The following is a 144,179-nucleotide window of genomic DNA, read 5'->3' as shown; positions in this document are numbered from 1 at the left end:
CCAAGCCCAGCCGTGCCCCAAGTAGCAGTCTGCCCCAGCAGTGTCCCCAGTAGCAGTGTCCCCTCAACAGTAGTCCCCCCAGGAGTACCCCTAGTAGTAATCCCCCTCTATGCTGTGTCCCCCAGTAGTGGTTCCACCAGTGTGCAGTGCCCCCGGTAGTATCCCCAGCAGTGCCCCTAGTAGTAACCCCCTTCTATGCCTGTGTCCCCCAGTAGTGGTAGAACCAGTATGCAGTGCCCCCAGTAGTATCCTCAGCAGTGCCCCTAGAAGTAAACCCCCTCTATGCAGTGTCCCCAGTAGTGGTAGCACCAGTGTGCAGTGCCCCCAGTAGTATTCCCAGCAGTGCCCCTAGTAGTAACCCCCCTCTATGCAGTGTCCCCCAGTAGTGGTAGCACCAGTGTGCAGTGCCCCCAGTATTAGTCCCCCCAGTAGCGCCCCCAATAGTACCTCCAGAAGTGCCCCTAGTAGACCCCCAGCAGTCCCCCTAGCAGTAACCCCAGAAGGGCCCCTAGTAGTAGTCCCAGCAGTCCTCCTAGCAGTGCCCCAGCAGTGCCCCTAGTAGTACCCCCAGCAGTGCCCCTAGTAGTCCGTCTTGACTCCCATGGAAGCGAGCAGCCAACTTTAAGCACCATGACAGCAGAGCTGGCCCCCTTCATGGGTAATGCCAAACCAGGAACTGGTCATCGCGTTGTACAGGAACCGCATGGCATCCAAGACCACCAACTGCTGTCCAGCGTTGAGGCCTAGGGGGCCACCTGGGTTTCCAAGTGCATAGTCCAGCCCTGTCTACATAGATCAAGTGTTGCTTGGACAGAAAAGATGAATAAAGTAAGGTTATTTACTCATATTAGATTGATATATTCTTAACATAGGACATAGGAGCATTTACCACTACACCTCATCAAAGAGTGAAAGAGCCAACCTGTTAGTCAATAACCCTCTCGGCAACATGTTTCAAGATCATCCTCTTCTGCAGGAGACAACAAATGCTATTGACTTGCACTACTGTAGCTTAAACAGAAGATTAGAGCCTCATTATTCAAACTGTCAGCAAGATCATTAGTCAAACCAGTTTTCGATTCTGGAAAAACTATGGGTGGATATTTATCAAACCTTCATAGCAATCAATCAGATTATAGCTATAATTTATTTGGTACATTCTAGAAAATGATCATTAGAATCTGGTTACTATGGTCAAAACCTTTACTTCTCCTCTTTAGAAAGTTTGATAAAACGCACCCTAATTCTGGTAGACTGCAACTCAATTCCTCCTTCCAGGTCAATAGGAAGAACTCTTCCTTCTAAATAGGTTTTTAAACAACTAATAATGCAATGGTGAAATGGAGAAATGCGTAGTGTTTGGCAGAAGTAGATTTACCACAGAGACTCCAGTGATTGAAATTCCTGCTCATGAATCTAAAATCAGCAGGAGACCAGGTTGCTAAGGGACAACCAGGAACCAGCAACATCACCATTTAAATTATTATTTTTATTATTATTATTCACTTTCTTACCCATGACAGGAGAGCATGATTGATTTTAGTGTTTAAAGCCCTCAGTGAAAAAAGCATCTACTTTTGCAAACAGAGGGCCTGATTCAGACCTGCTCGTGAGCGCTGAGCGCTCGCAAGCGGGTCGATGTTAGCCCAGTGCGCATGCGCACGACGGAGCCGGCTCCATCGTGCGCATGCACGAGACCCCGGATAGCGACGGGCAAACCGTCGCTCCAGGTCTCATACCAAAGGGGGCGTGCTGTCGATGTTGAGTGACAGCACGCCCCCTTTGGTGGGCGTGCCGGGGGCGTGGCTGGCCAGACAGAGGCGTTCCCATGGGAACGCCTATCAGTGGAAGTGCTTTCGGCTCTGGTAGAGCCGAAAGCACTCTAGGGCTTGTGGCAACAAGACCCTACCACAAGGGTCTCATCGCAAACCCGATGGTCGCGATGGTCTTGACCATCGCGACCATCTTCCTGGCCGCTCGCTATAGCTGTGGGCGGTCACCCACAGCTATACGAGTGGCCAGGAGGCCGCTCTAAAAATAAGGAAGGATGGCCCTGATTCAGAGTGAGCGCTGTCCCTTTTAATGTCCAAAAGTGAAACAGACATGTATTTGAAATAAGTTTCCATAATTCCATAAGTTTATATATTTAGCTGCGTATGAAATAGAAAACATTTGTTAAGAATATTTCCAGTTACCCATTGAAGACTATAATTATCTGTGTAATGTTATTTACATATTATTTTTTATGAACAATCTAAGCACACCAGACGAAAAGAACTATGCATAAAACAAGAAATTAAATAAATAGCATAAATAGGAACAACAATATTTCCACATAACAAATATAAGAGAGAACCATAGTGGCAGAAAGTGCAAATCCATGAGCTTTGTTGAAAATAAATAAGATTAATAAAATGTATTAAGATATGTTGCAGAGTTTGTTAGGGGCACCTTGGGTTCTTTGTTTACAATAAAAGATGGTGTGTATGTAGCAATCCTATGCAATGTGCAAAGGCAACATTTTATGCTGTGTGGAGTTTGTAATGTTTGTCAAATCTATTTATTGTGTATGTTTAAACAATTAGCAGATTTTAAATATAGCGTAACAGTTTAGCAGTGCAATGCGATTTTATTGGAAACAAATATCAATTATGTATTAAAGGGAAAGAAATCCACTACAGTACTTAAATGCTTTAGTGAGAGTAGTAAAACTGTGAATTATTAATAGAAAATCTGCTGTCCATGTGTATGTTGACAAATTACAATTACCAAAACAGCTAGAGATGATATTAACTCTATAATTGGTCGATTATTATTAGAGTTTGTGAATAGATTTTGTTCCTCAGCATTTAATATATATGCAATTAATGTGGCTGTAATCACTACTGAGTACTAAGTTACTAAGCCACCATACAGCATATATATATTTCTCTGACAGTAATACTTATGACACAGCCTATCAGACACACCATATTATGTCAGGTTGATATATGCAATATGTTTGTAAATCTATACTTTTAATATTGATATTAGAGGTTGGTATTGTTTAAGCGGTATCTGGGAATTCTTTCTCTTAATTGTACCTCTGGAGCCACCACTGAATACGTCCAAAATATAATAAGGTCGTATAAACATGAAATGCGGCCGATATGGCCACAAAAAGGCACAAAATTGCTGTTTGGAGGCACATGACTAGCAGTGCACTGCTGAATGCAGATTCTCGATGATCGGGAATCTGTGCGGACGCTTGACCCATTCTGCGCATGTGCAGAATGGGTCTGCGATCCCGCATGGAGACTGGCAGCAGACTGTCAGTGACTGACAGTTAACTGCCACTTGTGGGCAGGGAGGGGGTGGCGATGCCCTCTGTGTCCCGGAATGGAAGCATGTCGCCGCCGTCGGGTGGGAGGGAAGAAGCCAGGATCTCCGTCGGCTGACGGAGATTTCCTTGCTTCTGCCTCTCATCTGCGGCGGCCAGCTGCATGACCCCATGGGTCACCTTAGCCAGCCGATGTTCCGCAGTATCCAATGCTACGGTGGACAACGCAGCTAGGATACGTAATGCAGCAGGAGCAGTGATTTGTGACTATAATAATGTTGTTTTAAATGTGACTTACAGTATTGTGTGTTATTTTAATAAATACATTTGTATTGATACCTTTTCAGCATTAAGTTTACCTATTCTTGGTGTATTGATTTCATACTAAAGTACATGTGGTCTGATGCTTCAGTGCTATATATAGTTTTATATTCCTTTAATGCAAATGTAGTATAACTGCTGCAGCACTTCATAAAGATTTCTAGTCTAAAGCAGAGTTTAATGCAAGTCAGTGGTAATTGCTACCGCATTGTGAGCCTGATTCAGCATGGATCGCAATTGCAACCACATATGCAGATCGCCGATGGTGCCTATTGCGCATGCATATGTACCGCAGTGCGCTTGCGCAGGATAGCATTGCGATCACAGAAAGCCATCGCAGAGTGAGTGATGGGACATCAGCGTTTGGGGGTGGTGATGGGGGAGTGGTTGGAAAAATGTAGGCGTGCCTGTCCGTTTCAACATCATTGCATGGGTGTGCATAAATTAGCCACTGCAATGGCATACACAGCTTCAGTACTCACTACATGCGATGTGTATGCAGGACTGTGAGGTATTACGGATGTGAGAAAGCGGTAGTTTGTGTCTCTATGCTGGCTGACTGATTGCAAACATTAGCATATTTTCTAAGCAGAATACATGCGATTACACAGCCGCGATCGCAATGCGATCCATGCTGAATCAGGCCCTGTGTGCACAAACTAAATGTATATGTTCACCTGTATGTAGTGTGATACCCATCTGCTCTTTCTCTGTATGCTTGGTTTGGTATTCTCTGTATTTCTCTGTATGCTTAGTTTGATACACCAGGATAGGAAAATATATATTTGAAAACATGTATATTTACATTTAAAGCAATAATAGCAAAAAATTTAGATTTATATACAGTATGTATAAAGAATTTGTGCACATATGATTTGGGTTTTTATTCCGTGTTTGAACTTCATTTACTTATTTTTTATATTGTAACTCTTATTTTTTTAAATTACATTTTTATGTCACCACATTCGTTCGCATTAGTCGGGAGTTACGTTTATATGAAGCCACTGAAATTCTGCTTACTGTGATTTGGCTAAATTCTTTTATTAATTCTGCTTGTGATTCATGATTCGCTTCAGTTCCCCCTTGCCCATGCCACTTCCTATCACCTGCAGCTGACCACAGTAACGGGCATAATTATCAAAAGAAATTTGCAGGATATCATCAGAAAACTAATTGTATAATTAATTACCAAATTATAAATGAAGGAAAAAACTATTTGAAAACACTGGGCCCCTTTGAAAGTCCAAGCCACATACAAGTGTACCCCCATACCATCCTGATAGCGACCCTGTTAGGCCATGATGGCACATGCATGATGGTCCCTGCATGCGTTGGAATGGTTACCACTCCATGTGGCAGTGGAGCCTGTAGAAATAGGGCCCCTAATAGAAATGATGGAGCCACTAAAGACACTGTCAGGGTCATATGCAAGTACATGCAGTGTGCTACCAGTGCTGTGGGATCAGTGGCGTCTGTTCTGGGCAACCCAAATCCAACACCTGGGGAGGATACAATTGTGGGGAGGGCAGTTTAGCAGATTAGACTGCAGTCCTTTTTAATAATGTGGCGAAGAGTTTCACATCTCTGTTTACCGTGTCTGTTATTAAAGCCTGTCAGTATAGAGGATCTGGATACACAGGCATAAACATTGCACATCACTCCAGAACATCACATACTGTAGAGCAGCAATGTGTTCTAAATGAATCCATTCAGCTATGTGGGTCTTAAGGTTTCAATGCTAGAGACTTGCTAGTCTGTTAAGTGCAACCAAAAACACATTTGATGAGTCCTATCTTCTGCATTGACAGATTTTTGTGTCATCTCTTTTGATAATCTTAGTGTAGTTTGCCCTCATGGTCAGTGGCATCATGAGGAGGGTTCGGGAGGTGCGGGTTGCACCCGGGTGTCACCCTCAGTGGGGGTGACACTAAAATGCCGGCTCCTCAGCCATGACAGGAGCTGAGTGCTGCAGTTTGATATTCTCCTTCAGCACCTGGATTCTGTCATAGAAGAGGAGCCGACAGTGCTGACAGTCCAGTCTCTGGGGGCAGCCCAGCATCTCCAGCGATGCTGGGCTACCCCCGGAGTGAAGTAATCAGGATGTGAGACCACGGCCCTATTTTAGGCCACATCCCCTTTTCGGGCAGAACGTGCACCGGATGTCACCAGACCCAGTGAAGCTTCTGCTCATGGTGTATTGTGAAAAAGAGCAGAGAGAGCAGTATGGGCTGCTAGCAACAACTACACCTGCTACAATCAGAATGGTAGCATAGCATTTTGACACCAAAGAGAATGGCATCTGTCCCACTGTCACCAGCATGTGACCCTTAATCATGATCAGATTAGGGGGCTGGGAGCAGAAATCTAAGAGCTGGGCACGTTCCAAGCTAGAGACAGGTGCCAATGGGGTAGCGATGGTGCTGCCCCATCAGAAATGTGTACAGGGTGGCAACATCGGACATCCCTAGTTATGCTACTGACTAATAGATATCCAATAACTCTCATAATTAATTTGAAAGTTACGTTACTGACTAGAGATACCCAATAACTCTCACGATTAATCTAAGACATTAATGTCTCTCTATACTAAGCAATGTTTTAGGTCAAACATTAAAATATTGAAATTAATGAAGAAGGTGGTCCTAAAGTAGAAGTGCACCCTGTTCAATAAATGTTAGGAAGCTATAGATTATAACAAAATGAGTGCATATAATACTGGGCCACCACAATTAATTATTATCAGTAAGGGGCCACAAATAATTATTAAAATCAATAAGGGCCATTGTTATTTAGTAATAGAATAAAATAAGCAACATGACTTAATAAAATAAATAAAGAATGCACAATTGCTTAATAATACAAATAAAGGGGGCACTATCTTTACTACCTTACCTTTGTACCAACAAGCCAGAGTAGGCTTCTCATTGATTACAGCCTTTGTAAAGTGAGCAGGGAGCCGGAGATTAAGTTAGAGATTAGGATTGTTCTAGAAAGGGATAGTGTACTAAAATTAAGAAAATCTCCATTCAAAGTGGAATCTCCTTTATTAGGAAGTATCACTCTCAGGTAGGAGCTGAATTATAATCTTCTCAGACAGGAAAGCCCTGCCATGTAAATTGGTCAATAGGGATGGAGCACTTGAAGCATTGCCATTGATAATTAAGGTGACATTCCATTTTCAGTGAGTAGTGTGTGTCTACTGGATGTGTACTGGATGTTATAATGGTAAGGGGTGGAATGGATATTATAATGTACTGGGGCGCTAAAATGTGGCATAATCTGAGCTGGGGGCACTGTAATGTGGCATAATATAAACCGGAGAGAGCTACACTGTTAAATAATATGAACTGGGCATCATTATGTGGCACAATATGAACTGGAGACTCTATAGTTTGGCATAATATGTGCTGGAGCACTGTAATGTATCATAATCAGAACTGAGGGGCTATAATGTGGCATAATATAAACTGTAATGTGGCAAAATCTGAACTGGAACTATAGAGTGGCATAACATGAACTAGGAGGGCACTGTAATGTTGCAAAGTATAAGCTAGGCTCAATACAGTGTGGTATAAATATAAACTAGAGGCATTCAATGTGCCATAATATGAACTGGGGGCTCTTCAGTGGGGCATAATGTAAACTGGGAAAAAAAAAAAACCTCAAAAAATGGATTGCGCCTATACGTGGATTTTATGTATAAAATAATATACTGTATTCCGTATCACTTTACTCAAATTCAATTCAACAAGGCTTCTCTCAATAAAAATACATATTTAATAGACACAGACACTTAACATATCTAAAACACACATATCATATAGCAAGTATGCAAATGTATTATAATAAAAAAAAATATACATGACAATAGCTTGAAATAATATCACTTTTGGCTACAATATTCAATTTAGTAGTACAGGTTGAGTCTCCCATATCCAAAATGCTTGGGACCAGGGGTATTTTGGATAACGGAATATTCCGTATTTTGGAATAATTGTATAACACAATGAAATATCTTGGGAATAGGACCCAAATATACTCACAGACTGCATTTATGTGTTATATACACCTTATACACAAAGCCTGCAGGTAATTTTATACAATATAGTCAATAATTTTATGGTTCATACAAAGTTTGTGTACAGAAATTAAATTCATTTATGTTTCATGTACACCTTATACACACAGCCTGAAGGTAATTTTATACAATATTTTTAATAATTTGTGCCTTAGACAAAGTTTGTGTACATTGAACCATCAAAAACCAAAGGTTTCATTATCTCAGTCATGCCAAAATTATTCCGTATTTCGGAATATTCCGTATTTCGGAATATTTGGATATGGGAGACTCAACCTGTATTTGTAAATGGTCACCATAAAAGTCCAAGTCTGTCATCTCACTAATCAGTGGGGCAAATTACAGTCTCCTGCGTGTTTGAGAGATAGATATATAGATGTGCTCACTGGCAAGTTGAGATAGTTACTTTGTTCCCTTAATCAGCCTGTATACATGGGTTCAGATCACAAAGGGCCTGATTCAGCAAGGAACGCATTAATTTACACTGCGCATGCTTATGTATTGCAGTGCATATGCAAGATGCTGTGGTCAGAACTGCGTACACAGGGGCTACGCAGACGAACGACAGAGTGATTGACAGGGAGTGTCGTTTTGGGTGGTGACAGGGGTGGGTGGTGGCAGTGCGAACGCAAGAGTGCCAGTGCATTTCAACGCCATTGCATAGGCGTGCATAAATTATCCACAGCGATACCTGATGCCTCATAGCGTGCGCAGAAGTTAACAATTCCTGAGTGAGATCTGGGCTTCTTTAATTCTGCGTCTGAGTTCGATGTTACAGATTGTATACATAAAATCCATGTATAAGCGCAATCCATTTTTTGAGGTTTTTTCATTTGTAATTAAATCGAGTCAGCTGGTACTGGCTATTTGGATTAGCAGCATATAGTGTGAAAATAATAATCTCATTTAACAAACATATAAGTGCAAGGATAATTAGCTGTCAGGTAACTGACATACTATAGATATATCAATTTCATAATGTAAACTGGGGCACTATGTGGTATAATGTGTGCTGTCAGCACTACAATGTGGAGTAATATGAATTGGGGGCACTACTATGGTTCATAAATTTAACTAGGACACCACTTTCGGGAAAAAATTAACAACTGCTGTGGAGAGAAATGCAGGGGCCCCTTCAAAATGTTTCTACGGGGTCCACAAAGTCCTGGCTACGTCAATAGCTGACAACCCCTTTTCTGTTTATTATACATAGTGCTCTATTTGGTAAGGTTCCCAAAATGTTAATTAGTATTGTTTACATATTAAAAATTTTAAATGATTTTCGCATCTTGTTCAATTAACATCTCACATGTTCCAGTCAAATCAGGTACTTATTATCTGCACTCTAAAGCCATTTATAGTAATATGTATGCCTTGTGTACTTTTAGCATCTTTTGTACTCACAGTCAAACCTGACACATCTGCTCCTGTAACTTGCATGGGGAGAGAGTCGCTACCTATGCAGAGTTGTTCGCATTTCGCGTCTGCGCACTACTCAGAATAAGTAGCATAATTTGTCTATTTTATAAAGACACATTTTACATTGAATTTGTAAATCTAATCATGTGATTGGTTGAACACAGTTAATGACAAAACTGTCCTGTGCCAATATAAAGGTATTACATTATTTATTGAATTATACAGTGTATGTCCTTATGTATATGTTTACTTAACTACGGATAAGATTGCCAATATTATTGTGTATTTTCTATATTGTATGGCCCAATTAATTCAATTGTATTGACACGGCTGCAACTATGCATCATTAACATTAGGGTATTTAAGAGGAATGTTTCATCAGATACACCATATGCTTCTGAAGAAGCTGAGTGGCAGTTGCTTAGCGAAATGCGTTAAGTGGTGGACAGGTACTACCCTGCTGGACTTTGTTCTCCACTTTGCACCAGCACTTTGCAGAATTTTTTGCTACCTGTGGACAACCAGATCACCCCATACCTTACTTGCTAAGGACTACATGGATTTACATCTCCACTATCTGGTAACAATTTAAATGGATTCAACCAACTGTTGTAGCTATATACATTGGATATGTATCCTCATTTCTATCTAAATGAAAGCTACTCTATATACAGGATTTGGGACTATTTATGATTTTCCTCATATATTTTAACTTATTTATTTCAACTACCAACGAAACTCACAAGCTTGTCTAATATATGAGACCGTGTGTAATTTACTATTGTTTATCTTAAGTTTATCTTTTATCAATATTATTATTTTTTAGATAATAAATGTATACTTATTGAACTGAGGACCTCATTCAGAGCCGGACACTATTTGCGGTCGCTCGTTCTGAAAAAAGGGCTGGATATTTAAATTGAGCGCTTGCTCTTTGTGGTCTGTTGACGCCTCTATGTCTGAGCGAGCGTCCGAAACATGCGCTCGCTATTTTGTAAAGACGCCCCTTGGCCGCTCGCATCATACGTCATCTCCGCTATTTATTAGATTAATCGAGTACATCGAAAGGCGTATGAACTGCTCGCTATTCTTGTGGTAGCATTTTCCTACCGCAATCATGCGAGCAGTTCAGGCTAAAATACAACCAAGTGACGTGGTCGATGACGCTGCTTTGTTAAATATGCACTCCCATAAAACGCCCGTTTTGACCGTTTGGCACGCATGCGTTCGGATCTCTACTTCCCGTTTTCAAGCACCTTCCCCTGTTACCACCCACAAACGCCTCATTCTGTCACTCAAATTACCAGCCCTTTGCTATTTAGCGAGCACATGATTTCCGACCGCACTGACTGGTTGGTGCATACGCTTTACGACCCATACGCATGCGCAGATGTGCGAGCATCGCTCGGAGCGAGCTAGCGGCTGCTAACGAGCGGCTCTGAATCAGGCCCTGAGTCATTTAATTTGTTTTCATCAGTTATGTTACATTTTTGTATACTATCTATTTGTACTGAGCAGTTTCTGCTTTACATTGCATTTGTGTTCACTCTGAATAAGGCCCTATATGCTCATGGTTGTTGCTAGATCCAAGTTGGAGAAAGGGCCTCTGACGTAACAACCATGCAAACGCTACGGCAGGGCCGGACAGCTACCAGTGTTACTATCCATGTGGGCATAAAGGGGGAATATAAACCTGTGGTGAGCTAAGCGAGCCACAATGCCCAAAGTGTGGCGAATGAAGCGAGCCCGCGTGGGGACACTTTTGGCCCCCAATTTGAACCTTGCCCCTCCCCCCTTTGCTGCGGGTCACGTAGGTGTGACATCAGAGGTCCTTTACAGCACCTTGTTCTAGACCTAACCATATGCTTATTAATTGGGAGTTCTATCATATACAGGGCAATTGGGGGGGCTGTATTGCTGGAATATTGCAATTTGATGGACTGTTATCATATATTGTACACTATGGAGCTATATACTATAATATACAGTACAATTGGAGTAATATTCTTTTGTCTAAGCCACTCACTAATTTTCATGTGGCACCTGCTGCGAGTGATAGCAGATACAGATGTATTAGAAAAACGTGCACAATATGTTATATTCTTATACAAACACACATATATTTTTGTGTATGTCACTATCTGACTTTTCCAATTTTTTGCAAAATGTGTATTCTCAATTAGAAGCGCTGATTTTTGTTGGTTTTCTTCCTCCCTGTTAATTTGAACTGCAGAGTTCTAGTTAATGCAGCAGAATTTTAACCATTTGATTATTCACTGAAAATATGTGAGGATTTATATTAATTTGAGTGTTATTAGGCATTAGGTGTTCTTGTGTGTTATATTGTTTTAGTTTGTATTGTAAACCTTTAAAGTTTGTGTTTTTCACCAACTGCATATCTACAGTATACTCCCTATTATACATAGACATATACCTGATGTATCTTGGGTAATGGGGTCAAATCTGTTTGCTCATTGAGGCAGTCCAGAAAGTGGCTTAAGAGGTCCATTCATCTGCAACTTATTGCCACAATTCCCCGATCCCCTGATGCCTGGGTTTGCCAATCCTGACCAAAAAATTGCCGATCATTGATGTCCATGGATCAACAGTTTTGGGCGCAGATTGGCATTGGGTGATGGAGGAATTGCTGCACTGATGTATGGGCCCCTTTATAAACATACTTCAGCATTTAGCTACCCGTGCATACATCCTCTCACCTTTATCCATTTACCCAGAACCTCCTTTAATTGTTCCTTCATACACTCTTAGGCTTCCCTTGCAGTCCTGTCTCTCGCCCAGATCTTCACTGCATGTGCTCTTCTCTCTACGCAACCTAGTGCACATTCACATTGTTACTCCCTTCCTAGCCTGCTGTTACTGGCCTGATGCTTTGTACTTTTACCTCCATTAATTCTATGCAACATACAATGTTAAAAAAAGCTGTGTTCTGTATGTAGAAACATTTGCACATTCCAATAATTAAAATATTCATTAGAACTTTTATATAATCCAAGTGTTATTATAAATTTGAGTAACTTTTCTAGTAAATTATACAGTAGTATTTGTGAATGTTACGTTACTTATCCAACTAAATCATGTTTTGTTTTTCATCTATTTGACTCTCACCAAGGTACTGTAACTGACTGTATGTTTCTTTATTTATGATTGATTAATAATAAACAGGCAGTGTTTCAATATACTTAGCTCACTCTGGGACATATTTACAAAGCACAAAATTACCATGGCAAAGCACAAGCACATAGATTTACGGAGCAAAATTGTAGTATATCCAGGGGAACAGATGTTTGCATCAGAAGACGGGTGGCAGAGTTGAGCGAAGTTAATGCGTTCCCCCGCTGCTGTTTCCACTCTGAAAAGGTCTTGATATGAGCTGGCAGTGGTCAGGTCTTGTCCTACACATATAATAAGGGTGCATTTTGTACCTTCCAATGTAACTTTCGTGGAAAAAGCCATTCTCTAAGAACTTTCACTAATACAATAAAAATATTCAGACATTCAAACACAAATATGTGAGGTTAAACCGAGCAGTATATAAGGAGCAATATCAATCCACCTTCACAAAAGTCTCTCTTGCCTTGATGGGGTAGGGTTAGTATACTGACAGGATGCCAGAGTCAGGATTCTGACTGAAGGGATACCGAGCGCCGGTATCCCATACCCAACCCTTGACAAAGACCCAGATGGTTAAAACACATTGGGAGCTGTTGGACTTTGTTGGGAAAAGCTTAATTCTGATGTCAGATCTTTTGAATTGGTCTGGTCCCATGACTATTCCAGGGAAAACCAGTACACAGACTCAGTAACACCGATATCTGGCTCCATTACGCCATCTAGAGAGTGCAAGGATCAGCATATCAGAAATTGGAGATAATGGTGTCTTTGAATGATAGAGAGGTCGGGAGGGAAGTAGACTCTAGATGGAGGAAAGACATAAGTATAAAGAGGAAGAAAGCTGATGGAGAACTGACAGGAAGGCAGAGAGACAAGAAAGAGAGTATACACTTCACAAGGGTCCCATAGTCTGCATAAAGTGCTGGCTGCATAGTAGGTACTAGAGTACTTGAACAACAGCCAAGGGGACCAGATGGCACTGAAGTCCCCAAATTAGTCAGCCCTTGACAATAGAAGGTCCTCCATGGCCATACAGTTGTCTAAGCTAGAGTATCATTTCCCAACAGTGAGTGGTGAAATGGACCTACAGCAGAGCGGAATGACCATTTTAGCTGCGTTAGTACTGGCTCCTTATAGGAGGATATATGGCCCGTACTCTTATTAAGAAGCCAAAAGGAGGGATCAACCAGAATGTCCCACTCATAGTATCCTTAGACAGGCCTATTAACAAGTCACTATTAACAAGTCCCTAAGACTGGACAATCCTGCAGGGGAGTGCCAGTAGTATTTTGACACCATCAGCAGGAGTTAGACACTCCAGGGAATGTACATGCAAGAACGCTTGAACAACTGTACAATCTAGATGTAACTCACTGAGCAGAAAAAAGTGGTCAGGAAAATTTACATAGGATCCAGTCAACAGTGAATTTAGATAGAGATTGAAGAGTGTACTCAATTAAGAGTCTGCAGCTCACTTGTAGACGGGCGGGAGGGGGCTAGGCACATTGATTCCAAGGGGGTTAGCTGCATGTTCTCAGCATTCCGATACTAAGGTAAAAATGTTTAATTAGCAGATCGTGCCAAATCTCTAAATTAGGTTCTGACCACATGTTCTGAATTTCGCCAAAGGAAGACACACCTGAAGAACTAAATAGCTGGCCCATAAGTTTTATTCCTGCCTGAGACCAAGAATGATATACAGTGGAAGAAACTCCTAGAGGAAAGGACGAGATCAAGGACAAGATCTAGGAGGAAATACAAGGCCACCTCTGCAACTTGTTCCAACAGAAACAAGTGAGGACTATAGTCAGATGGGAGACTGAGGGCAATTTAGGCAACCAGAAGAAGAATTCTACAGGGGTGGAAAGTGTATGGTCTTCGAACTTGCCTGCCTGACCCTTACCTAGTCCACTGCAGAATTCTGCTTAGATAACTGCCTCATGATATGGGGAAGTTGAAATCCCCAAAGATATCTATGGTGAAAAAGAGTGTTTTGTCTAAAACTGTGGAGCCTACACCCCCCCCCCCCTCCCCCACACACACACACACACACACAAAGTGCTATAGCAGGCAGCCTGTTACATATCGGGATCTTAGCATCAATTTCAGACTCAGACATTCATTCATTTCAGTTTCCAAGACATCCGAGGGACGCCTCCATGCAGGGCCGGATTAAGGTCTGTGGGGGACCCTGGGCAACAAATGTGTGGGGGCCCCTATCAATAAGTTATATATATAAAAAAAAATATATATATATATGTATATACACATACACATACCGGTCTATCTGCCTGATGTCCAATGCCCCCTGTAGTTGTTCCCCTTCTGGAATGCCCCCTGTAGTTGTGCCCCTTCTGGAATGCCCCCAGTTGTTGTGCCCCTTCTGCAATGCCCCCTGTAGTTGTGCCCCTTCTGGAATGCCCCCAGTTGTTGTGCCCCTTCTGCAATGCCCCCTGTAGTTGTGCCCCTTCTACAATGCCCCCAGTATTTGTGCCTTTCCTCCAATGCCCCCAGTATTTGTGCCCCCTGCAATGCCCCCAGTATTTGTGCCCTCTGCAATGCCCCCAGTATTTGTGCCCCCTCTAATGCCCCCAGTAGTTGTGCCTCTTCTTAAATGCCCCCTGTAGATGTGCCCCCCGTAAAGAAGTGTCCCCAGTAACTCTCCCTCCCTGCCCACACCCCTGTTAAAAAAAACATACCTGTCTTTGCTCCACGCTGTCACAGCTCCCGAGTCCCGCCATCACTGCTACTGCTGCTGTTTGCTGGATCTGGCACGCAGGCTCCTCTCCTCTGCAGTGCGCGGGTGACATCATGACGTCACCCGCGCACTGCATCACTGGGAACGCTGGCCTCTGAAGCGATCAGTATTCAGAGGCCAACGTTCCCACTTACCGTAAGTTGATCGCGATCTACAGGCGGGAGCTCCATGAGCTTCCAGTAGATCGCGATCAACCTTTTCGCCGGGCATGTGGCCAGGGGTCAAGGACAGTGTGTGGGGGCCCCTATGTGTGGGGGCCCCAGGACGACCGCCCCTGTCACCCTGCCCTTAATCCGGCCCTGCCTCCATGTGATTTACTGATGCACCTGTGTGCTCAACTGGTCAGCTAGACCAATGGCTATTGACCACCTGTTATTTAAACCACTTCCTATGTGCAACCCACTGCCTGAAAAATGTGTTACTACCCCAGATAGTTCTCTGCTCCAAGCATGCTCCTGTATCCTGTGATTGTGTCGTTTGTGACTTCATCTGCTACTTCGTTGGTTCTCCCTATTTACCATCTACACTGAGTATTGTTCACCTGCCGGCATCGCAGCTTCCACACTGCATACAGACCTGTGTTCCGTCTGCCGCTGTGTTCCATTACCTGTCAGCGCTGCAGAGTACACGCTGCATGCAGATCTGTGTTCAATCTGCCGCTGTGTTCCATTACCTGTCAGTGCCGCAGCGTCTATGCTGCATACAGACCTACACTACCACTTCATCTCAGCCAGCAAGTATATCACTTTCTTCTGCCTGTGTATCGTCACCAATCAGTGCTGGGCCATCGAGTTCAGCAGGGGTCTCATTCCATCATAGCGCTGGGACAGTGCATGCAAGTTAATTATACTGTTATATTCTATGCTCAGTAATTGTCCAGGCTATCAGGTTATACTATTGTGCTGACTTGTATTGGCTTTCCTGCACTGTGTGCTATTGTCTTGGGCTGGTTCAGAGAAGGGTGCTGGTTCCAGGGCTAGGGTTCAGTGTGCAGTATACAGTCTGTGCACTGAGGTGTTCAGTACTGTATTACCTATCCTGACTCTCAGTTTCTTGGTTCCTCACTAGTTCCAGTTCCAGGTCTTGCGTCTGAGCTGTACCAGAGTAGCAGCTTTCGCAAGTTGTACGCTGACTACATAAGACTCAGATTCTTGGCTTGTGTTCTGAGTTCCTATCTACCAGTACTATACTATTCTGAATTCCGGGGGTCACCCTTGCCGTTGGAGTATACTCCTGCTCTTACTGTTCTTCACAGGTCACTACTGTAGACAAGGGGTTGCCCAGTGAACCTGGTCTCTTCACCTCAGTTCCAGTCCAGTATCCTTGCATATCACAAGTCTGTGGATCCTACACTGTCACTATTGTACCTAGCTCCTGTTCATACCCATGAGCCAGAGTTTCTATGCACGTCAGTCAGACCTAAGGGTCCTGAGCCAGATCTACAAAGTACCCAGACTGTGACACAGTTTGTCAGTGAACCTGTTTGGGAATATTTATAGGAAGCAGTTTAAATTGGTAGAGGATTTTCAGAATCAAATTCATCTTAATAATGCAAGATCTCCTCAACCTGGACAAGATCACCCTGCGCCAAACATTAAGTTCACCACAAAACTTATGAAGCAGGGGCTGGAAATTATTAGCAAAGAATCTAGACAAATCACTACATAGTGTAATACACAATATGATAGGCTAGTTAGATGCCAGGAGAATGCGGAGCTTCTACCTGCTATAGATTGTAATTAATCTTAAAATTAGAAAGGGATCCAAATTTATGGAATTCAGAGACACAGGGGTCTATTTACTAAGCTGAGTTAGGAGACACAGTGAAAAGTGATAAGTCTGTGATAAGGTACCAGCCAATCAGCTCCCAACTGTCATTTTTCAAACACAGCCTGTGAGATGACAGTTGGGAGCTGATTGGATGGCACTTATCACAGACATCACTTTTCACTCTGTCTCCTTAATAACACTGCTTAGTAACTAGACTCCTAAGGCCCTCATTTATTACGAGTTTTATCACCAAAATGAGTAATAAATTTCACTGTGTATGACAAATGGTGCTCCAGCCAATCAGCTCTCAACTGTCATTTTTCAAACAGTTGACAGTTGGGAGCTGATTGGCTGGAGCACCATTTATCATATACAGTGAAATGTATCACTCATTTTGGTGATAAAACTCGTTAATAAATGAGGCCCTAATTTAGGAATTGATACAGTTGGATTGGATAGAATGGCTAGGAGATCATCGGCAATGTCAACTTTGCCAACTTATACTCAAATCCCTCAACTCACATGCCTGATATATTTGGATTTGACCTAATTACCCAGGCTAGTGCCTCTATGCATAGCACAAAGATAAGGTGGGTAAGAGGGCAGCCATTTCAGAGAGTGTCCCATTCATGCTAATACGGCTGAGGGAGAAGCATGCAAAGCTAGAATCCTATGAAGAGAGGTAGGACCAGTGGCGGCTCCAGAGGTGGGGCTACAGCGCAGTCCAAAATTCAATTAGGGCAGCCACACCAATTGCCAGTGAGTCCCGGCTGGCGATGTTTGGAAGTGTTTTGAAGGACAGATGGTGTGGCTCCCCTATTTTAATTTTGGACTGCACTGCAGCCTCACCTCTAGAGCTGCCACTGAGTAGGACCAAAGCCAAGATGTGTCAGCAGACCCTTCATAAAAGAGTGCAGTCCTTATTGGCTAGATGTATGAGGTCTAGGACCTTGGTGGTAATGTCCTGAGCCTCATGGCCCAGCATGAACAGGATTTACTTCTTACTTATTTACCTGATGATTGTGGAGTCTGGTGACACTCCTTGGCAATCCAGACCAAGCAGCCATGACACACTTTATTGTAATATTCCTTTTCTTTTGCAGTGAACTGAGCAGTATTTTAGGATACGTCTGGAAATGATCATCGCAATAAATGGAGGAGAGTACATAAGCAGTAGGGGTTTGGACGTTTTTGTACAGTTCCCCTGTGCTTTTTTCTCACCTCTCCGCACATATTGCAGTTTAGAGAGGCATCTCCAAAAGCAGAGAATACATGTGCACTCAGATAGTTGTCAATGTTAGCTCACCAGGGCAGTGTGCATCATAAATGAGGTTCTTTTATTTTGTAATTCCCTGCAAAAATTTTTATTTCTTATCAGTATCATACTTTGTCCCATATTTTGTCTCTTATTGATTTTTATCCCTTTAGATTTTTGCTAAACAACAATTATTGAAATTGATTGCTCACTATAATTTTTTTGAACATTTGCTATAATTGATTACCGCTGGTTACACAATTCTTCATATGGCACTCAAGACTCTACAGAGCATCAAATGGGTCCCCAGCATTCATGATCCCTGGGCTACACATGCTCATTGTTTTCTGAGTCATGTGGCTGTGAGGTTTCTACATTGTGGTTGGAGCCCTGTGATCTGTGGATGGACATTGGTGCCATGTAGCTGACTGAGGATTATATTGAGTAACACTAGAGTTGGGCAATGCAATGTTGCTATGCAATTGAGCAATGTAAATCAGCTAGACAAATAGGTGTGGGGACAGTGCTAGTATAGTAATATATGGCTGCACTAGGGAGATAGAGGAGGGGAGGACGAAATTGGTACCCTTTATAAGAGCCCACTTTGGTCTTACGCAGGCTCAGCTAAGTGTGTCACTTTGTGCATAACATGTACAGTCACTTTTAGGTGACTTTTATGTCAACATTTTGAATGTCGACACAATAATTACATACCATGTGTAGATCTTGTGAAAGATGACTATTTGGAGTGCATTTAATCACTGAGCCTCACTGAATACTATTTTTGTTAATTTTTCAAATAACACAATTCAGTTTGTTTAAAAGAAAAAAGAAAATCCAACTCAACAAAATAAATTGTATTCAACCAGATTTTATAATTATTGACATTGATTGCGTACATTTTACACCAAAATAATTCTGTACAATTCAGTCAATTGAAAATGTGTTGGTACTATAATGTTGCTGTCTGGTGTCTATTTGCAAGACAATTTTCAATGACTTAATTCTCTCGCATCTCCTCTGTTTTTCAGTCCTTCCTAAAGATAACACAATGTACTTACTCTACAAATATCCTCAACATATGTCAGTTCCCATCACTTGTTTTAGTCTCTTCCTCAAATGCTTACAACCTCTGTCTGCTGTCTATTATGCACACTTCCATGTCTGACATTCATCTAGTCTTATGCTGCACCCTTCTAATGGAAATCCATTCCTCTCTTACTGAAACACGCTCCAAGTTCAAGAGAGTCTCAAGACGTCTCGTTGAAAGCTAAGTCACATGATGATAAAGCATTGTACTTCTCACGCACTTTATTATGTATAAACTAACACAGAGGTTCCCAAACGCAGACCTCAAGGCTCCCCAACAGGTCAGCTTTTAGAAATATCCATGGGTGAGCACTGGGGAGTAAATCAAATTGACTGAGGTACTAATTAAATCGCCTGTGCTTAAGCATAGATATCCTTAAAATCTGGGCAGTTAGGGTACCTTGGGGACCGAGTTTGGGAACCTCTGGACTAACAAATTATTATTTTTCTTCAGGAAAACGTGATTTAAAAAAATGGTTGCTGGCACATATTCACATGTGTACAGGCAGAGATAGCAAAGCAAAATGTCCATTATATGTGTGAATATTATCATCAGCAGACCTGAGGCCTATCAAAACCTGAAAATCATGTGCAAACGGCAATTATCTTCTGCATTAGACAGGCTAACGCTGAATTTTGCAGTCCCCATTATTTCCAATGAGGGCAGAGGTCTGCCCCAATTTACCAAGCTTTTAAAAGGTTCGCTTTCTGGAACTTGGCCCCACTAGCTAACACCCAGGGCCGGCTCTAGGGGTGTTCGACCAGTGCAGTCGCACATGGGCACCACCCGTTGAGGGGCGGCACCCCTCCCCAGCATCCCGATTTCAGCGGGACGGGTGTTCAAATCAGGAGGCTGGGGATCCCCACCACCGCCGCTGTACGGCGGTGCCGGACCCCCAGCGAGTGAATAGATGCCGCGCGCATGCGCGCGGCAACCATTCACTGACGAGAGAGGGCTGCGGGAAGCCCAGCTAGTGACGGAGTGCTGAGCTTTACCCATAGCCTGACGTTATTTGGAGGCGTGCCATGCGGACACACCTCCAAATAACGTCACATAGGGGGCGTGGCCTATGGTAATTAGGCCACGCCCCCAAAGCCACGCATGATGTTAGGGCGCCTTCTCGAGGGCCGGCACAGGGTGCTTTGAACCCTGGAGCCGGCCCTGCTAACACCATCTTCAGGCAATGGGCTACAGTATCGACAGAGATCCAGCAGCTTGACTGTGCACATGTGTGCAGAGCTTGGGAAGGACTCAGAGGCACCCTGTGATGTCATGGTGTCACACAACAAGCACTGTGGGAGCAAAAAGATTTGCACCTCTGTATGTAAATGGGTCTGTCAGGTCAACAATTGTGCCATCCCTTTGGCCATGCACCTTGGGCAGCAGTACAGTCGGTCATTACGTCCATGAATGTGTGGCTAGAGCAGTACCCTCCTGTAGGTCATCTAGGAAGTAAAGTATTTCACTGCTACAAGAAGATAGTGGCAAAAGGTTTCACTAGGGGGCGGGGAGGATGCTTTGCCTCGCTTATCAGCAAGCAAAGTGTGATAAATAGCTCTCATTAATAGGAACCTGTCTAGCACAGGCACGTTGGACACCATACATACGTTTAAACTCCCCCCCCCCTCTAAAAAAAATAATTAAATAATAAACCTTCCCCTGGGGTTAAAGTGGCCAGATTTAAAGGAAAACACAAGTGCTTAACTGCAACAGCCTGTTCACTGTCCATCCTTACCTGGGGGTCTATCCATCTTCACTTCATTTCTACAAAAGCAGGTGAAAATTAAAAGCCAGACCCGGCAGTGGTAAGTTTCACTGATACGATACTAGCAGTGAAGGGGATCGCAGAGACAGCTGATTTTAGGACTTTGGACTTCTGCTACTCGGAGCGAATTGGATAATTGATCAGGTGGCCCCCGATAATTAGCATTATAAATGGACCCTCTGGAGATGAGACCAGAGCCCGGGACACAATGTGCTGCTGTTGGAGGAGGGCATCTGTGTGCTGGTACTGGGGACTGGTCAATGTCAGGTCGGTGTGGTCAACAATGGGAAGATAGTGGAGGAAAGGGGGGGAGGGTTAAAAAGCATGGTGGGGCTTGTGGTGAAAGAAAAATCAATAATTAAACAGAAGAAAAATAAATACAGCCTAAACAGAAATACAACTGCACAGGAAACAAACAAAAAAGACACTAAGGGGTTTATGAAGCAGTGAAAAGCATGGACCAGTGGAGAAGTTGTCCATAGCAACCAATTAGTTTTACAGTAGTATTTATCAAATAAAGTCTATAAAATAATAGGTAGGAGCTGATTGGTTGCTATGGGTGACTTCTCCACGCTTTTCACTGCTTTATACATAAACCCCTAAAACAAAGATCTAATAAATAAAATTAAAAAAAGGAAGAGAGAGAGAAAAAAGGGTAATAGAGATAGAAGAGTGGAAGACAAAGAGAAAAAGAAAGATGAAGAGAGAAAAAAGGGAGAAAAATTAGTTGGGGCTCTATTTATTAACATTATTTTTACTAAAATAAAGTGAAAAAGTGTGTTTTCACACCCTTTTCACATTATTTTAGTATCACCTATACTTATTACAGGGCAATTGGAGTAGAATTCGTAAAATTCTACTCCAACCCCTAAGTATCACTTATTTTTAATAAAGCAGATCGCATTTCCCATAACTGTAATGGGAAATGTGATCCGACCATAGTTACTAAAAATAAATGTGAAAAAAATATCGGGGAAAGCCCTATGATAATAACGCCACCTGGAGGTGGCGCTATCCAGGGTCTCCCCCGGTTACCGGACTCCTGGCCTGCTCTAACGGAGAGAGCAGAGCCGGGAGTTGGTCCCAGTAATCAGCTGTGCCGCAAGCTGATTACTGTAAAAAAAAGAAAAAAAAAATAGTAAAAAAAAAATTCACTTACCTGACTCCAGGGACCGGTGATCGGGCCACCGGTGATGACTCCCCTCCAATCAGCTGGTCTCCCACAGTGCACTGCTGCCCGGTCATCAGGTGATCGGGTCCCAGTGCAGTATGGGAGATCACCTGACCGGAGGAATTGAGAACATCACCGGAGGCCTGGAGCATGCAGGTAAGTGTAAGTAAGGGAGAGGGGGGTCGCGGGGGGTCCGCAATCGCGGGGGGCAGGGCTTAGCACCGGGGGCGTGGCTTAGCACCGGAGGGGGTAGCAGCGGCGACCGGTAGGTGCATGCGCGGGCACTTAATCACAGTATTTTTTGCGAAAATACCGTGATAAGGCTCCGAAGGGGATTCGCAGGGACAGAGCTTTATCACAAGCTCTGTTCCTGCAAGGTATTTGTAGTAAATCCCTGTGATATTGCCTGACTTCGCAATGCGATTTCAGTCGGTAATATCACACTACAATCTGCATTACAAATGCGGATTGTAGTAAATAGAGCCCTTTGTGAGATAGACAAGTGAAAGAAGGGGCAAAAACAGAGAGTGAGAAGAGATAGAAGGAAGAGGGGGAGAGACAGGGAAATGGAGAGAGATTGGTGGGAAGGGAAACAGAAGACAGATGGAGAGACAGAGACAGGATAAACAAGGGGCAGATAGAGAGATTAGCGGAAGAGAGATGGGGAGGTGGAGAAATACAGAGGATAAAAAAAGAATGCAAACACTGGGCACAATAGCTAGTGACCCCACGAATGACAAGTCCCAAATATTAGAAAATAATAGGCGTTCTTGGCAGATGGCACTAGTGTCCACACAGTAGCTTCACTAGAATAGTTAACTAATTAGGAAGGGGTGAAGGCTGCACATAATGGAGGCAAATTTAATCTTACATAGAAATTGTTAAGTTTCTAATAACGTCCAATTCCTTATTCCATCTTAACAATAAACTGCATAAGTATGCACACCTAAATCAACATACTTATAAAAAATATAATTTGAAATAAAGACAGTCCTAATAACTGCATTAGTAATATGCAATATTTTTATAAAGCAAATGACAAGATTCCTGGGGTGCGGGTAATCTGTATTTGTGCTTTATCAAAAGAAATAAAAATATTTTCTATTTCAAGATCTTTTTGTGCAACTATTTCTTTACTTAACTTTAAGTATTTCATCAAGCTAAGTACGGCTACAGTGACACAGAAATGTTGTTGCACCACAAGTTTAATGTTACTACAGTGACAACTAGTGGTGTGAATTAGTAACTGACCATACTGCAGTACAAATGTCTGCCTGTTCTCCAACCTCAACAATCTGCTCTTTCTTCATCAATTTGAATTTGGATAATCTGGCCTTTAACTCTAAAGTTCTGTGGGTATGCAATAAGTACCTTCTGATTTGATTATTTTACTACTCTATAAACATAGGGGTAGCTTAATTAGCTTCTGGCAAAAAAATTGAACCATAGAGTGTGTGTGTTCATGTCATAAGAAAACATAGGGGGTGGAATGCATGACGCATCGCAGACGGGATGCGATGCATCCAGACGGTCTTCGCATGCATGCCGGTGTTGGTAACGCTGGTATGCATGATGAACATCATAAAGGACAGCTCTCTCTGTAAGAGCGGACCTTTGCGATGGAGGAACTTCCGGGTCTATGACCCCGAAGCCCCTCTGGCGTCCTTCTGCGCATCCAATTGGACCTCTTTCTCAGCACTCTGCTGATAGAAGCCCATAGGCTTCTATAGGGTTACGCCATCAGGAAGATGGCATTACCCACCGCAAGCAAGCCCCGGAGTGCATTGCATTCCAAGGCTTGGTGCATATGACAAATGTGGTAAAACGCGCATTTTGGGGGGTTGACCGCATTTCTCACTTTCCTGCATTTTGCCCAGGTACTGATTCAGAGATGTACGCAAACCCGTTGGATTTTGATGTGCACATGCGCAGTCGTAACATAATTGAGATGCTGCGGCTGTTTGGGGGTGAGGAAGGGATAACAATGGAGGACCATTTCCCTAAATGGAGGCATGTCGCCTTCGTTTTGTGGGAGGGCCGAGGCTGACATCTGCGTTTTCTCTAAGAGATTTCAACCTACAGTAAAGCATGTAACCATATACTCTAAGGCTAGTGGTGCTGTGGTAGAGGTGATCTATGACTACTAGAACTACATCATCTAGTTTATGCAGAACACAGCATTGTTTCTTGCCTGTCACTGTTAGGGCATTGTGTACTTGGGATGAGTGATCTTTATGAATTCTCCATGTCTAATTAGTTACAGTATGTGTCTAATTAACTATAGCTATTTACAAGTGAACTGGGTGCTGTTGGCTACATCTTAGAATGGTAACAGAGTGAGCAACATGCAAAGTAATATTTAAAGTATACAATAAGTATGGGACAGGCTTCACTCTATGGGGCATATTTATCAATTTTTTTATGGTATGCCTTTGATATTAAAAATTCTTTATTGCCACAGTTTGCGGCAAGAAGTCATGTTTAATAACTGGAATGCATTATTGCTGAGTCGTCGGCATCACTTTACTTCATACTGAGTGCCGGGACTGCTAGTACTGCGCATGCGCCAACGGTGAGGGACCCTACGAATCTTTCTCACAAATAAATTTGCAGTGAGTAGCCCATAGGGTATAGTGGCCAATAGCTACCGGTGCCAAGTTCCGGAATGCTTAAGCTTGGTAAATTCGGCATTGAAGCACCTTTACCTCCCCCCCCCCCCACAACATTGTGTCTGGTCATGTGAATGAAAATGGGGTACCACATCAGATATCTGCTTTGGTCCCCCGTAGATACATTCAGTGTACTTAATATTTGCGTGTGCCCTCCGAAAATGGGTATTTTCAGGGGATATCCAACAAATATAATATGATAAATATGCAACTAAATAGATTGTAAGCTTGTGAGGGGTTGGGTATGGGATCCCGGCGGTCTGGATGCCGGCGGTCAGAATACTGACAGCGGAATGACGACAGTCAGAATCCCGACATAATTTTGTAGGTATCCTAACCCTAACCAATAACCCTCCCCCTAACCCACCTTTCCCACAGCCTAGCCCTAACCCTCCTCCACAGCCTAACCCTAACCCTCCCCCCCAGAGCCTAATCCTTCCCCCAGTGCCTAACCCTGACCCCTAAACATAACCAATAACCATCCCCCTAACCCTAACCCACCTTTCCCACAGCCTAACCCTAACCCTCCCCCACAGCCTAACCCTAACCCTCCCCCCGCAGCCTAACCCTTCCCCCAGTGCCTAACCCTAAACCTAACCCTTACCATCGGGAGGTCAGTGGTCAGGATTCCGGCACTGGGATTCTGACTGCCGGTATCCCGACCACTGGGGTGCCGACTACATCCTCTTGCGAGCAGGGCCCTCCTACCTCTTTGTCTATTAAAACCCAGTCTCGTTTTATTCCCAATTGCAAAATGCTACAGACATGTTATTATTATTATTATTATTATTATTATTATTATTATTATTATTATAACAATAATAATCATAATAATAATAGTAATTATAATAATAATAATAAATTCAGTACAGTAGTATGTTGATGGCACTGAAAGGGTTATGGCTAGGGAGTAAGGAGTAATGTATACAGTGGTGTATTACACTATGTTGAACAACATCTGCACTGAGACACAGTGGAGTGGAGTATGCAGTGTGTGTGAGAAGTCATTCTGAAATCCTTTCATTATGAAAGGTGATATTTCCCAGTAGACAGAGTATAGAAAAAATTTATTCAGACAAAATACACTTTGTAGTAAATATTTTTCTTAGTGTACAGTTGTTGCTTAAATGTGTTTTTTAGAAGCTGTTGTTTTGAAATAGACTGCCAAAAAAAAATAACGACACTGTTGACAGACAACTCAGTAACACAAGTGAATGTAGTTAGATACAGTATAGAGGCTACAGTATGTGACTTCATTCATTTGTGTTATTGAGCTACGGTCAGGGCCATACTAAGGACTACATGGACCTGGGGCTGAAAATGTACAAGGGCCTATACTGAGAAAGGGAGCAGCTGTAACCAGTGCTGTGTAGTTGTGTCCCGAGCCGTGTGGGTGTACACCCCATACACTATCAGCGTCATTGTCTCCCTAAATAACTCGTACATAAAACTAGAAAAAAATGCATCATTTTGTGTGAGAACTAGAAAAACAATTTTAATACTTATGATTTATTGCTGACTCTGTGACCAGCTAGGCAACTGGTCATCATCATGCTGATGATGGGCCTATTTTTATGTGGAGGCCTGGAGCTCCATCCGCCCCATTGTTAATCTGGCCCTGGCTACGGCATAGGTTTTTATTCAAGTTTATTATTTAAGTTTAATAGGTTATAAATAAGAGAAGAGTTAGTGTGTTCCTCTGTAATGAGGACTTTATATGAGCTGGGGTCTTGTGAATATAAGTCATTCATAGTGCACACCTAATTACATGGGTTACAAAAACTAAGCAAGCCACCTGTATGGCAGAAATTTGGTATATTAAATGGTTTTGTTTTACCACTTTACAGTGAGATGCACCCATTTTCCACAGTGGTAAGCAACATTATACTTTTAGAATATAAGCTCTTACGAGCAGGGCCCTCTACCCTCTTGTGCTTCTCCCTACTATAGTTTCATCTACTTCTTACTCACCACTAGGGCACCTAACACTTGGTTGCTTTATGCTCTGTTGCTTATCTGGGTGTTATGGTCGCTAATGTAGCAATATATATTATCCATGACCTGGTCCTGTATTGTATTGTTCTGTAAGTCGCTTGTCTACAATTTGTTATGTACTTTGTAAGGCGCTGCGGAACATTTGTGGTGCCATATAAATAAATGATAATAATAATAATAATAATAATAATAATAATAATAATAATAATAATAATAATAATAATAATAGTTCTCATTTCATATGCAATTTTGACACATCAAATTGATGTGTCAGTATTTTGTTTCTTTTGCCTCAGCTCTGTGACTCATGGAATCCCCCCATGTATGAATGTTAGAGCAGTTCCGCTCCACATGGAATGCAGCACTAGGCCGCCCATTTCCAGTACAAGTGATGGCGGTTTCCAGCAGTTTCTAAATTACACCAAACCCACCACTTAGTAAATTTAACCCCATTCTTGTTCTTAACGTCCACATTTGTAAAATTCCATATGTATGCATATACCCTGAGGAAGATATCTTTTACACTGGAAAGTATATTACGTTGAAGTTATTGTTATTATTATTATTATTATTATTATTATTATTATTATTATTATTATTATTGTTATTATTATTATGTATAGTTTATTTATCAAAAAAATTCATATTTCAAAATAAAATAAAATATAATTTGATTTAGTATACAATATAATAATAATTCAATTGAATTATGAAACATGAATCATGTGGAATTGTGTAGCTGGGGAGAACATTCTGATGGACACACATAACACATCTTCAAACTATTGTGTGCGTGAACTTATAAAGCTTGTTAAAACAGGAGCGTTTTTATTTCCCCAAGTTTAAATGATTGTACTGTGAAGTAATTTCCTCTTAATGCAAACTGTTGGTGATATGAATTATTAATTATGACAAAAATCAAGAAAGAAGACTGCATTCTGATACATTACAATTAAATTCTTTTTTTTTTAGTTGACTAAATTAAGCAAAACACCATGCATCAATGAGGTGTAGAGTAATAATTAGTCCACTATAAATGCATTTTGGTCTGCAAACAAACTATATGGATGTTAAAGAAAGTAATAATATACTATCAAAATGCATATGTTGCTTTTTCAACATATTGAAACAAATCAGATTTGTGTACAGTATGTATATATATATATATATATATATATATATATATACATACTGTACACATATTTGATATATATATATATATATATATATATATACTGATCTAGATGGAAAAAGACATAAGATTGGATAAGGATACAAGATTGCACAATAATAGTGCTCATATCACTTCTGTAGAGAATACTGATGACAGTGTCTTATTTCAAGTAATAAAACAAACATTCCAAGTTCTATAGTGACTACGCTGTAAATAAATAAATATATATATATAATTATACATGTACATACGCACACACATATATATATGTACATACACACACACACACATATATATATATATATATATATATACACATATGTACACACACATACATATATATATATATATATATATATATATATATATATATATATACACACACACACACATGTACACACACGTGTAAATATATATATATATATATATATACCCATGTACACACACACACACATATTTTTATATATAGTGATCATAAAATAACTGGAATAACTGAAATAATGCATATTTAATTCTGGAATACTGTTCACACACAATGATGGCTGAGTATATATATTTGGCGTATATATAGTAAAAATGACCGTAGCATCAATAACAACTGTGAAGGACTGTGAGACTGCATACGGACCGTGGTAAAGGCAATGACCACTTTCTGCAGCTTTTCAGTGGCATATTCCTTAGCTTGTACCTGGAATGTGAAGCTCTCAATAAGAAAGAGTAATAAATATGACGGGTAAATTATGATTTATAATGTCAGCACACAACAATACATATAAGAGCAAAATAACTTATCTGTTCGCTGATTAAGCCAGCCATAAGCATACCTCGTAGTGTACAGTCTGATGCATCATATACACTTAGATATGTAGCCCGAGTCTATTGTGTGTGTACACAAGGTGGGCAGTAGTGGATATTATTTCTAGCTAATGATAATCAGAATGATTATTGGTCAGTAACCTCAGGCACATGGCAATAAACGAAGTCCGTTAAAAAAAAAAAAAAGAAACAGGGATAACATCATGTCTGTGTTTATTCATTTCCTGGTGGGGCAGAAGTTGGCCGTTGGTTTGGGGCTGTAGTCATTTCCAGTGCTGCTCCGCTTTGAGCGTACAGAGGGGGTTGTCCTGTCAGACACACCCTTATGTGGGCACATGGGGGTCTCCTGAGTACTAAGAGGGGACTAGATGGGGATTGCATAGCTCATTTGCCAGTCACCCTCAGTCTCTCCTCCCCTCCATGTGACAGCTCTGGTGTAAATACTACATGCCACTTTCTTTCCTCATTACACAGATCAGTAAGGAGAACACCGCTGGGACTCTCCTATCTACTGCATGGCATGTAGGGGAATAGCAGATGATTGGAGTCCTAGAACAGTTCCCTCCAGTGACTTGTGGAGTAAAGTCTGAGTATACCTCCATTGGCTGCAGCATGGAGAATCTGCCACAAAGGAGAATATAATAGCGTCAGACATTTCTCCTGGACTTTTCAGAGTAATGTCATAGTTTAAGAGCAGCAAAACTCCCAGTACCACCCCCTCATCTTTTTAAGCTGACATTGCGTCTTCAGGAAGGAGCAGACAGATGTGTGCTAACTTCTGTTTTTTCTGTGTACTTTCTCCCATTTCATAGTTTCTGGACTGTTATATAAAGAAAATTATTGTTCTGTATATCCCGCCAGCAGCCATAGATCTGGCTTGTGCCTGTTATCCCTGCTCACCAGGGACCAGTGCAGAGGAACAGGCTGCTCCACCACAACTCAGTGCTGGCTGCGACGTGACGCCTGCAGGCAGCGCTACTTGGATATGTGCTATAGCAGTTACACTTTTCAGCAATCTTTGTTGTTTTTGGTGCTATAGGACTAGGAGGGTGCATCAACTTTAGAAGACAAGGCTGGGTTCAGTGTTTCCTCACATCCCCCCCCCCCTGTAGCTCTGAAATCAGACACTCACTTCCTCAGCTCTCATCTCACAGTCACACACTTCACTTTTTTTTTTTTTAAGAAAAGATGATAGATAAGCAGCTGTAGGAGGAAAGTCAGTGCAGTCTTGTGAGGAGCTGCTGGTCAGGGCCTGGGCATTAGATCTGTGGTACATCCCCAGTGGCTGGCACTTCCTAACCCCTGTTGTTGTAATGCGTATTCCCGTAGACCCCAGCACCAGCCGGCGCTTTACCCCTCCATCCACATCCTTCTCCTGTGGTAAAATGGGAGACAGCAACGGGGCCATCAGCTCCTCTGGTCCCGGGAGGACAAGGACTGAGATACGGACGGTGGTGGATGTCCTGGCAGATCACGCAGGAGAACTGGTCCGGACCGACAGCCCCAACTTCTTGTGCTCGGTGCTGCCGTCACATTGGAGGTGCAACAAGACCCTGCCGGTGGCATTCAAGGTAAATGTACATGTGCCGGCAAGAGGGGCAGAATTACGCATATAATTGTGTAAAGAGTAATATGCCTCCAAATACTTACATTCTATGATAACTGTATAATTATACATTGGCAAGTATATAGGTCAGGATATACTTTAGAACACAAAGTGCTGAGAATTCAAGTACTGTGTATCCTTAGTAAATAAGGAAAATTACAAATAGTGTAACACCATTCTAGATAAAATATACCATGTGGGTTCATGGCAATGTCTTCTGCACATCACCTTGTTACCATCACCGCAGGATGGAATCCTGTCTGTCATGTTAACGAATCATGTTTTATAGTCACCAAGTCAAAAATGAGAATTAGAACTGCAAATTGCATGATGAAAAAAGCAATATTTGTTTTCGCACTGTTATAATGTGCAGTATGTATTGCTTAACCAAATGTACTGAACCAAGCATGGTTATAACAGTATGGTTTGGTGTAATCGGTACACCACTTCAGAGACTGGTAACTTAACCTCAGTGTCACTCCTTCTTCCCTTTTGAAGATTATCAAGTGTAATAATCAGAAAAAGAGCTTAGTTTAACCATACATTTTGCAAAAACCTTTTACCTCTGTAATGTAAGTGCTGTTATAATACTTCCAATATTACCTACATTTCTGTTATTCCACATTCATTTTGGAATATTTAAAAAATCCAACTTATAGTGGAATCAGAAACAATTTCATTATTATTATTATTATTATTATTATTATTATTATTATTATTATTATTATTTCATTGTAATATCCAGGTTCTTAATTGTTGTAGGTTTATATTCAACATTTTAAATGCAATTAAAATTTGTTTGTAGAACTTATAAAACATAGAATTTGGGCAGCTGGCATATAGTTGTACAAAAGCTTGCCATTATATTTATTCACTACTTAAAAATATTTTTAAAAACAATCCAAATTATTGGAAAAAAAAGTCTGCATTTACTAGCAGCATAATCAGATTTTATAATTGCAATTTAACTCAAATACAGAGTATACTATGCAAAGTTTTATGTGATGTCTTGTATCTGCATATGGGAAATCAGTGGGCTGATATTTAGTATCTTCAATCTAAAACATGATAGCTTTGTGGTCAGAGGGTACTAGAACAGAAATAACACATCTTGAGATGCTCTGTAGGGAAAAAGAAACACAAAGCAAACAGTGCGAGCTAGCATAGATTCGGATAAAAGAGCTAGTTTAGGGTCAGGTATTTGCAAAGTGCTTGGGAATATTTTTTATAGACCTCTTTCCAACTTCAAATAAATTCGAACTGTAAAGTTAGTCTCCACCAGCAACTATTTAATTGAGTTTTCATTTTCAGTGACTACTAAGGTATACAATTAGTTAGTAATTAAAGGATATTCGTGGTATTAAAATAGCTATTATGTGTGACTTGATTAAATACAAAATATATGTTTTGTAAACAATCTATTGCTATTCTTAATGCAAAATTGACACATATTTTAGTTAACCAGAGAAATAAATAATATTGCAAAAATCCTATCATTTAACATTTATAATGAGAGAGACAGAGATAAGAAGTAAAGACAAAATTAGCTTGGCTTAATATTTAGATTTTAGTTACCCTTTTCATATGCCATGTTTAATATGTTCTTATGTAAAGTTATTAACAATTGCAGATCATATCATTGCACAGACTGCATAATTAAATAATACGAGGTACTATTAGCAGGGAAAATGATAACGATTATTTGTACATTCCACATATATTTTGCAATAACTTGTTTAGCATTTATTTTGTCAATTTTTTTATAGACTCAAGAAATTGAAGCTATAGCAATACATTAAATCACAGTATAACAAATTCAAAATACATTGATGAACATTTATTATCATATTACTAGCTGTAGGAATCTTATTTACCAGTGACCAATTGCTAAAAAATATCAATATTCCATACTTTAGTGTAATATTAATTTAAAGTGTGCACCATATCTGATTATTGCTCTAGATTTATTTGAGTGTGTAAATGTTTTATATTAGTTGAATACACAGTTTACAGAGTAAATTAATAATGTGTGGTCAAATATGGGATATATAGGATATACAAAAAACAGATTGATGAATTGAGATAGAGTAAATGAAAATTAATTCAGGACAGTTGGAAAGGTGGATAAAAGTAGGGGGGGAAATCTATACAATTGCTACAACACATTGCATTTAGTACGAGATACCAAGAAAGAGAAGGCATAAGGAGAATAACTTGATTAGTTAAAAACAATTTATTTAAAAATGCGCATAAATATAGCTAATGAAATATTTAGAATAAAGACAAGCTGGCGAAAAACAGAAAACTAAATGAAACATAAACAAAATGAGGACATAGAAGAGACACATACTTTGTAAATAACAGTTTTAGAGTAAATTTTTTTTGTGAATTAAAATAATAAGTTTGCCTCAAACATTAAAATAGTAGATACATAAGTTTTCAAATTACAAAGTAATGCACAATGCAGTGTTCTTTGGACTACAACAGTAGCATCAATGCGAAAAGAAGAGCATGTGTTACTTACGGTAGACCACAATTTTAGTCTGTTTTTACTTCTTAACAGCTCATCCATATGCTGGAAAACAAGACTGTGTGTGTGTGTGTGTGTGTGTGTGTGTGTGTGTGTGTGTGTGTGTGTGTGTGTGTGTGTGTGTGTGTGTGTGTGTGTGTTATGTCTCTACGTTATCATAGACCCATGATGTACATGAAACTAATGTCATTAATGAAGGATCCGACAGAATGCCATATTATGATGCATTCTAGGAGATATTCTTTTCCAGTACACAATACACCATTGCTACGATTTAGTCACCTTTATTGACTCAAATACATTTATTGCATCTGCAAGAGATTTGTTTTATGTTCAAGTTTATCTGGTCTAAAAATGTTTACAACATATTACAAATACCTAAAATAAACATTAATGGTAGTCCATCTAAACGGCTAATGTCATTTCAGTTGCAATAACACCTTTAATTTAGTGTTGTCTTGAGATAAGAATCTGATGTCTTCATAATACAATCTTAGCTGTCTATACTCAAATACTTACTCATGGCTCACATTGTTCGTCTATCATCTGACCTAATAAATGTGTATTTGTACCACAGTATATGGGGTATGGTTTGCGGAATCTATATCTAATAGACTGCGTTATTCCACTTCTCTTTACATGGCTAAACATATTGTCCTATATACAGGTTGTGGCTTTGGGTGACGTCCCTGATGGGACAGTTGTAACAGTCATGGCTGGAAATGATGAGAACTATTCTGCCGAGTTGAGGAATGCTTCTGCTGTCATGAAAAATCAAGTAGCTCGATTCAATGATCTCCGCTTTGTTGGGAGAAGTGGCAGAGGTGAGTTATATTGTTTAACTCGAAGTCTGAATATATCTGTTGTCCTTTGTTTTGTGTCTTAAACAAATAAAGCATAATTATTATACACAGCATTAACTTGCTAGACTATTTGAATGCACAGTCTTCATTCAGGAACCCCATACTGAATGACATACCCTGATCATTTCAAAGTGATCTAGGTACACTAATTTGCCTAATGATGTGAATGAAAATGATATCTAAGGTGCAAATCTTTGCTTCTTCTGTTACTTACAGGTTCTAAATGTATTGATCTACATACAAATGGAAATGTATTAATGCCTTTTCTGCCTGTCTTCTTTATATTTTAGTAATAATTTGCATCTATTAACCTGAATAGTTTGCAGTACAACTCTTCATTCTTACTTATATATTGATAAATCGTGCCAAGAATCTTCTACTTAGCAATCAGGAATACCTACGTTTCATTTATGCTACCTTATATTGTGGATTGTTTATCGTAACTGTATGGCTACAATAATCTCGCATCAGTTAGAGCATTAGTCCCAACCTCACACACTCTGTTGATAAAACAAATTTTATTAGGAACTACTGTAAATAAACTTGTGATAACTATGCCACTTTTATTTGGTAACCATGATGGATGACTTGATTGTATTGTATTGCATATTCATCGGTTATGAAATGTTTAAGAAGTACAGGTTGTGTCTCCCATATCCAAAATGCTTGGGACCAGGGGTATTTTGGATAATGGAATATTCCGTATTTTGGAATATTTGCATATATAATGAAATATCTTGTTAACGGAGCCCAAATATACACACAGAATGCATTTATGTATTATATACACCTTATACACACAGCCTGCAGGTCATTTTATACAATATTTTCAATAATTTTGTGGCTCAAGCAAAGTTTGTGTACAGAAATGAAATTCATTTCTGTTTCATATACACCTTATACACACAGCCTGAAGGTTATTTTATACAATACTTTTAATAATTTGTGCCTTAGACAAAGTTTGTGTACATTAAACTACCAAAAATCAAAGGTTTCATTATCTCAGTCATGCCAAAATAATTCCGTATTTCGGAATATTCCGTATTTTGGAATATTTGGATATGGGAGACTCAACCTGTATACGCATACAGCGCATGACATTGATAAGGGTCCTTTTGTTTAGTTATTAGATTCTTTTCTATAGATCATATGTAATATTTCTATCCTAGACAGAACTGCTCACTCAGACTTTGAATTTGATGTGGAATCGTCTAAGTCTTCATTTTTCGATACTTTCTACATTTCTTGCAATTTTGCTTTCTTTTGCTATTACCTTTCATAATTCAACAGAACCCAAGAGTGTGTCCAATATTATAATTAGCATCCACATATCAGTTCAGTTTAGTGTCTTAGTCAGGGTAATTTATGAACTGCATTTTATTTAGCAAAAATACACCTACTGTATGCGCATATTTCGGAACAAGCATCCAGTCAGTTTTATAAGCAGATGCCTGTGCAGTATCTTACTAGTAATTCACGTTAGGACTGGAGCAAATAAAAAAAGGAGCAAAAGAAGGAACAATTTGTACCTTGGTAAGACCATGTTGCACCGCAAGTGGGGCAGATTTAAAATGTGCAGAGAGATGTGAACATGGGAAAGTGTGTGTCGTAGATTGATTCTAAGGGGTCAGTCCAATTAGCTGCGAACGTATCGCAGATGCGTGTCACCGAAAGTATATACCGAAAGTACATAGTGTACATTTCCAAGGAACACTTTCACCAAAATGTTAACTACATAACAGATAATAATTAAACACAGCTTTTATAGCTTTATTAGATACTGTGTTCAATTCAGTAAAACTATATGCTTCGCTTAGTTTTCTTGTGGTTTTTCATATGTGCCCACATATTCAGTCTTTAGCCTTTCCCAGGATAATATTACGCTTTTATATGCTACTAGAAATTGTCCTTAGCGCTGCCCGGGATTTTTGTTCTTTCTCTTTTTCTCTTCAGTGTTGCCCCTTTCTTTTTTTTCTCCTAACTCTCTTAATCCATCACAATCTTCTTCATCCAGGGTCTAAATCTTTCTCCTTCTGAAACTTTTCTCTCCCTTTTTTTGTATTCCCCACTTTTTTTCTTCTACTACTCTCTCTCTCTCCCTCTCCAACTCTCTCCCTCCTCTCTCTCCCTCCCTCTCTCTCTCTCTCCAACTCTCTCCCTCCTCTCTCTCCCTCCCTCCCTCTCTCTCTCTCTCTCTCTCTCTCTCTCTCCCTCCTCTCCCTCCCTCCCTCTCTCTCGCGCTCTCTCCCTCCCTCCCTCTCTCTCGCTCTCCATCTCTCTCTCTCTTCCTCCCTCTCTCTCTCTTGCCTCCTCTCTCTGTTTTCCCCCTTCCCTCTCTGCTAGTTTTGAACTCCCAGGCTGCGGACGCATGTTAATAAATTGCGTTGGCTGGCACCCCCATACACAATAGACTTAACATGCACAGCATCCTTGTGATACCTGTATGATGAAATATTATAAATCTGAGAAGGATTTATAATAAATAGATAAGTAAAAAATAATTAGCAATATAATCCATTTTTCCCCTCAGCTTTTACTTTTAGTAGAGCTGTCATGGGAATAATAGGGAACTAATGAGCGTGACAGAATTAACAGCAGTAAAATGACAAATCAAAGAGATAACTATCAATCTGGGAACAACTGACCAGTTATAAGAATTACACAGCGTAATGGCACTCTGCATTATTCTAGTAGAACACCTATTGCGAATTCATCTTGTCTACAGTGTACATCTGTGGGACCTTTAATATAATGATGAAGGGGAATATTTATTACACAAATTTTGTGGGAATTATGTAAAATTTTATTATCCTCTTGATGTATGATATCTATAGGGGTTGCTATATTGTGACATTTACCAAGCTTGGTCTCTTTAGCTAATGCCATCATAAGATGGCATTAACCATTGAAGACTAGAGGCTACATATTACAGATTTTACCTAGAGAGACAGTCTCCGGATTTTACCTGGTTTGATGACCGAGCAAGTTCAGTCGGCCGCCAGGGGACCAACAGCACAAAATAAAGTGATCGCTGATGCAATCACTTCACTTTACACATGTTTCTTAATACATCCCTGCAGTACATAATTTCTTATTGTTGCTAATAGCGGTAATAATAAATTGTAATTATCGAGTCTAAACCCCAATAATTAATAAATGGGCCCCATAGTGAGAGAGCATCTATGTGTGCATGCACACAGGTGTTCAGACTCTATTGCTTAGTTACGCGTACTTGCCAACTCTCCCTGATTGTCAGGGGAACTCCCAGAAATAGTAGCAATCTCCCTGACTCCTTGAAGAGCCTAGTCATCTCCCTGAAGGCACCTTACCCCTATTATGTAAATGTTATATACATGGGGAAAAAATTAAATCAGAAATATATACATTCCAATGGTATCATCGGTGATATTTCCCTGCATTGATTAGAAGGCACAATGATCCCTATGGCTACATACATTTTCATATAAGGTTTATCTTGGCCACTTATATGGAACTCCTGTAAAACACAATACAAGAGCAAGGCCTGAAAAGTTTCAGTGTGTTTTCATCAACAGATAGATCTTACTAACTGCTTTGGGGCTCATTTACATTTGGATGTAAGTCAGTTTTATGGCACACCTTCCAGATGTAGCAGTACACGTCCATTTTATCACCATGCTTATAGGTGTTGCTTCACAATCTACCTAAAAAGCTTTTTCAAAAGTAGGCACATCCAACTTCCACTGAAACAGAGCAAATTGCACTGAAGTGAAATTTGAAAAAGAGAGCATCAATTTGTATGATGATTTACACAGTAACTCAGAGCCAAGCAGGGTCAATGATAACGGAGCATCGCTGGAAACAAATACTGCAAGTTCCATATATACGCTATCTAGTAATAACCCTGTGCTGTTCTGATTGGCAATGTGGACCATGCAATAACAACAGGGATCTTTCTAAAGCTCTGCTTTAGTTGTCTGCTTTAGTTGCATTTCAAGCAGCAGGACAATGAGGGTTGTAAGTCTTATGTAATCATCAGTGGCAGGGGGTGTACTGATGGACATTGTATATTCATATATCAAAAATATTTAGGTTCCGATGTTGGTTCAATTACTAATCAGTGCAGCCAGTGTGATATGCTTGATCACTAATTGCCCTTTTTTTTACTGTTTCCACTATTAGATAGATCCCCTGTGGTGTTCTATTAACAAAGAGGGTCTGCAATTTGTCCCAATAACGATTGTTTTTTCCGCCATCGATATTCGCACCATATCAATTTGCAATAAAGATTCCTGCATCAATCCAAAAGATGGTCCATCCCTAAGAGGGTGCCGTCACTTTAGGACCCAGTGGTGAGGTCTCCCAAGCAAAGCCAGGTCATTCTCCTGAGACCTCCACTTTGCAGGGGTTAGGACGTGCAATGAGGTTCCAAAAGAGGCTTCAATGCACATGTGCCACCACCTGTGCATGCTCAGGGCCTTTTCTGAAGAAGGACTGACAGTATAGAGGCTCTATGGGGTGTATCGCTATTGCAAAGCCCTCCCTTGCATTATGCTATGGGGCCTGGCCGTGGCGTGTTCTGTCTTGGCATACACCCTTCTACTGCTGAGGAAATCCTGTCTACAGTGGGGTTGGGGTGCATTTCCTTATGCATGATTGAGCTCTCTTTTAAAAGTGCAAGAAAAACATTTGACAAAATGCTTATTATGCCTGCTTTTCTGATTTCTATATTCAGAATATACTCTATACTGCCAGATAAACTTTTTATGCTTTTTCTGGAACGGTATAATTAATAAACCATATTCGAATGTGTATGCTACAGTAATCTTTATGACACAAGAATTATTTAGGCTACATATTTAGCTACAAAAAATATATTTTCTCATATAAGCTTAGGTTAGTAAGGAATGCTGGGACTTGGGGTTCCACAACAGCAGAAAAGCTACAGGTCTACCTCTGATCTGATTTAACATGTAAGAAGTAATTGTCCCCATATCTCTATGATCACCAAACCTGCTCGCTATCTATACTCAGCAGAATAACAAGAAATCCAGTGATGAGAGCCATGTATGGATTACATATAGTACATACTTGGACTAGGTGGGAGGTGCAGATGATGTGCTGCAATGAATCACATCACGAGCCCCTGAACTACCCAATCTTAAGGAAGAGGGTGGATCTGGGAGGCTGATCTTGTCTTGGGAGTTTGAGAGTCCCTCGTATATTCCGGGAGAGTAAGTAAGTATGTTGTACAGAGAACAGAGTAGTACATGCTCCATTTTTAGTCCTAGTTTTCATCCCATAGCAGTTATCTTCAGAGGAATGCAACTGGATGACATGTTCCCACTCACAGGGGGTAATAATGGCTATAAAGTGTTGTAGTCTAGAGTGGAAATGTCAGGGTGTATATGTATACACCCCGTATACATTAAATATTTGAAGCTGATAAAGCGAGGACATCTGAGGAGCAGATTCATAGCCTTGCTTCCCTCTTTATTCATCCAGAGTTGCCAGAGAATTGGAAACATTTAGAGCAAGTGTTTAACCCCCCCAAAAATAATGTGTCTCCTCCTCTCGCTGTATCTAATTTTGTTTTCTTAATCATTATTGGTGTTGGTTGAAATATCTTGTCTGTCAATGTATACTATAATGTGTTCACAATAGGGCTGCACCCACATAACAGGGAATAACAAGCTCAAGACACATAAATCAAGGTGCTCATACTCCCACAAGAACTAACTCCTTTAGAATTAATATCCCATAGACAGTGAGTAGAAAGTTTGAAATGTATGTAGCCTAGCCATTTGTAGACACCTAAAATGTACAACTATCTCTTATTTGCAAGAACAATTCAAGGTTTGTCACTACAACATTTTTGTTTCCCTAATACCAACCAACTAAAAATAACTGTTTAGTAGGTCCCCTTGGATAATACTTTATTTGACACTATTTTACATGCACCCTAGATTGTCCACCATTGCAAATATTTTGTACTGACTGTGGACTAGTACCCTGCTCGACATCGCACCTCCTCCATACCTTCACCACTGGCTGCGAGCTGAGCTAATCAAACAGCAGTGCACACAGTATATGCAACTGCAATGAAGGGTGGAGGAGGTGGTTGACTTGTTAAGTGACAATTTCTCCTCCAGCAGCGTGCAATTAGTGTGCCACTACCATTGCTTTCCTAGTGGGACCTCCAAACCACAGTCTGACATTGCTGAAAAGCAACATTGTTATTGGTATGCTATTCTCAGCCTTAGCTTATACTGTAGTGAAAGTAATATAATCTAGTGGACAAAGAGGTTCAAGGATTAAAATAATAGTGATTAAGCACCATATTGAGATTTGGGATGACTCATTTTGTGTATACTGGCTGTGGCTGATTAGTGATAGAAGAGAGTTATATTTTTTACTGATCTTTGTATTGTTTTACTGACGACTACAAATTGTATTTATAGTAAACTCACTGGTGATTGGCAGCCATGCATTACAGATGCATCCAGTTACATTGTGGCTGATCGTGCGCACATACGCTATGGTGCGCACTGCGATCGCACCATTCATTCCTATGAAGGTGCGGTCACGTACGCAGTGTGTGTATCTGATCGCGGGCGTGCATCTCGCACTATGCAAGACACGATTTGCTGCGCCATCGGCAACACTATAGCTTGGCATATCTGTAACATGTCCATCAAAGGGGCGTCTTATTGCATGGCATAACGTAGTACACCAGGACTAGCATGAACTCATGCTCCTCGTAGCAACAAATAGTTCTGTACATATGGAATGAAAAGAGCTTCTAGAAGTGAATTGCAGAAAAAAAGCACAACACATATTACAGTAATAAAGTAAAATATAAAAAATAGATTGTTAGATATAACATATCAAAAATAATGGACCTAGGTCTATATTGTATTAGGTATGATACCTTCATAATGTTGACATTGACCATGCTGACATTCAATGATGAAATGTTGACATAATAGAATGTCCCTGGTGGCCCAGCAGTCACTTATCTGGTCCCAATGGCAGCGGTAGCTTCCAGGTCCTAGAGTTCATGTGACCATCAGTTCCGGGTAGTCATCTGATGTACCGGCATTCCGGTAAGTACAGTCCCCATATCGTTAACCCGAATCCCTACCCCTAACAATCCCCCTAGTGCCTAAACTTCCTGTCCCACAGCCTAACCTAATGTCGACATTCAGACAATGTCAGCATTTCACAAGTCGACATTCTGATCGTTATCTTCATAACTGTTGACATTGTGGTGTTGACATTATGAATGTCAGCATTGTTATTGCTGACCTAATAACTACATCCCGTCTATATTTACTAAAGTATAGGTTTACAAAAGTGGAGGTGTTACCCATAGCACCCAATTAGATTCTGGCTATCAGTTATCTGGTACATTCTAGAATAATAGCTAGAATGTGATTGGCAGCTATGGGAAACACATCCACTTTTGTAAATCAGCACTTTAGTAAATTTATTCTCCATTAGACATTCCACCTACAAAATATTGTTCCCGAGATACTGATTAATTGTGTATTTCATCATTTTACATTTCAAATAGTCTTGGGTTATGAACAACACAGTAAACAGCCAGAGTCGTCACTTACCTGGGTGACACCCAGTGCGGCAGCTTGGCTGGTGTTCCTCCGCGCACCGTAGACGCGTGCGGGAGCAAAAGGGCGGGTATTTGTGAAATGGGGTGTGGCTTCACTCCGTAAATCCACACCCCCTTTGTGTGCCGATCTTGGGGTCGTTCCCGCCCCCTGTTCTCGGCACACAGTGGGCTTACCCAGCGCTCCAGCAGCTGCTGGGGCAGCACACAGTCTCTCCCCTGCCTCTCTCCGGGTACTGGCCTCTCGGAGACACCAACTGAGGGCGTGACACCAAAATAGCAGAGCAGCTCTGCTATTTTGGTGTCATCCCCTCCAATGGTGTCACATGTTTTGACCCCCCCCCCCGCACCTCCCTAGTGACGCTGCTGTAAACAGCTAAACGGTGACAAACATTTTTTTTTTGTAATACCTTTCTGTAAAACGATATGCTGTATATTCTGCATTAATTAATTCAGCATGTATGAGTTGTGAGCAGCATGCAATTATTGTTTATTTGTTAGGTTTTGCAAAATTCAAATCGTTGACATTTCTTTAGCATTTCCGTCTCCTTGTTTCGTTTTCTACCAATTTTTTTTTTTTTTTGCTTTCGAATTCTGCGCTTAACTGACTGCACATTGGCAAATGGAAAATGTCTCCTTTTATGAATTAAGCTTATATTTCTGTAGTTAATTATCCTGTTAAGAGTTTTTCATGCTTCCAATACAAATTTCCAAACCGGAATGCTTTATAATTCCAAGTCTTTTCTTTGAACTGATTCATCTTTTGTGTAGCGCTGTAATTTTAAATCTCCAAAATAAAAGTTCTTTATAGCCTTAAGTCTATTCCAAAACTTTTGCAGACAATTCATTTTTTAGAATCCTGCACTTTTACAGGAAAACTACTGATCAAAATGTGGAGGTGTTTAATTTCAACTTGGAGATGATTACATTTACATAATTAAAAGTAATTTAAAAGCAATTCATGAAGCCTCCCGCTGAGCTTTAGGAGAATTATTAGGGCCATGTTGTTACCAACTGGACAGAGAAGTGGCTCATGCTGAGTTGGGTGTATGCCTGTTTGCTTTAGTACATGGCGCACTAACAGTCCAGGTTTTATGGATAGCCATATTGAGGTACTTAATTAGTACTTCAGTAATTTTGATTTAACCATCTGTTCTCAAGCATGGATATTCTTAAAACCTAGGGCCTAATTTAGAGATTTACATACATTCAATATTTACGTCATACTTGCCTACTTTTGAAAAAGCATTTCAGTGAGATTGTGAAAGCAGCACCTATGAGTGTGGCGGTAAAGTGGGCGTGTACTGCTACATCTGAGAGGCGTGTCATAAAATTGATTTACATCCACATGTAAATGAGCCCCAAAGGAGTTAGTAAAAACTACTTGTTGATGAAAACACACTGATACTTCTCAGAAAATGCATGTAACCATAGGGATCATAAGATCATTGTGCCTTATAATCAATGCAGGGAAATTATACTAATGATCCCATTTGAATGTATATATCTCTGTGTTTTCTTTTATATAACAGTGTCATAATGGGGGTAAGGTGAAATCAGGGAGATTGGTAGACTCTTCAGGGAGACAGGGAGATTGCTGCTATTTCAGGGAGTCTCCCTGACAATGAGGGAGAGTTGGCAAGTATGATTTACGTAGATCTCTGATGTGCAGATCTGCTTCTGCTACATCGGTTGCAGTGCCCCAAAATGGCAGATTGACAAGCTGCTGGCATTTGGGGGCAGCAACACAGAGCATTTTAGAAAACGGGGGGGTGTCAGCCCTGTTTCCTGGGCGTGCCGAAGTGCTTCACTGGCCCTGGCAGCGTGATTTTGGCGGACATCCTGAGTAACCTGAGTTACTTAGATGTCCGATGTTCACACAGTTGATCCAATGCTGCATCACTGGTGATTATTCTTTCCACTCATGCCGTTTGGTTTTCAGCCCAGGCAGAGAAAGAAAAACAGCTGCGCATATCAGTATCCTAGGCTGCATCTAAGGGGATAATCCAGCTTTAGGGGAAAGGTTTCCTGGATGGTAATACACCGTTAAACACTGCTAGTTAAATTCATTCAGCTCCAGAAATTACAGTTGCATGTGATGTCCAAACAGGCTCAACCTGTGGTGGGGCTTAATACCAGTGAATCAATCCAACCATTCACCAGCTATGTCAGAACGATAAATTGAACTTGCTAAGAGCAACATCTCATCATTCAAAATGTGACTGTTTTACCTCTTAAGCGGCCCATACATGGTGCGATAGGCACTGCGCGACGCGATGGGGGATCCGACGTTCGAAATATCGGGATGTCCCCACACACAGTGCGATCGGGTGGCCCCCTCCCCCACCCGCACAGCGCTGCATGGGATAGCACATCGCATCCCCAGATCAACTGAACCTGCAGTAAGATCTGGGGGTGCGGTGTACGACACCACGGGTGCGCGCACACTATCCGATATCGTGCCCATACACGGCGTGATATAGCAGCCAAATCGTACCAATCCGTCAGATCGGCTGATTTATCGCACCATGTATAGGCCGCTTCAGTTACTGTGTTTGGTTTAAGCTAGTGGAAAAAGAAAGCACTTATGTACAAATGTCTCTTATTGATTGTATTACATTCTACATTATTTTAATTGTTCTGAGACTTAGAAATTATTTCTGGTATACATTTATACATCTTTTTTCCATTCTCAGGTAAGAGTTTCACCCTGACAATCACAGTTTTCACAAGTCCTACACAAGTTGCCACCTACCACCGAGCCATCAAAGTGACTGTAGATGGCCCACGAGAACCAAGAAGTAAGTTCTGAAACGTGTTCATGGGTGTTTATAAACGCTAATACACTCAGGAAACAGAGCTTTAACCCACAGCAGCCAAAGATACATTCATTATTTTTTTTCTGAACTGTATTAGACAAATCGTAGAATATGTGGAATGGCAGGTTATCACTGAGCAATGTAAATTTGGGGATTTACTGGTTCTTTAAGGTCTGAACATTAATCACGTTTTGTATTCTTAAATTCTGGTAGAGTTAAATATAGATTTCTAAATATGCTCTTAGATAAAAAAAAAGTAAATTTCTTTGTCTTTTGAAAAGCTATTGTATGGTAATACCTTTATAGTATTCTGCATGATATAAAAGACAGTGCTGCTAAAGTCTATGGATTGGTGAATCGATTCAGATGATTCTGATAATATTACAAAAGTTACAAGTTTGCACAGAATTAGCAGAATCGAATATGCATCATGTATAATCAAGCAAGTTCAGTCATTGAATGTAAAGAAGACAGTCACCAACGAATCGGTATGAGATGCTGGCGGCTGAATAGCCGCCGGTTCAAAAACCGGCGCTGGAAGCCCAAATGGTACAAAATCATGACAGGGGCAAATAAGTACCCTAACCCTTCCCGCCTCCCCCCCAACCCTCTCTTAGTGGTACCTAACCCTAACCTCCCCGGGGGGGTGTCCAACCCTAACTACCCATTCCCTCACCCTAAAAATAACCCTCCTAGGGGGCTGCCTAACCCTAACCCCAAAGTGGTGCCTAACCCTAACTGCCCATTCCCGTAGCCTAACCCTAACACTCCCCGAGGGTGCCTAACCCTAATCTTCCCCCAGGGGGGCCTAATCCTAACCCTCCCATCTCCGGCTAACCACACTTACTTCAGGATATCGGCATCGGCATTATGCTGGGTGGCAGGATTCCGGCGCCGGTATTTCAACTGCCAGCATCCTGTCCGCTGGCATATAAACTGCATCCCAATCACCAAGGATCAGCAAATTTCACATGGCTTTAGCTTTAAAAAAAAATTTAATGAATTGTATTATAAGAGGAAAACATCTATGAATACAGCTGTGACTAGTGATGTCGGTGGTGACGTATCAGAAGCCTGGCCTCTAGCTCTTCCCTTTTGTTACATGCATACATAGTACATTTACATCATACTTAAATAGCTGTACAGTGCGCATTTCGCTCTCCTACTTTTTGATATAAAATATAAAAAATCCACTGTATCTGTAATCATCACCTATATATGTACAAATACTAAGGCAACACATTGCTTTCTATAGCTGCGTGTGGTTTATAACATATTGGCTGATGCAAAAACCTCAATTTTTTTTGTACTTGTCACCATCCTGTGGTTTTTATAGAAAGGCTGCAGAGTGTGCTGGCCCATGGGTCAGAGGGGGCCCCTTGCCGAACACTCTGGAATCAGGACCGAATCACCACTGTGCTCATGCTGCTACTCCTTCCCCCCATACCTTCTGCTGGCAACAACATTGCTGGGAAGATGGTTTCAACGGGATGAAGTATTGGGTGAAAGGAGGAACGCTATCGAATGATGGTGTTGAGTGGGGCACTGCCACATCTCTTAAAACGTCAGTCTTTTCGTTACCACTAATTGAGAGCTAATTATTTTATTGAAAGCACCAATGGTGGATTAAGAGAGAAGGGGCTCCGTGCACAGTTGCGAGTAGTCTCTGGTACTTTGCCTGAGTTTACTCACAACTGGATACTGTACATTTGATCCGCCAGGGCCGGTGCTAGGTTTCTCAGCACTGCCCTCCCCCTTCGCCCCTTCCCTCCCCTTGAGCTTATACCAATAACACCAGAGGGAGGGTGGGGGACAGGGTTAGCCTGGAGCCGGGTAAGTTGTCGCGACTGGTCGATTCTGCACTGTGCAGCCGCACCAGCCACATGACAGCCCTGGTGCCCTTGTGCGGCCGCACGCACTAAACGTGCCTCGAGCCGGCCCTGCGACCTGCCTTTTCCAGATCATGCATGCGCACTGCACAGGAAGCCTGAACTTGCAATTCCAGTTGCAGGGTCAATTAAAGAAAAATAGAAAAAAACTGTAGAAGATAGTTATTTTGAATTTGTTTTTTCTGATGAAAAAATACTTGTTTTAACAATAAAGCATTTTTCTCATGTCCTGCCACCAGCTATCACCATACTAAGATGGAGATACAGTAGTGATTGAAGGCCAGGAGTGGTACTTGTTAAATAGGCTATTGCTGTAGAGCCACACCGATGGTCTCCTCCAGCAATACTCAGTGATTTCCACCACTGGCAGTAGCCTTAATAAATGGGAAGAAAAAAACCTTAACTGGGGTAAGGACTTTTCTCATCTTGCTAAATAACCAGCATATTCCAGACACAGTAAAGGTAGTAAGTGGCAAACATCTAGTACACAGCGCACTAGCCACTTTGGACTGGCTATGTGCCTCCATTTGTGCAAGAGCACCTAGATTTCCACTGATGTGCATGTGGTTAGGGTGCAAGATGGCATATGGTGCCAGGGTATTGAAATTTGCAAAGGCAGGAGGTGCTCGGTGGAATGAAGGTCTTAGTTAAACACAGAGTACAAACACAAATCCACCTTGTTTTACGGAGCAGAAATGAAATTTCTTTTGTAAAGCGAGAATATTGTGATAATGGATATCAAGGGCTCATGTCTAGGGCCATTGTTTGCGATGTAGAGGTGTGCAGTGCTATTCACCAACATTCTTTTACCAGCTCAGAATTTGCACTCTTTTGGTGTCATCATACACTTTTAAATAGACCTGCTTTAGGCCTCCTTGCAGCACATTGATGGATTACCTAATTTTTTAGATGCATTTTTAGATATATAATAAACAGTTTCACACACGCAGACAAATGCTATATACCGTATGACATTTACAATTATTTCTCTCTCTATTATGATTAATTTAAACCATAGTTTAGGAAAAACCAAGCAATATTTTAGGAGAATAACTGAAAATAGTATTTGATTGGAAGAAGTGGAAGTAAAGTTATGAGGTTAGAGCTTTATATGACGTTTATAGTTTTGTATTATACTCCCATGACCTACAGAAGACCCACTTGTATCTGGGTACTGCTACAAAACAGTCTGAGCTTCGTAAATGACCACTAGTGATTCCAAATCAGTAAAATATAGAGAAAACATTCTCATTATTTTTTAAACATTGATTAAATATTATCCTGAATATAAAAGTGATCCTATATGCAGATGTGGTGTCAGAATGCTCAGCTGGGAGTAATTGTTAGTTGAATTTGGCACTGCGAGACTCCTTCAGCAGCCATCAGAAAATATAACACCCATCAATGAAGAACTACAGGACAAGGGTGATTAAGAATGGCGATACAAAGAGAGGGTCACATTTATGGCAATTCAGAGGCTCTGTTATGCTAAGAAATGGGCCGTTAGCATTAATAATTGTCAGATATTGGATAACTATGACAGACACTAGGTAATCTCAGCAGAGATATGCACATTTCCGGCAGTGATGCTTGACTTACGGGGGAGTCCAAGGAGGCAGAGGAGATCCTCTTCTAAAGCCAGGGGAGGCAGCGGGGCTGTGCCGTCGCATGTGACGTGACCTTTCCAGCTGAAGCACTTATGGCTGTGGTCACATGATCACATGCAACGTCTCCAGTTAAGGGGTTAAGATAGATTGTTTTCTATTTCAGAATGTTTTTCTCACATTCACACCCAAGTCACACCACATTCTGTTAAGTACATTTACTACTATACAAACCTGCAGATCATTATTTCAGTCAAGTTATATGGATGGCTTAATGCAACATTATCATCACTATTGTATAATTGCACTGTATTTTAACATTACTTTGCATAGTACCAGGGGTGTGCAGGCAGAGCCTCCCCTGTCATACTCCCTCCCCTATCATATTACCTGTCATGCCCCAGAGTTTTGATATAAAAACTGTGGTTTTATACATGTGTGCCTCCCCAGCCATTGACCTCACCACACGTCACTGCATAGTACATAGCTATTCTTTTGTGTGGATATAACTGCACACTAGCTGATTTATATATAGTTTCCCCTCAATATCAGTCCCTGTCCCATTTTCCTAAACTACATTGAATAGGTCCTTAAATTAGTTTTCTACTTTAGCAATACTGTGCCCCAATCGCCATTTTCCTAAATCACATTGAATAGGTCCTTAAATTAGTTTTCTACTTTAGCAATACTGTGCCCCAATCGTCATCTGAGTATGAACAGGCGAGATCAGACGCAGCGTCTGCGATTAAAGAAGATTGGCTACTGATACTATCTAAAATGGAAAAGTGGAAAACCCCTTTTACCGCACTGTTCTGCTGATAGTTTTATCTATAGCATAGGCAGTCATAAAGTGAGGCCATACTGTAGTTGTAGCAATTTAGGGAGTCTGTGAATTACAGAGAAAGATGTTAACTTAAAATTCTGTTTTGTCCATAAATAGATTTGCCACAGTACACTGAAAAGTTTATTTTATAATCTTATTTATAGAAGCTGAAAAAGTTGCTAGCAGTTTCCCTTAGGCTTAGTGATTCTTTAAGGTCTATTATACATTTAATTTTATTATTATATGTATATGTTTGTGTACAGAATCTGACTTTTTTAGCTATAGGAAAATATACTTTCTAAACACACTTGAGACATTTTCATCCTCATAGTGGCATAGTTAGGAGAAAACACGAAAATAAGTTTGCACATTTTAATGTGAGGTGTTGACATACTTGAGCAAACAGGAAGAGAGAAAAAATATGAATTTCCTGTTAAATGTTGATTTTTATTTGAAATAAGCAATCTATGTTTATCTGGAAAGCTTTACAAATAGAAAGTTAAACCATACTAAAAAGGTTTGAATATAAAGTATTTGTCCATTTTAGGACAGTGTTGTCATTGCTTCTAATCCATGCTAAAAGATAGATGGAGGAATACTGCAGGCTAAAATTGCGACCTACTTTGTGGTAGGCATGTACTAAGGGGCCTATGTATCAAAGCTTGATGAGAGATAAAATTGTGAGAGAAAAAGTATTAACCAATCAGCTCTTAACTGTAATTTTTCAAACACAGCCTATAAAATGTAAGTTAGAAGCTGATTGGTTGGTAATTTATATTTCACAATTTTCAAGCTTTGATACATAGGTCCCTAAATGTGGCATCTGATTGAATGGCCTCATCTGTCCAATAACCAGCTGTAAAATAGAAATGTGCACAGACCCCTGTGTTTGGATTTGGTTGTAAATCATCGTCGTGTATTGATTTTTGACAAAACCACCCTCAAGTGTTTTGGATTTTGTTTTGCTTTTGTTTTTGGATCTGGAATTCTTAAAAAATGTATAAAGACAGCAAAATTAATGTAATATAGACCTGTTTTTGTTCTATAGTATTATTAACATCAATAACATTCATTTTCAGCCACCTCACAGCTCACAATATTGTTAACACCAATATTGGCCAAAGGCTGCAGCGAGCTGGCTGGCTAAACTAAGAGACAGAGCAGCAGCACAAACACATGGCAGTTAAAAAGAACATAGCACATCAATGAAAAACAGTTCTAAGTAAGAGCATCTCACTTCAAGTTCATATCTAAGAAACATACACAAGAGCCTGCACTGGATTGCAGGTGCTAGCTAGTGTCTGACAAACATACACAAGAGCCTGCACTGGATTGCAGGTGCTAGCTAGTGTCTGACAAACATATACAAGAGCCCGCACTGGATTGCAGGTGCTAGCTAGTGTCTGACAAACATATACAAGAGCCCGCACTGGATTGGAGGTGCTAGCTAGTGTCTGACAAACATATACAAGAGCCCGCACTGGATTGCAGGTGCTAGCTAGTGTCTGACAAACATATACAAGAGCCCGCACTGGATTGCAGGTGCTAGCTAGTGTCTGACAAACATATACAAGAGCCCGCACTGGATTGCAGGTGCTAGCTAGTGTCTGACAAACATATACAAGAGCCCGCACTGGATTGCAGGTGCTAGCTAGTGTCTGACAAACATACACAAGAGCCCGCACTGGATTGCAGGTGCTAGCTAGTGTCTGACAAACATACACAAGAGCCTGCACTGGATTGCAGGTGCTAGATAGTGTCTGACAAACAAACTTACAGAGTGACAAAAATGCAAGCAGTCTTTTACACACTTCCACCACCCACTCCATCTACCTACAACTCTGTAATGGCGACTAGTATGTAGTATTGCAGCATGAAGTACAGCTCATACCCTCTCCATACACTCTCCTGGCACCTGAAATCACCGGGGAGGGACTTGCATGCAATTCAAAACACGTGAGATCTGTTTTTGAGATCCGAACTTGGCTTCAAGACCCGATTTAGGACTTGCTTCTACTCGGAACTCTAAAGTGATCCGAGCCGGGACTCGGTTCAACTCGCTACCCCAAAATCTTTACTTTAAATATGTATTGCACAGCTTTCAGTCCATCAGTGCTGAATCCCCTGATGCTAAATCTCCATGATCCCCAGGATTATAGCTAGTAGGGCTTCTTTAGGATGCTTTCATTTATTTTTTTTACCTTTGCATAAAATCGAGTAACTTGAAAATAGGAGAACTGAAGGTCTATAGCCTTCCTAGGACACCTACGGGTGGAGTTAAAAGCTCTTTTTATAGCCTATCAAAATTCTATTATTAAGTCTAATGTAAATATGAATAATGATTTTTTTCTTTATTATTTTATTTAATACTATATTTTTAAGTCATTTAGAAGTTTAAAGTATGTATTAACTTGAAGATTTGCAAAAAAATATATAGTTAATTATAGTTATAAATAGAGTTTCACAAATTAGGAATAAATAATCTGAATTTTGGCTTTTAGATGGATTCTTATTATGTTACATTGACTATGGGGTTATTTATACTGATTTGCAATGATTTATATTCATATGGATTGTTTAATATTGAATGTGGTCATATCCCAACAATCAAAGACTTACCGCAAATCTATTTGATGGGGAATTCTCCAATGCAACTACATGTGGAGGCGCATAACATTTTGTCTCTGTTTTTGGTTTATTAATTTTTTTTCTTAATGTCAGGAAACTGTATCTGTAATCTCTGACTAATATTCTGCAAGAAAAGCCACATCGTTTAGTTTGAAATCCTTCTTTTCTTTCGTTATTTATGATAGGTTATATTCAAAACACCTTCATGTGGCATTTTAGATTGACTCAGTAACATTTCTCAAATTGTTACAAGAGATTGGAGGGAAGAGATTGACTGCTGTGATCACTGAATTTACTTTTTCTTGAACAGAAGAATTTTAAAAAAATAGACTTGGGCCCTCATTCAGAGCCGCTCGCAATTAGCGCTCGCTCGTTCATAAAAAGGGGGTGGCTATTCAAATGAACCGTTCGCTCTTTGCGGTCTGTTGCCGCCTCCATGTCTGAACGAGCGAGCAAAACATACGCTCGTTTATTTGATAAAAACGCCCCCTGGCCGCTCGCATCATACGTCATGTCCGCTATTTATTAGATTAATCGAGTACATCGAACAGCGTATGAACTGCTCGCTATTCTTGTGGTTGGTTTTTTCAACCACAATATTGCGAGCAGTTCTGACTATAAAATAACCCAGTGACGTGGTGAATGACGCTGCTGTATTAATTATGCACACCCATAAAACGCCCGCTTTGACCATTAAGCACGCCTGCGTTCTGATCTCCACTCCCCCTTTTCAAGCACCTTCCCCTGTTACCACCCACATACGCCTCATTCTGTCACTCAAATTAGCAGGCACTCGCTATATAGCGAACAAACGATTTTCGGCCGCACTGACTGGTTCGCGCATGCGTACTAAAAACCGTACGCATGCGCAGATGTGCAAATATCGCTCGGAACGAGCGTACTGCCGCTTACGAGCGGCTCTGAATGAGGGCCTTGATTCCATAAATAAAGATCTGGATAGTTACTATCTAATCAGGGCCATAGGGAGGGCAGTGCAGGCCGTGCCATCGCCAAGGGTGCAATAGGGATGGACTTTGGAAGCTGCTGGTTATTAATCTGATCCGATGGAAGTACTTTTTTCATCAAATTCCGGGTTTTCAATGGTTGCCTGCCATGGGATGCAGCTTTCTTATGCCCATCAGAAAGCTGACAGCCTTGTATACAGCTTCAAACATCCGGAAGTGGCGTCTACAGCTCAGTGTTTGTGCACATGTGTACACCACGACCCTAACTGCGTGGAGTTTGTATATTCTCCCTGTGCTTGCGTGGGTTTCCTCCGGGTGCTCTGGTTTCCTCACACACTCGAAAAATATACAGGCAAGTTAATTGGCTCCCAACAAAATTAACCCTAGTGTGTGTGTGTGAGCATGTGGTAGGGAATATAGATTGTAAGCTCCAGTGGGGCAGGGACTGGTGTGAATGGCCAAATATTCTCTGTAAAGCGCTGCGTAATATGTGTGCGCTATATAAATAACTGGTAATAAATAAACTGTACCCTTGCAGGGGACAGGGTCACTACCGGTCACTCTCCATTGAAATCAATGGGAACACGTTGATTGGCTGATTGTGTCTATTGTTTAGCTTCTATTTCGCAGTGATTTCAAAAAAGAAACCACTGACAAATAGAACACGCCATGGCTGGTTGTCATTTAGAATCTACCAGGCATAGATGGAGGATTTTGCTTAGCGGAAAATTCAATTGTTTTTGCAATTACTTATTGTAGATTTCTGCCCTCAGCCTTCTGAGGTGCCAGCAGAAATCTGACCAAAGTAGTAGTAGGTTTTTGAGCGCCTTAACTTTATAGTGATGGCTTGTAGATGTATTATCCCTTTTACGCGGTTAATTCCCTGCATTTCAGGCACAACTTCCAAGTGATGGGCACCCCATGGCACGCCCAGCGGCACAACAATTGAATATCGCCTGTCACTTTAGAGAGGAGCAGTGGGTGCGAGAATACAATTGATTATCAAAACCAACCTTTAGCAAATGTCACCTGCCGTTTAGTAAATTATATCAAGATATAGGGTTTGGGCGCCATTACTCTCTCTTGCCCATGTTTAGTATAAACACACAGGACATGAAGACAACTTATGAGCACTGCCGCTGGACATTTACGCTCTTTAATAGGTGTATGTAGCAAAAGTGTGAATATGGTCATTGCCAGAACTAGTGAGTGAAAGGCCCAGGTGCAAAAATATGCTTTGGGACCACCTCTCCCACTTAAAAAAAAAAAAAACAAGAGGTTGGAGAGGGGCCCTTTATAGTAAGAGTAGAAACCAGATGCTGTCATGTTGCGTCCTGAGGGAAAATAAAATATCCTCCATTGTCTTCATTGCAACAGTGCCTCTTAGTGGCCAAATGATCTATGAAAAAATTAGGTTATCTTCTGAGGCCTTTGTAAAAACATTACTTGTTTGTAAAATATTGCTTTATAAACAAACAAGTAATCTTTTAATGGAAATCCACTTCACAAATGAGAAACAGAACTAATAATAATTAATAGTTAACATTTGTTAGCTTAAAAAAATAGACTAAGCGATATAGAAATAATTTATGTTATAACATAAAAAAATGCAACATTAACGTAGCACATACCACATGTAAATGCTCACAAATATGTAATCTGGGCATAATGTCGGTCACTGTAACAAAATAGTTACACACTCAGCGCCCCTCTTCCCCCTCCACCCACTGATGTTGCAATAAAGTTAGTTTGTATAAAAAAAATTATGGGCCAAAAGAATAGTGTTCCCAGTGCTGTAACAGGGCTCATCTGCACCCTGTATGGGGTCGTCATCAACGGTAAGTGCTGCATTGATGCACCAGTCAGCTGTGCAGACTGCAGGGTGCCTGTCTGAAGTGTCCAAAGCTCCGGGTGGCACTGCAGCATTGATCCTCGCTGTGCCCTGCTAGTCAGAAGCAAGGGCCATTGGGCAGCAACAATGCCTCCTACAGAGCCCTGCGCTCCGTGTGGTGGCATCACTTGCACAACCCTAGTCTTGGTCCTGAGTGCTTCTAATCATAGCAGTAACTAGACATTTTGGTACCCTGTGCCAGGAAGATCATTCAGCCCCCCCCCCCCCCCCCCCCATCCTTTTTTAAAAGGCGTGGACTTACAGCACTCCCCTGTAATGCATACCGAAAAATAACCCAGACATTACCCCAGAAGACCTCATCTACCAATATTACCCACATTGAAACACCAACACTTGTTCCTATGACCCTTATGTCTGTATCATCAGAACCCTCATATCTGCATCCTCAGCACCCTGTCTGTATCCCCTGCAACCACACCATCATGTCTGTATCCAAAGCACCCACACTCTCATGTCTGCATACCCAGTATCTGCACCCTCATGTCTGTGTCCCAGGCCAGGGGCTGGCTAGCATATTTTTTTTTCCTGGGGGGCAAGCACTGACCATTAGCCCGTGAGGTGTGGCCTATCCTTACATGTGTTAAGCATTAGAATAAATTACTATCTTTGACAACACAAAAAAATCCAGCCCTCACCCTTATTATATTTAATGACAATTAAACCCCCTCCAGACTCATAAATAAATATGCCTGCCCTCTCCTCAGCTAAGAGGCTTCCTCTCTCCCTTCCCTTGGCACTTACTGTTCTCCCATCCAGCATTACAGATGTCAGCAGAGTCTGTGGCATGAGTGAGCCGGGGAGTAGGAGCAGTGGCCAGCGTCCTATGAAAGTTCAGGCAACATTAACCACACTGGGGCTGCATGAGAACTGCACGACCCACAGTGACAGGGACTGACACAGAGACCCACAGTGACAGGGACTGACTCATAGACAGTGGGCCTGATTCAGAACCGAACGCTCTTTGAGAGCGCTCGCTCTGAGTCAGGGCGTCCCTTTTTTTTTTTTAAAGACGGCCTCCTGGTCGCTCGCATAGCTGTGGGTTACCACCCACATCTTATGAGAGCGGCCAGGTGATGGTCGCGATGGTCAAGACCATCGCGACCATCGGGCTTGCGACGAGACCCTTGTGGTAGGGTCTCGTGGCCACACGCCCCAGTGGACTTCCTGCACTAATAGAGCAGGAAGTCCACCTACTGACATCACGAGTGATGTCAGTAGGGCCGCCCACAAATGGCAGGCGTTCCTGCAGGAACGCCTCCGTTTGCCCAGCCACCCACCCTGCCCGCCTCCAAAATGGGGCAAGCTGTGAATCACCATCGATAGCTGTCCCGCTTTGGTAGCGATGGAGTGCCTGTCGCTGGCCGGGTCTCGTGCACGCCGGCATGCGCAGTGGGGGACCATCGATCCACTTGCGAGCTCTGGGTCTCATTCAGACCCGCTCGCGAGCGCAGGACGCTCGCAAGCAGGTCGATGTTACCCCAATGCGCATGCGCACAACGGAGGGAGCTCTGTCGTGCGCATGCGTGAGACCCGGACAGCGACAGCCAAACTGTCGCTCCGGGTCTCGCACCAAAGGTGGCATGCTGTCGATGGTGACTGACAGCACGCCCGTTTTGGTGGGCGTGCCGAGGGCGTGGCTGCCAGACGGAGGCGTTCCCATGGGAACGCCTACCGTCTGGGTCCGGCCCCACTGACATCACTAGTGATGTCAGTGAGAGTGATTTTGGCTCTGATAGAGTCAAAATCACTCCAGGGCTTGCGGCCACGAGACCCTACCACAGGGTCTCGTCGCAAGCCCGATGGTCGCGATGGTCTTAACCATCGCGACCATCATCATGGACGCTCGCATAAGCTGTGGGTGGTAACCCACAGCTATGCGAGCGTCCAAAAGGCCGCTCCACATTTAAATAGGATGGCCCTGATTCAGAGCGAGCGCTCTGGTCAGAGCGTCCGGCTCTGAATCAGGGCCTCTGTGCGCTCACGAGCGGGTCTGAATCAGACTCAGTGACCCATACTGACAGAGATTGATACAGAGACCCACACTGACAGAGGTTTACATACATTCTCACAGTGAAAGAGACTGACACACAGACCTACAGGGACAGAGACTGACACACATATCCACAGTGACTGACACACATGCCCACAATGACAGGGACTGACATAGTTACCAACATTGAAAGAGACTGACACAGAGACCCACACTGACAGAGACCAACACTGACAGAGACTGACACAAAGATCCACACTGATAGAGACTTACACAGAGACGCACACTGACAGAGACTGACTCAGAGATCCACACTCACAGAGACTTACACAGAGACCCACAATGACAGAGATTGACATAGTGACCAACACTGAAAGAGACTGACACAGAGGCCCACACTGACAGAGGCTGACACAGAGACCCACACTGACAGAGACTGACACAGAGACCCACACTGACAGAGACTGACACAGAGACCCACACTGACAGAGACTGACACAGACCCACACAGAGATCCACACTCAAAGAGGCTGACACAGAGACCCACATTCACAGTGATGGACTCAGAGAACCACAATTATATGGAGCCACTTCTAAAACACAGCACGTGAGCAAACCCTGAAAAGTTTTCATCAGCAAGTAGATGCTACTAACTGCATTGGGGCTCATTTACATTTGGATGTTAGTCAGCGTTATGACACGCCTCTCAGATGTAGCAGTACACGCCCACTTTACCGTCGTGCTCATAGGTGTTGCTTTCACAATCTCCCTGAAATGCTTTTTCAAAAATAGGCAAGTATGACCTCATTTGGTTCCATCTTTCAAAGAAAAGTAGATGGGACTTAGGCCCTCATTCAGAGCCACTCGTTAACAGCAGTACGCTCGTTGCGTTCCGATGTTGAATAACCGCGCATGCGTCGGTGTAACACTGCGCATGTGCGTACTGCAGATTGCGAGTTTTTTGGGACTCGTTCCTAAAATAGCGTACAGGAAGTGACATGTCAAATGTGATTGACAGAACAGGGCGTTTTAGGGTGTTGATGAGGGTGGAGATGGAAAAACGCAGGCGTGGCGAGGCGTTTTTGGGGCGTACATACATTAGCAGATGCGAGCGTAAAATGTGTACGGACCGACTCCTACGTCACTGGATGATCCTCTTTCCCTTCCAAATGCTCGCACAGCTTAGGGTCTGGATTACTCGACCACATTGGCGATGGCCTTCTCCTCCGTCCCTGGACTCCACAATGTTGTTGCGATTAATCGCGGGAGGGCAGAAAAGCAATTAGTGTTGGATTGAGAACCGGCTTGGTATGTGTTTTGAAATCAGTTTTTTGGGATAGCACAAAACGTACGCAGGTGGAACTCAGAGCTGCTAATGTCAGGATGACACAGTCAATTTGCGTACATTTGGGGGGGTTTATTTGGGCAGCAATTTGGTGGTTAGGGCCTATTGTAACAATAATTTCATCATGTTTACAGTTTCGCACCATTTTATTTGTGCCTCTTGAATTTGCCGAATTATATGAATTTTTAAACGTTCCTTAAAGAGCCCTTTTTTTTTTTTTTTTTGGCCGAGTTTTTGCCTTTTGGGCCAGGATTAAATGTAACCCATTTGTACAATAATTTCACAATCCAATGTCATTGTTTAATTTCCAATTTATTGCTCAAACAAAAAAACTTATTTTAAAAATTTTGGGGACATCTTTTTTGCCCAAAGATATGTTCCCAAATCAAACAAATTGGCCCAACATAACTGTTGACATAAACATACATCAAAAAAATAAAAACATTTCACAAGAAAGGAGAGGGAAGTTTTGACCCGAAAGGAATATGAGCCAAGCACAGAAGGATTGTGGGAAAAGTCACCATTGCTGTCACCGTTTTTTCACCCGTTTGGATGGGGGAGGGAGGGCGCCAGACCGGGTCCGGGATGTCATCGGGCTGGCCTGTCCAGAGGCAGATGTTGTGGCCTCTGGACTAGGCACAGGGCTAGGCACATTTGGAGGATTGGCTGATGTTGTGCCAGAGGTGGAGGATCCTGATGTTCCGGCAGGAAGGGAGGTCGGCTCCACCATGTGCTGGCGAACGAGCTGCTCCAGGGCATTGGCGATGCGGATGTTGGCCCTGGTATTTTCCGCCAGGGCCTGACCAATGGTCTCGTTGGCCGCAGCATTTTGCTCCAGGGCCTCAGCCACCCGTAGCAGACTGGCGTCCATCCTCTGCAGAATCTCCGTATGGGAATTCGATTTGAAATTGAGTTCTGTGAGGAGGGCCACTGCCTGCGAGGGGGATTGTCCTGGACTGGCTTCTGCAGGGTCCTCAGCCGGATGTACTGGTTCCTCCCCTGCAGAGCCAGCAGAAATTCGGCGGCCAAGGCTCCCCTCTGGAGCAGACTCATCCGCCTGTGTCTCTGTTAGGAAAAAAGAGAAAAGCCTCACATTACAATCTACATATTGGCATAATAACATTTCAGAGTTGATGACATCCAAAGATTTACCTGGGACAACATGAGGAACCGCAAAGTCTGGCATGTCCGTATCCATGTTGGACACGCCAAACACCTCCACAGGCTGCACACACCCCTGTGCCAGTTCTTCTAAATCCGTCAACTCCAATGACACAGGGGTGGGACCCCCACCTGTCCCCCTTGCATGCCTAGCCCTGTCCGCGAGTTTTTGTTTTAAGCGATATTTGAAGTCGCCCCATCTGTGGGAAAAAATGGAAGCCATTATCCTTTGGTTTAAAATGGGGTTTGTTTTTAGGGGGGGCAAGGGTTTACTTACCGCCGTTTGACATCCCGGGCTAGACGGACATAATCACCCACCCTATTGACAGCAACGGCTACCTCTTCCCACATTCTCCACTTCTGGCTTAGACTCATATTCCTGTCTGCCTGTGGCAGGATGTCCACACACTTCTGGATCAAAACCTCCATCTCCTTTCTTGTGAAATGTGGCTGCCTTTTTTTTTGGCCGCTTTGGCCGGAATACTGGGCCCAGCAGCCTCTTCCATGTCATTCTCCTCACCTATTTGTGTAAATTTACAGAATTCACAAAATCACAACTTGCCTAATCTTATGTTTCAAATTAATCATTGATACAAAATGCATGAAAGACTTACCGCCTGACTCTTGGGCATTTTTTCCCTGGTCTGTCGCCATGTCTGAGGTCCAAACAAGAAATACACCAGAATTTGAATGTGTTTTCGTGACGTATTTATACATGCGTCCTTATTTTGCGGCCGCATCATTTATTGTGCGGCCCTATGATCCCTCCTTAATTTGTGCGGGAAACGAAACACTATTTATGGCTTGGTGTGTCTCAAGTCGAGGTGGCGTTTTTGGATTGTTGGAGGTTATCTTGGCTGGAGTTTATTGATTGCGTAGAAAGGAGTTGGCGGTTGGAGATTCGTTTGTTGGTTAGATTTGCGTTTTTTTTTTCCGTTATCTTTGTTGGTTTATATTTTTGGGACCTCGTTTCTTGATTTGGTAAGTTTTGTGAAGTCTAACTTTTGTTCAATTGTTGTTTCATTGTGTTTCTTATTTTTTGTAATTTTTGGATCCATAATTTGTTCTATTTTAGATTTTGTTTATTTTCGACCCAAAAGACCTTTTGATTTTGACTCTTATATATTTGCTCTTGGTAAGTCCATTTTTTATCTTGTATTTGCAAACTAATTAGCGCATTTTTAGTAGTTACTCTTGTGACTTGTATTAGCGAACTAATTAGCGCATTTTTAACAGCTTAATAATCATTCTAACTTTTTGGTGGTTTCTCTTTCGCTTTTTGTGCCAACATTTCGACCCATTTTGATGTACTGTGTTAAATGTCGCTTTGCTGTTTTGCTAAATGGGTGTTTGGCATATTTTAACTTTGGTCTAGCACAAAATTTGTAAACAAAAATGCACAGAGTGAAATGTGTCAAGTAATTTTGGTGTTTATTTTCAGTTTGGACGTATCATGACAATACCCCGGCATGTAAGCAGCAATGGATGGTATCATCAAGCTAAGTTGTTTTAATATAGTTTTGGGGTGGGTCAAAAGCCTTACTTTAAAATCTTTGAATTTCAGGTTGATCTGGGGCGGATTGTTCTGGCCATGCTCCCGGAAGCCGACCAACCTCAATCTCGTCCCAGGCGTAGGCATCGTAGGCATGCAAGGCCCCAGATATTTCGAACACGTGTCACCCTTTTTGGAATGCCCGATGATGAGGTTTTAAGACGCTACCGTCTACCTCCCAAAATCATCATAGACACTCTCTCATTAATAGAAAGTGATCTTGAGCGGCAAATTGACAGTCCAACAGCAATACCACCACTTACGCAATTTATGGCGGTGTTACATTTCTGTGCCTCAGGATCGTTTCAAACAACGGTGGGAATAGTGGCGGGCATCTCCCAATCCTCCTTTTCCCGGATCCTGAGGGCAGTGATGGAGGCACTTTTCAAGCACCTCCATCATTTTATTCAAATGCCTTTGGATATGGGTGCCCTTAGTGTGGCCAAGGCCAATTTTTACCAAATAGCTGCCTTCCCACACATCATAGGGGTTGTGGATGGTACTCACATACCACTTCAGCCTCCAGCCCGGCTGGAGGCCATATTTAGAAACAGGAAACACTATCACTCCCTGAATGTAATGGTGGTATGTGATGCCTCCCTCCAGATCCTGTCCCTGAATGCTAAATTACCCGAGAGTGCACATGACTCCTTCGTCATCCGGCAATCAGGGATATGGCACAAATTAACCAACCTACAAGCTGGTGATGCGTGGCTTCTGGGTAAGTGGAGACCTTTAGTACATAACAATGTTAAGCTTGATACACAGTGTTCCTGATGTTGTCAATTCTTTTCCATAGGAGACAGTGGATATCCTTGCATGTCCTGGCTGCTCACTCCTTATTTGGCTCCCACACCAGGCCCACAAAGTGCATTTAATTCCGCACTTACAGCCACCAGGCAAGTGGTGGAGCGCTGTATCGGCCTTTTAAAAGGCCGATTCAGATGCCTCCACCGCTCTGGTGGCGAGCTCATGTATTTGCCGGATATGGTGTCGAAAATTGTGGTCCTGTGTGGGATATTTCACAACATCGCCATAAGGAGTGGTGTCCCAATGCAGCCAGAGGATGCCTTACCTGAGGATGGCCCCCCCGAGGTTGGTCGGAGGTCAGTATGTGGGGGGGCCATACGCGATGATGTGGTGGCCAGATTTTTTAGGTAAGTTTGAACAAAACAGTGTTTTAACCTAATGTGTTTGTGTTTGTTTGCGAACATCTAATTTTGTTTTCTTTTTTTCAACATCTTCGGTTTGTTCACATAATCTTTGGCACTACAACGCTCACTACTTCATGCTACCCTTACCAAACCTGGATCTGCTCATTTTGGGAATATATTCTGGAACCCATATCGCAACGCCATGTTTGTGGAATCATTTTGGCATGGTCCTTCCTCAACCAGTTCTTGATTTGTTTTTGTTTTTGTTTTTCTTATTGGGTATGTGTTGTATTTGAGATTCTCACTGTGTGTTTTTTTTGTGAGTGACCACTTTGATTTCTCAGTTATGTTGTGAATAAATGTTTGGAGAGTTAAATGTTCTTCCTTTTTTTGGACGTTACCAGCAAGTTTAACCAGGTTAACACACCTTACATTTGACTAAGGGGTAATCCAGTACTGACGCCAGTTGAGCAAAAATGAAATATGTTTTCAGGTTCCCAACCCACACCAAAAGGAAGCCTGTCCAATCATTTGGCTTAGTAAGATTCGCCTAAGCAGCTTGCCCACCAACTAGGAACCTGTAAAATGTAGAAATATCTAATTGCCACTACACACAAAAAGGGAAATGACATTGTTACTGTTATGTGTTTCTTGAGGGTGTTTTACATACAAATACAAAACCCAATCTAATTTTTAAAAAATGCAAAACCTTGCAGGAACAGTCTACTTATGTCAGGGTTAACTATCTTTGGTTTTGAAAAAACGAATGAGGCAGAACGTATATTAGAAATAAACAATTTATTTTGAAAAAGATAAAAAAAAAAAAAAACTACTGCCGAAGGATGCCAGACAGCCGGTCAAGGGCCACAAGCACCCCAATTACATTTTGGCGCAAGTGTGCCACACAATGTTCGACCTCTTGCCGACGCCTCTGTTCCTCTGTGGGTGAGAAAAGTGTGTGGATTAATCAAACAATAGGGAATCCACATTAAAAAAACAAAAACACAACGAAATCACTCCAAAACCAAAATTTTTAAAAAAAGGGGTGCTGCAAAAATTACAAGGCCTATGTAGAAATACCCACAGGTGTGATATGTGTATGTTGAAATCAGCAGGAAGAGGTAAAGGCAAACTGCTAAATCACCAAAAAAGAACCCAAAAATCACGAATAAAGGAACGACACATGATTACATACAAACAGTTTGTAGTTAAAAAAAACGCAAAAGAAAAACATACCGGTAGCCAAAACGGCAGATCCCGAAGTCCCTCCATCTTCATCCTCGGAGGAGCCTTCATTCCCCAAAGAACGGGGCGGGGTTATCACGGACTCCGGGGAGGGGGTAATTGGAAGAGGGGTGGTTGGAGGAGAGGGGGAAGGGGGACGGAGGGGAAGGAGGCCCGACAGTTCCGGGAGAGGCTCTTGGAAGGCTTGGGAGGAGGGGGGAATAGGGGAATTATTTGGGGTGGAGTGTTGGCTGGGGGTGGGTGAGAGTGGGCGGGACCGCCGTCTGGCCGGACGGTGACGGCGTAGTCTTGCCTGTCCCCCTAAAAGATGTCAAACAAATTGTGGTTAGTTTCTGGCCAAATCCTGGCCAAATAACATTTTAAAATCACCCACCACCAACAAAAAACATGCAAATATGAGTAGAATGAATATATCAGAAATAGAGGGAAAACATGGTCATGCAGATATGAGGAGAATTAATAAATAGGACAGACATAAAAACATGCACACGCAGATATGATGAGAATGAAAAAATAGGACAGACATGAAAACATGCACACGCAGTTTGCCCCACAAAGACAAACATGAAAACCACAATACATAACACTTACTTTCCAATATCTGCATGCGAAAGCATGCCAGCAAGCGGGGCGTTCGCCGTTGCAGGTCAGACCACCTGCGCTCCAGCTGGCCGATGTTGCGGCGTGAGCCGAAGGAGCGCAGGCGGGCCCGTGCCTCTTCATACGCGGAACGCTTCTGCCGGTTGGTGATGGGTGGAGGCTGGCTGGTGATACGCCGATCCAGCACCTCCGTTAGCACCAGCAGCTCGCGCCTGGTGAATGCGGAGGCTCTCATGATGGCAATGGTGTTTTTCTTAAAATTCATTTTTGATAAAGTGTGCCAAAAATTTCTGATTGGCTAATGTAGCTTGGAAATTAACAGGAGCAATTTGATTGGTTAGTGTATGAGTCATGTGTTCGACAGGGCCAGAAATCTCTGGAGAGTTATGATAGGCTTGATGCAGTGACATGCGTAAGCAAATTTAAATAAAGAAATGAACCCCGGAAAATATGCGGGGATCCACAGCAATAGAACAATTGTCTCATTGTGGCTAACATGTTTTTTGAGCAATAAAAGCGAATGTTTAAGCCGTACGTATTCTGCGGGTAAACACAAACACGGACAAGAGTAAAGTTTCTTGCATTGTGTTGAAAAAAAAAAACATTAAGCTAATTGATACATTGATTGGCATGATACGATTGATGGAGGTAGGCAGAATAAAGGAGCAGGTAATCGACATCTGACATGGCCACTTCCGGTTTATACTTGTGCGTGCGTTCCCTTCAAGCCATTTCGGGGATGTACGCTCGCTATTTCGCACGCTCGTTAGTTAGAGGAGGGGTCGTCTGAGTTTGGGGAGGATTTTTAGATGCGATCGAAAATACGAGCGAGCCCTTGAATTTAAATATTTTTGTACGTACGCCTAACGTACGTGCGCCCGCTTGCGAGTGGCTCTGAATGAGGGCCTTAGTTAATAAACACTAAGGACCTCATTCAGAGTCGGTCGTTGCGGCCGCACGGTCGTAAGGTAAAAGGGGCCGGATATGCAAATGAAGCGCTCGCAAGTTGCATTGTTAAGATGGGATCGTTAGCTGGACGAGCGAGGGGAGGATGCGGCCGTAAGACTAAAAAAACGCCCCCTTCTCGTTCACATTACACGTCATCTCCGGGCATATAAGGATTAATCGAGACCATCGGAGCTGCTCGCAGACCTTAAGGTTGACCATACCCTCTCTTAAGCACTACGATCAAGTCAGTGTAAAAACCGCCATTGTCACATGTGCCATGATACTACTTATAAAACATAAAACGCCGTGTGCATAGTCAGGCACGCCTGCGTTCAGATCTCCACTCCCCCGTTCACAAGCACCTTCCCCTGTTACCACAAACGCCTCATCCTGTCACTCAAACTAACGACCTGGCCAAGTAGAAGGAGAGAGCAATTTCTGATCGTAATAGCTAGTGTGAATTTTACGCATGCGCAGTTTAGCGAACATTGGTGGCGTACGACCGTGCGGCCGCAACGACCAACTCTGAATGAGGTCGTAAAGGTGCATACACACACAACAATTTTTTTAACGATTATCGTTAATGATATAATTTATCGTCGTTCAATCGTTGAAAAAAAACTTACACTTTCTGAGTTAAAACGATGAACGATTATCGTTCATGCGCGTTCACATTAGTAGTTCAGTTAGACTGACCAACTCAACGGTTTTCATTAAGGGAATATACAAAAATCGTTTGTAGTTCAAAAAAGTCCCTTGAAAAAATGAACGAAAATCGTTTACTAAAATCGTTCATTTACAAAATCGTTGTGTGTGTATACAGCTTAATTATACAAATAATATTTATAAGAATGTAATTGAGTTGCATCACTGACATGGTTTACACATTTCCTAGAGGGAGCACTTTGCGCCATAGACTTACAACAGCCTGGAAATAACTCGTTGGGTTCAGTGTTGTTGAATTTATCGACTAATCTCTCGTTTTTGGCTGCATTAAAAAGATTTTCAGCAGATGCACTTTTTGGCAGAAATAAGTTACTTGCCCTTGGTGAACAGATGTTTAAAAGGATGAATAAACTTCATTAGGAAAAGCTGTACACAGCATGTGTCCTGAGTTGCATCAATATTACTAGCTTACTTTCTTTTAGTGTAATATTTCACAATTTGGAAAATGGGCCCATAGTTCGATCCAATAGTATTTTGTACTGTGTGCAATATTTCAACTGCATAAGATTTGACATTTTCTCTAGTAAATTATAGGATATTATCTTGTTTTCTGCCCTCATCCACTTATTTATAACCTTGGCCATGTGTGTTCATTACCTCATTCTCAAGCCCACTTCTGATCCACTATTTTATAAAAATAGAATACAAACCCAATGGTAATTGGTGTTTAATATGTTTAACAAATAGAAGCTGGAATAGCTAAGATAAGAACTTCTGTCCTTTGGTACCTAAGACCATAATAAAACTGTGAGTGGTACATTGAAGCTATATGACCCAAATACTTGGTGACTATCATGTCATAACTTTGCAGGTACCAACAGTTATGGCCATTAATACTATGCAGAAGTGAAGCAGGAAATTACAGGCTGCGAATAAAATATTTCCTATATACAATTTGTATAGTTTCTGATACTGTATGTACTAAATATTTCTATGCAAAACTGGTTGAAACACAACTTTTACTTCCAGTGAGGAAACTGGAAGTTTGCATGAATAGATTAATTGCTTGAGGGGAACACTGAGAAAATTCCCACTACACTGTGCTCACGAGCAAAGGATTTTAGTGTGACCAGCTCATTTCACCCTTCTGGCATATGTCTTCCCACTTCAGAGATGGGAATATTAAGCTCTCTGCAGGCAGTCCTGTTCACAAAGACTCATAGAAAAATCAGGGAAGATAAATAGACATTAAAAATAATTTAGAAGGACTTTTGTACATATAAGTATATTATAATTATTATAAGGCTCAAATTTAAAGGGGAAATGAATTAAGAATGTGTTGCCTTATGTTAATTTAACATAATATACAGTTCCTTCAACTGTGTGTATAGTTACAATCGCTGTATATTTATGTGCATTGAATATGACTGTCAGTGTAGTGGTGGGATAATCTATTTTGTTATCCAAGGTGAGGTCATCAACTTTACCCTTTGTGTGGTTTTATACAGATGTGTCCAATTATATTTGGGATGGCCTTCAACAGGAAACAATGGTTTGCACTATTGACGGGCATCAGTGCAGTGGCTGTAATACAGTGGGTGGCAAAATTTGGCAGGCCAATATGGGCTCTACGGGTCGCATTGGGGCTGCGCAAAGATCTACTCCCTGCACTGGGTTTGAAAACATTGCTGTTCTCTCTCTCTGCCATCAATGGTGGAGGACCATCGATTTTTGCTAACCATCAAGGGCCTGTGGCCATCTCTATAATATATAATGTTTAATATATTATATAACATTTATTTTGCTTTGCTTTCACCAGAATCAACCCCAATATTGGTAAGGAAACATCCTTTATTACTACCTTCTATTTACATTTCCCCATTATTTCCAAGATCAGTGATAGCCACTTCAATAACAAAAATTATACAAGTACTTGAGCAAACAAAATGGCATATACTATACACTGTATATATTTGAAACGATGCATCTTCAAAATAATATCAATTTATAACTCAAAAGATAATAATATGGATGCATGTAAGAACATGTTACATCACATAGCTCCATATTCTACAATATATTTAATTTGCTTGCTGCTCATTCAGTAAACATATAGGGTTACAGTTTAGCATACAGAATTTCACCCAGATCATTCCAGGAACATACCCTGAACATTTTCCTGCATATTGACAATACTGTCTGTTATCACATGTGAAGAATATTTGATGTGTTATGCATATTGATTTAGTATTATATTAAAATTAATTCAATACTTTACTGTTTACTGTAAACATTGGTCCTTGGGTTACAGCAATACCAAAATAATATTCAGGCATGTAGTTTGGTATGCTTATAACTGAAATTTTATACAGTTAATAAATTAATTAATTTGCCAGCATTCAGGTTGCTCAATGAATTCAATAAATAGTTTATGTCAGTTTTGACATTAACATGAATGTTTTTTTTTCCTTTTTACAGTAAGGCTGGCCACACACATAACGATATTTTACCCGATCTGGACGATTCCGGCACATTGGACCGACAGATTGTGTAAAATATGGCCAAATCCTGAGTAAATTGTGAGTCCCCACTCACGATCACGATGCAATGCGCGTCCCCGCTGGTCGCACATCGCATCGTCAGATCTGCCGTGCAGTAGGGCAGATCTGACAATCTAGGACACGATGCACTGTGAAAGTCTGACTGCAGGAGAGATCATATGAAGATTGGACACCAAATCGTGTACAGATCGTGTGGAGATCGTGTGCAGAGTTGCCGGGGAGAGTTTCAAGGGAAATCGTACACAAATCGTACACATCGACTGATCGTGTGCAGATCGCCATGTGTGTGGCCAGCTTAAGATTGCATGTATCAGAGTTTTAATAGTATCATTTGTTTATAATTTTCATTATAATGTATTGAATCAAACACCATATAGCACCTTATTACCAAAATCGTAAGATTCAAACTTGTGCATACAGAAGCAAACATCTGTTTTTCTACTGTTCACTTGATTAAACAAATAAGCTACTAATTGTGTATATATGATTTCAGTATATGACATCAAAAATGTACAGATGGATTTAGCTGTCAGTCTAGAACAGATAATATTTGCTTAATCTTTAGCTGTAAAAATTGCATTCAGTGCAGCAACACCAAAATGTAAACTGTTTTATTTTACTGTATAACAATATATAGGGGGAGATTCAATTATCCATGGTAATTTATCACTGGCTAATTGATCGCCAGGGGCTATTCAATTAGCGCTACTTAATGGGGATTTCTTTTCTGGTGTCATGAGACCCGAAAAGTCAGAGGTTACCTCCCTTTTTCATAAGGGCAAAAAGCAATGGGTGTGGCCCCGTTGCTGCCCTAATGGCATCTGTAGTCGGCTTTTGGGGTGCCTGGAAGGGCATTCTGTAGCCTGGAGAGGAGCCCAGCTCAGAGATTCCTGCTCCTAGCCCCTTCTTCTGTGACATCATATGTGCTACGGTCGGGGGCTGGCCCAGGGTTCCCTGCTACATCGTTGAGTATACTGTATATGCTCAGCTCTTGTTCCCTACAAGAAACAGCAAAAGGTATTCCCCAGCACTCAGAATGAAATCATCAATAAGATTTGTAAAACTACATGGTGGTAGATAATTCAGAGATCTCAGTTGCGTATATTTGCCGGCGAAGGCTCTTTGGGGTTCTGCACCCCAGATTTTTACAAAGTATTTAGAGACCTCCAGTATTCTGATTTTTGTATAGAATAACCCCTCCCCTACATGCACCTGAGTGATATTACCGAAGTGATTGAGCAGCTACCAATATGTATTGAAGCTCTTGTTCCCTATAATCATTATGTGCCTCATTCAGAGCCACATACAATGCCAATGTTCACATAGCTGAGCATTTTTTTTTGCAACTGAACATATGCGCACAAAGGTGCTGTTGCGATTGGGACAGCTGGTATCAGAAATGTTGCAGAAAGGTGATGGGCAGTCCTGGGCACTGACTGGTAGGTGGCTAGAGATGCATGCAAATATGGTCCGTCCAGTGGGCGTGTTATGGGTGTGTCGCAGGCATGTCAATGCTAACGGTTGCGTTCATAGAAGTACAGAAGCAAACATAGGAGGCCATGGTCAGATGGAGAAATTGTACCTGCCATAGGGCTGGTGCAAGTTTCGATGGTTCGACCGATGGTGGCGTATAAGGACACAGCAATCGGTATTACACGGATGCTAAAAGTGAGCAACTCAGACTTCGCACATTCAGCTGAATGGATGGACACAAGGGAAGTAGTTTGTAGCGGCATTTGCATAAACTCGCAGACAGGCGGACACCAATAGACGCTGCTGTCTGTGCTTTTGCGTGCGACGCAGAATCAGGCACTGCAGGCGTTAAATAATCATTATCTCTGAAGTGGGTTAATCATTAAATCTTTCTTAAAGGTTTTTATTAGGCTACTAAAGAGATGTTCTCTAAATGTGCTTGTGTCTTACTATGAATATGTAAATGTGATGAATAAGATATTTTCTCATATGTAAGCCAGATGCCTGTGTATACAATTTATTTGATAATCTGATTATGTAACTGTTCTAATTTTAGACATAAAGATGTTTTCATATGAGGCCAAGAGAACAACTGTCAGCCTACAGTTGTCATTATCATTAAGAGCCTATTGAGACAAGATGGGATTTCAATGGGGCCTATTCATCATCACTTAACTGCTTTTATTACCAACTTATCATGTCCAATTGTAATTTCTAAGTAATGGACCCATTCATTAACTAGGTAACTGGTTACAATTCTCCCCCAATAGTCTTCACAGTCCCAATACTTTACTATGTCATTCATCAAGTACCGAAAAAGCATTTTTTTTGGAACTTGGTAGTGTTACTGTATGCCATCCAGAGATGGCATACAGGACCTCATTCAGAGTCGGTCGAAGCGGCCGCATGGTTGTACGCCACCGATGTTCGCTATACTGCGCATGCGTAAAGTTTGTAATGCGCGTGCGCAAACTAGCCGCTACGATCAGAAATTTCTCTCTCCTTGAACACCGCCAGGTCGGTAGTTTGAGTGACAGAATGAGGCGTTTGTGGGTGGTAACAGGGGAAGGTGCTTGAAAATGGGGGAGTGGAGATCCGAACGCAGGCGTGCCTAATTATGCGAACGGCGTTTTGTGGGAGTGCATACGGTTTATGGGAGTGTATAATTAACAAAGTAGCGTCATGGCACATGTGATATGGGAGGTTTTTACACTGACATGATCGTAGAGCTTAAGAGAGGGTATGGTCAACCTTAAGCTCTACGACCAGTTTCGATGGTTGCAGATGGTCTCGATTAATCCTTATATGCCCGGAGATGACGTGCAATGCGTACAAGAAGGGGGCGTATTTTTTTGTCTTCCGACCGCTTCCTCCCCTTGGTCGGCCAGCTACCAATCCGAACTTATGGACGCAACTTGCGAGGGAATCATTTGCATATACGGCCCCTTTTCACGTACGACCGTGCGGCCGCTTCGACCGACTCTGAATGAGGTCCACAGTCCCCAGAATTTGTTCACAAGCTGCCGTTTAGTCTCCATTTTTGTATTAATACAGTCCTTGTCATAATTCTGCACTTATTAGTGCTTAGAACATGTATTTTGCAAAGATTTACACAGATTTATATTCACTATTTCAGGGCACCGGCAGAAGCTGGAAGAACAGGGTAAGCATTTTACGGAACGCTACAGTGAATTGGAGCTTATACGGAGGCAGAGTATTAGGGTGCAGCCCAATCCAAATCCACGGCCCACACTTACTAACCCAAATCCATTTAGCAACCAAGCTCAAACACAAATACAAGGTAAGAAGCAAAATCACATTTTGCTCTTTTATGTATAGTGTCATGTCATGTTATACTGTTTTTGGCTATAATACTGCTTAGATTTAGTAGATCTGTCAAGCTTTCACACTTTGCAAAGTAATAGCAGATGCTATATATTCTCTGGAAAAGTATTCCTTTAAGAGTAAAAAAGATGTGAATCTAACTGAACCAAAAAAATCACCCATTTGTACAATGCTGCTAGTTCTACAATGACCTGCCCCCACTTTCTCCATACAAACAAATAGAACTGTATTTTTATAGCTTCCTATTAGCCAATCAATTCACTGACCATATTCACTGGTCGGTAACAAAAATAATAGTCCATCCGTCAACAGTCCCCTAAATGCCCACATCTGAAGTGGGACAGACAATCCCAGGGATCTATTATGGGCGTTATTTATCTTTTTTCTTTTGGGTGCTATCATGTTCAAATCTCAGAAAGAGTTATCAGACATCTATGTGGAAATCAAATTAAAACAAATGTAAAAGTCAAACAAAATGAATGAATAAAGCAAAAAAAATATTCTTACAAATGTAATGTATACCTTAGGTATACATGCATGTCATCACCTGCTCACTGTTAAAGTCAGCACTCACACTGGCTTACCTCAAAACACTACAGGATTCTGGCCCCAATTCTGAGCCACCCAATACTGTGCATGTGCCCACATTTAGTGATTTTTTTTCCACTTAGTACACACAAATTAGGGTGGTACGCATCTCAGTCATTTCTGTGCAGCCTCTAAATAGGATTTTCATGGTGGTATCTGGGTGACAATGATGTGAATGTACACAGAGAACTACTTCTTCAACCTTCACTGAGAGATCCCGGAGGGGAGGTACAAGGGGAAAGTGTGTGATATGCTTCATCATGCCATGCTATGAAACTACCACGTCATCGTGCAGCAGGGGGTGGGACCATGATGACACGATTCACATTAGTTTCAGTTATTAAGACCCTGCCAACTTACCTAACTCTAGGACTGTAGGTGGGATCTGGTAGATTTGGCTACTGTCCTTGGAGTCTCACAGACAGGCCCATAGAAAGCTGTTCTGGGCCCCGGTACTTGTAAGGGGCGTGGCCTAACAGCGGAAGGTGTGGCCATGTCCCGCTTAGGAAAACAAGACATTTGTGCAGTACTGCACGCTAAACAGTGGGTGCTATGAGCCCCTTAGCCAGGGGCAATTTGGGGGGGGGAGGGGGGTAGTGTTATTGCTCCCCCCTGCACAGGCAGAGGAGACTTATGCTGCTACTCAGCAGCAGCAGCCTTCCTGGCTCACTGCAGCCCAGCTTGCAGCTGCTTCTGAGAGGTAAGAAGGAGGGGGTCAGCGGCAGCAGACCCGGGCCCATGACGGTCTCCAACAAGCCCGGGCCCAGAAAATTAGTAACCGCCCTCCCCCTCTTCTCACCTCTTGGCAGCCGTGCTCACAGATATTCTGGAAGAGTAGGCAAGTGTGTAAATTAGATACCTGTATTGTAAGAGCTAATGGTTCTGATCTCAATATAAAAGGTGTCACGAAATGTAGGGGAGTAAATAAATTATGTTTCTATAGAATGACTTAATACATTGTACCACTGAACAATGTAGGGACCAAATAGATTCTTCTAATGCAAAAATGCTCTGAAGATTGTTACACATAATACAGGTCAGGCTGTAGGTCATTTGCAGCAATTACATCATTTTGCATCAATTATCCCACACTGCTTCCTCATGACCAAAATAGGTTTGTTGTTTTTGTGGTAGTGTAACTCTTAACAGTATTTTGAAATTGGAAACAAGGGGTTTTTCATTTGTATGGGAAATGCCCCAAGGGTAGAAGTAGTTGGCATGCAATTAAACAGAACACTGCCAAGTTGTCATTGCAAATCCAGCACCACTGAATGGGAAGCATGTGAATGTGTGTGCATCAATGTGTTTATAAGTGCTCATGTATTTATATGTAGAGCGTTCTGCTCCTGTGGTCACACTAACAGCAAAATTTTGTTAAGTGGGGCCCACAATGTTTTCTCCTGTGGGAAGGGAGCACTTCATTTGGTCAATGGGACTGAATGAGTCATTGTTTTCCCTGAAGGCCTACCATGAGAACAAATTCTAATCTATAAGTACATCACTATATCTAGTTGTAGCAATACACTGTTTCCTGATGAGTCTATTCATTATCTCTTAATTTCTACAAAAGTAGGTAAAATTAACATTTTCACCTACTTTTGTAGAAATTAAGTATTGATTATAAAGGTAATGCTGCAGATATCTCCTGCTTTCCCTTTAGTCCCGATCTGGCCCGCAGTCCCCATACCATTTTACGGGCACCAATATTCATCAAGCTCCAAATACACTACATTTTCGGAGTTTGACAGATGGAACCTTTGTTTGTTCCCGGACCCATAGGAAGGAGGTCTGGGGTTGCAAAGAGGGATCCAATCAGATCAACTCCTGTACAACTCCTCCACCAACGCCCGATTCGTTGTGCGCATTCGTGAACCCAAGTAGATGCATGCGGACTAACACCTAGGCTTATGCAACACAAATGGGTGTGGATAGATAGATAGATAGATAGATAGATAAGATATATGATAGATAGATAGATAGATAGATAGATAGATAGATAGATAGATAGATAGAGAGAGAGAGATATGTGTACAAGTCTAGGCAACAGTGTGCATGTGCCTTCCATACTGATTACAGATCTTGGGCATAATACAACACTTACAACATGAGAAATGTGTGGCTACTTAGGACCATGGACCTCATTCAGAGTCTCTTGCTAGATGCGATCACTCGCCCCCAGCGTATGCAAATTTGTCAAAGTGATGCCACGGGAAGCGATTGCTCGCCAAGGCATAAGCACGCCCACTATGTTTTAGCGAGCACCTAGCTTACGCCCAATCGCCCAGGCAGAGCCGCCCACCAGCACACGTCATCTCCAGGAAGTGTATTAAAACACTGGTACATCGAGGACAATCGGAAGCGATCGCAGCGCTTGTGGTTGCCTTACCATACCGCAAGCACTGCGAGGACTTCAGTGTAAAAAACAGGCATGTGACATGTATTATGACGCTGCGTGTTAATTATGCATGCCTCTAAAATGGCGTTGAAACACTCAGGCACGCCTGCATTCGCACCTCCACTCCCCCGTTATTAGTGCCCTGCCCCTGTTACCACCCACAAACGGCCTCTCCTGTCACTCATTTCACTGGGCTGTCTTTGTTGGGCGAGCGAGCGGCCTGCGATCGCACAGAGTAGTTCGCGCATGCGCAGAACGAAGCATGCGCATGCGTGTACGCAAACCATTGGGCCACTTGCGAGCGCACAGCGCTAGCGAGAGACTCTAAATGAGGTCCTATGTTCCTTGATGCCAATAATACATTAAGTATATTAGCTGAGAATAAGGTGTCATGAATTTACACTATAACAATAAAGAGTATAATGCTACTTTTACATAGAATGCCTGATTACTCTGTTTCTACATTCACATAATTTCATTATGTAAAAGGTCTTTATTTTTCTGACTTCCGTGAGTGTCAATATTGTTGGCAGCACTGGAATTAATAGATTATTTTAAGAGAAAATGAAGATCAGATGCAATATGTTATAAAAGAGAAAAAAAGGAAAAGTGAGTAGCTATTTGAGGACAGAGGGGCTGATTCACCATTGCATGCAGGTCCATTGTTCTGGACAGAATTTTCATATTCACACTGATATTAACCCTTTGAAAAAACCGTCACATGACGGAGAAACTAGTCAGGGACTTTTTATTATTACCCATCTACTGCTTGACTATGACACTGTTTCCATCTGGAGGGATTGTGTTCCTGCTTTGAGTATCACAGCACAGCGGACCTCACTACAAGGTGTATGGCACTATCCTTTGTGGCTCCTGTGATTCATATCTGCAGCTGGACCAGGAGCCGGATTGCTGATTTTCGCCTGGTTAGGAGACGCTACACAGCGGACAGCTGTTACCCCCCAGAATCAATGCAGCTGTAATCAGTGCTGCACATGCGCCGCTTTTGTGAACGTAATGGCGCATGCGCAGCAGTGATTACAACTGCGGTAAGTTAGTGCAGATAGGGAAAAGTATCGCAAAAATGACAGCTTTTCGGAATAGAGACTTATGGAGAGGAGGAGTGATGAATTCCTCCGGTACTTAGGTAGAACTCCATGCAAGTTCTAAACCTAATTACCTCCATCGAGTTTTTAGTTATGATGAATAGACCCCATTGTGACTAGTGAGAAAATAACACATGAAAATAAAGCAGACATATGAAAAGAAGAAACTAATAACAGTAAAAACTTGAGACGAGGGTGGGTCTGTTGTGAATTGTGGGGGTCATTCAGAGCCGCTCGCGAGCGCAGGACGCTTGCAAGCGGGTCGATGGTGCCGAATTGCGCATGTGCACGATGGAGGGAGCTCCGTCGTGCGCATGCGCGAGACCCGAATAACGACAGCCAAGCCGTCGTTATGGGTCTCGCACCAAAGGGGGCGTGCTGTCGATGTTGATTGACAGCACGCCCCCTTTGGTGGGCATGCCAGGGGCGTGGCTGCCAGACGGAGGCGTTCCCTTGGGAACGCCTACCGTCTGAGTCCGGCCCCACTGACATCAGTAGTGATGTCAGTGGGAGTGATTTTGGCTCTGATAGAGCCAAAATCACTCCAGGGCTTGCGGTCACCGAGACCCTACCGCAGGGTCTCGTCGCAAGCCCGATGGTCGCGATGGTCTTAACCATTGCGACCATCTTTTTGGCCGCTCGCATATGCTGTGGGTGGCCACCCACAGCTATGCGAGCGGCCAGGAGGCCGCTCCATTTTCAGGTAGGAGGGCACTGATTCAGAGCGAGCGCTCTGGTCAGAGCGTCCGGCTCTGAATCAGGCCCTCTGCCTCCTAACGATAATGCAAGCTACAATATTGGCGCTGCCATAGGCAGCTATGGCAGCGCTAATTGACCCAGGTATTACTAAAATGACATGTCATTTACCGTCAGCTGTCTTATCCAGCACTGGCATCCGCACCTCTAGCTGCCGTTATCTGCTTCTCCTCACTTGAAGACTAGTGAGAAGTAGGAAGTGATATTTCTGTAACATTTGTCCGGTTGTCAAAGTTTAGAAAAAAAAGACATTCTCACTGCTGCAGCTGCACGGGAGAATAGGGATGGCCTTCGGTAGGTTACCCATCAATGGTCACCATCAATGGTACCATTGGTGGATGACATTGATGGCATGAAACCATCGGCTGTAAACCATGGATGGTTTCATCAACCTATGGTCATCCGTGTTTTAATACTGGCCAGGCAGCGGGCCAATCAGGAAGTGGGAACGGGCTTCGCAGATTGTTTCGGGAGTGGAGCTAAGCTGCATGCCACAGCACATGGAGGGGGAAAAAACAAACATTGGATTACTTCCATTGATTGCTAAACAATCGACCATTGGTGGTTAACCATCAATATTTGTAAACCATTGATGGTCGATGGCCAAGAGAGACAGGAGAGAGAAGAGGAGGGGTGTGGGGAGAGAGGAGGTGGAGCAGCTGGAAAGTGGAGTATCTCCATGCCCGGCCCCGTGGCAACCCTGCTTCGGACGACCCAGTACATATACTTGTGCCTCACAAATATTTTAGAGTAGGTTGAGCCGCCCCCGTGCCCCTCTTTCTGGCGCCTAATGTATACAAGGTAAAAAAAATGAATGCAGATGTTGATGCCAAGGGTAAGGAGTGCCCTACTCGAAAGAGAGCTTAAAATCACAGGGCTCAGCTGAGGCGAGAGCAGTGAGTGTGGCTCAGAATGGAGATTGAGGCAGTAGAAGGGCTATACCAGTATGCATAGTATAGATGGGTATAGGAAAGGCTCTACTAAAAGTATAGGATTTCAGATAGCTTATAAAGATTTGAAGTCTTGGAGAAAGTCTGATCAGGAGAATTCCATAAGTGAGACGCGACACAGAGAAGTTTTGAAAGCAGGAGTGGGATTCAGAAATTAAAGGGCTTGAAAAATGTATGAGGGGTGTTGCTGTTGAGGGCTTTGTAGGTTAGATATTTGTATTAGATCCTGGAGGATATGGCACTCTCAGCTGTATGTTGGGAAATATTGGTGTGGGCAGCTGAATAGCAGAGGCTAAAAAAGGAGATGCGAGAAAGTGAGATAGGCATTTGTACACAAACCACTAAAGCAGTTGTGATGCAAAGGAGAGGCGATAAATAGGGCAGTAGTTGGATAGGTTCCTTCCGAATTATGAGATAAGAAAGTGTTTAGGGCTCTATTTACTACAATCCGCATTGGTAATGCAGATTGCAGTGTGATATTACCGAGTGAATTTGCATTGCGAATTCAGCAATATCACAGGGATTTACTACAAATCCCTTGCAGGGACAGAGCTTGCGAGAAAACTCTGTCCCTGCGAATCCCTTCAGCACACTAGTCACGGTATTTTAGCAAAAAAATACTGTGACAAGTGCCCCATGCATGCACCGACCGGCCGCCGCTGCTACCCTCCCCCCCAGCGCTAAGCCCCGCCCCCATCACCAAGCCCCGCCCCCACTATCGCGGACCCCCCGCGACCTTCCCTCTCCCTTAATTACACTTATCTGCATGATTCAGGCTCCGGTGATGTCCTCCATGTCCTCCGGTCAGCTGACATCCCATACTGCACTGGGACCCTGTCAGGTGACGACTGGACCGCAGTACAGCATGGGAGACCAGCTGACTGGAGGGAGGACATCACCGGAGCCCCGATCACTGGTCCCTGAAGTCAGGTAAGTTTGGGGGTTTTTTACTTTTTTTTTTTACTTTTTTTTACAGTGAATCAGCGTGTGGTCTGTTTAGACCACACAGCTTATCACTGGGGCCGGCTCCGGGCTCTGCTCTGCCTGTTATAGTGGAGCAGGAGTTCGGTAACCGGGGGAAACCCTGGATAATGCCACCTAGAGGTGGCGTTATTATCACAGGGCTTCCCCCGGTATTTTTTCACAATTTATTTTTAGTAACTTTGGCCAGATCACATTTCCCATTACAATTATGGTAAATGCGATCTGATTACTAAAAATATGTGATACTTAGGGGTTGGAGTAAAATTTTACAAATTCTACTCCAATTGCCCTTTAGTAACTGTAGGTGATACTAAAATAATGTGAAAAGGGTGTGAAAACACCCCTTTTCACTTTATTTTAGTAAAAATAATGTTAATAAATAGAGCCCTATAGGAGGAGGGAAATGTGCTGGAAGAGACACAGGTTGCAGAGCTGAGCTATAGGCAGGCATGCAGTAAAAGACTAGGTAAGGAGATGACAGTAGAGACTAGTGTTAAGGGGGCTAATTGTGGAGTGAGATGAGACAAGTTCAGAGACTACATCCCTAGGCTACAGTGAACTGAACTGAGGGTGGGGCTTCTGCAGTGAGGATATATCTTTTTAAATGTTGTAAATATTGCAGTAGATATCAGTCATGGGTTGGGAGAGTAGGTGATAGTGCATGTAGGTAGAGAGGAGAGTTCGAGGTATCAGAAACCATGAGGGTTTACACAACTGGGTGGATAATAGAGAAGTAAATTAGGTTTGCTTGGCTAGTAATAGGGCAGCATTGTAAGATTAAAGGATGAATTTGAATAGAAGGAAGTCAGTTTTGGAGCAAGATTTCCCCTAGTGACACACAGCAGTGCGGGAACATTTTTGCAGGTAATGAGTTTGTTTGGTGTGCCAGGCTAATGTTTGGATTACTGAAGGCTATAAGTGGTAGCCGGAACTGCTTTAACTAGGGTTCAAGTGAGTATACTGTTGTAGATAGCCAGGTCAGGGTAAGCTGGTAGCTATATGAGAGAGGAATAGTATTCGTTAAGATGAGAAAGGTATCAGATCGATAGCATTTTGATGTCACTGTGTGTATGTGGATTTAGGTTCAAGGGAGACCATGAGAAAGAGTGAGGCTGAACACTAGGATTTTGTAGTCAGAGAGTTGGAAGGCTGAGTTGGAGAAACTAAAGATGAAGTTGAAGTGAAGGAAGAAAAGTTCAAGGAAGTCTCATCATAGTGGGTGGAAGATGAAGTCTACTGGGAGAAACCAAATGAGGAACTAAGATAATGACATTTTGTGGAAGTTTTATTCCCATTGACAAGAGTGGCTGTCCATAAGAACGTTAAGGAGGGATTCAACGTTACTTAGGGGGGGATTCAATTAGGTATGGGGTTTACCCCACAATTCAACGTGTTGCTCGATTCAATTAACTGCGGGAACCCCACACACTAAGCCCCAGAGGCAGGGGCAGAACTATGGGAGACAATGGAGTCGCCTGCCACCAGCTCCTATGTCCACAACATATTCACCCCACTTAGGGCTGGCACATGAGAAGCCACCACACACTAGTGGAGAGCTCTGTGTCAGACCATCAGCTGCTGCCTTTGTCTATCTATAGCCTGTTTGGATGCAAATTGCTACATTAGTGTCAGTGGCTGTAATGGGGGGGCACCAAATTATAACTTGCCTCCGGGCATCTGGGATGAATTTACGCCACTGCCCAGAGGGTGAATTATTCCTTGCAGCCTCAGGAGGTGCGAGGGAAAATCTGCATTACAATGCAGACTCTGCACTTTATTTAACATTTTGGAAAACCTATAAATTCCAGCTCTTTGTGTGGAATCTTTGGGTTAGTGCGCATTAACCCATGATTTACCACGCAGGGCAAATAATTGAATAGCTCTGGGCGTGAAACCCAGAGCTATTCCCCAGAAGGTAAACCTGGCACCTAATCGAATTCCTCCCGAAGTGTAAGAATCAGTAGGTCAAAGAATAGGAAACTGAGCCATGCAGCAAAGGTCTCAAGGGAATGGAAGACTGGACCTGGGTTGCAACAAATTACAGCATCACAAAGGTTGAGTTGGCAGAAGAGATGGTTTATGTAGATTTCAAAGGAAGTGGAGGTAAGGGAAATTTTTGTGGGTTTGACTCAGAATTCATGCTGCATGGAGAAATTATTATGCTTTTTCCACCACGCTGTATATGTCCTGGTCTAGGATTGTGGCTGAGGGACAGACCCATGGGAGAGATTTACAAGAAATGTAGTACCAGAGGAGCTATGCTAAGTTTCTACAAGGTCAGGGAAAAACAGGAGATATGGTAAGAACTTACCTTTGTTATCTCCGTTTCTACGAAGTCCTTAGGGTCCACAGGGATACCTTGGGTATAGGTCTTGGCTCCACAGCCATGGGCACCACAGAGTTAAAGATGTCCTCCCAGGATGCACTGGGCCCCCTCCTATACCCCGCCCCCAGGCCAAGGCACCTCAGTTTTAGTATCAAGCCATAGGCCGGGAGAGAGGAAAAAGGAAGAAGAAAGTCTGGAACACACAAGATTCACATTCTCATAGAAAAGGGAGACAGAAACTGGTGACCAGAACACCCCCCCACAGAAGCACAGGGCATCAGGGCGGGCGCCCTGTGGACCCTAAGGACTTCGTAGAAACGGAGATAACAAAGGTAAGTTCTTACCATATCTCCTGTTTTCTACCTCAGGGTCCTTAGGGATCCACAGGGATACCTTGGGGATGTCCCAAAGCAGTATCCTTCAAGGGAGGGGACGCTCCTGTGCTGAGAGGAGAATCCGCCGCCCGAAGGAAGCATCCTGAGAAGCAAATGTGTCAAAGGCGTAATGCTTGACGAAAGTATGGACAGAGGACCACGTGGCCGCCTTACAAAGCTGAAGAGCTGAGGCGCCACGTCGAGCTGCCCACGAAGGTCCCACAGATCTTGTAGAATGAGCTTTCACAGAGGGTGGCACTGGGAGTCCCTCGTGAGTGTATGCCTCAGAGATCGCCATGCAGATCCAGCGCGCCAAAGTCTGTTTATTGGCAGGCCAACCCCTCCTATGAAATCCATATAGGACGAACAAAGAGTCCGATTTTCTCAAAGAACTGGTACGGTCCACGTAAATCCACAGAGCCCGTACCACATCCAAAGAAGCTTCACCAGCTGAGAGATCAGATGAATTAAAGGCTGGGACCACAATTTCCTCGTTAATGTGGAAACTAGACACTACTTTAGGAAGGAATTCGGGACGGGTACGAAGTACCGCCCTGTCCGAATGAAAAATTAGAAATGGGGGACGACACGAAAGAGCCCCCAAATCCGACACCCTTCTGGCTGAAGCAATAGCCAGAAGGAACACTGTTTTTGCCGTAAGCCATTTCAGATCCACAGAACCCAGAGGTTCAAATGGAGGATCCTGTAGCGCCTTCAGGACCACAGCCAGATCCCATGGAGCTACCGGATGGACATAGGGAGGCTGGATGCGAAGGACACCCTGCATAAAGGTACGGCTATCAGGCCGCGTGGCAATCCTTCGTTGAAACAAAACCGACAGGGCAGAAACATGCACCTTCAGTGAAGCAAGGCGTAGACCTAAATCCAAGCCTGCCTGAAGGAAAGCCAACACTCTCGATATTCTAAACTCGCGAGGATCGTACGCTTTAGGGCGACACCACTCAAAATAGGTATGCCACACCCTGTGGTAAATTCTAGCTGAAGCCGGCTTACGAGCATGTAACATGGTATTGACCACCGCTCTAGAGAAACCCTTGGACCTCAAGAGGGAAGCCTCAAGAGCCACGCCGTCAAAGGTAGCCGACTCAGGTCCGGGTAGAGACAAGGACCCTGAGACAATAGGTCCGGCCTCTGAGGTAACAGCCAAGGAGTGTCGATGGATAGACACTGGAGATCCGAGTACCAACTCCTTCTGGGCCACGCCGGGGCCACCAGCAGGATCTTGCCTCCTTCCTGCCTGAACTTTCGAATTACTCGAGGCTGCAGGGAGAATGGAGGAAACAGGTACGCGAATTGGAAGTTCCACCGTGCCGACAGAGCGTCCACCAGGAGAGCTCCCGTGTCTCTTGTTCGGGATCCGTACGCCCACAGCTTGCGGTTGTGTCTGGAGGCCATGAGGTCTATTTCGGGAAGACCCCACTTGTCCACCAGGAGTTGGAACACCTCCTGGTGAAGAGACCATTCCCCCGGGTGTACATCGTGGCGACTGAGGAAGTCCGCCTCCCAGTTCAGCACACCCGGAATGAAGACGGCTGAAATGGCCAGCAGATTGCCTTCTGCCCAAGTCAGAATGCGAGACACCTCCTTTAGAGCCGCTTGGCTTCGAGTTCCTCCCTGACGATTTAGGTAAGCCACCGTGGTGGCGTTGTCTGACTGAACCTGCACAGGTTTCCCTAGCAGGAACGATCTTGCATGTTGCAGCGCCCTGAACACTGCTGGAATTTCCAATATATTGATTGGCAGGTTCGATTCCTCCGACGTCCACCGGCCCTGGAAGACATGCGGGCCTGTCACAGCGCCCCAGCCCCGAAGGCAAGCATCCGTTGTTAGAAGGACCCAATCCGAAATCCAAAACGGACGTCCCCTGCTGAGATGAGACTTTTGTAACCACCACGTCAAAGACAGGCACACCTCCGGAGTGAGCCTGATCATCTGCGTCTTTATTCGATGGGGATTTCTGTCCCATCTGGACAGGATCAACATTTGTAGAGTCCTGGAGTGGAACTGGGCATACTCCACCATGTGGAACGTTGACACCATGGATCCCAGTAACTTCATCGCCGAGAGAAGAGACACTCGGCGACTGCTTAGAACATTGCGTATCTTGGACTGCAACAGGGCTATCTTTTCCTCCGTCAAAAAGATCCTCTGTTGCTGAGAGTCCAACAATGCCTCGAGATGGACCATTCTCTGAGAAGGAATTAGAGAGGACTTCTTCCAGTTCACTATCCAGCCGTGAGCCGATATTGTCAGTTGTAGATGGCTGCAAAGGACTTGTGGCGACCCTGCCAACAACAGAAGGTCGTCCAAGTAAGGTAACAGGCGAACTCCCTGCAACCGCAGGTGTGCCGCAATGGCCGCCATTACTTTTGTGAACACCCGAGGAGCCGTGGAAAGGCCAAATGGTAGGGCCTGAAACTGGTAATGGAGGTCCAACACTGTAAATCTGAGGTAGCGCTGATGAACCCTGGCAATGGGGATATGCAGGTAAGCATCCTGAATATCCAGGGACACCATAAAATCCCCAGGCTGCATAGCTAAAACAATAGAACGCAGAGTCTCCATCCGGAACCGAGGGACCCTTAAAAACTTGTTCAGGGACTTGAGGTTGAGTATAGGTCGGTATGATCCATTTGGTTTTTGAACCAGAAAAAGGTTGGAGTAATATCCGGCCCCCCTCAGAAGCAAATGATGTCTCCAAAGCGTCCGCCCACCTTTCCATAGCCTGGGCCACCCAGCAGACAGCCATAGCTGGTCTAGATGCTCCTCCAGCAAGGGAATAGATGGACTTAAGACACACCTCCACCTTACGGTCTGTAGTATCCGTCAGAGAAGACATAGACGGCATAGGCAAAGTTGCGCTCTTTACTAAGCGCGTAACGTGAGAATCCACCTGAGGAGGAGACTCCCATTTAGTGAAATAATCTTCCGCAAAGGGATAAGTACGTGCCAGACGCTTGTGAGGTTGAAATATTTTTCCTGGAGATTTCCAGGCCTCCTCTATGTGATCAACTAGCTGACCAGATAGGGGGAAAACTGCTGCAGCTCCTTTAACCTCTTTAAAATAAGCATGAGTAGGCGCTGCAGGTAAGTTGTAGTCAGTAATTACCATGGCCGCATGGACTGCCCGTATGAGGCCTGGAATGTAAATACTAGACTTAGCCTCTGCTTGAGGAGTGTCAGTGTCCGACAAATCTAGAATTTCGCCCTCATCAGACGACCCGTCATCCTCATCATCCTGAGCGGATGGATATGACAATAACGGTCTTTTAGCAGGTCTGGATTGATCCTGCTGTATGCTCCGCACCCCAGAATCAGACAAACCTGGGTCAGCCTGATTAAGGACCTGTTGCGGGGGGTACTGCATTACTATCGGTCCCAGAACTCCCAGAACAGGAGGCGGGACTACCGCCTGCTGTGCAAACCCCAATTGTGGAAACGTAGGAGGGGCTGCAAGCCTATTTACAAGAACAGTCAGGGCTTGTGCAAAACAAGCCCAAGGTGGTTCCTGAGAGGTGCTGGGTACAGCAGAGTTACCAGGGACGGCCAAACATGCAGCACATAACCCATCCTGGAGTACCGCCCCCTCCCCCACACCTGCTTTACATCTGGAGCAGGAAAATAGGAGAGGTGCTCCTCTAACAGAGTCCTCACTGGACATAGTGGTATGTGACTCTCCTCTCACAGAAATAAATCATATACTGTGAGGTAAATTCCTACCCTGACAGTACTGGCACTGAGAGGGCTGGTCAAGAGGAAGAAATAGGGATAGCTAAAATGGCTGACAGGAGAAAAGATCACACACACACACACAGCGCTAGCATAAAGTCACATACAATGCAGAAGCGCTGCACTAAGTGCACTATCACTTACACAGACTTACAGCCTGGCAGTGATAGCGCTACATACGCTGACCTTTACTGGAGGAGAGTTATGTAAGGGGCACCCCAGGCTCCGCACCCTGTCACCACAGCGTCTGTCACATAAAATGGCCACCGGAGGATGAAGGGAGGCGGGCCTGAGGAGGATCACTGCCTCAGCCCGCCAAAGCCTTAATGTAAGGCGCCGACAGCAGTGATGGGGAGGAGCCTCCTGTGCGCTACAGGGAAGGCATCCTCCCCTGGCAGGCCATTAACCCCCCGGGATGCTGGAGCGCGTTCCGCAACGCTCCAGCCCCGTATCCCTGGTGGTCTAGTGGAGAGCGCAGGCATCCGCCTGGCTCCACTATACTGCCTTCCCCAGGGAGCCCCCAGCCCTGGGGACGCCGGACTGTGATTCAGCGGGCGCCTACCGCAGACGCCCGCTGCTTACCTGCTGCCCCCCGTAGGTCCGGCCACAGTCCCAGGCCCCCGGAGGTTCCGCTAGCAGGAACCCCCAAGAGCCCGCCGAGCTCCCCGGATCACTACCGGTGGTCGGCGCCGGCGGGGGTGTCGGAGCGGTAGCATGGACGTCCGCTGGACAGTCCTATGCTACCGCTCTTGAAGATCTTCAGGGGTTGTTACACAGCCCCCCTCTGCGATGACCAAGCTTCCCGGCTGGGCACCTACTGAAAACTGAGGTGCCTTGGCCTGGGGGCGGGGTATAGGAGGGGGCCCAGTGCATCCTGGGAGGACATCTTTAACTCTGTGGTGCCCATGGCTGTGGAGCCAAGACCTATACCCAAGGGATCCCTGTGGATCCCTAAGGACCCTGAGGTAGAAATTGAGTGATATTAAAATGAATAGATCATAGATGTATGCAAGTTTGATACACACACACACACGTTCCAGAGTGCATAAGAAAAGGGGAGAGGGTAGTGGAGAGATGAGGATAATGCTGAAAAGACCATAATTACAATATGGGTTGGAAGTTTTAGGGCCTCATTTATCACTGAGTTTTATCATTCACAATGAGTGATAAAACATGTTGCATATGATAAATGGTGCTCCAGCAAATTAGCTCCCAACTGTCATTTTCTCAAACAGATGACAGTTGGGAACTGATTGGCTGGAGCACCACTATCATACACAGTGAGTTTTATCGTGAATGATAAAACTCATTGATAAATAATGCCCTCAGAGTGGAAGGAAAAGAGTGGCGATTGCTCTGGGCTCAGAGTTATTTGAGATGTTGCCAGCAGCCATGAGAAGGATCATTGTGAGAAAGTATATGGGAGCAGGGGTGGCTTAAGGGAGGAAGGGGCCTGTGTGCAGTCCCCCTCCTTTATCACTGACGGCGCTGTTGAGTAGACTCTGGCCTGAGTCCACTGCGTATGTGCAGGTGTCCGGGAACATGGCGTACGTACCATGGGCCTGTTTCTGTAAGGATTGTAATTGCAAAGCTGCACGCAGATATGGTAATGCACAGGAGGCATCACGCCCCTGTGCATTACTTAACTGAGCTGCGTTGTCCAACGCAGCATCGTTAATCTGCGTGCCATCGGTCGGCTGCGGTGACCCATGGGGTCCCGCAGCCGGCCGCTGCAGTTTAGGGGAAGTGGCCAGGAAATCTCCGTCAGCCGACTGAGATCCTGGCTTCTTCCCTCCCCCGCAACGGCGGAAACACGCCTCCTCCTCCCTGTCCACAAACGGCAGCAGACTGTCAATCATTGACAGTCTGCTGCCAGTTTGCGTGTAGCTTCGCAGACCCGTTCTGCACATGCGCAGAACGGGTCTGGCGCCTGCGCAGATTCCCAAACATCAGAAATCTGCTGAATCAGGCCCTATGTTGGCAGTGATTTTTCTACTGTGCATGAGCAAAGCTCCGGGAAAATAGTCGATGAACAATTTTCCCAGTGATTTGTGAAGCGCCGCTACGGTATTCAGCAGAGGTAAGTAGTATATATCACTAAATGGCCAGTTACACATGCGGTAACAACAGTTTCCATATATTTAAGGTAACAGTCATTTAAAGTTTTCGGTGTTTACCTGCCTGTCTGAGCCCTGCTCCGTCCTATGGGAAGGAGATTAAGGGATGCGAAGAGGGATCCGTGTGGATCTCTCAACTGCCTCCTCACTGCCTACCCAGCAACTTAGCGCATGTGTGACCTCAGGTCACATATGCGCAGAAGCTGGTGACGGGACAGAAGTAGCAGTGTTACTAGGGAGGCCAATCCCGGGATTTTGTGAAAAAAATTCTGGGATTTGAATCCCAGGATTGGTGTTTCCAATCCCGGTATTTCCAGGATTGAACTGCGCATGCGCAGTGTAGCCGGGCAGCGCTGAGCACTTGGCTCAGAGGGCGCTGCCCCAGCCTGGCGGCAGGCTATGTGGCTGAGCGGTTGCTTGTGACATCAGATGTTATGCGGCACAGCCCCAGCCAGCTCGCCCCCTCAACAGTCGCCTGCCCGTGGAGGTGAGCCACCGATATTGACGGTGACTAAAGTGTAAAGTGCTGCAGACACGTGGCCCTGGTGACACTGTGTCACTCAGTGTCACTCTACCGGCAGCTGAACGTCTCCTGCAGCCGGAGACTCTGAACTATCATTGCTCTGGCCTCCCTGCAGTCTCTCCCTGCAAGGGCATGGACTGCTTGCTGAAGTTGCTGCACTGCTGCTTCACCTGGACTAGACTGGAGTGGAGAGAACTCTGGAGGGTCAACTGAATGTTTGTTTTTAGTTTTTTTCTTAGGCTGGCTGGGGGGGCCATGATAATTATTTTATTCCTGTGGGGGTTTGGAGGGGACGAGTGACAAAAAGTATAGAAGAATAAACTTTTGATTGCTCAACTTAATCCCGGGGATCCTGGGAATCCTAGAATTTAGATTTTATCAATCCCGGAATTGAAAAAATAAGACGGGATTGGCTTCCCTAAGTGTTATTGATTGTGGGGACAGCTGTTTTTGGAGAAGCTGTCCCCGCACCGGATCTCGGCTGAATTGCTTCGGTTATAAGTATCCCCCATGGCGAGGTGGATACCTAAGTATCCCCTGCGGCGAGGTGGATACTTAATCATCAGGCCTTACGGCCCCTGATGATGAATAGACCCCTATGTGAGGGGGTATTACTGTATGTATGATAGTTTGATAAATAGAGTGAAATATACTATTATAATATGCACAGTATTTCTATCTATTTTATAATATTTGACAATGAAGATATAGTAATAGAACTTTTGTTTGCAACCGGCATTAGACCTGCTATGTGTGCTAAAGTTCAGTCAGATCATGAGTGTAAATATGCACATACATAAAATGCTAATCCGCCTTACTAAATCATCCTATAGTGAATATATTACAAACTGTAAACCAGTCTTTGGAACACATAAACAGAAATGTACAGATTAGACTTAGGGCCTGATTCAGACCCACTCGCGAGCGGCTGTCCGCTCGCAAGTGGGTCGATGGTCTGCACTACGCATGCGCACGACGGAGGGAGCTCCGTCGTGCGCATGCGCGAGACGCGCCGAGCGAAGGACTTTCCTTCGCTCGGATTGTCTGATCAAAGGGGGCGTGCTGTCGATGTTGATTGACAGCACGCCCCCTTTGGTGGGCGTGCCGTGGGCGTGCCTCCCAGACGGAGGCATTCCCAAGGAAACGCCTACCGTCAGAAGCCGGCCCCACTGACATCACTAGTGATGTCAGTGGGAGTGATTTTGGCTCTGATAGAGCCAAAATCACTCCTGGCCTTGCAATTGAGAAACTCAACCTCAGGCTTCTGCTCGCAGTGGCGATGGTCGCGATGGTCAAGACCATCGCGACCATCACCCTGCACGCTCGTATATGCTGTGGGTGGTGACCCACAGCTATACGAGCGTCCAGGAGAACGCTCCATATTTATGGAGGTGGGCCCTGATTCAGAGCGTCCGGCTCTGAATCAGGGCCTTAGTTCAACTTGGACAATCAATTTTGCTTCAGCGTCTGTTCATCAAAGCTTTAAAAGAAGGAATAAAAAAGACCATAGTCATTCATTTTGCATGGAAATATTTTATATGACAAAACACACAATAAACACTAATGCTGGCCATACACTAGTACGACCAGCATAAGATGAGATTCATCTAACGATTTCCTTTGAACTCCCCGGCAGCTCCCTGGCAGTCCCGACCGCACAATTGACACACGAAGTACATACGATTTCATGATACGATCGATCTGCAGTTTAGGAGGGAAGGTCATTGAAAGAACACTTCTTCAAAATGTACTCAAATGACACCGGTCAGACGCATGATGCATCGCATACACAAATACACTGCACAAACTGCATACAATTACAATAGATATGATTGGCTGCACATCTGATCATACGATATGTTTTAAGAGCAGCGGGAGCGCGCATTGGATCGTATCCTACCTAAATACTATACGATTTCGACACAATTCCTCGTACGACGCGTCTAAAATCGGGCAATCAGCCTGAAATCGTGCTAGTGTATGGCTAGCATTAGAAATAGGAAGGCAGCCGATATGTGTGGATGAGATCATGATATACTGTAAACGGTCCCAAATATAGTCGGTCTGCAGTCTTTTGGGTTTTCACTAGTGGGACCTTCTCTTTTACTATTTTATTTATTGACTTTGGACCTGATTCATAGATGGAAAGATTTGCAGAGCCGCATACATGCAGCTGTGCAAATCATCCATGTCTGATGCAAATACAGAAGGAAGTGTGCAACACCTGCTTGCTGCATTTGCGATCCCAGCACTGCGACCGACGTCGCAGGCTGGATCACCATCGCAAGTATTACGACCGATGGTCGCTACTGTTGCTACTTTGGTCAGGCTGCAGGAGTTGAAGCCTCCCGCAGCCTGGCCGGGGACTGGCCACGCAAGAGGCCGGGAATCTGCATCCACCAACGCAGACCCTTCCATTTCCCTCCAGGAAAACAGAGACGACAAGCTCCTGTTTATGGGAACGGCAACCAGGCATGCCCCTGCTCTGCCACCCGAACACTGCAGCATGTCAGTCATGCTGCGGCTTGTGGGGTCTGCGAGCGACAGACGCAGACCCCTAGCTTTCAGAAATGTGCGTTCATCTTCTGATGAACGTACATCTATGAATCAGGCCCTTTCTGAATGGAATATACTATTTGCTATCTGAATTGGGCCAGGAGTAAATGAAAAGATAGGTCTGCCTGGGAAATTCAGAAGTGAACCCTCCATGGGCATGTTGCATTCAGGAAGGAGATGCCCTATAATTGGGAGTGGGCACTACTGTGGTTGAGAAGATGATTTAAGGTAAACAATGTATACTCTAAGGGCCTGATTCAGCAGTTCATGCTAGTGCACTGCTGAATGCAGATTCCCAATGTTCGGGAACCTGCGCAGGTACCTGACCCTTACTCAGGACTGGCCCGAGCCCAATTTGTTTGGTAAGCGAATATTTTTTGGGGCGCCCCTAGGGGTCCTGTTGTGCACGCCAAAAGCACGCAAAACAAAAAAGATTAAGGGGGGCGTGGTCTAGTATGTAAAGCCATACACATACCTAAACCATGTTCACATATATACAGTATACAGTCAGGTCCATAAATATTGGGACATTGACAGAATTTTCAGATTTTGGCCTATATTCACCACCACAATGGTTTTGAAATGAAACAAACAAGATGTGCTTTAACTGCAGACTTTCAGATTTAATTTGAGGGTAATTACATCCAAATCGGGTGAACGGTGTAGGAATTACAACAGTTTCAATATGTGCCTCCCACTTTTTAAAGGGCCAAAAGTAATGGGACTATCATCTCAAAAGCTATTTCATGGACCGGTGTGGGCTATTCCCTCGTTATTTCATTATCAATTAAGCAGGTAAAAGGTCTGGAGTTGATTCTAGGTGTAACATTTGCATTTGGAATCAGTTGCTGTCGACTCTCAATATGAGATCCAAAGAGCTGTCACTATCAGTGAAGCAAGCCATCATTAGGCTGAAAAATCAAAACAAACCCATCAGAGAGATAGCAAAAACATTAGGTGTGGCCAAATCAACTGTTTGGAACATTCTTAAAAAGAAAGAACGCACCGGAGAGCTCAGCAACACCAAAAGACCCGGAAGACCATGGAAAACAACTGTGGTGGATGACAAAAGAATTATTTCTCTGGTGAAGAAAAACCCCTTCTCGACAGTTGGCCAAATCAAGAACACTCTCCAGGAGGTAGATGTATATGTGTCAAAGTCAACAATGAAGATAAGAGTTCACAAGAGTGAATATAGAGGGTTCACCACAAGATGCAAACCATTGGTGAGCCACAAAAACAGGAAGACCAGATTAGAGTTTGCCAAATAACATTTAAAAAAGCCATTACAGTTCTGGAACAACATCCTATGGACAGATGAGACAAAGATCAACTTGTACCAGAGTGATGGGAAGAGAAGAGTATGGAGAAGGAAAGGAACTGCTCAAAATCCAAAACATACCACCTCATCAGTGAAGCATGGTGGTGGTAGTGTCATGGCGTGGGCATGTATGGCTGCCAATGGAACTGGTTCCCTTGTATTTATTGATGATGTGACTGCTGACAAAAGCAGCAGAATGAATTCTGAAGTGTTTCGGGCAATATTATATGCTCATATTCAGTCAAATGCTTCAGAACTCATTGGACGGCGCTTCACAGTGCAGATGGACAATGACCCGAAGCATACTGCAAAAGCAACCAAAATGTTTTTTAAGACTAAATAGTGGAATGTTATGCAATGGCCAAGTCTATCCCCTGACCTGAATCCGATTGAGCATGCATTTCACTTGAAGACAAAACTGAAGGGAAAATGCCCCAAAAACAAGCAGGAACTGAAGACATTTGCAGTAGGGGCCTGGCAGAGCATCACCAGGGATGAAACCCAGCGTCTGGTGGTGTCTATGCGTTCCAGACTTCAGGCTGTAATTGCCTGCAAAGGATTTGCAACAAAGTATTAAAAAGTGAATGTTAGATTTAGGATTGTTTAGTTTGCCCCATTACTTTTGGCCCCTTAAAAAGTGGGAGGCACATATAGAAACTGTTGTAATTCCTACACCGTTCACCTGATTTGGATGTAATTACCCTCAAATTAAATCTGAAAGTCTGCAGTTAAAGCACATCTTGTTTGTTTCATTTCAAAGCCATTGTGGTGGTGAATAGAGGCCAAAATCTGAAAATTCTGTCAATGTCCTAATATTTATGGACCTGACTGTATAACTATGCAACTTCATATCTACACAAATGTATAAATAATTACTCTGTCTAATATGTATATACACACACACAGGTTTCTTATGGGAATGAGGAGGACAAGTACAGATTACAAGAGCCCAGGAGTGCAGTGAAGGCATTAGGGACAAGGTTCACATGGAACCACATTCAATTGGGACAGAGTACTCCAGTTTGATAGCACAACTCGGCTTTTGATATGAACTGTCAGCCTGCACTCTACTGCTGTGCCAGCTTCCTGTATATCTTACAGGTCTCCAGGCTGGTAGAAGCTAGCATGGGTGTCAGTATACCCTGCTGAAAATTCACTCTCCCACAAGGCACTATGTCACCCCCAGTGATTGCTCTGAGTTAAAAAAAATTGTGGGTCCCAGGGACCCCTCACTTTAACAAATAGGGGTCCCACTACACTGTTTCCAGGTCCCGTCACATATAGGGGGGAGGGCTGGTATCAGTTGAGACAGTGCTGGGGGCAGGTAGCAGCTGGGGTAATGGGGGTTAAGGTCAAGCAGCAGTTGGGGTAAAGCGGGGGGTAAAGGCAGGAATAAGTTGGAGTAGACTTTGGGTTAGAGGGGAGTAAGGGTAGGCAGAGCTGGCGGTAGGGAGGGGGCAGTTGCGTCAGTACTGGGTGTAGAGAGAGGGCAAGTGTAGATAGCAGTATGTGTGCAGTGATTGTGTAAGCAGTATGTATGTGTACAGTGGTTGTGTGTGCAGTATGTATGCATGCAGTGGTTGTGTGTGCAGTGGTTGTGTGTGCAGTATGTATTTGTGCAGTGATTGTGTGTGCAGTATGTATGTGTGCAGTGATTGTGTGTGCAGTATGTATGTGTGCAGTGGTTGTGTGTGCAGTATGTATGTGTGCAATGATTGTGTGAGCAGCAGTATGTATGTGTGTAGTGATTGTGTGAGCAGCAGTATGTATGTGTGCAGTAATTGTGTGAGCAGCAGTATGTATGTGTGCAGTATGTATGTGTGCAGTGGTTGTGTGTGCAGTATGTATGTGTGCAGTATGTATGTGTGTAGTGGTTGTGTGAGCAGCAGTATGTATGTGTGCAGTATGTATGTGTGCAGTGGTTGTGTGTGCAGTATGTATGTGTGCAGTATGTATGTGTGTAGTGATTGTGTGTGCAGTATGTATGTGTGTAGTGATTGTGTGAGCAGCAGTATGTATGTGTGTAGTGATTGTGTGAGCAGCAGTATGTATGTGTGCAGTGGTTGTGTGTGCAGTATGTATGTGTGCAGTATGTATGTGTGTAGTGATTGTGTGTGCAGTATGTATGTGTGTAGTGATTGTGTGAGCAGCAGTATGTATGTGTGTAGTGATTGTGTGAGCAGCAGTATGTATGTGTGCAGTGATTGTGTGAGCAGTATGTATGTGTGCAGTATGTATGTGTGCAGTGGTTGTGTGTGCAGTATGTATGTGTGCAGTATGTATGTGTGCAGTATGTATGTGTGCAGTGGTTGTGTGAGCAGCAGTATGTATGTGTGCAGTGGTTGTGTGCGCAGTATGTATGTGTGCAGTATGTATGTGTGCAGTGGTTGTGTGTGCAGTATGTATGTGTGCAGTGATTGTGTGAGCAGCAGTATGTATGTGTGTAGTGATTGTGTGAGCAGCAGTATGTATGTGTGCAGTGATTGTGTGAGCAGTATGTATGTGTGCAGTATGTCAGGGTTGCCTACCCTCCCGATTCGGGCGGGAGCCTCCCGATAAACGGGTGCAGCTCCCGCCCCCCCGGAAAGGCAGGCAAGCCTCCCGCCTGCCGCCGATCCCCCGACCCCCCCTCCGAATTACCTGATAAACCCCCGCAGCGGGGGGGCCGCTGACGCGATTCGCGTCATTTTGGCCCTGCCCCCTGCTTTGCAATGCCTATTTTTCCTGCATTGTGTAGCGGGGGCAGGGCTAAAATGACGCGATCGCGTGGCCCTGCCCCCTGTCACGCCCGCAAACTGACCTCACCTCATTTGGACCGCCCCCTTTTGCCGGCCACGCCCCCTGTGTTGCCGATCTGGCTGCTCCCTCCCGGAAGGAGCAGCCAGATTGTCGGCAAGTATGCAGTATGTATGTGTGCAGTGGTTGTGTGTGCAGTATGTATGTCTGCAGAGGACCTGTGGCCTAATAGGGCACTTTCCACCCCGCATCCCCTGAAAGGGTCCCTTTAACTGACATTCACAATGCTCCTACACCCAGTGGCTGCACAGTTCCCCCACCCCACATAGAACCACACACATACACTTCACTCGATCCCCTCCCCTCTCCCTCCCCTACCCGACACGCTCACACCCAGGTCTTGTACTTACCTCTTCCTCAGAGCCAGAGTAGTGTGCGGCATCACGGTGACAGCAGATGTGACCCCCTCGTAGTAGCAGCAATGCTGCCCTCCCCTACGGAGCCCAGAGGAGCAGTGGGAGAGAGAGGCAGGGGCAGACTGCAGGCTCTGGGATAAATGGCAGCCCCGCCTCCCTCATGGCAGTGGTGGCCGACCAGCGATCTACGAGGAGACAGGCAAGGTGGCCCGGTGACATCACAGCGGTCACATGAGTAGGAGGCAGAGGCCTCAGGCGACCATTGGTTAAGGAGATGTCAGCCTTAGTGATTGGCTGGGGATGCTGTTGTTATTGACCGGCAGCAACATCCCCTCCCCGCCTGGTGCCTGCTGCCCGCTGGTGGCCCAAAAGCACCCCACAAATGCTGGCCCCCTGCAAACGCCACAAACACGCATCTCCCACTGCACACACACCAACTGACGTCGCGCTAACGTCAATGACAGCAGGCGCGCATCACCTCCTATCATTTTGGAGGAGTCTGTCAGTCTTCGCGGCGCCCTCTTCATTCTGGCGCTCTACGCAGTCGCGTACCCGGCGTATATGTCGGGCCGACCCTGCCCTTACTGCACAAGTGCAGTATGAGTCCTGCCTGTTCACACACAGAGCAGCAGTGATTGACCGAAACGGAGGTGTGTCTCCGCCTTTGGGGGGGGGTGGAAAAGGCCAGGATCTTCATCGGCTGACAAAGATTTCCTGGCCTCTTTCTCTCATCTGCTGCAGCCAGCTTGCGTGATCCCATGGGTCACTTAGCCGGCCGATGTTCTCGCAGATTATACGATGCTGTGTTGTACAACGCAGCTTGGATAAGTAATGCATGCAGGTAGCGTGATACCTCCTGCTGCATTATCATAATTGATAGGATGGATTGCTTGGTTGCAGCTTTGCAATTTTGAATCAGTAAATTAGCAGAGGCCTAATGTATATTAAACAGAAAGATGGAGGGCTGATAATGACATGGCATGCTTTGGTAACCGGGGCTTATCTGTACTCTGCATCTGTTGTGAATTGCTTACTTGATTTTATCTCACTTCTCACACTGAGTTAGTACCTCCACCCAAGCTTCACAGGATATTGGTAGCAATCCACTACAGGTTGGCTTGGGGAACCTTACCTAGAGGAATTTAGGTTAGTAAATCACTTCCCTAATATACATTATTTAAATAATGTACGAAAGTGCAGTTAAGTCCTTAATAAGGGAGCTAGTAATTTAATATTCAGGAACTCTGTATGACCAACAGCTATAAATGGATCCAATGAAATAATTGATACACATAAATGTAAGTGTTATTCCACAATGACAATAATACATTAGATACATACATATATTCCCTCAGAATACTTGAATTGATGCCATAAATTTACCGATATTACAGATTTAAAATTACCAATATATTATAGTTCAGTGGTATGGCCCTTAGACACTTGACCGTTTATGTCCCCGAACTAGTGGCGTCACTGAGTTCGGTGACACCTGGTGTGACAAATAGACCAAAGGCGTGCGCACATGAGAAGGGGTGTGGCCTCAAGGGGAAGGGGCGGTATAGCAAATCCTGTGTACTGACTAAAGAAGAGGTGCTCCCTGATGTGTCTCACTTATCCCATAGTTCTGTGGGACATAACTCCTCACCTCGACTCCCTTACTATCACTTGTGATTGGGTCTGTCTTTCTGGATATGAAATATTATTCTGCAACTTGTATGTTTATTCGAACCCTGTTATATAAAATAGGAGGCAAAGGTGCTACTATATTAAAGGTATTTCTATTTCTAATCCTTAGTCCTGCCAATGCTTTGCTGCAACCCCATTTATGTAAGTACTGTATTGAGGTACTTTCTCAGGTTTGACACTTTAGTGGTGATTATAAGTAGTCTAACAGACCTGCCTCTTCCATCTGTATGCTGTAGTTTTTGCACCATATGGGGCAATTCCCATGTTGTGCACTTTTTCCTCAACTTAAGACCTGATTCAGTAGGAAATGCAATTGCGATCATAGCTGTGAATCCATACGGTACGCAGCTGCTAAAATATGCTAATGCTTGCCAAAGCTCAGCCCGCATAAAGACGCCCACTACTGCTTTCTCATATCCGTCAAATCTCACTCTTCTGCATAAACATCGGTACCATCGACACATATCGGCCACTCATGCAGCATTAACAGCAGGTCTGACCAGCCGCAGACACTGCAAGACTCCTCGCACGCAGAGGGCTCTCAAGCTGCTTATGAAATTACAGTAGCTAATTTATGCACGCCCAGGAAACGGCGTTCAAATGGAGAGGCACGCCCAGGAAACGGCGTTCAAATGGAGAGGCACGCCTGCGTTTCTCCGACCACTCCTCCATCACCAAACGCTGATATCCTGTCACTCACTCTGCAATAGGTTCCTCTTTATGATCATAATCGCAATGCGAACACAGTGCACGCTCAGGGCCTGATTCAGAGCCGAACGCTATTTGCGCTCGCTCGTTCAGAAAAAGGGGCCGGCTATTTAAATTGAGCGCTCGCTCTTTGCGGTCTGTTGACGCCTCTATGTCTGAGTGAGCGAACAAAACATGCGCTCGCTATTTTGTAAAGATGACCCCTGGCCGCTTGCATCCTACGTCATCTCCGCTATTTATTTGATTAATCGAGTACATCGAAAGGCGTCTGAACTGCTCGCAGTGCTTGTGGTTGGATTTTCCTACCGCAATCATGCGAACAGTTCAGGCTAAGAAACAACCAAGTGACGTGGTCGATGACGCTGCTTTGTTAATTATGCACACCCTTAAAATGCCCGTTTTGACCGTTTGGCACGCCTGCGTTCGGATCTCCACTCCCCGTTTTCAAGCACCTTCCCCTGTTACTACCCACAAACGCCTCATCCTGTCACTCAAATTAGCAGGCACTCGCTATTTTGCGAGTGCTCGATTTCCGACCGCAATGACTGGTTGGCGCATGCGCATTACGACCCATACGCATGCGCAGTTGTGCGAACATCGCTCAGTAAACGAGCGGCCGCTTACGAGCGGCTCTGAATCAGGCCCTCAGTGCGTCTTATAAGCATGGGCAATGACAAACAATCGCTCGATGTGCATCCGTAGTTGCACTTGCGATCGGTACTGAGGGACTGATTCACTATGAATGCAGCCAGACATAAGGACGCCCACTTTCCCTTACATCCGTATACTAGGGCAACATAGCAAAACAATCAGTAACTTCGAGTAACATCGGACCCATACGCACACTTGCACAAGCCCTGACCTTACTCAGAAATTGCTAACAGCCACTCTGGCCTGACAGAGGAGTTTCGGCGCCCATTCCTACTCAGATTGCCAATGGCTGTCCAACGGTGATACGATGCTGCGTCTTTGGATGCAGCACTAAGATCTGCAATGTAAGTAGTGTGCACCTTTTGCCTTCAGATGCCTCCTGCGGCTTTAGCATGTTTTGCATCACTGCTGCGTCCAAAGACACAGAAGAGATGGGAATACCGCATTACTCTGAATGAGGTCCATCGTGTGCTAGGTACTTAAGTTTAGGGGGTTTGTTTTGTTTTTCGTGTGGACACATCTGTAACTTTAGTTGTTGGTTGGTTATCTGCACATTTGTCTTGTAATATTATTTCACCTTCATCTGGACACATTTCTACCATCAACTAGTTTCTGAGATTGAAAGGGTTGTCTGTTTTCCAGTATTGCATTATTCATTAATACTTCAGGGCCCAGAGTCAACGACTCCCCATCTACCTCTTGAGCCTCACTAGATTCAGTGTGCAGCAGTTGTATAAAGAAACAGGGCGGATGCCTAAAACCTGCCCAGGATAAAAGTATATAACTAGCCAGGCACCTATATAGACAGGAGCAGCATTTCCCAGCTACAACAGTTTGGAAGTGAAAAAAAAAATCTCTAAATTATTTGAAATTCTATTCCTAACATGAGCCACTGTTTGGCTACAATTATTTTACATGAGCTGATTTTAGTGGAAACATTTAAAATTCTGTCCTTTTAGGATAAAGAGGGCCTGAACATTATATAACTGCTGTACTATAATTGTGTCTGACATCTAGTAGCAAACATAGGAATTTCCAGTTCCCCGCAAGAATCTAACTATGGGAGTCACAATGCACACCATTATTTTAGGACTGATATCTAATGTCAGCAAGACTTGGAAATTTCCAGCTCCTGAATATACTTTCATAGCAAAGTATTTTAACCATGTAAAGATTGATTTAAGTCCTGTTCCCACTGAAATAAAAAAAATGATGTTTTAATTGCATTTAAATATAAAAGTCATGTATGTTTTAACGCTAGTAAAAGCATGTAAATGAGTATGGTGTTGGTTCTGATCCAAAGACCCCACAACATCTTACAATGGGAGAGCTTGTGGTGCAGAATCATTTTGGACACTGCCTGCTCTATTTACTTATGTTATTTCCTTTATATTATTTTTTTTAACATGTATTTATATATCCAGCATATTCTGCAGCACCATTTAATTGGGAATAATCACAGTATAAAAACAAGACTCAGGGGTATATTTACTAAAGTGAGAGTTTTTAGAAGTGGCCCATAGCAACCAATCAGATTCTACTTATCATTTAACTAGTAGCTTCTAGAAGATAATAGCTAGAATCTGATTGGTTGCTATGGGCAACATCTCCACTTCTAAAAACTCTCACCTTAGTAAATTTACCCCTCAGTATTAGCATACAAAAAAGAAGGTAGGAGGACCCTGCTCTTAGTTTAGGTGCCAAATAGTACATATTAATACAGCCAGTTTACAAGAAATTTTTTTTTACTTGGGACTATATAACCCAGTCACACAGCAATGTTGGTTTGGGGATCCGAGAGTTCATTGAGTATAATAAGGAAATGTACATTTTGAATGAGCTGCGCAAAAGGGCCTTAATCATACTTGACATAGTCCAAGGGGCAAGATTGTGGAGATATGGCCAGGTCATCACGTTTCCACTAATAAATGCCATGATTTGTGACATCTTCATGCAGTGTGGGTGTGGCCATGGATCCCATGATCATCAGGTTCCACCCACTTCATAGGGAAAATGTGCAAGACCCGAGAGTGTGGGAGAACATCCCAAAATGTATAACTCCCCCAGACATTCCAGGAGAGCAGGAGAGCATGTTAGTAATCTGGTAGATATCCCTAGGGATATTTAGAGGGCATGTACACATAGAGTCCTCCATTGTACACATAGAGTCCTCCATTTATCATATTATTACCCCATCCCTGACCAAAGTGCAAGCACTGTTCACAGGGCATGTAAAATGCAATTGAGTTCGACATCTAGTATTTCTGGTGGTTTTATTCTTAACACCAGTAACTAGCCTTAATGGTTTGTACAACATAAAAAGAAAATTCAGACTGTAACATTGTATTAGAATGAGGAACCCTTGTAAAAAGTATGGATTATTTTCTGTGTGTCTGCTACAGTATGTTATCATTATATTACAATATACTGTCAGTATAAATTCATGTTCTATCTAGAGCATAAGATAAATTACAAGTGGTTATGATTTACTAATTGTGTGATACCATACATCGACGAATCTATATGTACTTTAATGTACAAGGGTATAGTCCTTTTACTACCAATGACATTTTCTAAATTCACAAGCAGTTAAAATGTTAATGAATCCCATATAACTTACTAACCAGCAAAGCATTGTGAGACCACAGACAGGCAAGCCTAGAGTTTGGTTAGTATCCAACTGTATGGGGGAACAGACATTCTTCAAGACTTCTTTTCCTCTGGGGGTTTGAAAGTGTACAGAAAATAAACAGAGTTATAATAACAGTCTGCCAGCATCTGACATTATTAAAATATTGAAAGATTAACCCCTTGTGCTTTAGAGATTTTGCCAATTTACTTGAAATCCCAGGTTAAGACTATTGACTGTTTAGAGAATGAAGCCATCAATCACAGTCATTAAAGTGATCTGAAATTGTCCCTTACTGAAAAATCAGCTATATGATCTTTCATAGTGGGCACTTAAACCAAGAACACCGGACACTACTAATCAGCAGTACTGACCTTTACATGCCTTCTAATTTATATACATACCACACCTCACCACACTCCCAATCCAAAACATTGACATTTCCGTAGATAGATCAGTTCAGATTTGGAAGTTCTTGGTCCCTGTACTACGTCTCACAATGGTCAAATTCTTAGGGATAAATGGGCTCATTCACTTGGTGAAGCAGCTGGTGTGATTTTGAGAAGAAAATAAACATATCCTTGAAATATTTTGATTGGCAAAGAAAAGGTGCAATTCAGCACTCTAGCCAGCAGGTTTTACCATACAGGACAATATAGGAGTGGGTGAGACAAAGTATGTCACATACAAATGTCATATATTATGTCAATAATCTTTTTGTTCATCTGAAATGTTTACATAAATATTAATAAAGATATAGCAATTCATAACAAAAAATGTCACACATTTACATCTTATAAACACATAAATATGGAACATAGATAAGTAAAAAAAAAAGCAGTAAAGTGTAATATAGTAGCATATTCTCCCTGCGTGAATTCTACAGATTAAGTATGACAAGGAGAAGCACGCAATGAAGTGAAAAAATGTCTCACTTTGCAATTAATGTAACATTTTCCTTTGGTTTTACCATGTAATCCTTTACATGGGGTGGTAGCTGGAATTCCCTGTATATCAATGGGAGATTTGTGTAAACTTGCCCACATCTAAAAAAAAGAACACATGACACTTAACATCAATATATCTGTATAATTGGTATAGCAATTAGCAGTAGTTATTTGTAATTCCTTATTTTGTAATATATATACAATTTATTAACACTACTGCTGACAAGGTATATTGCATTGCCTTTTACGTAATAAATGCATATTATTATATAAACATACACACTCAGCATTCACCTACTTATATTACAAACTGTAATTCATTTAAATTCAGGGAATTATAGTACCAAAGTATTGTCATAATATGTCAAGCTGACAAAACACGTCACGGCCTCCCCTTCTGGTCAGTCCCTACACTGACACTCAAAAATATGAGCATTGCTCTGCACCATTTGGCTCCAGCTACTGTATCACATAGATTTTATATACAAATGATGCTTCTTCCATGGGTTCAGGTACTGGCTTAAAGAGACAGAACCACACCCAAGCATATCAATTAATGAGCACCTGGGGAATAAGCTGGCAAAATGTGACTTACATATGGGAAATTGGGGTGCCATAAAAACTGTGACCATTCAACCATCTGCAGTGCCTTTATTTTGTTGTTGTTTATTTTTTACATTTTTTGGAACTGGTCTACCATCCGTTCTTTTGCTTCCTGGGGATGCTAAAATGGTGTTTCTGAAGTGTATATGCTTAATAATAATAAAATTAAAAAAATGAATAACAGAACTGTTCTGTTTATTTTTTTAAACATGATTTATAAAAAGTTCAAAAAGATTAAAAAGACGTCCGCTGTGACATACATTTGTACTAATAGGACAGTTTATTGATGTAAATAAGTCACCTAGGAGAATATTCTTTCACAGAAATATAGCAGTGTCTAGTCAGCGACTGTTCAGGTCTTTTACTTCAACATGTCAAAGAGTTTGACCAACTATATTGTATAAAAAAAATATGCATCGGCTGTTTAACTTGGGTTATTCAGTGACACCACTGGAGGCAAATATTACCTTGGTGAGGGTATTTGGGGAAATATGTATGTGATGGCCATTGTAACCATTTGCATGCTGTCACATGCAGTAAAACTGCTAGTAAATCCATTCTTTTAATGCTAGAGAATAAATAACAAAAATAAAATGCTTCAAAATGGATTAGAATTACATTTTCAGCCATTCATAATATCTCTGTTTTTTTGTCCTATAACTGTAAATCCAACTTTCCTCTATCATCCCTGCTATATTTTTACTATTAGACCACTAAGAGGTCCTAAAGATTATTTTTTATATACTTTTAACCTTGCCTACTACTTTTCAACTAGTATTCTTGAACTAGTCTACTAGTAGACACCACAGAATGTTATTAGTATGGAAGTAAACTGTATGTGAGTGTACCTTCCCTGCCACACGCAGTATTGGAAGGTGCCTTCAGTGCATGTGCCAATAAAAGACTGTTTTATAGGAGAGGAAGTCAGCCTAGCACTTCATAGGTGCTAAGTCTGGGTATGGTCACACCCACAATGATGTAGTAAGAGCAGCCACGCCCTTTGTCCGAATTCATACAGATGTTGGGAGGCATTGTTTTTGAAGGCAGTAATGTCCTGAAATGCCTTTGTGATTAGGACATTATTTAGTCTTTATTACAACTAACAATTTTGAACTTATCAAGGGTTCAGATTTGCTTTGGTAAAATTATTCAAATGTATTTAAGACTAATGCAGCTGTTTCTTTATCTTTTCAGCAACAGATCTCAGTCCATTCTCGGACCATCGACAGTTTGACCGCTCCTTTTCCACTTTACCATCTCTTACTGAGTCCAGGTTTTCTGATGCTCGTGTGCATTATCCAGGAGCTATGTCCTCTGCCTTTTCCTACACTGCTTCTCCCTCAACAACTGGAATCGGAGGCATTAGTGTGACTGGAATGCCTGCCACCACACGTTTCCATCCCACTTACCTACCGCCTCCTTATCCTGGTTCATCTCAAAACCAAAGCGGACCATTCCAGACTAATGCATCGCCATACCATTTATACTATGGCACATCTTCTGGATCATATCAGTTCTCCATGGTTGCAGGGGAACGCTCTCCATCTAGAATGCTTTCTTCTTGCACAAGTGTAACAGCTGGGAACAACTTGATGAACCACAATCTGGCCAACCAGAGTGATGGAGTAGATGCAGACGGAAGCCATAGCAATTCTCCCACCACTTTGACCACCAGTGGTAGAATGGATGAGTCTGTCTGGAGACCGTACTAAGTGCACATAGAAGCAAAGACAGCTATTGCTGTAAAATCTCCAGCAAAGACAAACCAGTCACCATATGTGTTAAAACATGTAGCTGTAATCATTTTATGGTACTTAATGCAGTGTATTATACATACATAAATGTGTCACAGACTTCAATTTGAGTCCAAACAGAAGAAAATTGACTAAATAACTTTGGATGTGTCTGCAGATCTCCTGTTAGATTATAGAAGGGACCAATCTAATTACTATGTAAGCATTATCATCTCAACATGAAAAATATATTTCTCACCAAGATGGAGGATCAAACAAGAGTTGTAAAACTGCACTGAACTGACAAGCTCTTTAGATGTGTTCATCATGTGTGTATTTAAGAGTTTTATGTTTACAACAAATTAAGAAATGTAAGTGTACTTGCCATTCAAAAAAGCTCATACAACAACAACAACAACAAAAGGACTTGGGGCACACCAGCATGTCCATTTTATTTAAGTCAATTAAACATCAATATTGTAGTTGATACATGTAGACTCATACAGAGCATCTAAAATGAATCACAAAATGTTTTTATTTTCCCGAAAACTGATCTAAGAGATCTATTTTCCTACTTAGTTAGAGCACTTTTAAACTCATTCTTTAGGCCTCCCAAAGGTACATTTTTATTATCTGTTTTATAGATCATCTTGTGGTTTTTTCTTAATCCATACAAACTGATCATTATAGAAATATTTTTGAAAGTTTAGCATCGCAAACCAGTTACCTGGCACTAGACAAGTTACCCAAGTTAATTCCTGGGATATGCAGCATTTAGAAGACTTATACAATACTGACTTACTTGCCTGTTCTCCTGTAATGTCCTGCAGATTCCAGAATCTGGATTCTCCTGGGCGATCAGAAAAGTAGATGTCTCCAAGAGTGGAGTCTGGAGACCAGGCGGCTTGAATTGCGTCATTTTGGTTGCACCCTCTGCTTTACAATTCCGGTAATCACAACATTGTAAAGAGGGGGGCGAGGTCTTGATAGCGCGATTGCGCTGCCACGCCACCTGCATTGCCCACTTGGCCACAACAACCCCTTCCACGCACAGGTCCTGGGAGGGGGCAGCCAGAAAGTAGGTTAGTATGACCTAAGTAAATAGTTTTAAATTGGGGAACATTTTTGTAAACAGATGCACATGAAAAGGTGAAGAAACCCATATCAATTATCAGATTATGCAAACTTTGTAGCGCTGTTTAGAAAATTAAATGTATTTGTTTTTGTTAGGGATTTAGAAGCTCTTACATATGCACCCTTTTCTTTGAGTTCCCATCTAGAACAACAAAAGAGTCAAAGATCAGTATTGACAAAGGGAAATCTAATAAACCCATAGTTATTAGTTATTATTATGATCATTTTGACAGAAATTCAGGCTTTTTATGTCATGTGTAATTAGTTTACACTTAAGACAACTGTATATATCAAGGTCCAATAACAGAAAATATAGTTTGCCCTAATTATTTATTTAATATGTTAAATTGAATTATTTTAGTTAAATTGTTTACACAGTGAGTCCAGAGACAATGTTTTTATTTTGTATATTTCTAAGAGCGAAGACAGTGTAGTGTAGGCTTGATCGAAATATGGTACAGGAATTAGGTATGGATATACAAATTTTGTATATATAGCATCCGAGAGATTCAAAATAACTTGATATCAGCACAATCTACCATTATGTACCATTATCAAAGCATGAGATTTTTAATTAATACATCTTTAACTGTTATTAAATGATATGCATAGATTGTTTACACCATTTTATGCTGTCGTCATATAAGTAAATCGAAAGCAGCCATATATGGTAGAGCTCTCAATACAGACATCTGATCAAGCTCAATGATTTTGTTTTAACACCGTAGACGGCTTAGGTCGGGTACACACTAGAGCGATATCGGCATGATATGTAGTTTTGAGGCAAATTGGAACAACATATTATGTGTATGCCTAATTGCGCACTCTCGGGAGTCGTATATGACATCTTCTGGCTGGCCATTATACGGTCAATCAAAAGTTATCATGAACGATGTGGTGCACATCGTGTAGTATGTATGGCCAACCGGACGACAAGGCGATATTTTGTTCTGATTTGGCCTCTGAAAACGTCACCTCTTAAAGATGGTTGTTCTAGTGTGTACAGGAGCAACGATAAATCGTATACAATAAAAAGACATATTAAATCATTCCGTCGCTTGAAGGATTGCGCAGCGTGTATACTCAGTATGGTTTGTTCTGAGATGAAGGGAAATTGGATTGACCATTGCGTCATTTTGGCATCGTTCTGATGTGTACCTGACCTTACAGGTCATTTCCAAAATGAATGTCTCATTCTGTATTAGTGATTTTCTTTGTGCAATATTTTCTTCTGTAAAATTCATTTTGATGGATAAGATAAGTGCAACCTTGTATAAGCGAAGCAAATGATGAGCTATACACACCTGCGGTGCATATTAATGATAAATTGCCAATTTATGGCTGCACTGTACACAGCCTTATATCACTGTGTTTATATAATACCTTGCAGCCTCCAAATATTTATTTTGCAAATGTGGCATAGTCCAAATCAGGATCTAATACTCTTGTAAATAACATTTTTCACTGTCAATACACTGTATTTAATCTAGTAACTTTGATGGTGACTTTTCTCTGGGTCTGTGTAACGCCTTCCATGTCTACCTAAGTTTGACACAAGCATTGTGTTAGTATTAACGTACGACTTCAAAGTAGACAAGCTAAAAATATTTTCTATAAAATAAAATTTTGCTTTGCACTATTTCTGCTTACTTTGAATATGCAATATTTTGAAAAGATTTAATTGATTTGTTTTAATTTATGCATTTGTATATATATAAAAAGATATTTTTAAGGATTTATTTTATATTGTTGCAGGGACAATCGTATGCATTATATATTCACAAAAAGTTAATTTATTTGGTCTTAATGACATTACTTGATCTTTCATCACATATGTTTAGGAAAGAACACGTGTTTTTTACTACTTTTGAGAGGATAATGGTGTTTTATTCTAAATTGATAATGTACAGTATGCTGAAGTTTATATTGTCTGGCATTGTGATGGAGGTGGGTAAGAATATGATCCCAGGTGTTTTCCTAGGAACAAACACTGTCATGATACTTAAATACCATCCCTGAAAGTAGATACTTAGCGTAATTTATCAAGGGCAGCAGAAGGTCCATTATGCATATGGGGACTGGAGAAGTTATAATTTGTATTGAGCCCAGTGGTCAGCTATAACTGAGCAGAGGAAAACCAACATTGCACTACATAGTACATATACATCTCTAGTACACAGGTTCTCAAACTCGGTCCTCAGGACCCCAAACAGTGAATGTTTTACAGGTCTCCTCCTAGACCACAGGTAAATTTGTGATTGTGTCAGGGACGTGCAGTCAGGATAGGCAGGGGAGGCAGAGCCTTATTAGAATAATATAACGAAGATATTTATTATATTTATTTATAAACATCTTCTTTGTTTATAGTAATAATTTTTATAGTTAACACTCACAAACTTTGTGGAGCTCCCTGGGACTGCAGGGAGAGGAGAGATGAGGCAGCAGCAGCTCAGCCTTGCTTCTGTATAGTCAGACACTGCTTGCAGAGCTGGGGGCTGGGCTACACCACGGGCAGTAAGCTGCAGAGAAAGAGTACTAATAGAGGCATGCCTCTGAGTATGGGGGGCCTGCTTTGAGCGCTGATGGACACCTTGGATGTGTCATGTGACCAGCAGCAAGAGAAGACAGTGATGCAGGTAGGAGAATCAATGTACACTGAAGCTTAGTGTAGTGAGGGGAGAGTTACAGTGAGTAGGGGGTGAGATAGGCTCCCAGCACTCAGACCCATCTCCATGTGTACCTCCCCAGCCATTGACCTCACTGCACGTCATTGGATTGTGTGCTATACTGCCCTTAGTAAATTACTTTGTATGCTCATCAGCAGGTTGTCTTTTAAGCTTATGAAGAGAAGGTTTTCTTTTATCATACAAGTCTAAGTACTGTCAAAATATAGTGATGGCTCTCCCAGCACATCCTGGCTAGAAAACTATGGTATCTGGGCCTGATTCAGCAGAGGAAAGAATTACAAAGCCGCACACAACGTTTATTTGCTGTATTTGCTAAAATGCAAATACAGCAGGTGTCTGACACCTCCTGCTGCATCTGTGATCCTAGGGCTGTGACCAAGGTCGCAACCTGGGATCACATGTGCAGAATGGGTCCTGCGCACGCGCAGTTCCCCAATAATCGTGAATCTGTAATCAGCAGTGCACCGCTGAATCAGGCCCCCTATGCCTTACAGGATAGATCATTTGTGGGCACTTCAAAACCTAGGAATGTGGTATTATAATGGACACTTTAACATACAGACAGATTAATGATTTTATTTATATACCAATTGTATATGTGCTGACACATATCTAGGGTAACTGATAATATCTCTATGACTATAAATGAGCTGTGGAATGGGTGAACAAATGAAGGACATGGCTCAGAAGTAAAATACATTAAAAGAAATTTGGAGTGGATATAAATATTCTATAATACTCACCAATCATGTCACACTGTAACAAGTGAAAATCAAAGCATTGTATTTGTATGTACTGTGTATATGTATACAGAATGCAAATCAAGTCATAGAGCTGCACCATGGAAAGTAAGATAAGCCCAGAACTGTAAAGAGTGACCATGTGTGGGAACTATACATGTATAGAAAAGTTTGTGGTGTATATTTTTGTTTGTCAAACCTTAATTTTTACTTTTTTTTTCTTTTATTGGCTTTAAATAATTTAAATATAGCTTGTTAATTATTAAATACTGACAATAAATGTAAAAAGTTTTATTAGATAATATGTGAATAAATGTGATATTCAAATAAAAAAGTGTCTGGTTGTTTTATTTTGTAAATACTGACTTGTTGGGTTTTTTTGATGGGCAAAGCCGAATTCCTGAACTATTGCTATTGTCCCTTCTTTGACTTATGAGAGAAAAGTAAGAGGAGAGATGGTGGTGGAACAGGCCTGTGGGCAGGGCCAACGCTGCCATTAGGGCCTAGTGTACCGAAACCAGGAGGGCGCCACTGAGTCTGCCAAACAGGAAAATGATGGTTATCCTTAAAAGAGATCCATCCATCTACTACATGATGCTGGCAGCTGTGAGTCTTATCAGTCGCAGCTGCCGCTATCCCCGACCCAGAAGTGAAAGTAGGCTGGAACTACATTCTGGCTAATACAGTTTAAGTCAGAACCAGTGATTGCATTAACCAAAGTACCAACATTTTTCTAATCAACAGTATCACAGACATACAGCATGCATTTTACATGACCTGTGTCAGGGGGAGTCGGTGACAGTGCTAGAGAAGGGGGGAAAGCTAAGGCACAAAAAACTGTTATCTAGACTTATACTTCACTGGAAGCACATACTGTATAAGAGCTAATAACTCCAGGGGTGTGCATATCAGGATGGTAGATAGACAGTAACTAGATAGACAGTCAATTGATAGACACCAGACGGTAGACAGCCAATAGGTTGACAGGGTTAAAAGGCCGACAGGTAAGAGGTCAACAGGGTCAAAAGGTCGACGTGCAAGTGGTTGACACTTAAAAGGTCAACAGAATGTTTTTCATGATTTTTTCATAATTATTAGGGTTAGGCACTTAGTCTAATTAGGGATAGGGACAGTGAAGGTTAGGCACTAGGGGGAGGGGAGGCACTTGGAGGAGGGTTAGGCACTACGGGGAGGTTTAGGGTTAGGATAGGGGTTAAAATAACAAAAAGTGTCGATCTTTTCTGTGTCAATCATTTGAATGTTGACCTTTTGACCATGTCGATCTTTTGACCCAAGCCCTTGTCGACCATTTACATATTGACCTTTTAACCCTGTCTACCTTTGTCCCTGTTGACCTATTGCCTATTTACCTTCTGGTGTCTATTTATTTATTGTCTATCTAGATACTGTATATCTATCAATCCACACCTGGGGTGTGCAAGAGATGGGCACCACCAACCACCAGGAGTGTGGGGAGGAGGGGTTGTTTAGGTGGGGTATGCAAAGACGGGCACCACTGGGAATGTGTGTTTATGTGTGTGTGCGGATGGTATGCAGAACATTGGCACTATTAGGAGTGTGTGTGTGTGTAGGGGTGGAGGGTATACAGAAGATGGGCATCACCAGGAGTGTTTATACACACACCACTACTAATACTAGTCTGTGTGTCTGATTCAGATGTGGATGCTATTGTTCACGCAGTTGAGCAATTATCGGTATACTGTGCATGCTTCTTAGCCACAATGCGTTTGAATAACGGAGGGCTTGAATAAGACAGGAGTGTCTTAAACCAGGAGGCTGGGCTTTTGCCTGGGGTAGTGATTATGGGGTTAGGTTACAGCCTATTAAATCATTATTGGGCGGAGTGGGACAGAGCTTATATAAGGCTAGGCTTGCAAGCCTGTGGCCTCTTTCCTGTTTCATTTGGGTCAGGTACAGTGTGCACAAGCAGACTTTTCTTTTCTATACTTTTCTTTTTTCCACTTTATCTTAGTTTTTAATCCCTGTTTCCCTTTGTGCTGTCTCTGTCCCTCTCTTCCTATAGCTCCTCTACCTGCTCTTCTCTCCCTGTGTCCCTGAGGCTGTGCCTGCTACCCTGTGCAGCTTCCCCGTGTCACCTGCTGGGCCAGCTGCTCCATGGACCGCCCGCGCCGCTCTACTCACCCTCCTTCCCGCTTCTCTCCTGCTCCAGCGGCTGATGCCCTGGCCACCTCCGCTCTTGTGAGGCCTTCCTCTACTCCCGCCGGACGGCGGGCGTCGCGGGGCTCACTCTGCCGCGCCCGCAGTGCGGGAGTTAGCCGGCGCCGCACCCGGCGCTCTGCGAGTGGGAGCTGTGCCCCCTCGCGTACACCCTTCCCCCGTGCTGCCGGACGGTCCCAGGCTGCTAGCGGAGGTGGCGCGGATGACGCTGCCTCCGCTGTTAGCGGCCGCCATCTTGGGACTCGGCGGGGGGCGGGGCTTAGGTCCGTTAATGCTGCAGCCCCACTGGTACTGCCTGGGGCTGCTGCTATGCCCTCTTTGCCTGCCGCTATTCCTGGCCCTCTGCCTGTTGCTCCCTCCCCCCTGCCATCAGCTGGCCAGCAGGCATTTGACCCCACTGCTATTATGGGGCTTTTTGTTAATATGGCCACCACCTTGGCGCCAATGTTTGCGGCCTTGATGCCTGCTACTGCGCAAGCAGGGCCAAGCACCCCTGTTGCGCCCCCCGTTGCTCCAGCCGCGTCGCAGATAAATTGCGTTTCAGACGTACGTATGCCTGACAGCGCTTCAGGTGCGGGTCCTAATGGTGGTCTTCCGTCAGTTGGGGTCCCACAGCCTTCCCTGGCTCCAGACGGCCTTTCAACATCTATTACAGGTTCCATGGACCCCTCCTGGGAAGCTGGTGACGAGGCGGCTTCTGGTTCGCATCAATCCGGTAGCCGTGCTGATCCTATAGCTGGGACGGTTGGTGAGTGTTCGGCCAGTTCCTATTCTACATTTAGTGACGTAAGTTATTCTACCTCTGACGACTCCAGTGATAATAGCCCCTCCCAGAAAGCTCGCAAGGCGCGTAAGCGTGCGGCTAAGTTCGCTAGGATTGAGGCTGACAGGCGCTTGCATAAGACTCGCCATAAGCGCCACGCCCCGCGTGATGACAAGGCGCCCGCGGATAGTGCTGACGCTGGGGTGGTGCGTTGCGTAAACACCGCGGTGCTGCGGGGTCTCCGTCCGTGCGTTAAAGACAGGATAAGGAAGGGTCGTTATGTGGACGTATTCGCCCTTACAGATACCATGCGCAAGGAGTTGCGAGCCGCCAAGCGTAAAGGCGGTATTGGTTTGGACGCCTTCCAGACGTATTCTAATTGGCAGGCTGGGATATTCGTCTTCTCGGCATGCTATTTGGAAACCCGCCCTGCAGAACACCCCAATATCATTAGGTACTTTCATCTAATTCATAATATGCAGAGGTCAGGCCGAGGGACTGCTTGGCGCGTTTACGACGAAGAATTTCGTCGTAAGCAGGACCGGCTGCACATTATTGATTTTGGCTGCAAGGATGTCGAGGTCTGGCTCGATGTCACTCAGGGTGCCAAATCTTCTCCGGCTGCAGTTGGCCAACGGAGAAAGTTCGGCGCTAGCCGGTCGGGCCCATCCAACCATAGTAAGGGTAAGTGCTTCGCATTTAACTCGACACAGTGTTCATTTGCACACTCAGGTGGTCGATTTTCGAAGGAACTGCGACCACTGCTGCGTATTTGCACGTAGTTGCTTGGATCTGTTAGGCCACCAGTGGACGTCTCATTACATTTACAGGCGGCTGTAGCATAAGCATATTTCCACACGGCAGCTGCGTACAAAATCCCAGCTGGTAATGTATTAGTGTCCACATCTGACTCAGGCCCTGTGTTACCTGGCTGAAGAAGGTCTGTGGTTGAACAGGATATTCTGGGTCAGAGAACAGAGGCTGGCATCAGTAGAAGCAGGCCAGGACATCAAACAGCAGTCTGGCATCTCTTCACTCACACCAGAAGCGTCATCGGGTCTGGTGACACCCGGTGCGCACTCTGGATACCCCCGACGCAACTGGATGAAAAGAGGTGGGGCCTAAATGAAGGGGCATGGTTTCACAAGTGATCCTGATAATATCACTCCGGGGGCAGCCCAGCATCACCGGAGATGCTGGGATGCCCCCGAAGACTGGGCAGGAAACAGTCATCCTGAATTTAACAGAAATGGTATCAGGTGACACAATCTAGCAGTACCCTAAGTTAAAAATGATGATCTGTGACTGCCTCTCAGAGTGCAGGAACCTCATGATTTGTAGAGACAGCAACCCACCCTGCTATCAGACCATCTATGACCATATAGGTGGGCTGCTGCCTCAGTAAGTTAAGTGTCTTCCTGCACAGTGTCAATTCATGCCTTTACAACATAATTCCTGACACTTTTGTTGGCCAATTCACACACCCAAAAGATCAGTTCATGTCCATCTGTACAGATGAATTCATGGCAACCCCCAAACCTTCATGCACTAAATAACTATGCCTCCCCAGGTCAATTAAATAACCCCATAAATTCAGTGAATGACTCCATGCAATTAATTTTTCCCCAAGCATCTTCTCCTTCCATAAATTTCTACCCAGCAACTTCAGTTCACTTCTTCTTCTTCCAGTACAGCATCACTGGAACTCTGTGCTTGTACTTTGTTCTTGGCTTTTACTGCTGTCATTGTCTAGGGTAGTGTTGAACAGTGGCTGCATTCTCCTGCCACACATCCTGATTATGGGGCCCATTTATCAATAATCGCATTTGCAATGCATTCTAGGCTCGATAATAGCACCCATGATTGCATTGCCATATGCAATCATAGCATCTGCATTTATTAAAATGCTGGTAATTTTTACGAAGCTACAGCTGCACTACGCCATCTTAAGAAGCTCGTGAATGTGACGCATTGTGGAGCTTGGTAAAATGGAGAGACAACAGCAGAGATATCTAATGTGGTCCCTCCATAATACATCTGGGGTATAATAAATATTTGCTGGTATCCCTCAAAAATGGGTGTCTTCGGTGAATATGCTGCAAATATTTAATGATAAATAGGCCCTTTTGTGTTCAACTTCTGTAGCCTTCCTCGCCAGCGACACACTGCCAGTGGCTGATCGGCGACATCGCAATCAGCCGGGAGCCATTCTTCCGTTACCACTCTGATGGGGCTCCATCACAGGGACCAACCAAACCATCTATGGTTATCAGCAACTCTGGGGACTCACTCCATAGTTAATGGGTGGCCTGATGTTCCTGTGGCATACCACTCGGAAACGCTTGAGCGCTCGCGAGTGGGTGGATGGTGTGCTCTGTGCATGCGCAGTGGCCGCACTGCATGTGCGCAAGCCCCAGAACGAGAGAGAAATTCTCTCGCTCCGTGGCTGTCACGGCCAGGGTTTCTCAGCATGGTGGTCACCGGGTATTACCTGTGAGGTCATTGTGGTGAGGGGTCTCTGGCAGCGGTGCTGCTGTTTGGCGTGGGGCATTGGCTGCACGTGGTTCTGTGCAGGCACATTGTCACTGAGGCCTGGTAAGGCCTGGTGGTGTTTCCATTCCGTTTGGCATTGGTGCCGCCATCTTGCCTCAGGTCATGTGATTCAAGCTGTCCAATCCTGGTGGGTCATGTGCTCTTTCCAGCCAGTCACAGCGCGGCACCTGGTATTTAGGAAGGTCCAGAGCCTTCATTCATTGCCAGTGCAACGTGTTTCTCAGCTGCGGCTGAGAGAGAGTACCTGTGCCTTACCTGTCTGCCTGGAAGCGCTACTAGCCTGTTACCTTGCCTGCTCCAAACCTGCTGGACTCACCCTGCACCCTCCATTTACCTTTCCCCTGACTGAGTACCTGAACCTGCTGTTTCCCTGCACCTTGCCTCACACTCTAACTCCCAGCTGGACTTCATTACCTCTGCCTGCACTTCATTACAGCTCACCAAACCTGCATACTGGACATTTCCTGCCTGTCACTAACTGGACATTCTCCCATTTGCTTCACCACAGTTATCAAGTGCACTTTAGTGCTAAACCTGGGCTTTTTCCTTTGCCATTCCCATGTCTGCTAAATCACTTATTAAAAACTCCACCATTTTATTTAAATCTGCTTCTGTGTCTGCTCCTGTCACCACCCCGGGTCCACAACAAACCCAGACCTTCACAGTGGCTCACTACCATTTTGTAGGTGTGGCGGCAGGGTGGCTTCACAAACGGAGGCGTTCCCAAGCGAACGCCTGTCGTTTGTGGGCGGCCCCACTGACATCACCAGAGATGTCAGTGGGAGAGCTTCCGGCTCTATTAGAGCCAAAAGCTCTCTGGGGCTTGCGGCCACGACACCCTACCACAAGGGTCTCATCACAAGCCCCAAGGGTCGCGATGGTCTTGACCTTCGCGATAATCATCCTGGCCACTCGCAATAGCTGTAGGTGGTCACCCACAGCTAAGCGAGCAGCCAGGAGGCCGCACAAAAAAAAAAAAACGCCCTGATTCAGAGCGAGCGCTTAGTGGATTGGAGTGGAGGCAGGCAGTGGCAAGTGGTTGTGCCATATACCTACACACATTGTAGTGTAGAGCAGTGATGTGAAACTCGGGCCCTTCAGCTTTTGTGGAACTACATATCCCAGCATGCCCTGCCACTGTTTTAGCATGCCATAATAGCAAAACTGTGGCACTGCATGCTGGGATGTGTAATTCCACTGCAGCTCTAGGGCCCGAGTTTGACACCACTGGTGTAGAGTGTAGATGCACACACGATGGGGCCCAAACCAATGTGTTATCTAGGGCACAGTGGAGTCTTGATTCAGCTTTCCCCAACTTGCTATCTTTGCCGGTGGTGACCTCTCTGGTCCTGTCAATGCCAATCTCTCTGCCTCTGTCTGTGCCTGACTCTCTTCCATTGCCTTGTCTAGGCTGGACTCTATGCTCTCCTTCTTTCTGTGCCGATGTCTCTCCCATTCTGTTTGTGCGGGTGTCTTTCCTCTTATGTTTTTTTGGGTATCTTTCTCCTTCTGTCTGTCACCTTCTGTTTGTGCCGGAGTCTCTACCCTTCTGTCTGTGTGGATATCTTTGTCCCTTTTTCTGTCATTGCCACCCTTTACTTCTTCCTCTGTCTGTGCGTCTCTTTCTTTCAGGGATGTGCAGTCAGGGTAGGCAGTGCCTCCCCTGTCATACTCCTGAGATTTGATATAAAAATGATTAGAATAATACAAAGAAGATATTTATAACTTATAAACATCTTTTTGTTTATTGTATTCATTTTTATAGTTAACACTAACCAGCTTTGTGGAGCTCCCTGAAACTGCAGGGAGATGGGGCAGCAACAGCTCAGCCTCGCTTCTGTATAGTCAGTCAGACACTGCTTGCAGAGCTGGGAGTGGGGCCACACCACAGGCAGTAAATTGCACAGAAAGAGAGCTAATAGAGGCATGCCTCAGAATATAGGGGTGTGCCTTGAGGACTGATTGACACCTTGGATGTGTCATGTGAAGGAAGTGCACTACAGTGTTTAGAGATTGGATCTCAGTCAGCAGCAGCAAGAGAAGACACAGTGATGCAGCTAGAAGAATCAATGGACATTGAAGTTTAGTGTAGTGAGGGGAGAGTTACAGTGAGTAGGGGGGTTAGACAGTCTCCCACCACTCAGACCCACCTCTATGTGTGCCTCCCCAGCCATTGACCTCACCGCACATCACTGTTTTCTTCCTATCTGTGTGGGTCTCCTTTTCCTTGACTGTGCAGCCTCTTTCCATCTCCCCAATCTGTGTCAGTCTCTCTTCACAACTGTGCAATTCTCTCTCCCATTCCATCTATGCCAGTCTTTCTCGCCCTCGGTGCATCTCTGTCTCCTTTTTGTGTGCGTGTCTCTCTTTGCTCCATCCACTTTGTTTTTGTGTATATTTGCATTGTGGGTGTCTGATCTTTCTTTGGGGCCTATTCATCAACACTAAAATTATTTTTTTAAGGACATTTTCCTTAATTACCGTTATTTTAGTATTCATGAAGAGAATTGACCAGGAGATATCACTGATATCTCCTGTGTTAAGTCCCCCTGTGTTAATTTCCACACTCCCCATACATTAGTATGGGGATATGGAAATTATGGTATTCATCAAATTCCGAAAATTATGTATTTTTTAAATTTGAGTTACTATGCGCCGCTGTGAGGTGGTGAATAGCAGGTGACACTTACCTGCTTTCAGCTGGGCAGGTCCCTCGGCGTCCTCCTCCGTCGCTCTGGTCCCTCCTCTGACTCCGGTGGCTGGTCTGACACAAAACTTTTTTTTTTTCTAAACTGTACTGTGGTCTGCTGGGAGAACATGTGTCAGAGCAGACACCGGAGTCTGGGCGCTGCAGAGGGCAGGTAAGTCGGGGACGGGAGGGAGATATGCAGAGGGGGGAGATACACAAAATTACCGCAGCTGTAGGCAGTGCTGCGCATGCACTGGTTTTACGAATGTAACAGCGCATGCGCAGCATAGATTACAGCTGCGGTAAGTTAGTGTAGAGAGGGAAAACTATCTATTTCCCAAAAAGCTGTCATCGCAAAAATTAGAGGAGAGGAGGAATGATGAATTCCTCCGGTAATTAGGTAGAACGCCATGCGAGTTCTAAACCTAATTAATTACCTCCATCAAATTTTAAGTTATAATGAATAGGCCCCTCAGTCTCTTGTTGTGTGTCTGTCTGTCTTGTTTACCCATTTTTGTCATGTACAGTGTATCCAGGGCTGGATTGATACCATGGGGGACTTTTGCAGTATTGTATAGAGAAGGCAGAGAGTGGGCAGTTCCCAAGTAAGGTATCTGGATCTGCAGCCAGAGAGAGAAGGGGTTTCCCAATCTGACCTATGGATGGGTGGATGCCGACAGATGCTTCTGTGGTCTGACAGACATATTGTTTAGAACATTGAACCTTGGAATGATATGGGCTAAATCAATTCACAACATCAGTCTCAGATTTGAGGACTAAGAACCTCATTCAGAGTCGGTCGTAAGCGGTCGCTCGGTCGTAGGGGAAAGGGGCCGGATATGCAAATGAAGCGATCGCAAGTTGCTTCGCTAAGATGGGATCGTTAGCTGAATGAGCGAGGGTAAGAAGCGGCCGTAAGACTAAAAGCACACCCCCTTCTCGATCGCAACACACGTCATCTCCGGGGTTATAAGGATTATTCGAGACCATCGGGACCCATCGGAGCTGATCGCAGAGCTTAAGGCTGACCATACCCTCTCTCAAGCACTACGATCTAGTCAGTGTAAAAACCACCCGTGTCACATGTGCCATGACACTACTTTGTTAATTATGCACTCCCATTAAACTCCGTTTGCATAGTCAGGCACGCCTGCGTTCGGATCTCCACTCCCCCGTTCACAAGCACCTCTCCCTGTTACCACCCACAAACGGTTCATTCTGTCACTCAAACTAACGACCTGGCTGTGTTCTAGGAGTGAGAAATTTCCGATTGCAACAGCTAGTTTGCGCACGTGCATTGCGAATCTTACGCATGCGCAGTTTAGCGAATATTGCTGGGTACTACCGAGCGGCCGCTTACGACCGACTCTGAATGAGATCCAAAATCCTTACTAATTGTGAGTTATGTAAAACATAGGAATGTCCATGTATTGGAAAGAATGATATTTATTAATCAGTTCAAATGTGATTAAAGGATAGTACAAATTCAAACCTTGACATAGTAAGTGGTCCAGGCACAGGGTATTGTTGAGGAGAGAGAATGTCTCACAGTGGCGGACAGTGGTGAATAAAATGGCTTTCACAGTATCACATAGTAGAAGGGGATATAAGATAAAATCGAAAATAGGTTCAAAATAGGTATATCTCACTTGGGGGCCACAATGTACACGTGTGTGGTGTTTGTCACTGTCGTGTTGATGTTCTGCATTGCTCTCGTGTTTCCCTGGTTGTGTTTGTAGTGTGTCTTTGTTGAGAACTAATATAGAAATTCAGATGGAATTTTGGGAACAGTTTTCAGAGGACTCCCTTTTTTAATTTACCCAAGGTGTCATCAACCTTAATTACGCTTCTGATTGTGGTTCTCCTCTGGTAAGTATCAAACAGTTGTCAAATAGCTGTTCCAGGGACTTTTCTGTTGAACAGATAAATTGTCCCACCAGCCCTTGGGTCCTTATACTTAAATAATGTAAGGACTCTGCTGTAGTTAGGCCTCCTATTGGCTAGATATTCGGAGAATGCAACACTGGCCTTTATAAAGCCTCAATACTTTAAGTACTGCTAGATCATTCTAGGCTGGTACCTGGAAGGGACAGGTAATTTGTTCTGTATGATAAGAGGTCTTGTGAGTATTCAGGATTTGCTCTGGTAACATATAGGCCCCAGTCAACTATTAGTAAGAGGGAGATTTAATAAAGCTTGGAGAGAGATAACATTGGAGATAAATAGCACCAACCAATCAGCTCCTAACTGTAATTTTTCAAACAGCCTGTAAAGTGACAGGAGATGATTGGTTGGTGCTATTTTTCTCCAATTTTATCTCTCTCCAAGCTTTATTAACCCTGCATCAGGCGCACCTCTGGATCTCCCAGGTTCAGGCGCAGAGCGCCTGACAGACGCCTGTTATAAAATAGTCATTAGCACCTAATTAACTCAATTCTAACGTTCTTAAAGTGATCTGTGACCTTCATTAGGATGTACAAAGAGAGAATATATGGAAATCTATTTCACAAAACCACATTTATTAACCTTAAAGCAAGTAAAATAAAAAAACTAAATTTTAAGAGGCGCAGTGTCCCTAAGAGGCCACCCTGGACAAACCTACATATTTCCGCAAAATACCCACAACCTTTGTAATTTTCATTCATAAAATGAGCAAAACACACAAAATTGTGAGAAAATAAATAGAAATACATACCTTCAAATGTCGGATGAGTTCGGGCGCAATGAGCCTGAGAGGCCAGGAAGGTCACTACTGCACTCCACGTAGGTGGCAGGAAAACTGACTAGGGGGGTTTCAAACAGCACCTAGAGATAGGAAGGTACTAGGAGGGCAGGCCCCTGCACCCCCTTGAGGCAGAGAGTGAGCGAGAACAGCTTAGTGGCACCTGTCAGGCCAGCTGCGCCTGGCGCAGGGTTAAACCTCACCCTAAGACCTAAAACTGAACAGACATATATCAAGGGGTTTAATTACTAAAACCCGTCATTTCTGTTTGTGTTTCTGCCCGATAATAGAAAAGGGCAGTGCTTTCACCAGCAAGACACGGCTAGTGAAAGCACTGCCCTTTTAATGATCAGACATAAACAAGAACAGAAGTGTCGGGTTTTACAACTCGACACTTCGAAAATAAACCCCCAATAAACCCACACCAAAATCTTTAGACTCTCTTATACCGGTTGATATGTGCGTTCTGCGAAGTTCTGACAAAAAGCACATTACAGAAATAAGTGTTCTGTAATGGAGCTACGCAAACTATGAGTTTTAGAAGGACAGCGTTTACTCAGCTGAAAGGAACATTTTGTAGACTTTCAAACAAGAACATGGAGACCAACATAAAATAATGATGCAAATATATAATGTGTGGTAACAACATTTCCAGGAATTAAAGACAATAAAAAGAGATAAATAAGAATGTATTGCTTATAATTAGCTTTTATATAGTTTTAAAAGAAGACACTGAAAGGTTATTATGCACATACAGCAAAATCTGGAAAAATTAATAAGGGTAAGAAGGACTGAAGCTAGAAAGAGACATTGCAAAATACAGCAAGATTAATTTATTTAAATGTTTTTTAAACCACACAAACAGGAAGTCCTGTGTTTATTTGTGTAGATACTTGCTAGTTATGCTTCATGTATGCTGCAGCTTTGTCTGCTTTGCTTGTTTTTGATGAGCTCTATTACTGTAAATTACGTTTCTTTAAGAAAAAAAAGCACAAAACGGAAGAAAAGTTAAATGTATACTATTTTGCTGTTACAATTGCACATAATTATATTTTTGTCTGTATTCAAAGGTAGCTAATACAGTATACAAGAAATATATTGTGTAATGTTACTTATCTAACACAGGAGCAGTGGAAGTAACAAGATTGGGGCAGACAAAGCTTATGGCGCAGCTGGCATCCACCCTGGTGTGCTGATGAAACAAGGGCCTGATTCAGCAGCGATCGCAACTGCGATTACGCATGCAATTGGCCGATTGTTGCGTTCTGCGCATGTGTATGCATTGCAGTGCGCGAACACTCCACTGTGAATGGGACTTTGATCACAGTGACTATGCAGACCCATCGCAGAGTGATTGACAAGAAGTACCGTTTGGGGGTGGTGTTGGGGGGGGTGGACGGCCATACGCAGCTTGGGCTTTCATTGCGTGTGATGAGGTTAGCAATTCCTGAATAAGGTCAGACCTTGTGCAAGTGTGCGTGAGGCTGTGATGTGTGTAAGGTAAAGGGGGCATCCTTATGTTAGGCTGCATATGGCATTGCGATCGGAATCATTACCAGATCTTTGCAGTGAGACTGTGTGCGTAATCGCTATTGCGATAGCAGTTGCGTCCGTACTGAATCAGGCCCTTAGTGATTGATGTATGTATCAATGTTTCTTATATTTAAGCAATCCCTCATAACCAGTTCAGTGCCAACATATTGACTGAAAACAGACGTAGCACAATTTTAAAAGAAGGGGAAAAAATGAAACTATGAAATTAGCATTAAACTGTGTTATTTACTGGGGCAGATGACACACCCACACAACACTTGTGATCTGCCCACGTTTGACTACATCCAAGTACTCACTATGACCGATAATCGGTAACCCAGCCCGACACATGCCCAGTGCGACTCAAAACTGCACTGGGTCTAGTCATTCTACCGCCTAATATGGCAAATTAAATGGCATACTTATTATTTCAGACACAAAACTGACATAATAACCTGTACTAATTTAACCTACATTATACAAGACAAATATTGTGAATCATTATTATACATAACAACAAGGAGGAAGCTAGTCGTTAGCATTTCTTTCCATTCATTCCATACATTATGCTGCCCTAAATACTATTACTTGTGACAGATTCCTTAGTGCTCCTCATTCCAAACCATGTAATGTTCTTATTAGTGTTACTAATCGATATCCTGTTATAATGTACTTTTTTATGGTAACTATATCTTTTTATCATTATTATGATGATCTGGTTAGATATCTAATAATTTTTCTGCAGACTACATCATATGTGTTGGGGTTACTGTAATGATGGGGTCTAGGTTAATGCTGGGATGCATTTGCACTTATCCATGGTTATCTCTTTAATTAATATTTTTTTCTAAAGTTAACAGGTCTCTTAAAGCATGTGCAATGCCCTCACTTAGTGCTGTAAACTAATTCTTCAAGACTGGATTGCTAACCAAAAAAGCACTGAACTAAAATTAATTTCCCTTAAAATATATCTGAAAGCAAATTAATTTGTTACCCAGGTCCCAGAAACTGCATGTAAATGCAGTAAAAAAGTGTGGTCTTTCTACATTTTCCCTAAATAGATCCTCTTTATTTCTACTTCCCATAACTACCAGTATGCACTTCCACTGCTCTCGTGCCATAAACGGTCTCTCTAGCTGCTTCATTTAAGATTTCTCACATGTCTCCAACAATGTTACCAGCTGTCTTCACATCTAAATGAAATTTTGCTCCAGTAGGACCATGGCAATGGCATGCATGTGCAGCCCAAGCTTGACGCCTGATTCAGAAATGGACTCAAATACTGCGATTCCGTACACAGCAGACTTACGAAAATGTGCTAATGATTTTACTAACATCTTGTGCTCTGAGACTCCCATCTCTGGCGTCTCATATGCGCCGCTCATGTGCAAAACCGGGAACATTGGAAACACTGGTCACACATCAAACTTCTGAGTAAGCCTGTTTCAGATACATAAGATGCCAGGGCCTCTTTGGCTGCATACGAATTCGCAGAGGCTCACTAGGACACGCCCAGAAAACTGTCCCGACAAATAATATACTTATTATCCATCAGGTTTTAGCTTTTATTGAAACCCGACATCGATGTCAATCTTTTTTTCAGCTCTAAAGTCCAGCTCCGAACTTTCATTTCAAAACCGACGACAAATAGAAGTTAAAAAATAATGGCAAACCCTGCTACAAGATAGCAGCGCCGATAGCCTGGGCAATGTATGAACGGTCAGTTGGCCTGACCATTACGCCTGCTGTAGCTGTCGCTATCGACAGCTACAGCCTGGCGATGCCCTATCGCCACAGCAGGGACATCGGTGTCCCTGCTGCGGTGGCTGCCGGCTCCAGGGCTGCACATGGGATGTCGCGATACTTGCAAAATCCCGCACATGCTCAGTGGAGCCAGCCGGGATAGAGACACAGCGCATCAGCACTAGGCTGATGCGCTGTGTACTCACAGAAACAGACAAATCTCAGGTGCACAACTCCAAATTATTAATAATATATATAAATACAATAACATTTTGCAATCAATAGAGGTTTTTAGCATAATCATGGCCAAGGTTATGGGCCTACCCACCATATCCAGGTAACCTCTTTCCGGTAGGTCCCTAACATACTAGGGTTCAAATCCAGAGCGCAGGACCCCCCAAAACTGTCCCAGCCAAGCTGCCACAGGGCACCACTATAGTAAGAAAAGTGCAGTGTAAAGAGATAGTTAGGAGCAGCTGCAGCTGCATATAAAGAATGAAAATAAAAAAGTGAAGTACATATATATTAAACACACAGTGAAGGGTTAAAATGTGTTATAAAGGAAAATGTGTTATAATGCGGTGCCCTGAGACAGATCAACCAATGCAATCCAGGGGGACCCACGCCCCAAAAATGAACCAAAGTTGCACTACAGTATATAACTTGTAGGACTTACCTAGAATTGTGCCTAATACAGTGTGCATATACATTACCATACTCCATGCTTTTAAACCAATAAGGAAGGGTGCTAATCCAGAATAAGGGCGTCTCCTTTCCCTCAGAAGTGCAATAAAGCACATTAAATGGAGTATATGGGAAAGATTTCTGGACTGCAAAACCTGACTATATATATGATGGGAGGTGCTACCTGATGAGACTAATTGCAGGCACAGAAACAGACAAATCTCAGGTGCACAACTTCAATTATTATTAATTATATTATTAATAATATACAGTATATAAATGCAATAGAATTTTGCACTCAATAGAGGTTTTTAGCATAATCATGGCCAAGGTTATGGGCCTACCCACCATATCCAGGTAACCTCTTTCGGGTAGGTCCCTAACATACTAGGGTTCAAATCCAGAGCGCAGGACTCCCCAAAACTGGCCCAGCCAAGCTGCCCCAGGGCACCACCATAGTAAGAAAAGTGCAGTGTAAAGAGATAGTTATAACACATTTACCTTTATAACACATTTTAACCCTTCACTGTGTGTTTAATATATATGTACTTCACTTTTTTATTTTCATTCTTTATATGCAGCTGCAGCTGCTCCTAACTATCTCTTTACACTGCACTTTTCTTACTATGGTGGTGCGCTGTGTACTCAGGCAGGGATCGCCGGAGGGGGGTCGATGAGATGTTCTTGCATCTCATTGTTAGTGCTTCCTGCTTCGCCTATAATACATCTCCCCCAATGATCCCTATGGCAACATACATTTTCTGAAAAGTATCAGTGTGTTTTCATCAACAAATAGATATTACTAACTGCTTTGGGGCTCATTTACACTTGGATGTAAATCAATTTTATGACACGCCTCTCAGATGTAGCAGTACACGCCCACTTTACCGCCGCGTTCATAGGTGTTGCTTTCCAAATCTCCCTGAAATACTTTTTCAAAAGTAGGCAAGTATGCTTTATACCCAGAGGTGGATTGGGCCACTGGGAAAGTTCCAGCTGGACTGTTCCCATGTCCCCCTACGCCGGGCCGGCTCACACTGCCTGCCCGGTCGTATTGCACCGCAGCTTCTGCATACACAAAGTATGGTGGGCGTCTGCATACACAAAGCGATCGCTCACCAAGACCTAGTGGGCGTGCTTATGCCTTGCCGTGCGATCGCCTGCCTTGACGTCACTTAGCTGAATTTGCATACACTGGTAGCGAGCGTCCGTATCTAGCGACCGGGTCTGAATCAGGCCCTATACCTTTACAACTACTGCTATGCTGTTAAGTCTGCAACATATATTATTTACTCTATGGGGCCTATTCATCATAACTAAAATTTCTCTGGAGGTAATTAGGTTTAGATCTCGCATGGAGTTCTACCTAATTACCGGAGGAATTCATCATTCCTCCTCTCCATAACTATTTATTTTGAAAAGCTGTCATTTTTGCGATGACAGCTTATCAGGAAATAGATAGTTTTCCATATCTACACTACCTTACCGCAGCTGTAATCAGTGCTGCGCATGCACTGTTACATGCGTAAAAGCAGCGCATGCGCAGCACTTCCTACAGCTACGGTAATTCTGTGTGTTCCCCAACCCCCTTCTCCCTTCCGCTCACCCACCCCCTGTCCCCCACTTACCTGACCGCTGCAGCCGCCGCCGGCTCCGTCTGCTGTTCTGACAAAGTTTAGGGGAAAAAAACTACTTTTTATTTTTTCTAAACTTTACTGTGTTTTGCCTGGAGAACACAGTGTCAGAACAGCAGACGGAGCCAGAGGACGGACCAGGGTGCGCCGGAGGGAGTGGAGGAGAACTTGCCCACGCTGACACAGGTAAGTGTCACCTACTATATGCCACTTCACAGTGGCGGATAGTAACTCCATCAAATTCCGAAAATACATAATTTTCGGAATTTGATGAATAGCATAATTTCCATATCCCCATACTAATGTATGGGGAGTGTGGTAATTAACGCAGGTGGACTTAACCAGGAGATATCAGTGATATCTCCTGTGTTAAGTGTGTTCATGAATACTAAAATAACGGTAATTAAGGAAAATGTCCTTAAAAACTTTATTTTAGTGTTGATGAATAGGCCCCATTCTCTGTAAAAACTGTAATTAAATAATTACCTCCATTAAATGAGCACTGATTCTCTATCTATCTATCTCATATCTATGTATCTATCTCATATCTATCTAAATGCATAGGCGTGCTCCTGTCCCTCCCTCCCCCCCACCAGGACATAGAGTATTATATAATAACTCCCACTTCCATTAATTGAGCGCTGATTTCATATATATATATATATATATATATATATATATATATATAAATCAATAGAAGAAAACAGCGCCAAATTTGTCCACTCTGTTTAACGTGAAATACCTTTCACAAGTGTGTGTTTTTTGTTTTTTTATTGGTAAATCTAATAGAAATATAATAGAAATATTATACATATATATATATATACATATACTATTTGTATATGTAGTACTCCCTTGATAAGTATAAGGTGTCTGCTTGGTCAACAAAAAATGGTGGCCATGGCTAGGCCACCTTGGTACAGGAAACAATATGACAATATAGCTGACCACAAGCGCCTCCTAGTGCATATACAGTGAACCAATTAAACCTGTGCAAATCTCGCAACCTGTGCAAAAACAATTTTTTGTGTTTATATCCTTGTCCTTATCCAGGGCCGTGACATACAAGTGACTTTGTGCAATAAATACAACCGTGTAATATATATGAATAAATATATTTAAAACTGCATAAATAATGTGCATAAAATTTTTTTAATTAAATAAAACAATTCATAGACAACACACAATGACATAAATACACAGAAATAATGGATAAAAAGCTAGTACTAAAAGATAATAAATAGCGATTTTTAGTGAAAAATAAATATATATTTTCTAAAATAAATCGGATTTATAGCTTATCTTTTCCAGCAGTATTTTGGGAAGAGTTCATAAAGTGCAAGGTCAGGGTCCCAACGCGTTTCGTCCTCTGGACTTCATCAAGGGGAAGTGTATGCATAGAGACAGAGCAGGGTTTATATACCTTAAGTACAGGAAGCACATGTCCTCATTTCGTGACATCATTTCCTGTTACCTATTTCAGGTCAAAAAGCCATATAATGTCCAGATTTTAACAATAAAATTTGTATTATGGCACTCATTATAAACAATATAAAACATAGAAAGCAAATAAATTATGTGAGTCAATGTTTTTCTGCTTCATGATTATAGTTCTGTCCAAGTGGAACACATGTGAGGCGCACCCCGTCATTTCCGGTCATGTGGTCCGCGGGCTGGTATTGGTTTAACATAATGCCAGTCTAGGTGGAACGCAGGGAGAACACAGGATGAGCGCACCGCGTCACTTCCTGTTCCATGTAGTATTGGTTAAGTGACTACCAGTCCCCATATTACATCACCACTAAATAGCTATTAAGATGTTATTTTTCCATCTCCAGATCCCCACCGGAGGATGTGTCGCTCGCTTGTAATTGTATTAGTAGACCATGAGGTCGTTTTAGATGAAGGCGGCAGCCATTTTTGTAGTTTTTTTACATTAAAGCGGTGGCCATTTTTGTAGTTTTTACATGAAGCCGGCGGCCATTTTTGTAGTTCTTTTACCACTTGTAGCAGTCGTCTTTATGGTTTTGAGTGCTATGTCAAACACTAATCGGGGTCAATCGGAAAACAGAGGTTTGCCATTCTTAACATAAAATGTTCAATGTTTTTCCTTGACTGTTTGTATTCCATCACTGTTCTTCCAATATTTATGGATCGTTATAATACTTCGGATAGGGACGGTGGCCATCTTGGTAGTTCTTTCATAACCTGTGGCAGCCATCTTTGTAGTTCCTAGATGCTATGACCAGTGCCATTCAATAAAGAACTGGGAGGAATTAGCATTCTTATTCTGGGATGCTAAACATCTTTATTGACCATTAACACGTATCCTGAAAAAGAGGAGAAAATTAAGGCAGACACAAATATGATGAGCTATTTAATCAGAGACTCCATTCCCTGATTGTCAATGCAGAAAGTGAACTATACAAAAAGACAATAGTCTATGGATACCAACTAAATAATAGGTTTATATTCATAAAAATTACATGTTAGATGGAAAGGTGACTGATGCAGGTGCAAAATTGTAAAACAAGACTCGGAGCCATATCATATTCTATATGCCATTTTATTCCCATTCACAATTTTACTACAACACCTGGTTTTCCAAGGAGGTCCCCCATCCAAGTACTGACCAGGCCCAATCATGCTTCGCTTCCAAGATCAGACGAGATTGGGCATTGACATGTTGGTATGGTTGTAGGTATGTGTTCACTTATGCATAGATTTATGGACTTTGCTCCACGAGGACCTGTAATCAATCGCATTTCAGCTTCATCACCCTCCATATCATAAATAAGAACATGTTTTAATAATAATACTGTAGTCCAAACTTTTGCTTCCTTTTTTTTTTTTTTTTTTATCTATAAAGTTGTCTTTAATCGCCTTGGTACATGATAACGTATATTATACCGCTATCATTGTGTCTTAAGTCATATAAAAGGAGCTATTTCATAGTTGTCGTTAAACCCCATGGGAAATAAAGTGTTTAATTCGAAGATCCAGAACATTTCACGTTGAGCAAGTTTCTTGCCCAGATCTCCCCCTCTCTCTCCCATGGTTACATGTTCTATTGCTTTAAAGTACAATTCTTCTGGGTTGGATCCATGGTGTGTATTAAAATGTCTTGAGACCATGTGATTTTCTACTTTATTCTTGATATTCCTCACATGTTCCTGCATCCTTAACTTGAGGGGCCTCTTTGTTTTTCCCACATATTTAGTACCACATGAACACTCTAACAGGTAGATCACTGATGTAGAATTACAGTTCATGAATTCCTTTATTTTATATTCCTTCGAATTATCATGATTCTTAAAGATCTTCCTTTGTGGATTCAAATATTTACAGATATTTACATCGACCACATTTGTAACATCCAACACATTTTGGTAATGTTCTAATGGGTTCTGTTGTGTCACTTCTCAGGAGACTTGGTGCTAACGAGTCTTTAAGGCTTTTGGCTTTCCTGAACACAGTGGGTGGCTTTGGTGGAATCACATCCTTTAAAATAGGGTCCAACAGCAAGATGTTCCAATGTTTTGAAAGTGTCGCCCTTATCCACATCGTATTAGTCCACACTCACGTCTGAAAATCCAATTGCTGGGGTAGCCACCCAAAAGGGATCACCTGTATCCCTGCATACAAAAAATGAACAAAGGGGGTGCACTCACCAGTCTTCTAAAATGAGTTTTTATTTCATCTTTTTTAAAAAAAAATTTACAGCATCATAGTAAAGCTCCGATGTTTCGGTCCTAGCCATAGACCTTTGTCAAGGTACCCGAAAATCGGGTGCCGCTCCCGACCTCCCGGGAAAGCAGGCAAGCCTCCCGCGATCAGCGACACGTCCGCTCCCCCCCCTGCACTTACTATAAAAATCCCGGCAGCGGAGGGGCCAGTGACGCGATTCGCGCTGAATCGCGTCATCACGGCCTCGCCCCCTGCCTCACAATGCCTTTAAAACCGGCATTGTAAAGAGGGGGCGGAGCCGCGATGACGCGATCGTGATGACACGCCCCCATGCCCCGCCCCAAAATACACGTCACCGCCGGGCCACTCCCCCTTTTCGCCGCGACCCGCCCCCCGCCGAGGAAGCCCGACAGCTCCCTCCCGGAAGGAGGGAGTGAAACATCGGCATGTATGGGCTAGTTAAATGTTAAGTAGAATCTGAATAGTTGCTATGGGCAACATCTCCACTTCTAAAAACTCTCACTTTAGTACAGTAAATATACCCCAATAGAGTACATTTCTGCCCAGCAAGTTTTCCAATATGCCACTCACACTTTAGGGCAAGTTTAGTTTGAAAATGACGGGTATCGATTTCGGATCATACTTGCTGACTTTGTATTTCTCGTCCCCGGGAGAAGCCTGGGGAGGAGAAGCAGGTGGGTGGATTTGTGGGCGGGGCTGACCGAAATTGCGTCATTAAGACCCCCTCATGGAAATTTGATGCAATGACGCATATTTTAATTAGGGGGTGGGGCTAAACGACGCAATTCTGATGTAATCACGTCATTAGACACTGCCCCCAACACCCAGACCCGCCGACCGCCACTAATAGTCTCCCCATTCTGCCTACTTTACTAGGAAGTGGGCAGAATGCGGGAAAAGTGCCTACCCTTCCGGGGGTGCGGGGGGTTACCCAAAAAATCGTGAGCCTCCCGCGAATTCAGGGAGGGTAGGCATGTATGCATCGGATTGCAGTCTAAAAATACACTATTTACTAGGCATTGGTTTTGTCTGTCATTTAAAATACAACGGAAATACCTGTCAAATTTCCAAATCCTATTCCACAGCAAATCCAATGACAAACTTGCCGTCAATCTGCTGCGGAGTGGCACTGCACTGATCACTTTTATCTGTGTAGGCTTTGTTGTATAGAAATGTTTTTCAATGGTTTATTTTTTTTTTTTAAATAATGTGTGGTGTCCCTTCCCAAATACATAACCAGTTTGGGCCTCTAAGCTTACTGCACAGATCATTCTGACCTGTGTATGGCTGCACACCAACTTGACTGCTACAGGCAGGTCTAGGATTTGGGCTGGTTAGCCATTGGCAATGGGTCAGTTTTTGCCAGCTTTGCAAGCCGATGCTTGGTAAATCTGCGGTTTGTTTACTTGTCTATTTAAAATACTCAGTAGTTGGTCAGATTTTCTAGAATGTTCTAAAGTTATTCATCTGGCTATTTTTCTGTTGGCTTTGGTAAATGGGCGGATTACAAAACCAATAGAAAAATTCATGTACTTCTTGTGGACAGTACACAAATATAAGAAACCACTTACATTCTAAAATACTAGTACCAGGGGCGTATCTGTAATGTGTGCAGGGTGTGTGGGGCACACGGGCCCCTGCACCCATAATATACCTACCCCTCCGGAGTCTCACATCGGCGCGGAGGTCTGGCAGTGTTAAAACGTCTGGAAAATGGGCGCATATTTTAGCACAGATAGTGTCATTATCTCCAATATATATATACTGATTTGCTGTTATTTAAAAAGAATAATATTACAGGCAAATGCCATACAGGTGTCGAAGCTGAGTAATTGGCTGAGACAAGTTCAGTTTAAAATTGAATCGCGGCAATGCCATCTTGCGACTAGCCGCAAGACGCCATCTTGAAAATGAGATCGCAAGACGCCATTTTGCGAATGGCCGCCTAAGCGCCATTTTAGTTAAACTCACATTTTAGTACATGTGGCGATAATACTATTAGCACCATGCGATTGCATCTCCCATCATTTCTCATATACACAATAATACGCATAATAGCGCTGTTAACTAGTCGCATATTAGCGAATGCACAAGACCCCGAATGAAAACACCGTTTAGTAGCTAAATGCACATGCATCCGCACCAAGTTAACTAGCGTCTTCATATCAAACCCCGTACACTCACACATTACATCTTCACTTACAAGGTTCCATTAGCTGATTTAAGCTGGTTCAGTTAATATAATATATTTGATAACTAAGGTTTTATACATGCTAAACAAGCCGTGTTTGGTTTCGTACTGATGCGTACTCTTTCCACAGTATTCCGGTGTTATCGGTGGGGAGATCGCATCATGCATTCTCGAGTTATGGATCGCAGAGACTTCAAGCAACAAAATTTATTAACTGTTAGGATGTTACAGGGGGCGGGAAGGGAGAGACCCCCAGCTGTTAGAGGCAGGGAGAGTCTATTTGAACGAGCCTGTTAAATGCTTCGTAACAGACGGATCCCCCTTGGGAACCAATAGCACCAGCAACAAACATCTCTATTGTTTTGTCTATTCCTGGGGGGTATAAATATGTGTGCTCAAACACTGTATTTTTAGCCTTTGTGCTGCATGCTGATAGACTAGGGGTTTCTTGCTGATGCCTAACACCTGGTACCGGAAGCGCTGCGTATGTATACTGTACTTGGGTCTGTATAATTCCTTTTGCGCCTAAATTGTGTCTGGATCAATTGCGTGTAACTGTCTGAACTTTTACTTGAATAATACTTGTGCTTTGGAACCACAGATTCCAGTTCTAAGTCTTTATTTACTGTATGACTGCGTACGCAAATTAGCGTCATCCTTAGAAGGTATAGGCAGGTTATTAGAAGGTATAGGAAAGAGTGTATAGAGGTTCTGATCCAGTATCGTTAGTTGGGGGCTCGTAGTGAAGTCACTTACCTGCTCACACAGTACATACGGCTATCGATATTTCAGCAAAGGGTGGAGTGGCCACATGCAGGGTTTGCCTGCAACCGCTTTGTGCTGAAAGATCGCTATCCATCTCCGTGTGAATCAAGGAAGCTGACTAGAATCCAGGGACAAGAGAGGAAAAAGTTTGTTTTCCTCTTTTAATAGAACCTTATGTTTAAAGGGGTGCCGCAGTACTGAGTACGCGGCTAAGTCGCAGGTTTGCGCATAGCAAAGACGCACTTTTGTGTACGCAGCTAAAAGTTGTCATACGGTTGTGTGGTAGTCGCATTATTGTGTATGCGACTGGTCGCACAATAGCGTAGACGTACTTCCAGTTGTGCTGCCATGTGTTTGAACAAAGCCGTTGAGGTTTACATTTTTTTTATTTAATTATTACCAATATCTGGGTTAACGTATTTTTCTGCGCAGGAAAAAGTGTGTAACAGTGAGTGTTTTGTTGGTAGGGGTAACTTGTTTCCTACAGTTAAAGGTACCGTATGACCTTTAAGGGCAAAGTGCTAGTCGCTCGGTAAGCAGCTTTACCGTTCTATACACCGTAGCAGGTGTACATGTTGTCTTTGTTGTAGAGAGGTGCGTGGGAGTAGCCGACATATAAACTCCCATAGGTGTGGAAGTTGCCTTACTAAATCTTATCCGGGTGTGGAAGTTGCCTTTTTCAAATCTTATCCAGGTGTGTGGGCGCCGCCGACTTAAATCGTCCACAGGTAAGTGAAAGTATCTTGATTGTCTTTCACCATACTAAGTACGGTACTTATGCAATAAGGTATTGTGATTTATGGTTTAATATGACGAGGAAGAGTGTTAGACCGTTTCCCAGAATTAGTAGTTTTGATAAAAATGTGTTAGATAATGTCCGGGATCACATCAATTTGATGCGCTCCCGAGAGAAAAAGGTTAAATATTTTGAATGTTTAAAACTGTGGCAGCATGAAGGGGATGCGTGGCTTAAAAATGTGCAAACGACGCAAACTAGCGTCGTGAGCACATTGCCAGAAAATACATCCACGGCGCTAAATTGCAATACGGGTGAGCCGCAAAATGGCGCACCCGTGCGGCAAGGTAGCGTAGTGGAGAGTATTGCCAGCAGTTCACGCTCACCTCCCCCACCTTATGTGGATGGAGGTGCAAGTACAGTTACCAAAAATACCCATAAAAATGTAACAAGCAACTTGTACCCTCTCTTAAGCAACTATAAAGAACATGTTCATGATGTGGATGATGAGCCTATTGTAATGTCTGCCATTTCCCATGCTGTACAAATGATAGATGCGGCATCACGACAATCACGAGTGGTGCCACCATCTCCATCGGTAACAGCAAGGGAAGTGTTAATGCCCTCTGCATCCGTAGAGGAAGTTGTTCATACCATACGCAGCAGCAGCAGACTAAACCCCCAGCCAGGTAACCAGGTCAAAGGTAGAGGCGCTACCGGTCTGCATCCCATTCGGACAATAACTGTTCAAAATGGAAATGCAGATACGAACGGTATAGTGCCCACAAGGGAAGTAGTAATGCATTGTCCTTGGACAAGAGCAGAACTAAATTCCATTATAAATGATTTCCCCGATCCCAAAAAGGAATTAGCCAAATGTCAAAGATTTTTGAGAAATTTGGGTAGTTCACATGAACCCACTAATAAGGATTGGCGTGTGGTGTTAAGGGCCTGTCTACCACGCAATACCGACGTGACAAAATTTATCACGGATTGTGTATTGGATGGTGACGTTCCCTTAACAGACCAAGTAAACCAAGGTAACATTTCTCGCATTGTAACTCAATTGGGTATATATTTTCCAGTAGTAGTTAACTGGAACAAAATTTTCACCATTAAGCAGAAGGAGAGTGAATCTGCAGAAGATTATTGCGACCGGGCTCTGCAGGCTATCATTCAGTACACTGGGATAGAGGATATTAAAGATAGCACTCACCACAGGGGAATGATAGTCATGGTACTCGTGGACGGTCTGAAAGAGAGTTTAAAAACTCGGGTTCAGACCTCACAGCCTGGTTGGCGGGGACTCACAATAGATGCCCTCATAGAAACCGCCATCGAACATGATAAAAACATCTCAAAGTAGAGAGAAGCCCAGAGCGAAAAACTAATGGCTGTCAGTATACAAGCTCTGGAGGGAATGACGGTAACATCACAGCCAACAGACACACTTGCACTTGCACACACACTCACATCTGTACAAGTATGTGCCCTCACTAATCCCACACATCAACAAGCACAACTCTATCCCACTAACCCGACACAACCACAGGTCCCATACTACCCGCCAACTTCTTATCCCCCACAATACCCTTACCCTCCCTATCCTTACCCATATCCACCACCTTTACCCTCTGCACAATCCTCACAAAAGCACATGTCTTCACCCGATACACGAACATGTTTTAACTGTAAACAACCAGGACACTTAAGTAGTAACTGTAGAGTAAAAAGAGTAGGAACCCCAAATCAGGGGAGACCTGGATATCCCCATAAGGGATATGCACAGAGGCCAGCAAGTGTCCAGCAGGCACCAGCTCCAATTGTGGCCGTAAATGCTTTATTGGAGAATGGTAGCCAACGCTAGGGGTCAGGTCATACCTGTAGTCTACAGATAGTCAGGTTAATGGGAAGTACTAGGAAAGAACCGGTCATGATGGTTGATGTAGCTGGTACTGAATATCCTTTTCTTGTAGATACAGGGGCGACCAGGTCAGTGATAAAATCTCCCGTTAATTTACAGGTGACCAACGAGACAGTACCAACAATGGGTGTAACAGGTAAAGTGGAACATTATCCTTTAACAAAGTCCACAGAGGTTACTATTGGGCCATTGCATACCAGGCATTCTTTTCTCCTGGCTGCTGCGGCTCCTACTAACCTACTGGGCAGAGACTTGTTATGTAAGATGGGATGTGTTATATATTGCACCCCTGATGGTGTATTTTTAGATATCCCAGAGAGAATGGTATACGAGGTGCGGGATATGTTAGACACTCCTCAAAGGATAATGTATCACTCTACAGTTTTAAATGAAACTCCATCACAAGTAGATGAAATGTTGTCCCTAATTCCAGATTCCCTTTGGACTAAAGTTGGACAGGACACTGGATTAATGGCAAACGTAAGCTCCGTAATGGTAAATTTAAAAAGCGGTAGGCAAGCTCCAAAAATTCCCCAGTACCCACTAAAACAGGAGGTAGAATTAGGGGTTTTCCCAATAATTGAGCGATTATTGCAACAGGGAATTTTAATTCGTACAGCTAGTGTAGCCAACAGTCCCATCTTTCCAGTGAAGAAGAGTGGTGGGAAGGGTTATAGGCTGATACAAGACCTTAGAGGTGTTAATAAGGTAGTAGAGAGCCAATTCCCGGTAGTGCCAAATCCAGCTGTCATTCTGATGCAGATCCCACCAAATGCAACCCATTTCACTGTCATTGACCTCTGTTCTGCTTTCTTCTCTGTGCCTCTCCATCCTGACTGTCAGTATCTATTCGCATTTACATACAGAGGTTTACAATACACATGGACACGGTTACCCCATGGTTTCATAGACAGCCCTAGTATCTTCTCCCAGGCATTGCACGACTGTTTACAACCTGCAAATGGATCGGTTCTAATTCAATATGTGGACGATTTAGTGCTATGCTCTGACTCGTTTATGTCATGTTTGAATGATACTAAACTTTTGTTACTTCATCTCTCGCAAACAGGACACAAGGTGGCTAAGGACAAACTACAGCCGTGCCAATCCAGAGTAAAATATTTGGGACACTGCCTAACCCAGGGGTTATGACATCTTACTACAGATAGAATCCAGGCGATACAAAACATGACACTGACGCAGAATCAACAGCAAATTCGTACCTTCTTGGGTATGTGTGGATACTGTAGAATGTGGATTCCAGGTTTTTCTATTTTGGCCTTACTTTTACAGGAATTAGTCTCTTCCTCAAAGCCTGATCGTGTCGTACACACAGAGGAATCAGAGCAGGCTTTCCTTAATCTTAAGGATAGTCTGACAAGAGCTCCTGCATTGGGAACACCTGATTATGAAAAACCTTTTGATTTGTATTGTACAGAAGCCAATGGTTGTGCTGCAGGTGTCCTTACACAAAAACATGGTGATGCCAGTAGGCCCATAGCATACTACAGTGCCCAATTGGACACTGTGGCAAGATCACTCCCCACCTGTTTGAGAAGTGTAGCAGCTACCGCTCTATTGGTGAGTAAAAGTGAGGACGTAGTATTGGGCCATGATATGATTGTCTACACTCCCCATGCTGTATCTGCTCTGTTAAACTCAGCTCAAACCAGACACGTCTCCTCGGCTAGGTTCACCAAATGGGAACTAGCTCTAATCACTCCTGCAAATATTACTGTTAAACGTTGCAGTACGCTGAATCCAGCAACATACCTACCATATGTACAACATGATGTACAAAGGGTGGAAGGAGAGGAGTTGCTGGCGGGAGGTGAGTTCAGCAGACATAATGATATGCACGATTGTATGACATATCTGAATCAGACCTTTACTGCTAGACCTGACATACATGACACACCTTTAGAGAATGTGGATGTAACTTTTTATACAGATGGGAGTTGTCATAGACAAACAGACACAGGTGAATTATGTACAGGTTATGCTGTTGTAAATGACACATACATCATAGAAGCTAAACCTCTTGGTCCTCCTCATTCAGCCCAGGTGGCAGAGTTAGTAGCATTGACTAGAGCATGTGAACTGGCAGCAGGCAAATCTGCTAACATTTACACTGACTCGAGGTACGCGTTCGGGGTGGTGCACGATTTTGGGGCTCTATGGCGTCTGAGAAATTTTATGACAGCAGCAGGCACACCAGTTGCACATTTCCGACACATAAAACATCTTTTAGAAGCAATCCAACTGCCCAAAGTGGTGGCAGTAATTAAATGCAAAGCCCATACATGTGAGGATGACCCGATGTCACTGGGCAACAACAGAGCTGATGAAGCTACAAAATGGGCAGCAGAGTTAAAAATGTTTTCTCCAACTGAAACAATTATGTCATTTTAAACAATTGATATGCTGAAATTAATTGAGATGCAAAATTTGTGTTCAATTCAGGAAAAATCCATTTGGAAGTCCAAGGGATGTGGGCAAGAGTCCTCTGGGCTCTGGAGGGACGGACATGGTAAGCCAGTAGCCCCCAAGGTATATTACCCCAGCCTGGCTGAGGGAGCACACGGCCTGACTCATCTGGGAAAACAGGGTATGTGCAAGTTGGTGAGGGCATACTGGTGCGCACCAGGTTTTTCTTCACAAGCAGAAAAGATAGCAATGTCCTGTCTGACCTGCTTGAGAAAGAACATAGGGAAAGCGATCCCTACCGAACTGTCCCACATTCCACCGACTGATGGACCTTTCCAGGTAATACAAATTGATTTCATCCAATTACCACCCTGCAGGAACCTTAAGTATGTATTAGTGTGCACAGACGTATTTTCTAACTGGGTTGAGGCCTACCCAGTGGCCACTAATACTGCTGCGTTTACTGCCAAGAAAATAGTTCAGGAATTTGTATGCAGGTACAGTATCCCTAAAATCATCGAGAGTGATAGGGGTACCCATTTCACAGGTGATGTTTTTAAAAATATGTGTAAGCTGATGGGTGTTAATAGCCGACTTCATACCTCCTACTGACCGCAAGCCAGTGCCAAGGTAGAGAGGATGAACGGGACTATTAAAAATAAGCTAAGTAAAATCATGGCAGAGACAGGACTAGGATGGCCAGAAGCGTTACCTTTGGTCCTACATAGCATAAGGACCACTCCTAGACCTCCTCTGAATCTGTCCCCATTTGAAATATTGTTCGGTAGACAACCTCATTTGATTATAAGTCCACAGGAAGATCTGAAGGGTAACAATGAGGTAACTGTAAAGTATCTTATATCAATGAGTAAGCAGTTAAAGCAACAGCAGCAGAAACTGAAATTGTTGTCTAATGATATGCCTGAAACTAACTGTCATGATGTTGAACCAGGAGAATATGTAATGATCAGAAATTTCTTGAGTTCAGGTTGTTTGACTGATAGGAGGGAAGGTCCGTATCAGGTGCTGCTGACGAGTACTACATCTTTGAAGGTGGCCAAGAGAGATACCTGGGTCCATTCCACTCACTGCAAAAAGGTCAATCAATCAGTGGAGAAACAAGTCGGAGACAAGGCTGATAGTGTGGACCTGTCGCTCGTGAGCTTGTTCCAGGAGGATTGAACAGGTAGTGAGATACCTGAACAGAAAGAAATCTGCAGGTCTTGTTGTGACAATGAACGGGCCTGCTGTGTTCATTTTCATATTCTCTTTTAGAGTGTTCACCATCTTGGTCGGTTCGGGAGTATCCAGTTTCTGTGATGGGAGACCGATCAAGGAAATGGGAGCTGATGGCAGTGCTGATGGAGTGGAGTCAGAAGGAGTGCAATGCCAATCAGGGGAGTGTCTGACCAACCTCAGTACTGTTATTGTTAAGAGAGCTATCATTCCGGATACTCGGGGAAGGTGTGGAGGTTTATCATCTGAAGATTCCTGTATTTGTGAGCTTTGTGGGTCCCTAGTTGATGATAACTGTATCCAACGGTGCCAACCTAAATATAGCCTGTACTGGGGTGGGTATCCTTTAGAGCAGGGGTCTTCAAACTTGGCCCTCCAGATGCTGTGGAACTACACATCCCAGCATGCACTGCACATAGTTTTAGCATGCTGTTATATCAAAAAGGTGGCAGTGCATGCTGGGATGTGTAGTTCCACAGCAGCTGGAGGGCCAAGTTTGAAGACCCCTGCTTTAGAGGATTATCATAGCATGGTAGGCAAAGTGTTCAATCAAACTGATTGCTGGGTGTGTTCACATGTGCCACAGGGACAGCATAATGTAGGGTTGGTGCCATTTCCGCTGAATACCACGGATATTTTAGAATTGCAAAAAGGGAAAACCTTGGATGGAAAATTTCTCTCATCCAAACCACCTCATTTCAAACTCCATCAATTCCAAGTAGATAGATCACTTTTGTGCTTAAACATAACCAACCCCAATAGACTCGGGAGTTGAAGTGACGGGGAATAATCAGACAATGATCTTCTCACAAAGAGCTGATAATGAGTCCATAAACCATGATCTATTATGCTCCATTAAGTCTGGTGGGAAACATTTTAGGTGTTGGTATACATTGAGTTCCACCAAGGAAATTATTGGTAAGGTGCCAAATGGTTATTGTGCTAAGATAATACAACCAGAAACTTGCATGTACCAGATGGAAGACCCAGAAATAGGATTGTTTGCAAGGGAAATGTGCTTAATGATAATGATGCATACCATTCATTGTGTTCTCCCTGATAATCTATATTTCATATGTGGAAGAAAAGCGTATAAATGGCTCTCCCCGAGTTCCAAAGGTTTGTGTTACCTGGGAAGAGTAGTCCCAGAAGTTATGACCCTCACACATGTTGAAATGCTGGGTATACATAAAAACATACCGTCACCATATCTTCACACACAATATGAACAGAGAGGCAAAAGAAATATGATACCTGGTGACGTACATAAAGCCACTCAGTTAATCAGTGAGACAACTGGCTTTCAAGTTTTAGTCGCACTGGATCCCACCAGGATCGCTCGGGGTACATTACATTTTAGATATATCCAGGAACTTGCTAGATTGATAGATAATATCACCGAGATGTACGATGACACATTCAGGTATACAGGGAGAGAATTGCAAGCGTACAAGAAAGAACTGGTGCAACACAGGCTAGTGCTGAATTATTTAACTGCTGTTACTGGAGGATATTGCGTAACATTGGCCACCCAGTTCGGAGTAAAATGTTGCACCTATGTCACCAATGATACAAGCGACCCCAAGGAGGTGATAGACCGGAAGATGGCTGAAATTCTGCAGCTAAAATGGGAGTTTCGTAAGAACCATAATGCTTCAGTGGCTGAAGTAGGGGAGAAGATAGAAGGATGGGTTTCATGGCTGAACCCAGTGAAATGGTTCTCAGGTCTAGGGGAATGGGTCCAGGAAGTGATCGCCAGCATAGGCAAATTCTTGATCCTTATACTAATTGTTATCATAATAATTGGCATATGCGTCCGGTGTGTTCCTATTGTGTTGAAGTGTGGAAAATGTAAAAACAGAGTAAAACGTAAGAACGAAACTATGATGGTGGTCAGTAATGACAATATGTATACCGAGGTAAATATATAGAACTGCATTACAACCCTGAACTAAGAAATACTATTGTTTGATGTATTATATTTAGACATGCATAGAATGTATTATTGAAATGTTATTTATAGAACACCTCAGATAATGAAAAGTCTCAATTCCCCTTCAAGACTGCTTTTATAAGACTGGTGCATTCCCACACCTTTCATATGATCTTCCAAGATCCGCGGTGTGCGTATAATAGTAGTTTTATGTCCCCACCCAGAGACACATTATTGATGGATTAAGAACCACCTTGTGCCATCCCACAATAACACTAAATAACATGTAAATGTAAGCCTAAATTAAATCCTAATAGCAGATTGTGATAGCATGTTGTTTGCTATCAAAGGGTGGACTGTTGAAGCTGAGTAATTGGCTGAGACAAATTCAGTTTAAAATTGAATCGCGGTGACGCCATCTTGCGACTGGCCGCAAGACGCCAACTTGAAAATGAGATTGCAAGACGCCATTTTGCGAATGGCCGCCTAAGCGCCATTTTAGATTAACTTACATTTTAGTACATGTGGCGATAATACTATTAGCACCATGCGATTGCATCTCCCATCATTTCTCATATACACAATAATACGCATAATAGCGCTGTTAACTAGTCGCATATTAGCGAATGCACAAGACCCTGAATGAAAACACTGTTTAGTAGCTAAATGCGCATGCATCCGCACCAAGTTAACTAGCGTCTTCATATAAAACCGCGTACACTCACACATTACATATTCACTTACAAGGTTCCATTAGCTTTAAGATATGCGATTTAAGTTGGTTCAGTTAATATAAACGCTGTGAAATAAAGATATTTGATAACTAAGGTTTTATACATGCTAAACAAGCCGTGTTTGGTTTTGTACTGATGCGTACTCTTTCCACAGTATTCCGGTGTTTCCGGTGGGGAGATCGCATCATGCATTCTCGAGTTATGGATCGCAGAGACTTCAAGCAACAAAATATATTAACTGTTAGGATGTTACAGGGGGCGGGAAGGGAGAGACCCCCAGCTGTTAGAGGCAGGGAGAGTCTATTTGAACCAGCCTGTTAAATGTTCCGTAACAGACGGATCCCCCTTGGGAACCAATAGCATTAGCAACAAACGTCTCTATTGTTTTGTCTATTCCTGGGGAGTATAAATATGTGTGCTCAAACACTGGGTTTTTAGTCTTCGTGCTGCATGCTGATAGACGAGGGGTTTCTTGCTGATGCCTAACACCTGGTACCGGAAGCGCTGCGTATGTATACTGTATTTGGGTCTGTATAATTCCTTTTGCGCCTAAATTGTGTCTGGATCAATTGCGTGTAACTGTCTGAACTTTTACTTGAATAATACTTGTGCTTTGGAACCACAGATTCCAGGTCTAAGTCTTTATTTACTGTATGACTGCGTACGCAAATTAGCGTCATCCTTAGAAGGTATAGGCAGGTTATTAGAAGGTATAGGAAGGAGTGTATAGAGGTTCTGATCCAGTATCGTTACAGTAAATACAGTTTTACATTAGAACTAGTCAAATGAAGCGTAGCAAAAAAATTGAATGGCAGCTATGCAAACAGAATACTTTTGTCCTTGTAGATTGGGGCATCCACATTTTTTGTAGACAGTACAGGGTCTATTTATCATTTATGCATTATGTTTGCGAAAACAATACTCCTATTATCGTGAAGCTTCGCACTGTGTAAAAACATTTATCGGCGGAATGTAACAAAAGATTTATGAACAATATCGCATTGCGAAAACCACTGTGGGTTGTGAATCTAGTTTTGATATGTAATATTATTTATTTATACTTATCGCAAATTTGTTGACCTTGAGTCTGAGGCATTGTGCATGTGCCAGGAAAGAAGCGGAACGTGCGCAATCATCAAAACCACAAACAATTCCCGTGTGTCGTCACGCCATGGAGGAGGAAGAGAAGCTTAATTTCATTTATCAATTTAAATATCTCATATTTTGTGGATCCATTTACTCACACGTGTCAAATAATTGTAAATAAAGGTTAATTTGCAGTGGACTGTGATGAAGGCTCCTGCTCACTAGTAACAAGTAGGCCAAGGAAAAGGAGGAGCAGGAAAACTTGGGAGGTCTTCTTATACATGGGAGGGCTCTCAGATCCCCCTCTCCTAAACCTTCTTCTCATGAAAAAGCTATTTCTGCATCATCTGAGGGGATGTAGTCAGGAAGCCGACAGTCTAAATACCGACCGCTGGCTTCCCGACTCTCTAATCCCGGCGTGGTACTGATGACAGGTGTCACAAACTCGACGCCTGTCATTTTCCCTACACCGGAAGACTGACGCCCGGCATACCGAAGGAAGGTAAGCCAGGCGCGGACAGCCTCGGGGGGGGATAAGGTTTTAGGGCTCCCGGGGGGACTTAGGGTTAGGCACCCCCCCGGGAGGGTTAGGTTTAGGCTGCGGGGGGGGTAGGTTTAGGCACTTAGTGGGGTTTAGGGTTAGGCACTTGGGGAGGGAGGTTAGGGTTAGGCACCCCTAAGGGAGGGTTATGGTTAGGGGGTAGAATTAGGTTAGAACATACTTACCTTTTGACGATTGGGATTTTCACCCTTGCCGGGCTGCCATGTGCGGACATGACAACAGACTATCAGGGTCTATGGATTTACCACCAATCACTTTTACATTTTCCTTGACTTTTACCAGAGTAGGGTCATTTAACTGCTCCACTGTAAAGATCTCTTTTCTGACCTCAAGATCAGACAGACGATCAACTGGCTTAACAACATTTCCCACCTCAGTATTCTCTGGTTCACCAATCATGCTAGAAAAAGGGAACTTCTCAGACTCGGAAGAAACTTCCCCTACTACTGCATCAGCAACCTTCTCAAATGGGTCGGGGTTATTTACTTCGGTAACAAATCGGTTTTCCCACAATTTCCAGAAGTGAGCAAAGTCTCTCCCCAATATTATGTCATACCTCAATCCATGCACCAAACCCACATGGACTATAGCGGAACCATACTGTGTTTCTTTGTTCACTTCCACAGTAACACAATACCGATTATCCCCATGTATGCAGGTCACATCAACAGCTCTTCCCTTGCATTTTAAGGGGTTCACCAGTTCAGCTTTCATAAGTGTAACCAGGCTGCCAGAATCTAACAGAGCCGCTACTTGATTGCCTTGTACAGTAACCTTACACATTTGCTTATCTGTCTCAGCCTGTCGGTCAGCAGTACCGGCAGGCTGTGCAAAGAAAGACATTCTGCGATGGACATAAGCAGTATCACATTGCATAGGTTCAGAGGTGAGTGGACAATTAGCAGCAATATGGCCCAAATTACTACATCGAAAACATTGTATCATATTATTATCAAGTCGTTTATGGGGTAAGAACCTTCCTGGCTTGGCTGGCCTATCTCCAGGTTCCAAACCCACAGTCTTAGGTTCATTCCACCGCCCAGCACCCTTCTCCCCTTGAACAGTCTTACCAGTAGTCACGGGAGATCGCCGTTGCGGAATCGGGTCCTGGTGAGACACACTCAACAGTTCCTCAGCCGCCACATACCTCTCCAACCAAATCAACTAACTGGTCGGCACACTTAGGGTCTGCATGGCTCACCCACTTGTGCAGAGTTGCAGGTAGCGATCGCAGATAGCGGTCCATCACGACACTTTCCACGATCTGTGGTCCCGTCAGCGTCTCGGGCTGTAGCCATTTTGTGGTTAGATGGACGAGATCATGCACCTGGGAGCATGGAGGCTTTTCCATTTGGAACTCCAGCGGTGGACTCGTTAGGCACGAACAAATGTGGTGACTCTCAAGCAAGTTAGGATCTCCCGTTTTAGCTTTACATAGTCCTTTGCATTAGCCAGGCACAAATCATAGTAGGCCTTTTGTGGTTCTCCAGACAGGAAGGGTGCCACAAGACTTGCCACTGTTCTTTAGGCCAATTTTTTCTTTTGGCAGTTCTTTCAAAGGCTGTAAGATACGCTTCCACATCATCACTCTCGGTCATCTTTTGCAGAAAATTACTGGCCCGTATCGAGCGAGTGTAGCTTGCAAGACCAGTGGAAGCATCTCCAGACCTGACTACTAGCTGTTGTACCACGTCTCTTAAGGCCTGGCGGGTTTCCTCTGTGGTGACTTGTTGTTGCCTCTGGGCTGTCTCCAAGGCCAATAGTTGCACATTGATGGATTCCTGCTGAGCCCTGATGGATTCTTGCCGAGTTCTGGTAGCTTCTTGTTGAATTTTGTTAGTTTCCAGCTGAGCTGCCATAGCTTGGAGCAAGGCCTTAACAATGTCCCCCATGTTGTCATTAGGTGTAGGTTGGAAGCAGAATCTGGCTTCTCTAAGGATCTACCGATGCCACCTTCATGGATTCCATAAAACACAGGTTGACATCCAAACGACAAATTGGTTTCTGTCCCTTTAAATTTTCAATGCAAAACTTTTCCTCTTGCTGCAATTTTCCCTGTGTGTTGCCCGCTTTCGCCACCACTTGTGATATGACCGGGATAGGGGGTCCCTCTCCTGGGGCAGATGGACACCTCCCCACACACAGCAGCCGGGAACCAGTACACCAGTCCGGGATCTCATGCAAGCTGATCGGAAGAAGTTTTTATTGTGCCAAATGGATAAACATAAACCAAAACATAAAACCTAGCCCATCTGGGCACTAACTAGACAGGTTACTCCCTCTCTACAAGTGTCAGAGCCTACTGCCTTACCACAAACACAGCACATTCAAATATCACAGTGTCTCTGAACAAACCTCAGTGTCTGTTCTCCCCAGGGTATGTGAGACAATGAACCAAACCTTGATCCAGCTTATATGAGCCACTTCCAGGTGCAACTACTAATCAGCCTGCTCTCAGACTGAAAGGCCCAACACCTGGAACGGCCTGTGGATGGAGCCCTCCCTATCTTCTCACATCCACACCCCCAGGACCCATTATCCAAAGCCGACACTTCTGGTCTGTTTGGCATAACAGACTTTTCCTGGGGTTTTTTAAAATACATTTGATAGGAATCTGGGACACACATAAATGCCATCCCAGATTTCTCCAGTGCTTCTATCACACTATATATAGATATATTACTTACATATGGCTCCAGCTTCTAGCTCAGTATGTGCATAAGTGCATAAGTGGAGAAATAGGGATATATATATATATATCTATACAAGGATGGAAATCAGCAGCACTTGGAGACTTTTAAAAAAAATTATTTAATGTGATCCTTCACATAGCACCAACGTTTCGGGGCTAGCACACCACTTTGTCAGGGTAAGTAAAGAAAAGAAAGAAAAAAGCGCTTATCTTGTACCAAGAGAAGCCCGCCAAGTGTGGGTGACCGGACGCTGCCCGAGACTCCACGTGACGCTGCATGAGTCCCGCACTGAAGTAATCGCGCCAAGAGTCACTGGTAGCCTAGGCAACCAGGACGCCTGCGCTAAGATGCGGCTTGCCGTTGTGGGAGAAATAGAATTTAAGTGGCTTAAGTAACACTCAATAGTGGATATTAAAATCTTCACTGAAACCAAACACATGTACATATGCAAATAAAGTATGTATGCTGGCAGTCAATAGAAGAGAAAAAAAAAAAGGAAAAAGATCGAGAAGTAAGGATTAGAAAGAATTCAAAAACACAAAAAGAGATAAAGGTGCAGAATAAAGAAGGGAAGCAGGGGAAAAAATAGGAGGAGAAGGGAACGAAAGAATGAGGGAGGGCGGTGGGGGGGGAGGGAGGGGAAAACGGGAAGAACAAAGAGTAAAGCAAGAAGCATCAAGCAGGTGAAACTGGGGGAAAAGGGGGATAAAAGGAAACAGAGAAGAAAA

The 144,179-nt window shown here is 43.1% G+C and overlaps 1 protein-coding gene and 1 pseudogene across 1 annotated transcript; one reads left to right on the top strand and one right to left on the bottom strand.

The window, feature by feature from the left end:
- Positions 1-30,032: 30,032 nt before the first annotated feature.
- RUNX3 (RUNX family transcription factor 3) lies at positions 30,033-107,235 on the top strand. The gene is made up of 5 exons (XM_088460580.1): positions 30,033-30,303; positions 33,536-33,692; positions 44,034-44,138; positions 70,309-70,473; positions 101,837-107,235. The coding sequence occupies exons 1-5, from the start codon at positions 30,046-30,048 to the stop codon at positions 102,352-102,354; spliced, it is 1,203 nt and encodes a 400-aa protein (XP_088316706.1). The 5' UTR covers positions 30,033-30,045; the 3' UTR covers positions 102,355-107,235.
- Positions 107,236-126,040: 18,805 nt separating this feature from the next.
- Positions 126,041-126,159, bottom strand: LOC148542974 (5S ribosomal RNA; annotated as a pseudogene).
- Positions 126,160-144,179: the final 18,020 nt, after the last annotated feature.

Source organism: Taudactylus pleione, unplaced genomic scaffold, assembly GCF_031769625.1.
Source record: "Taudactylus pleione unplaced genomic scaffold, aTauple2 ptg000007l, whole genome shotgun sequence".
Classification (NCBI taxonomy): Eukaryota; Metazoa; Chordata; class Amphibia; order Anura; family Myobatrachidae; genus Taudactylus; species Taudactylus pleione.
Note: the sequence above shows the minus strand (reverse complement) of the source record. Positions and strands in the feature narration are given on the sequence as shown.

Bases quoted from the DNA above. Each gene is read 5' to 3' on its own strand.
- RUNX3 (XM_088460580.1), top strand. From the start codon at position 30,046: ATGCGTATTCCCGTAGACCCCAGCACCAGCCGGCGCTTTACCCCTCCA. The intron at 30,304-33,535 runs GTAAATGTACAT...TCCTATATACAG, and splicing joins CCCTGCCGGTGGCATTCAAG to GTTGTGGCTTTGGGTGACGT. The intron at 70,474-101,836 runs GTAAGAAGCAAA...TTATCTTTTCAG, and splicing joins AGCTCAAACACAAATACAAG to CAACAGATCTCAGTCCATTC.